This window comes from Parasteatoda tepidariorum, chromosome 7 (genome assembly GCF_982258835.1).
Source record: "Parasteatoda tepidariorum strain Cologne lab strain chromosome 7, Ptep-v5.0, whole genome shotgun sequence".
In the NCBI taxonomy this organism is placed as follows: domain Eukaryota; kingdom Metazoa; phylum Arthropoda; class Arachnida; order Araneae; family Theridiidae; genus Parasteatoda; species Parasteatoda tepidariorum.
In genome coordinates this window covers 21,715,386-21,859,564 of record NC_141761.1, presented here as the reverse complement: position 1 = coordinate 21,859,564, position 144,179 = coordinate 21,715,386, and the positions used below count along the sequence as shown (strand labels likewise).

Genomic DNA, 144,179 nt, shown 5'->3' with positions numbered 1-144,179 from the left:
TGGATAGAGACTGGATATATAAATAATTATGAAGAAATCCCAAAAAATGGAATCATTTCAAGGATCTAAATTCATAAATGTAGACTATGATATTTGTCTTTTTTTTAATTTGCGTTTGTTTATCATAGGTCAGTTTAATTTATTACTAAAACAGATTTTTTTTTCTTCTTTTTTGTTCAATTATTGATTCATTATAAAATAAAAAACTTATACAATTCAAAATTCCTATAAAAGTAATACTGAAAAAAATTTTGAAATTAATAGTAAATTTAAGTTTATATTCTTCCTTTATTCTTCTTTACACCGAAAAAGGAAAAGATTTTAAACAAAAACAACCACAGGAGGGAATTCTACAAAAATTTTGCAATTAGCCACTTAAGTTTTTCATTTTAAACTTGTTTCAAGCTATTCTCTTAATCGTTATCTTATATCTGTTTGAAATCTTGAACTATTTAAAATCAAGCCTATAATTTAAATGATAATTGCTCTTTAGGTATCCACCTTCAAATCAATCTAAAAACTGAAGAAAAAATCAGAGAACTGTAAAGAAATGTGAAAATGAATGTTTTTTGGATATCTTCTTATATTAAAGTTAAAAACTAAATTTTTTATTGAGTTATACAATGAATAATTTTTTAGAGTGATTAGAGGGTGTGTTCCTTTTTAGCAACACCAACGTTTATTTGGGCCATAATTTGCTTTAACTAAGAACTTGCGCATTTTTTAAAATTTAATTTTGAATGCCTGAAAATTCTAATAGAATTAAATTTTGAAAAATTGTGATCAGAAACAAAATGAATAATATCAAACCGTGCTAATACACATAGTTTGCATGGATTAAGAAAATTTACGGGTTATTTTTAAAATTTTCATAGATTAATATTTGTGTTGAACCAAGAAATATATCGATTTAAAGGATACGCATTACTATTTTCAAACTAATTTAAATATTCCATCATGTTATTCAGAAGTTTCTCTTTCCTCATTTCGTTATATTTTGCCTGAAATAGATTTTAATTTGAAATGTGATAAAGTTTAGCAAGGAAAATGTTTATATTATTTAATATGATTCATCTAAATGGTCTCTAAACTTTCTAATTTATTCCTTAAGAGAATTTGAAAGCTGACTTAAAAAAATGTTATTTGAGAACTTACTCATTTGAAAACTGCCAAATCAGAAAATGTACCAAAGTTCTGATTTAAGTATCGAAGAAGAAAACTAATTTCCTTTCTTATAAATTTAGTTACCAATTTACACAACCATGAAAATTCTACGGAAATGAGATTAAAAAGAAGACAATAAAGTTTGCATATTTTAAGAAACCATTTTTATTGCCTTCGAAATGCCATTGCAAAAATAATTATTAAAAATTTAAAAACTTATATCAGAAATTCCCAACATGATTTAAAACATATAATTTCAAATATTCAAACTTATTAGTATACTTATAAGCATCAACTTATAAGCATCAGTTCAAAGATATCAGTTTGGTTAAAACAAGTTGATTCAAAACAATTTGATTAAAAACATATCATAACAGTTATTTTATGTTTTTTCCGCAGAAATAGCGAGAAAAGCAGCTTTTGCTATATAAGTGGAATACAATAACACTTAATATATAATTCCATTCATAACTAACATTTTAACTACCAATTTACACAACCATGAAAATTCTACGAGATTAAATGAACACAATAAAATTTTCTTATTTTAATAAATCATTTTTATTGCTTTCGAAATGCGATTGCAGAAATAATTATTTAAAATTGAAAAACTTGTATCAAAAATTTCCCAACATTATTGATTTAAAACATATAATTTCATATATTCAAACATATTACTTTATAAGCATCAGTTCAAAAATATCAGTTTAGTTAAAACAAGTTGATTCAAAACAATTTGATTTAAAACATATCATGACAGTTATTTTATGTTTTTTCCCTCAGAAATAGTGAGAAAAGCAGCTTTTGCTATATTAGTGGAATACAATAACACTTAATATATAATTCCATTCATAACCATCGAAAAAATTTCCTAAATTTTAAATCAAGAAATTTAATTATTGAACAAAAACCTAAGACTTGTATTATTTAATAGTTTGATAAAACAAAATCATTCATACTATCAATCTATACTTAATAGTATGAATGGTTTTGTTTTATCGAACTCATGAATTACACTTTTAAAATATTAAATTCAAAGATATTCCGAAATTTTATTCTCTTATAGTTAATGTAATTAAAGTATTTACTTTATTCAAGAAGTGAATTTAAATAGTTATTTATTCAAGAAATTGCTAAAAAATAGTATAAATAAATTCATACTATAAAATAAATTCATATTATCAAATATACCAAATCTATTATCATTTTCATTTCCATGTTTATTCTTTAAAAATTTTAGTAAATTAAGCAAGGAAGTCGAAACTCACAGACAAGTTGAGTATGAAATTACATAACAACAAAAAACAAATTGAATGTGTCTGATGCAATTACATAATCATGTAAATTAAAAAAGATCTCTAACAAATTAAGGTATTAATTGTAGAAAAGAATAAATAAAACAATCACATTACATAAAAATAAACAATTACTCAAATATATGAAGTAAAAGTACGAATATCGATACTTTAATGAAGTAAATTGTAAATATTTCAGAAAACATAAAAATTTATAAATCAACTATTGTTTGAAAATTGTAAATAAGAATATAACGAACATTTTAAAATAATATGCAACATTTTTCTTTCAACATTAAAAAGCTAGATTTCATTTATATTAAATTTTCACGAGCATCAAATTATCATATTTACATCATTTTTAATTAAATAAATGAATAGATTATGAATGAATATTAGTTTTAAAAAATTAATTACTATTTGTTTAACAATAAAAATACTAAATTAGGGGTGTTGAGCAAAACCAAATAATTCACAAATTAGCTACCGTATGAAACAGTTCAAAGCAAGGTGCAACACATAGTGACACATTACAGAGCTTGCATTGGAAACGAGATTCCTTTCTCATACGTTTACCGTTTGAATCAAAATTTCGGCTACACATAACACATACACGAGTTGGATTTTTTTTCTTTTCTGTTGCATCAATATATGTTGGGAAATGTCTGCCTGTAAGGCGGTCAACATAATTTGGATTGGGAGCTGACTTCACGTCTCCATATGTTTTTATCAGGTCCTGAATGAGTTCAAGGCGAAAATTCAAATGTGTGAGAATACCGCCATTTTTTTTATATAGAACATAGGCATTCCAAACGCATTGATTCAATATTTGACGAAAAATCTTTTTGTAATACTTCTTTTGCTGGTTTCGAACTGTGGGGTAGTAAGACATGCATTGATCAGCCATATCAACACCTCCCATCGTCGAGTTGTAATCAGTGATAGCCTTCGGTTTTTTTAAAGACTTCCTTTCAACTTCCCCATTGTTTTTTTTTCTGATTTTTTCTTGGTCTACAAAATCTATAGTGTGAATAGTGCTGAGCATCAGTATAGGCTTTTTATCCAGGTACTTAAAAACACAAATTTTACCGAGTTGGAAGCCTATAATTTCGCCTTTCTTGAGTTTGTGTGATTTCACTTTCTCAGGAAATCCAACTCTATTTATTCGCAAAGTTCCATATATGTCGGTACGCCTGGTCAGGAGATATTCAGCAAGTTCAACTGACGTGTAGTAATTGTCCAATGTAACACAATATCCTTGATCAAGTAGATCCTTAATCAAAGTTAAAACAATCTTTGTTGTTGATTTGAACGTGGCATTATCCGAATAAAAAGGAGTCGTCTTCCCAGTGTATATAATGCTGTTACATATATATCCACTATTGGCTTCACATAGCTGGTAAAACTTGACTCCAAATCTAGCTCTTTTTTTGGGGAGGTAAGTTTTGTACACAAGTCTTCCTTTATAGAGAAGCAACGACTCGTCCACTGAAATGTCTCTTTCTGGCACATAGACTGTTCTAAATTTATCATTTATATGTTTGTATACCTCATAAAGTTTCCATAAGCCTGATTGTGGGTGCGAGTCAGGGTTGTAGTTAGAGTTGTTTGTAAAGTGGAGAAATTTCATCAACAGGGAAAATCTCCTTTCTGACATTATCTGTCTAATGTATGGTGTGGCCAAAAGTAGTTGTGTTGACCAATACCATCTCTGTACGGGTTTTCTAATTACCCCCATCAGAAGTATAAGAGCAAACATTACTCTAATTTCACTGGCATTAGTTTCCTTCCAGTCTCTTACTCGAGATCTTGGAGTTATATCATTTGTTTCCAGATAATCATCTGCGAAACGGTTCGTTTCAGTTGCGATATAATTGACAATATCATCATCGAAAAAAAGGTTGAAATATTCCACTGGAGATGAAGTGAACATATTTTCCTTTAATCCCGGATTTCCCGTGAATGGGAACCTGGGATGAGGTGGTCCATGGTCATCTCTTAGCTCACACCAAACCTGTCCATCATTTAAAGACATATCGTCTGAATCAGACTCAGAAGATGAATCCGAAAAAGACGATTCAGAATCCGTGTACTCATCTGAATCCATTTGAACGTCAACGATAGTTTAAAAAAAATATTAAGTTTTGAAAATTATAAAAAAATTAAATATTAAGCCTTATGAATAATTAAATAATTTAAACATAAAATTTTCAAAGTTAAAGTTAAAATATTAAGACATAAATATTATTAAATAAATTATATCTTAGGCCATAAATATCGCTAAGTAAGTAAAATATTACGTATTAAAGACTATTAAATAATCGAAACATAAGCAGTGAAAATAATTAAAAGATCAAATATTGTAAAATATTTTTTTAACGAAAAGTCAATTCTGAAAGATTAAATAATTAAAATAATTAGTATTGCAGAAAATATAAACACGAGATATTAGAAGAAATTATGTTATAAAAAACGTCTTCTAATTCATTAAATAAATAAAATAAAATATTTACAAATAATAAAAAGGAAACGGATAATATAATTTAAATTTTTTTTAAAAAAAAAAACGCTATATTACAGAAAATTAAGTTTTAAAAATTAATAAATAACTAAATAGTTTTTAGTAAAAAAAATTATATAAATTAAATATTATGTATTAAATATTGGTAAAATAATAAATTTAAAGAAGGTTTAAAATTTAAAAAACTAAATTATAAATATTATTAGTTAGCTAAAATATTAAGTGTTAGGAAAATTAAATAACTAAAAAATTAAGTCTTAAAGATTGTTAAATAGTTAAAATAATGAGTCTTGAAAAAGACTGTTTCAAAATATATATGCTGTAGAGCTCGTGAAAAAACCAGGACGTTAAAGGAACAGAAATGGTTAAAGAAGTTGGAGCGTGTTTGTATTTATATGAGATTCATGTCCATTTAAAACATTCCCACGTTATCCATTTCCAAGAACTAGGTGCTAGTTCTATCATGTCCCATTAGATGTCTGTCTGGAGTAATTTTTCGAAACTCATGATTTACCCTGATTACCTATTTACTCAGTATACCTAATTACCCAGTATTACTGAAGCTATTGCGCATCCCATTGCTATCACCTAGTCGACTTAGCTTCCTTTAGAACATGAAGGTTGAATAGGTTTCAGAAAAACCTAATTATGCCATTTTGATGGTTACAAATGTTCTTTGGGTATAAGAAAAAGAAATATATCCTATTTCTGAAAAAGTTTGTACAATTTTTCTACGTCTGATGCTAAGATAATACTTTTATTTTTGTTCTAGATCTGATCACGATTTGTTTTAGAAGCCCTCTCTAGTATTTATCTCGTAATTAAAAAAATTTTTTAATGAAAAATAGGATAAGCAAAGATTTTAATTAATTATTATAAGATTTTTTTTTTATTTGTCTCAAAATAAAAAATTTAAAATATATTTCGTTTGTAGCGCTCATTGTGGCTACAACGAAATTCGAAAATACTCAAAGAATAACAACACTAAATAAAATAACTTCCATTTCAACTTTGCAAATACTAATACGTGTTGATAGTGAAAAGTAAAATGCCGCCGTCATTAGTTACAAATATTAAGCACCATCAAAATGAAGTAAAGTATAATTATTGTTTACACTAAATCATAGTAACCATTTAAGTCTGAATAAAAATACTGAAATTATGCGAAAAGAAACCTTTGCGTAAAAAAAGATAATGCAGATTCATTTAAACTAAAACTAAACTAAGGGCATATTTCCTTTCCCGAACGAATATTTAAGAAAAGTAAAAAAAATTTATCCTAAATTTCAGATCTAAATGTAACAACTTATAATAATACATTATAGGAGCGAAAAACATGATTTAGCGTATGCGAAACAAGTAAAATTAAAACATAAACAGCTACTCAAAAAACCAAAAATACGAAGCAAAACTGAGATCAATGAATAAATTCTTTTACGAAGAAAATTTTTATTTGAATTATTTTTTCTATGCAAAAAAGCGATGACAAAATACAGTTGTTTAGAGAGAAAAAAATTGGAGAATTAAAGAAAGTGAAAGGAGAAACGTTATGAACTCATATTTCTCAAGCTCATGAATAACATTTTCTGCGCCCATGATCCCACAAGCAATTAGCCGAATATATATATATATATATATATATATAATTTTTTCTTTTAAGTAGTTACTTCTATGCGACAATAAAAAATCTTAAATAGTTGCTCGGGGGGAATTTAAATATTTTTTCTATAGAATATATTTTGGTTCTCAAAAATTCTACTACCTTAAGCGGGATATTCAAATACCAGTTATGCAATTACGTGGGGGCAACTGTATTAGGAAAACTTCAACTAAAATAAATAAATAAATAAAAATAAGTTATACTGTTTAATTGATAGCGCATGCGTTATAAAACCAAAATTGTTGGAAAAATTATCAATAAAGACCAAGCAGCAGGAAAATAGGAAAAAAAAATTAAACATATTTTCTCTCTAAGAAAAGCTATAAATGTGATTGATGCTACTTCAATTTACTAATCCTTAGTGGAAGAATAAAATTTTATAGGGCAGGAATTTAAAAAGATTTATTTAGACTTCAATAATCAAATATTTTATAAAGGCTATCAAGCCATGTCAATTCTTTAAAAGTAATGATAGTTGACTGGAACTTTTCAAAACGTAAAGAGGCAGTTAATAAGGGTAATTACTCGGTTAGTGTAAAATTTCCAGTTTCTGCATGGAAATCTATTTATAAACTATAATGAAATTTATTTGGTACATAAAGAGTTAAAAAGTTTTAATTTTATAAAAATTGAAAGAGAGAACTAAACTAACATGAATCAAAATTACAAGTGACTACATTTTGAATATTGTTGTTAAAATTATATTCTAAAAGATGTACTGGTCCAAATCAGAGAATATATAACTTAAAATTAAGATAATGATCCTGGTTTAGATCAAATAAAAGAAAAAGATTGTCACTCTGCAAAATTAAATATTATAGAAAATTAAAGGATCATAAAAGTAATTATAAACGATATGCATAGTGATGATAAACACTAAATCAATACTTCTAATAACAAAAAAGAAAGAAACTTGAACTACATAATATTGCTTTCAACTTTTATTTTTTTTTATTTCATGAATCATATTATATTTTTTTACTAATTGATTTTTTATTTTTAATTTAAACAGGAATAAAATTTGTCTAACAATCAAAGGCGAGGACCATACACTCATGTCTTTTAAATATAAATTGCAAAAAGATTCAAACATTCTGGAAACAAACGTTGAATTGCAGGAGGATTCAAAAAAGATAGTTGAAAAGTGAACTACAAAACGGGTTTCATCCATCAAACTGTCATTCCCTCGGCTGACCACATAGAGCGTAAATAATTCCCTTAACAGCAAACGGAGAAAAAGGGGGGAGGCATTCCTTTTGTCTGACCTCCGCCGTTTCAGAGAGAATTCTGTTAAATATGCTTGACCTTCTAAGAGTAAAACTATTTCAAGTAAGCGCCACCAGGAGGGCTAATTTTTAAAAAAATTTTAGTTGCATAGACGTATTAAAAAGAGTGATATTCATTATTTATCTTAGGGTAATTATTCTTTATTTTGAAATGTCGAAAAAGAATGAAAGCCGATGAGAACATTTACGTTTTTCCATCAGTTTTTATTACTTTTCCTATTTTTAGTTTATTAAATATATATATATATATATATATATATATATATATAAATATATATATATATATATATATATATATATATATATATATATATATATATATATATATATATATATATATATATATATATATATATATATATATATATATATATATATATATATATATATATATATATATATATATATATATATATATATATATATATATATATATATATATATATATATATATATATATATATATATATATATATATATATATATATATATACACTACCGGTCAAAAGTTTGCGAAAATTTTGAAATCTACAAAGAAAAGATCTAAATTCAAATGTTCACAGAACTGCGAAAAATCATTCAAATTGAGTGAAAATTTGATATGTTCTAAAGTGAACCCTCTACAGTTAGATACATATGATCAAATTGCAATACTTCGTTTTTTGCGAACTGAATCCAGCTTTTCATCATGGGTTGTTTCTATGGTGAAAAAAGTTGTTAAGTTAGAACACTTGTCAAACTTGCAAAAAAAATTTTTTGTACTTTCTGCTGATAGAAAATAGTTATTTGAATCGTTCTATGTAAGCCCTCAAAATTTCAGATCGCTTTGATTTTTTTTGACGAAGTTATAGAATTTTGAAAAACATGTGTACTATTCTCGATTTTTGAGCACTCCACATATGCGGTCTTTTGGTCCATACATCTTCTACCAAAGAACTTTTTAATTTTAACGTTTTCTATATTTTCAAATAATTAATATTGGTTATAAAACAAATATTCTTATTAATTATTGTAATTATTGTTATTAAAAAGAATTTATTATGAATATGATTAAAACAATGTCTCATAGATGTCACATTTCATCGAAAATTTGTTTGTTCTTGCAAACGATGCTCTGATATTTCGAATAGAAATCAGTTATGGGACATTTTACAACAGGAATGGAACTCTATATCACTTTAAGTGATTAATGGTTTGTTAGAACGAATGCCACGCATATGTATGGCTATAATAAAAGCAAAAGGTGGATGGTTCGAGGAATATAAGATTTAAATGTTAATTTATTTAATTACAAAATACGAATAAGAATATGTTAAATATTTGACCTGTTGTAAATAAAATAGTTTAGTAAAAATGCGAATTTTTTATACTATTGTTATTATTTTTTTAGAATTATTTATGTAATTATTGTTATAACTTTTTATTTTAATTTAATGTAAAGTAAAAATATCACAACAAGACTAATACACATGAGCAATAAATATAACAATAATAATTACAATAATGAATAAGAGTATTTGTTTTATAGTAATCATTAATTATTTGAAAATATAGAAAACATTAATATTAAAAAGTTCTTTGGTAGAAGATGTATGGACAAAAAGACCGCATATGTGGAATGCTCAGAAATCGAGAAAAGTACACATATTTTTCAAAATTCTATAACTTCGTTAAAAAGAATCAAATCGATCTGAAATTTTGAGGGCTTACATGGAACGGTTCAAATAACTATTTTCTATCAACAGAAAGTATAAAAATTTTTTTTTGCAAGTTTGGCAAGCGTTCAAACTTATCAACTTTTTTCACCATAGAAACAACCCATGATGAAAAGCTGGATTCAGTTCGCAAAAAACGAAGTATTGCAATTTGATCATATGTAACTGACTGTAGAGGGTTCAATTTAGAACATATCAAATTTTCACTCAATTTGAATGATTTTTCGCAGTTCTGTGAACATTTGAATTTAGACCTTTTCTTTGTAGATTTCAAAATTTTCGCAAACTTTTGACCGGTAGTGTATATATATATATATATATATATATATATATATATATATATATATATATATATATATATATATATATATATATATATATATATATATATATATATATATATATATATATTAAACTTTTATACCAACAAACATTAGTACGTTTTTTTCTTTGTTTGTTTGTCTTTATATTAATGCTTCACTTTTTACTCTATTACATTTGTAAATCTTTTACTTATACGGTTTTTAGTTTTTAAGAACAGTTTCTTTCCCTTTCTAATTTGTTTTTTTTTCCTTCTTTTTTTTAATTTTGAGAGCATTGTAAGAAAATTTAAACTGAGAAATCCGTTTTTTTTTTCAGATTCTTTTTCAAATCTTAAAATATTGAGGGATTCATAAGTAATTTTGGAATCGTCTAAAATAAAAATTGCGCAAAGGGACCTTACTATCAATCTTATCTATTGCATATAAATGAAGCTGTCACTCATATAATGATCGATGAGGTGATCTATTCATAAAAAAAAGTTATGCATGACTCTGGGCATTCAAATTCAGAGATAGTGTCGACGGATTATGTAAGTTTTTTTTCCTTCTTAATAAATGCAGTGAACAGCTTGCAAACCCAAACAAAACTTTTCATTTTATTATATGTGTGATCGAAACCATATAAAATGAAGAAGTTTTAAATCGACTTGGAAATGACTTCAATTCTGAGGCTTGATTCTAAGGTTAGTTTTCGCTTTAAAAGTATAACTGCTATACTATGTTGGGAAAACTTTTCGTTCTCGCGTTCCTATTACATCACGCATAAAAACTAAGCCTACAAATTATGTATATTTCAAATGACCATGAGTATTAGTTAAGGCACGATTTTTTATTCAAACTGTAGGAATTAAAAATGTTTGAATTTAGTTTCATATAATAGCCTGGAACAAAATGTTTCGTTTGATGGAATAATGTAAGGGCAACGAGTTGAATAATAATATTAATAATAGTAATGGAAAGATTGGGCTTAGACTTCCATCATGATGAATAAGCAAAAAAATTTTTTCCAACGGCTTTTCATCCATAGTTATTTTTTTTAGAAATTCGCCTCCTTGCCATAATCTATGTATATATAAAAAATGAATGTCTGACTGTCTGTGGATGTGTGCGTCCTTTATAGACTTAAAAACCATCCAAACGACGTTGATGAAACTAGGCATATGGATAATTTGAAGCACGATCAAGGTCACTGTCGACATCTACGACGAACCATTCGAGCGGAATGAGCAAGAAACGAAATGGAATTTTCTGATTGGTTGAAAATTAGCTATTGTTTTCAATTTAAATATAGACGATTAAATTTTTCAAGGATTCTGAGGATAACATCAGTGATAATTTCTAACTTATAGCTCTATTTGATCAATAAATGGTTTATGACACGTTTTTATTTATTTTATGTTCACTATGTCAGATGTGGTCTACTACGCTATGTGACGCTATGTAGACGCTATGTGGTCTACTTTACTAAATTTATGCTTATAAAGTTGTATGATACCACGCACTTTTTTTATTTATAATATTTCTCTTAAGATTTGTTCCTAAAGATTATTTATTTAAAATCAGCGGTAATTAAATAAAAATATATATATGTATTTAAAGGCTAAATGAATGAGAATGTGGAACTAATTTTCTTAGGAGAAGCGTAAAACAATCGCCATATTATTGACGCTAATGATGATTAATTGATTTAGGCGATGTATGCATATTGAAATAAAAGAAATAAGATGTGTACTAGAAAACGAAAGCAATGGAGTCAAGATATTTGTCTAGAAGAACAGTAAATCGTCATACTATCACTGACGAGAATGATTCTGTAATGTTGATAATATGCTACTTGATAATTGATATATATATATATATATATATATATATATATATATATATATATATATATATATTGAAGAGCCGTAAACAATCGGCTTGTTATGAGTGAAACTAATGCTTTACTAATATAGATTATACGCATTAATTGAAATAAAATTAAATTAGCTATGTGCTAAAAAACGCTAAAGGAGAAAAGGTTAATAAAGCAGATGATACTTACATCCATTTACAGATGATGCCTAATTGCAGTGTGCTACTGACCGTAATATGTGCTACTGGTATTACGGTAATTGGTGCAGTTTTGTAAAAAATTCTACGGTAGGTTTTTTCAGAAAATATTTTTTTAGTAGTAGAAAAGATTGTGCATTAAAATTTTAATGAATTAGAATTAAAAAGAGCTTTGTTCCACCTCTAACTTATAAATATTTTAACAGCAAATTAAAGTTCGGATGGAGAAATGGTCATGCTCCAAAATCTTTATTAAGTTTTAATAAGAGTTTTGTTTCTGCTTTTCCTTTTTTAATTGGTAATTAGTTGGATGTTACAGACAAATGTATTTTTTTCAAAAAACTCAAATATTGAAGGGTTATGTAGTAAGTACCATGCATACTAATATAGGTATAAAATATTATATTGATATATTTGGAGATTATTCAAGCAGCACCAATACTAAGCAGTTTATGTTGATACTTTGGACGGTTATGTTGATACTTTGATAATTAATTGAAAAAAAACATGCTTTAGAATTTAATATTTCATTTTTGATCGTTTTCTATTTCATGAATTTTCACTAAAGAATCCTTTTGTAATAAGATGCTTATATATGTGTGAGTGGGCGTATGACATATTGATCTCCATATCTTCTCCTATAATGGCTTTGCATAATTTCAATATTTAAATTTATTTCATGAAACAAATTAATTTTCTAAAAATTTATTTTTTCAACTATTTTGTTATACTAATTAAAATACTCTTCAATTAAAATACCCTTATTTTATAAGCAAGAATATTAATTATTTTCAGATGCAGGATTTGTCAAAAGAATACCAAAAAAAATATCAGTTATAGTTTGTTTAAGAACTGGGTAAAATAGTTTTTGTCACTTTTCTTGTTAGCGAAACTGCTTGCACAATATTATAAATTCACTGATATTCACAGTAAACGTAAACAATAGTATCTTAGTAATATTGAACACAAAATCATAAAAAATTAATTACAAATTGAATTATAAGAAATGAAATGACTGTAGCTTCGAATTGCACGCAAGCATCCCGCTTACCGAAATGGCTGTAAAATCTCTTTTTAATACCTCTGATCGAAATGGCAAAATAACGAGGTTACACGCAGGAAACCTTCAATGTTGAAACTAGCACAGACTGGTGGTCAAATTTTTTATTAGGTTATCAATGACAGTTATATTAGGCAGTTATCAATCTTAAGGGGAGACGGTAAGGTATATATCAATAATAATAAAACTGACCTTTTTCGGTGTACCTTTTCCAAGAAACTACTTATGATATCGCTTTGAAATTTTTCAGGGATAGTTGAGATTATATTAGTTTCCTGCTGTGATAATGTTTTAGCGTTAACAAGATTACTTTTTGAGTTAGGAAAGATTTTTAAAGAAACTTTTTAAAAATTTAAAAGTTTATAATTCATAATTTTTGAAAAAAACTTTCTACCAAAAACATGCATTAACAGTTATCACAGTGTGAACATGTATATGTAAATTGAAGAAAAAAACCGAAACAATATGTTGTTTAGATGCTGAGAAATGTTGCACAGAAAAATGTCGGTTTTTGCATTATTGGTGTACGCTCTACCGACTCCTCTTACAGGACAGCAGGGGAAATTTTTCCAACTTAACTTTGAAGATATAAGACATGGCGCCGAGAAGAGTTAACTCTAACTGAGGGCTAATAATGGGTTAATTCTAACTGAGCGTAAAGCACACTGACGCAAGAAATTAACTGTAAGCAGACTATCTTTTCTAACTACAGTTAATTAACTATTGACATTTACTTATTAGTAATAATTCTTTCCAATATTCAGTACAATACATATAATAACATTTCAATTACTTGCTGCAGAGCTCCGATATTAAATGCTTTTCATTCAACAACTTTCTTAAAGATCTAATCAAGCAATTGTTGTTGTTTTTTCATTTCTAATCAAAATTAATTTTTATAGATCAACCGAGTTTCTGGGAATCATTGCATACTATAGTACTATAGAAAGCGCTGACTAATTAATTAATGAATTTTTATTTATAAATTTATTATCAATGCTTTTAAACTCCTTTTCCTTTAGCTTCTACTCACTATTTGTAGTGATTTTGCTTTTTAAATCTGCTCCTCCCCTTTCTTTTATCTCTTTTTTCACACTGATTGCACTTTGCTACGCCGTGGCTCACTTCATTCCATTGGTCACTTTCTTCGTGATATACCTTGTTGTAGACTAAATAGTTCCGCTGTATTTCTTTTATTTTTTCCATTCACTTTATGTCTCAGCATTAAGGACGGTATTTGTTTAACTCTTGAAGAACATTACTTTACAAGATTAAGATGAAGCTCTTTTATATTTCCTACTGCAATAAATTATCTTCTTCTCTCAGCTTTCTTGAAATGTATCCCAGGAAAAAATAACTTACTATTATTTGTTAATACAAAGATTTTGTTCTACAAAGCTTTCTACCTTTCGAAGATTTATAAAAGTAACAATAGAACATTAGACACTAGAGTTTTAACAATGCAGTTTTTTTAAACTGACTCTAAAGCTTTTTCACTAGAATGATCAGCATTTTTACCTACCTAAAATGACAATTGAGGTCATTTTGATCGCAATAAAAAAGTGGTAATAAATATTTGATTTTTAACTTCAAATAACATTATAAAAGATTAGATAAGATCATTTTTTCATAATTTTGAACATTCTGCAGTATTTTAATGGTATTATATTTATTATAATTTTTTTTTCCTTTTTTACATAAAAAATAATAGTATAAAAAAAAATTATATATCATTCTAAATGTTAGCACATCATATGAAATAAAAGTTATTAGTGAAAATTTTTTATATTTTTCTTGTAGTTTCAAAAACTTAAATGATTGAGTGGGTAGTTAATTAGAACAATACTGCAGTTTAATTCGTTTACGAAATTTATTCGAGAAATTTATGAAGAGTTAAAAGGTTTAAAATGTATGAATTTAAATGTCTAGGACGTAGGAAAAATGGAAATTGACCATATTTTCGATATCACTCTTGTTGTATACAAGCGGATTATTTAATGCCAAACGTTTGAATTGAAAAAAACCCGTACTTTTTCAAAAAGGTTTTAGGAAAATTCTGTAACTATGAACCTTGCGCAAGAATCAGACATTTTTTGCTTATATCTGTTTATAGTAATAGTCCTTCGATCCTTTGTTAGAATAACTTTGCTTTTGTTTGAAAAAAAGTTCTCGTTTGTTGTAGCGTTGCTTAATGAGGGGATTTCCTTATAATTTAGCTGTATTGTATCAAAATTTAAAATTTCTCTTGATTTGAAAAAATGCGTAAGTTTCTGGGATATGAAAAAAATGTCTCTTGGGACATTTTCCTTCGCAAAGAAATGGATCAGTTACTTTCATAACTATAGTTCACCAAGTTATTTATTCTATTTTTATCTTTTCTAGATATATCAAACTATTTAAGAAATATTTGGTCAAATAACACAGGCAACCCTAAATTCAGTCCTAACTCAATAATCTTACTTTCAATGTACTGAATAAATTTTAAGGAGTTTTTCACTGCATTGAATTTTAAAAGCTTTTCTTGTAATAAAATACAAACTGAACTATTATCATTTTTCAGATGGAAAACCAAATTTACCATTTCTAGGCCGATCGCGAGCTCATAATTTGAAGCTAATGGGGAGAGAACTGCAATGGGATTGGTGAGCAATATAGTGAGCATGAGATGGATTTTCTTTGTGGAAAAAAAACTTGTGCAGTATAGATCTAAACAGGTGCGTGCGTGAGTAAAAAACAAATAATCTATTGATTGGAAGGTATATTCTTTGTACAAATAATGTACTGAATTGACACTTGCGGCCATTATGACAACTATGTTCGTTCTAGGATATATGTTTATTGTCATCATTTTATGTGGTCATCTCCATCATTCTCTTGGCCATCAATAAAATATTTCTTCCATACTTTTAAAGGCATCAAATACTTAGAAAGATTCACGAAAGTCAAGTTAACTGGTGTACTTGTTTTAGAAATTAGCACTCCTCAAACTCGTTTGCTGTCAAAATGACCACTCCGGTCGTTCGAATGCTAAACATACGCGAATAAATACGCTTATAAATACGAAAATGCATGATTTTTTGTCTTTTAATAAATAATAACTTATTCAAAACGGAAATAACAGAATATTTTATATTATGAATAAAGTAACGTTTCATAATTATCTTAAAGTTTAAATTCATGGAAGAAACAATGTTTTTTTCAATCATGTACAAAAAAGAATAAAAAAACAATTTAAAAGTACTAAAATGTTGTCCACAGATTGAAATTTTAAACAATTTAGAAAGAAAAAAAAGTGAAGATTAATGCATTTTCTTTGGAATTGAATTCAAATAAAGGAACATGTATAAAAACAACTTAGTTCAACAATAATAATTAAATCAGATATAAAATTTCAAACTTCTCTCGTTTTCAAAAATATTTTCAAAACAGCTTGATAAAAATTTCCTTGATAAAATTTTCCTTTTAAAATTTACATTTAAATATGTTGTCAAATCTTACGCTGGTATATATTTCCAAGTTCCAGAACATGCTTTCTTTACTATAGTTGAATGAAAAAATAATCGCAAAACAAATATTAAAATATAGTCATCGCCTTCAAATATTGAAGAAAGAAATATGTATTTGCCTCATATCATTTTTAAAAGTGAATGAAATCAAGTTCAGCTTATTTTTCTTATGTCGAAAAACTTAAATTTTTATACCTTAAGCAATTAAAATTCCTCTTACCATCTATTTTAATATTTTAAAATAATAGTCTTTTTCAAGATGACTATTTTAAATTAATGGAGACTGTGGAAATAATTAAAATTGCCTGTAGCTATATTATTTGAATATGAAATAACAATAATTTTAAGACTAAATAATTTATTATTGTTCCAAACTCCTTAGGTCTTCTTTCTTTCTTCCTTTCGTTTAGTCTTGATAGAATTTTTATTCATAAAGGAAACCAATTTTCTTTTCGGTGGCGATAAAATGATTCCATTTTATGATAAACAAAACAATTTTGGAAAAGTTCTTCATTAAGGAAAGTTAAATCAAGACTTCAAATATAGAAATATAACTATTTTATATGTAAAATACCGCTAAATAATTAAAAAATATTTTCCATACTTTAGAAAAAGTTGTTTAAATAACTGTAGTTTAAATCAAAAACTTTCTAAGGCATTTTTTTTTTAAACCAAGCAACAATAACAAGTGATATGAATTAACCTCTATGTTTAATCTATATCAACCTCTTTCTTTCTATATTAATTAGAGCTATAAAGCTATTTTTTTCACTGAATACGTGCATTATAATGTTGATTAAAATATAAATGCATTTTAAAATTTAAAAAGTTTTTCTTTGTTGTTCAAAAAACACTTGAGCCCACAGAGTGAAAGAGATATTAGCTACTGTAGTATTACTTTTTACATTAATTTTATAATTAGGCTGAATAACTAAAATTAACAAAATTAAATTTGGAATAATAAGAGATCGATAAAAGAGTCTGAAACTTAATTTACCGCTGAATTTTTCTTAATCATCTTGTCTCATCAATACTCTTTATTTTTTAAAAGATTATGCTTGCGAAAACTGTTAAACTAAAGTTTTGCACTTAATTTATCATAATTTTTTTTCATGGAAAAAAGTGCGATGCACTGTAAAAAATGGATATCACGAAACTTCATTCGTTTTTGACGAAACCGTTTACTGGTTCATAGGCTCGTAGCAAATTTTTTGTCAAGAGCGAATTTTTCTCCAAGTTAACAATCTCCCATTGTGCGCTACGTTAAGGTTTCGAGTTGAGAAAGTACTTCCCTCATATATTTGAGAGTTCGCGTTTCGTCACAAATAGTGTGATTTCGTTGCAAAATTATTTTCAAAATTAACAAAATAATATTCAAAGATTCGTCAAAAGTTAGAATTTTATTTCTGAGTGTCGGTAGGGAAGGAAAATCCCATGCAATTAAATAAATAGAAATAAATATATTTTTGCTACACCACTGCCAAACGTTACTTTTGTTGCGCTTATAAATTGCACAATACTTAAATTCACACAATTATTTTAAACTTGCAATATATATAGAACTCATGTGCCCATAAACGTATCAACTTCAGAGATTATTCTAAACAAAAACAATATATCTATATAAAGTTACAAATTAAGTTCGATAATTCACGAGCGCAAAATTCGATCTTTTTTCGTTTTTCATTGGAGAATCAAATGAATTATTATATTATTGGATATACAGAAAAGGAACTTTGATTTATAATACATTTATTAAGGGAGGGAGAACCATTACAGAAAATATATATCTTCATAGTGACTTTTACTGCTTTTTAGTAAGAAGCTATTGAAGAATTATATGAAGCTACATTTCCCTTTATTGTCTCTTTGCGATAAAATTACTTCCTTTATTGCACGCTTGACATCGATTTTTCATTTCTCTTTCGCGCAGATGAAAAGAAATGTATAAAAGAATGTCCTAAAAAAGCTGAATGTTAAGAGCTATGAAACTATAGATACATTTTTATGCGTGACCCTATATTAACTTGCTTACATATTTCTTAAATTAATTTACTCGAAACTAATCATGAATCATCTTTTGCATCTAAACTTTTAATGAAAGTTTAACATAATTAACATATTTCCTTTAAATAAGTTTATGAGAAAATTATTTAATTATAGTTGCATAGTAAAATAGTAATAAACAATAAATATAGCAATATGAACTAGATATTTTTTTTTTGTTACTGCTCTCAAAATGAAAAAAAAGTAACAATAGTATGACTGTGCTAAAAAAAAAAGTTAAAAGAATTAAAAAAAAAAAAGAATTTGAAACATTAAAAAAATAGGAAATGAATTTCGAATAAAATGTTCATTTTATTTGATATTGCAATTTAATGCGTTTTACTTTATTCAATTTTCAATCAATAAAATGAAAAGCAAAATTATTTCGGCTGCTATTGATAGAATTTATGTTTCTTGCTGACTTGTATGAAGAATTGGGTATAATATGAAAAAAACACAACTACTTCGATTTAGTAGGAACAACATATGACGCAATGCTAAACGAATGGAATTTAGTTGTTGTTTATTTAGTTATTATTAGTAGTAGTTGTTGTTATTTGTTTTAGTTGTTGTTGTTTATTTAGTTGTATTTAGTTTCAATAACTTTTCTTTATAATGCAATAAAATCTGGCGAGCAGCTATTTAAACGATCGAACACTTCGTTTGCTTATTTGTGGCTTGAAGTTAGGCTCGCAGAAAATGCCATTCATGGGTTAAATTTAGTAGGAACAACACAACCTGTGACGTAGGCTATATTATACCCAATTATATGATTATATGATAAATGAACAGAAACATGGAGTGGAATGAAAGGGCTTACGCTTAGAAATTATTTTCAAACAGTTGCACTCTAACTTAAGTAATATAGAATTAATTTTGAAAAATAACTTGAATATCACCATAAAATAATTTTGTAGCTTTCTTAAAAAAACTGTACTTTGTATTTAAGGAAACATTACAAACCAGAGAATTGAAATTAGTTAAACGTGTACTTTAATGAACCAGAAAAAAAACATTACCTAGATTGTTTCAATTATTCATTCGAGTCTTAATCATGCAATTTACATATTTTAATTTATTAAACGCATTGTTAATTATCACAAAGATCATTTTCATTACATCAATATCTTAACATATATAAATACAGACTCTGCTGTTTAGTTTCTGTGACTTTTAAGATATCAAACGCACTTTTGTTTTTTCCTTTGTTAAATACTAATTTCCGACTCCCAATGCGCAGATTTTTTGTTTTGTTTTTAATCGAGTTTTGTTTTTATTTTTGTTTTTGTACATTTTCAACAAAAATTCCATTAAAAGAAAATGATAACCGTACCTATCTTGGTGAACTCGTATGAAGACGTTGCAATAATTTTGAATAAAATAAAATGATTAGATAAACACTTTAATATAGCTGTATGATTTGTTCAGCCTCACGCAATGTCATGTATTTCGCACGACAGGGCAATGTTAAATTTAATCTCATTTTTTAATAAATATTTCTTTTATTTAATGAGTTTTTAGTTTATTATTATTTAGTATGCATAATTACTACCATATTCTGCTCACGTATACAGTATACTTCTATACAGTTTACTTACATATATGACTAGGTTTAGGAATTTAGTATAATATTTGAATTTATTATGTAGTCATTTTATAACCAAATAAAATTGTTTTTATGTATAAGGTTTGCAAAATAATAGCAATATGATTTAGGCATGTAGCAAATTTTCCGTAGTTTTTATTTTCTAAAAAGATCAATGATAGATTATTGTTTACAATTTGTATTAAACAAAAACTTAAACAAATATATAAATCACGCCTTCACAAATGATTTATTTCCTTGCTCAATATATTGAAAAAAATAAAAAAAAAGAAATACTTACTTTCAGAGAGACACTTTCTAGATGATACACGCCATTTCTTTTTGATCTTTTTTTTTTTAATCCAAGCATAGCCATTCTTACGACCCATTTCAGCCATGAGACGAGCTTTGAAGAGGAGGTGTGGCTTTTTGAGTTCCCTTTTATCAATCACCTTTATTTCTTTTTTTTCCCTAGCTTACTCCTTTTGTTTTCTGTTATAAGTTGTAGGACCATTTTGTTCACATATTTCTCTTACAGAAACATATGCTTGTATTAATCTTTTAGGTGGTCTATAAATCTGGAGAAAGTGTTTTGTTTCTTACATAGAACTTTCGTTTTTTTTTCTTTCAAAATTACTTACTTCAGTTAAGTTAACGTAAAAAGAAAAATATTTTATAGTTATAATGCATATAATCTTATTAATTTCATCGAAAGTATCGAGTAAACATGGAATATCTTTTAAGACAAAAATACTAAATTTAAATTTAAAAATGAATTGCCAAAATCTTATATTCATTATGCGTAAAAGCAAAAAATTCAGATGGTATTGCTCCATTAACAAAATAAATATTAAGAAGAAATATTTTTTAAATCATTTTAAAGAAGGTTCTATTACATAGCATAGTACAAAATGTGAGTGAAATCCGTCGAATAGTTTTCAAGACATAGCATTTTTCAAAAGAAGTAAATTTTAAGAAGTATATTATTTCTCAGGAACACTTCGACCAATTTTGCTCAAATTTAAAAAATCATGTTCTATAAAATGATGTAAAAAAGAAACTTACTGTGCCTTAAAGAAAGTAAATAATACAAAATAATAAGTATTTACATTTTGCATACAAAATTGTATGCAATTTTATTTTAATTTGCTTAAAAAGTTCTCGAGATATTGTAAAATACGCAAAAAGTAAAATTAACATTAAGGAGCCCAAACTTTTGACAGCTCTCCTTACCAAATTATGGAGATCATGGTTCTCAGATTTTGGTTATTTAATACATTTTGAGAGTCAGAAATCCGAATATGTCGAAAGAAAGGTTTGTTTAAAGTACGTTTTTTGCTGATTTTGTATCTGGAATTATCGTGGGAAATAATTAATTGACATATTTGAAGTAACTCCTTTAAACTATTGTGATCGAGTCCTAGAAGGCGAAGATCCAATGATTCGATCAAAAAGTATTCAAAGTGGTCCATTATTTTCCCCTTCTTTAACTTCTTATTTTGAGCACTGTACACTACAATAAAATTATACGATTTGATGATTTTAAGGATCATTTTTTGTTTAAGTGGGTCCTTTGATTGGATTTTTCCCGAGTCTTACTGTATTCTGCTTATTGAAGTATTTCAATTGACATATTTTTTTTAAAAGTAATGTTTATATTTATACTTTCTATAAGTGTTTAAACTAAATTTGTCTAGCTTTTTATGTACTAAAATATGAATTAACAAATTAATTTGAACTATTAATTGAATCGTCCAGTTGTGAAAATTCATGCGTTCTTAAAGTGTAAAGTGTTTTAAGCATTGAATTGTTTTGTTTAAAAAAATAGATATAATTACGTTGGAAAAAATCTTCATGTATGACAAAGATTTGTAAAAGAATAATACGAATATCTAACAATCAATGGAAAATTGAAAATGTACAGAAGATATACATTTATTTGCTAATTTATTTCATTTGTCATACTGATAATTCTTTCTTATTTAATTTTATTAGTTATTTTATTCAGTTTTATCTTGAATAAAATCTGCATGATAAAATGAGACTTTTCATTTTTATAAACTCAAAGAAAATATTAGATTGTGTAATTCTTTAAAAAAAGAAATTATACTATACAAAATTTTAATTTATTTGCGTGACGAATATTAAAAAATATTAAATTTTAAATTATCTTACAATACTTTATTTGTCACTTTTATTGCACATACAATGGAACTCAAGCATGGGAAAAAAACGGGAATGAAATCTTTTCAAAGAATATATTTTTTTTTTTGCATTTACTTATTTAGATTTATTTATGCATATAGATAGTTATGATATATTTGTAATGGATTTGGTTATGTTTTGAATTGAGGGTTTTTGAATCTTATAAATTGAGGGTTGTATTTTATGTTATATAAGGCTTTAGTTAGCAATTCTCAATTGCAGACAAATGCTTATCTCTTGGCCAAAGATTTAGTATAACTGCAGCTGAATAAAATTCAAACACGTGATGAATCTATTCTGGAATGTAATTCCTCTGTTACATTTTATGTAAGCGATTAGGGAAGCTCTAGATATCCGATAAGAGCCTTGATGAATGCGTGTCACGCAATACAAGCCATATAACACACAAATATATCCGAATATTTTTATTATAGTCATATGTAAAGCATTCTGAAACTTGAATAGATTATTACACCAGTATTCAATGAAATACATGCATGAAAACTGCATGTCATTTATGGAATTTCTTAAAGGTTTAAAATAAGATATGCACCGTAAGGATTTTTCTTCTTAAATTTAGGTAGAGAAACCGGCAGCAGACTATCCATCCTAACCGTAAAGTTATCGGTAAAAAATATTTTATCCTCACAGTTTTCAAATTGTTTACAACTAATACTGTTAAAAAATCATAAATTCAAAACTATATGTTTTTTTAACCATTTACAAACGGGCTGCATTCAAAACCAATGAAAAGAAAATTTAACTGGGAGGAGCTTTTTAGGAGCTAAGCACTTGGTTAAGTAATGGGCATTGTACGGTAAGAGATGGAAAATACTGGACTTTTTGAAGTTATAATTTTTATGCGACTTCCAACAAGGTTGCTTTAAACGTTTAACGCTACATTTTTATTGGCCCGGAAATCACGTGGTAGGATCCAGTTTTCCCTCATTCATTTCCATATTGTTTTGGTTCTCACTAGCATAAAAATAATAAAAGTCATAAAAGTATTGTTTTTCTATAAATATTTTTTTAGTTTGTTTTGATACACATATAATTTAATAGGGTAGTACTTTTTATTTTTAAATTTAGTGGAAAACAATTGTAAAAAAATGAGTGAAAACAATCCCACGAACAATGCGACGGATTTAAGGTTATGTCAAGGTACGTCTCTTGTGAATATTAATTGATTGTTAGGTTTTCTCTTTTGAAATTACATTATGACGCATTCACATACATTATTAATACAAATACATTTTCCAGGGCGAGACGATGAGGCAATCACAAGCACTTCCACTGGTTCAAGAGGTCCACGATTGAAAAATGCACAATATTACCGTGATTACAGAAGCATGGAAGCGAGCGGAGCAGGAAAAAGAGTCGTTGAATAGAACTAGTGATCCTTCTACGACTGTTGATTCTCCTACAATTAACGTCGCAGGTTGCAATGTTTAACTTCTTCCGCGCGGAGGGACTCCACGCACTATTTTTTTTTTTGTGTTAAACAGCTTTATGGTGCTGAATGAGAGTATCGTGCTCTAAAAGTTCAGGTTTACAAATTTTGTAGTTCAAGATATTGGAAACTCTTCATGTGTTGAAGGAAATGGAGGATATATTGTGGTATCAACGCTGGGACTGGAACCCCAGTTCTGTCGGTTATGAGATTGACAGATTGGCCCTGCTCGGCTATAGTATATAACCAGCTGCAAGAAACTAAGTATTCTCATTAGGTGAGCTGGATTGGAGCGATAAAATTCCGGTTGTTTAACCGTGTTAGGTGAAAACAGTTAATAAATGGTTTTCTCACTGTTAAGAGTTTGGATACCATCTTTTTTATTGATATCTGACTGTTTTGTTAGAATATTGTAAAAATTACAAGTAAGAAATTTTTTTTACTTAATCATCGTTTCCGAGAAATTTCTAACAGTTTGTCATTAACAAGAAAAAAAAAAGAAAGAAAATAAATAAAATCTGTGATAGATTTTAGAAAAAAATCTGTGGAAAAATAGCCATTCAAAACTTTTGTGACAAAGAATTCATTTTTTATTTAAAAGGAAATAAAAAATAAGATGTTGCGTGATTCTATGTTTTCTAGATCAGCGGTTCCCAATTTTTTTCAACTCTGGAACCCTAAATGATCGAATTTTCTTTGACCGAAATGAGCGACTTCCTTTTAATATTTTGGCGGAATCCCCAGACATAATGGATAAATTTCATTAACAAAGGTAAGCATTTTAATTAGCTAAACACTATTTATTTTTAAAAAATATATGTAATGATCTAAATTTTATTAAATAATTGAATGATATAATCGATTATAATCTGTATAAATTAAGAAAGAAATTTCTTAAATATATCGTTTTATTAAAATAGTCTTAAAAGTTAATTTTTCTGTCAGACAGTTTAATTTACTAGTCTGAGGTGGCATCTTTCTTTGTTCGAACATTAATTTTAGCGCATGAATAAACTGAAAAAAGAATGAGCTGAAATTTTTATTTCAGAAAATAAAAATGAAAGAAGACGGGAATAAACGATGAAAATGGTTATCCGAGAAACTTACTTTTCCATTGTTAAATTTATATATTCTTATTCGACGGAAAAAAACTGTTATAGTTTTTCATTCATTAAATTATTAATTATTATTTTTTTTTAAAATTTCCTTAGTGTACAAGCATTTTAATTAAATAATTTTACCAAAAAAGCAGAAATATTAACTAAGTAATGCTATATTTATTGGATATAAATTTAATTCCAGGTTATGAAAAGCATAATTAGTCAAAGAGAATGCGGTAAATCTCGCAACCCCTGTGATACTTCCACGGAACCCTAGGATTCCGCGGTACACCATTTGTGAACCACTGCTCTCGAATATTTTTTTTAAAAAGTTGCATATTTTACTAACTTATTTTTAAGTATGGGATGATATGTTGTTAACTTCTTATCACGCCTTATGGAACAAAGCGTGACAGTTTACATTGTTCTTAAAACTGTACTTCGTTTACATTATGTAAATAATGTAAGCTAATATGCTTTGAAATTTCAACAAAAAAATTGTGTATTGTTATGAAAATCCAATAATGACTCTTAACAGTTTTCATCATAGTGTATTAGTATAACATACTAATTTTTTTTTTTTTTTGAAGAATAAGAAAAAAGAAAAGACTACGTTATTTTGTTTTCCTTATTATCTTGAACTCAAAATGCTTCAGTGATTATATACTTCCTTTCCTGTTTGACTCTGTTTTATATAGAGGATTTTAATTAGCTATTATCTCAGAAAGCATTAGGAATTATCCTCCTCAAACAACTGAAAAAAAATATATTATACTAAGATATATTTTGCATGATAAGATTTGTCATGCAAAATAAGTTCATTTTTCAATCCTAGTATAATGATTATTTCCAATAGTTTTTTTTTTTCAAGCACACGCAATGAAATGAAATAATCTAACAGATCGACAATAAGAAAATGTTAGCGTTTTCTTCTATTTAACTCTAACTGTGCGTGCAAGTTTAAAAAACAATGGACAATTACAGCATATCATAATCTTTTTTTATTTCTGAAATTCTGATTTTTTTTCTGCAAATGTTAATTTATTTAGTTATTAAACATTTAAATTGCCCCAAAAGGCCTCCGTAATTGATGCAATCAAAAACGATCCCTGGTTGGTTATGACGTCACATGTGCTGAATGGAAACGTGCCGTCACCAGCCGTTAAGGCTATTGCAATGCTCTTTTAGTTTTGATATCACGTATATCGTATGAACATCCTTTGTAAATTATTAGTAAAAATTTTGCGAATTGAATTTACGGTTTTAAGAGAGAGTGAAAAATGAAAGAAAGATTTCAGAACTTCAAACGTTGTTATTTATCACTAAAATATATGAAGAAATGATTATGCAGCTCTTTACAGCGAATCTACCTTTCTTCTCGAATGAAATCAGTGGTGCTTAAGTTCATAGAAAATACTATTTTATTCCACTTGCTTTTAAATCAAAATAATGCTCCATTACAACCGAATTACTTAATTAAAATAAGTCGCAGATTGGAGAGAAATAGTATACTTTTAGATACAGGAAGGATGACTTTATAATTCGTTATTGCATTAAAACAAATCAGTAATTTCATGAGTCTAGTCCATTGAAAAATATCATCATCGTTACAATATATGTGCTAATGTTCAAGAATTCAAATAATGTAATTTAATGTTGCTTCTTTTATTTATTTATTTATTACTAGAGTTGAGGGATTTTTTTTTAAAGTAAATATTTATTGATGCAATTTATGTCATATTTTTTTTACTATGTATTAAATATTTGAATGCACATTAACGCTTATATTTCTTATTCCTTGCGTGAATAGGAATTTCGTTACAGTTAGAAATTATTTTTATTTTTAAATTTATAAATTTTAATTCCTTTTTCTGCAATGTAGTTTTAACAAATTATGGTTATTGTTCATTTCTCTCCTTATTTTTGCAAATTATTTGTCAGTGCTTGCAATGAAGAATTCTAAAATAGTAAAATTAATACATTATACATTTTTAATTAAAACAAATTTAATTAAAATAGATGAAGTAAATCTCAGGTTAAGCATTCGGTATAGCCGAAAAGTATCAACATTTTCTAGAATCTTGTCCGTTGAAATATATCTAACCATCATCATCACCGTAATCTAGTTATACTTAAAATTTCACTTAATTTCTCATTTATCCACCTCTAATTAACTCATTTATCCACAAAATTTCAGCTAATATCATTAAGCTGGAAGTTTATGTTTCACTAAAACAAAAGAACAATAATAGAAAATTAACTTACACGAAATGGAAAGACATTCTAATGCACTTTCGTTATTATTTAGTAAATAATAAGAAAATAAACAGTAGTTTTAATATTTTTCACAATATTTTCATTCTTTGAGGAAATAGCAACTTTGCTATGGCGAAATTTTTTTTTTATATGCATTTATAAAATTTAATTTCTATTTCTGTAATAAAGAACTAAATAAATGCTTATGCTTGCATTGAGTAAGGCAATTAAAATAAAGTTAATAAAATCTACTGGAATATATAAATTCTTTCTTTTAACTTTAAATTTTGTTGTTGAAAGAACGAATTTAAAGTTTTGCTGGGATCATAAGCTTTTTAAAAGGCTACCGATACAATTACATGCTTTGAATTCACACTAGAATAAATAAATAAAAATTATCAATAACTTAAACTTTTCTACATTTTGAAATCTAAAACTATTTATTCTACATAAAAAGTTGATCCAACATTTCTTTCACTTGAGATAAAAATAAATATCCGAAATGAATTTGAAGTATACCTTAAAATTAAGATTAATATGGTTAAAAAAATGAAAAAAGCGAAGTTATTTTGTATTTATAACACACCATTTAATAAGCAATACCACACACTTTTTTATTGAACTAAAAGATCTTAAATATTCAGAGCTAGAAAATTTTGCCAACAGTTAACAATGTTTCAGTGGGTACCATTGAAATTTAACATTATAAAAATACGTTATATTAAACCCACATTTTTATTAAGCGATATTAGGGCGCAATTTTTTTTATACAGATGGTTATTGACCATCTTAAATAGTTGGATTTAACTACAAAGATTCAAACGAAAGCAAGAACGTATTGGCTTTCACAGCACAGCGATTGTAAGTGAACGGCAGAACGTGTGACGTCAGTTCCTAAAAAATCACGTGACGCCCGTTTAAGGTGGAAACGTAAGTAAGCGGTTTTGATTAAAAATAACTAAATAAATAGTCTTCTTCGGAAAGTAATAAAATGTCTTCTGAGAATTTCAAGGGATTCTGAATACATTAAAATTTTTAAAAAAAAATTTACTGTAATTGTCTATTGTATGTATGGTATGGAGCAGACGTCACCCAAGGCAGCAAAAATACCATTCATGTAAATATATTTTATTTAGAAGGCATATTTAAATACAATCAATTTTAAATTATTAAATCAAGATGATCTGAAATATAAACATTTACCATCCCTTTCCCCTCCTCAGCGTAGTAAAATTATCAAACGTTGACCGGCACGCTGAGATAAAAAGGTGACTACTGTTATAAAATGGAAAGAAGAGTACCAACTGGGACAAATTGATACTTCTCTTTAGATTTGACCACTCGACAACGGCGTTAAAAGTTTGTTTTATATTCGACGCTTTATTAAATATCATTAGATCATTAGGGGTGGGCGAAATACTAATTCATTGATTTAATGGATGATTTATCTGTTTTTTTTTAATGTTTTTAAAAACTATATATAATTATTTAAAAAAAGCATTTATAATAAAAACAATTATAATCCTTAAAGATTTTTAACTTGGCTAAAAGTTGTGCTTAAGTTTTCGAACAAAATGCGTTACTAACTTAAAGATCAAATAATTAGTGTTTAATTTATGTAAATCCTCTTTTTAAAGAAATTCTGGTTTTTACCTAAATTAGAAAGTACTTGAAGTTAGAAACAAATTAATACGACAATAATAATGGAAAGAAAGCATTTGATAGCATGAGTAAATAATTTTACTATTTGGGAAAGATAACGAAATATTTTTAAGAGATAAATGAAGCATTTTTTTGTAGAGTGGGTAATCATGCAGTCTTTGTTTAGCTTACCTGTTTAAATTTAATTAAATTTCTTTTGATTGTTAAACAAACTCTTTTAAATTAGTTGTTTAATTAATTTTGTTAAGGACTTGAATTTCATGTAAGTCATCAAAATATTTACCATTTCAGTAGAGTTTAAAAATATGATGCATTAAAATCGAAAAGTATATATTGTAATTTGAGTAATTTAAATTTAAAAAAAAAAACTCTTTTTAAGAAGTGTTTACGAAATTTTAATGCATTATCATAATAATAGATAAATACATACTGTCATTCTAAAGTGGTATTAATAAAATATGAGTTTTCTTTGAAGATTACGTATTCAATTGTTTGTTTCAATGATGTTGTTTGATTAAAAACATCTACATTTGTTGCAACAGTGAAAATATTTGTCAAAAGCACTTATAAAGATAAATATAGTGAGATATATTAGATATGCTCTTTCATTTACGTGTTTTAACAACTTTCAACTCATAGGAAAACTTCTATCAATTTGATTCTTACGCAAACACAAGCTCTTATTTCGTACCCTTTAATATGTTTAGACACTTCAAGTGAAAAACATAATTTTACTTAATTAATGATATTTTCATGTTTTAGATGTAGACTTTATAAGTACTGTAATTGAATATATTTTTATTGTAAGTGGAATTAGGAGCTACATTTTGATCATCATGTGTGTTAATTTATTTGTGGGATGCTTAAGTTTTCTCAAACAATCGAGATATCTTGATTTAGTAGGATTGTTTTAGAAATACTCTCTTCAGTTAAGCAATTGTGGAAATTACATTGTCACATTTTATAATTTTATTTACTTTTATTTATTATATTTCTTTATTTGTAGTTGAAGCAATTTCTAGAGTTCTTTATCAATCGAAGATGCATTTCAGATTAATTTAATTTTTGTACAGTAAATATTAACAAAATAAGCTTCCTTTATAAAAATAAGGTGCATCGACCTTTTTAGTAACTTTACCTACATTTCATAATGAAACGAGCCCAATTTACTTAAAGTCGTATTAAATAAACACAAAACGACTTAATCGTATTTCAAAAATATTGTTAATACCATATAAATTTAACACAATTTTTTTATATGCTCTTTCTTGCAACTTATTTATGAAATCGTAAACATTTTATGTTATATTGTTAGGAAATATTAAGAGTTAAAATAAAAAGCATTTTTGGAAGAAAGCAAAATTTTAATAGCCGTTGTAATTTTATAAACCCTTTAGTAAATATCACAAAAAGAGTGAGAAAGAAAAACAACTTTTAAGAAGTTAACATTGCTTTTTTTAATTTTCCTACTTTACAAATACATTCTATGAGATAATATGCTTAAAGATTTGATTAGCGATTCATAAATGTTTCGGCTTGGAGAATCGGAGAATATTGCTATCCCGTGTTGTTCGACTGAAAAATTCCCGGCCTTATCCGACTACGCTATTAAGCAGAATGGCTTAGCATATTTTAAACGTTATGTACAGTGCGCAAAAAACTAAAAACAAATCCGACCATTCTGAATAACTTTTCATCTAATGGTCGGATGTTTACATTGTAGGACTTATTGGTTTCGACCTCAAATATGTTAATTACTTAAATTAATAAATCAGACTAAAAAACGTACTTCCTTTGAATATACATACCCTTTTTTTTCAACGGATCCAGATTTCTGACCTCCAAAATTTAGGATCAGGGAAATAATGTCCCAATAGATCGTTCAGGAGAGCGTAGTAAAATCTCTTAATGTTAGTTTTACTTTTTGCGTATTTTAATATATCTCGAGAATTTTTAAAGCGAATTGGAAAATTTTGCTCATAATTATAAAATTCATTTATCCAAGGATAATTTCATGCGAGAAAATAATTTTTAATAAAATTTTATTATTTTTGAGTATTTTATTAAATAATAGTAAAAAAAAAGTTTTTTAATTGTAAGGTATACAATTTTTACATTATTTCAAAGTTGGTAATTCTGAATGCTAAAATGCAAAATTTGATCGTAATCAGTTGAATAGTTTCTGAAAAATGAAATTTTTAACATATGATTTCTTTAAAATTCGATTTCTCAGGACCTATTCAACCGATTTTACTTAAGTTTTGTATTTTGCCATGTAATATTATATGATTTACAATGATGTAAAAAATTTATACCTCGCAATTTAAATTCTTTTCGACTAATTATTAATAAAATAATAAATATTTGCTAAAATTTATGTTTTGCATGAAATTATGCTTGGATAATCAAATTTTATAATTGTGTGCAAAGTTTCTTCAATTCACTTAAAAAGTTCTCGAGGTACGGCGAAATACGCAAAAAGTAAAATTAACATTAAGGGGTCCAAACTTTGGATCGCTCTCCTGTCCTAATTATGTGTCCTATATTTCCCAGAATGAGGCTTTGGGGGTCAGGAATATAAATATGACGAAAAATAAGGTATGTTTATTCAGAAAAAGTACGCACTTATACTTATGTCTTATTCCGCACCTTAAAATATCGTTTGCAATAATTAATTAGCATATTTGAAGTCGCAGCTTTAATTCCTCAAGATTAAATCCTATATCGTGTGGATCCAGCTGTTCGATCAAAAGTTATTCAGGGTCGTCTGCTTCTTCTTCTTTTTTTTTTTTGGTGAACTAGTTGTGTTTACATAATACAAATCTTAAAATTTCTCCTCACATCATATAAAAAGGAGGCATAAAAACTGAATTTATTTCCATGTGGGATAAACCTTTGATACGCCCTTGAATATGATACAGTGATCATGATTTTTTTTCTTGCATCGTTTTGTTACACAATAACATAGAATTGTTTTGCTCGAACAACGTTCTAAAAAGTTTATTTATATTTTTTCAACCAACGCTTGTTGCGAAAATGAATGGAGGCAAGAGCTTGAAGAAAAATTTATGTTGCATTAGAATGCCATAATTTGCATAAGATTATTGCATATTTGCATTACTGAGATTCATTAAAATTATTTAGCTGTAGTGCAGACTATTGATCACAATCGTATGGTTTTTAAAGCAAACCAAAGTAGTTCCAATGCAAAAATAAAATACTCATTACTTTACTTTTGAGCGATTAGGCGCATTCAGTTTGTGTATGCTTTAATAACAACTTTATAAACAAGCAGTTAGTTATTTTTTATTGCACGTTGAACTTTTTCTATTTATAGTTAGAGTTGAATTTCTGATACATTTTCTTACAATTAAAACAGAGAAATAGGTCTTTACGTTTATTTAATTTAATTTAATTTAATTAGCGAAAACAATTATTTGTAGAATTGCGAGTCTCTATAGGCAACTCATTGACTAATTGGATCGCAGATTTATTCATTATTGATAGGAACTCTTTTTTGGCCTCGTTGTTTATTTTTTACCAGTCGTATTTCTCTGAGTGGACCACCTAATTAGCTGAATATTTTTTCTATTGTCAAGTGATGAAATTAACTAAATGTTATAAATTGAAGGGAATTGGAAAAAATGTTTCACGAAACAAAGTACTTTTAATTAACTTCATTAATACAATTAGTTTGTTTGGACAAAATAAAGTGATTGCAGAGAGATCTCCCTTAAGTTTAAAACTAGTTACATTCAAGCAAATAAATGCATATATGTTTGCTAACAAAAAAAAATCCAGATTCCGAAGTTATGCATTTATACATTTTTAAAGACACATGTGCAATCAAATGGATGTTTTAAAGAAAAAGATTTTGATAAATATTTAGTAATAGATAACTAGATAATTACGTATTATTTTGTAAATGGATATTCAGGTCGGATGGTTGTAGAAAATTTAATTCATTCAGTAAATATTGCAAAATTTTAATATTGCAAAAATTATTTTTCTTCAGAGTAGCTTCAAGTATATTACTCTTAGAATTAAGGAAAAGAAAACTACAAACAATAAATATGTAATGATTATATTTCTTTATGAAAACAAATCTGGTTTCTAAGTCGCAATTTTAATGTTTGCTGTCACATTATAACTGAACTCCATGAATTAATTAACTCTACAGAAACACTTCATATACTTAAATACCAAACCAATATAACTGCATGGAATAGCTGTATGACACTTTAAAAGAAGTAATTGTACGCGCATTTTTCCTCCAATGAAAGGACGAATTTGAAATCCTTATAAAATTTACAAGATTATGTTTTATTACTAATATTAACTATGTGTTTATATGTAGCACAGCAGAAATACAGGAATTAGCCTGAAAACTATACAAATTTACGAAGCAGTCCGATTGCTTTTATTTAGCAAAACTTTAACATGTCTGGTTCAGTTTAGCCTGTTGGGCGTTGCAGATTTTAAACGAAACAACGTTGATTTTCCCGAACTTGCCTTGATTACTTTCAATAAATCGTTCAGCTTACCAACTATACGCTCTCAGAAATGTAATTTAATTCTCCCCAGAATTATGTACTGAACTACTCAAAATACTGTGTGAAAGAACACTTTATTTCAAATTAACGTTAAACCAGGCGTTCATATACACTTTAAGCAGTGCTGCTGAATCCAAATGACAAAAAAAAGATAATACTTGACACGAAGCTTACGTTCATTCACACCTGAATTATTTTCATCTCTGAAAACTGTTTGGCAAACATTTGGAATTCGTCAGAGCCCAAGTTTAGGTAGGATTTTTAACCAAGCACGATGTGGTTGAAGTTGTTTGCTGCTATCTAGAAAACATAGATAATTCTACTAAGCACTTCCATTCTACAAAGGGAATGTATATTTTTAGTTGAGTCATTAAGATAATTTTATCTTAATTTATACGTTTCTGTTTATTATTTAAAAAAGAAATATAATATTCAACTTCTATGAGCATCCTTTTCAGTTATGTTGATTAGGTCAAAATTAAAATTTAAATTAGTACTTTCTCGGTAATGTGTGCTTTACAAATAAGTTTCATTTTATGAATTTGAATGTATGGATTCAAAGAGACCCAATACTTGAATGTTTTATAGTAATTAAATTTAATCGACTTAAGATTCATGTTAACAGTTTAGCAATAAGCGTAAGTTATCGCCAACAGTCTTTGATATTTTAATGATAAAGGATTCTATTGTTAGTTTAGGTTTATTGGTACAGAAATATGATGCAGTTAGATCCCATTTAAACAAGATATTTTGAAGCAAAATAAGTCGAATTTGATCACAGGAAAATTTTAGTTTAATAAATTTAGTCTGATTTACAAGATACTTTAAAGCAAAGCAGGATGGATTTTCCCTAACTAGATTTCTTAAGAGGTTGACCTCAAATATGCTAAACTATAATTAAGTAACTTATAACAACTAACTATTAATTGAGCTTCGGAATCAGACACAAACACTGATTTTCTTTGAAATAAACATACATTTTCACGACGGTTCTAAATTTTTGATTATCAAAATAAGGGAGGTATTCGCAAACAGGAAAATATAGTCCCAAAAGTTTAGTCAGGATTCAGTCGATAGTTTGGGTACTTTGTTGCCAATTTCTCCTTTTCCGTATTTTACTATACCTAAAAAAACTTTTAAATATTTCGAAAATATTATACACAGGATAATGAAAGTCGTATATCCAAAAAAAATTCCACTTAAAGTCGTTCCTAATATTTTGTATTGTTTTATTTAAACAATATATTGAAGTTTAATGAATAAAACATATTTAAACCATTCTAAAGTATGAAATTTTAAAGGACAAAATGCAACATTTAAATGACATTAGTTTCTAAGAATAAGATAAATTCACCCTTATATTTCTAATAATGGTCCAAAAGCACTTGCTATACATTTAAAACACGCCCTATCTTCATTGCACACAAAATAATAGTTGAAACATACAATACAATTGCTAATTTACAATTGTTTTACAACTGTTAAATAGTTAAAATTAAAATAATTTATCACAAAATTTATGTATCTCCGAAAATTACAACCCTCTTCAGCAATGGACTGTGGTCGATGAAGATTGTAAAATAAAATATCTGCATTTGGTTTAAGCATTTGGTCAATTATTTGAGTTAAAATTAAACTACACCCTCTAAAGAATGTAAGAAAGCTTGATTCAATAGTAACTTGTAATAAAATAACCATTGACACAATTTTTAGAGTTTATCAACACAAGATTCGAATTATTACTAAAACCCGGTTTTCACATTGTGCAATACAATTATTTTGTATTAAATTTGCAAAGAGTAAAATATAATATCTGTATATATTTTAGCATTCTAATTTTACAAACACTTTTTGCCTCCAATTTTTCATTGCTTAAATGTCACAGCAATCCTTTTTTTCGAAAATTCCTAGAATATTAATAACTTTCCTGGGTGTTACTGATTTATCAAGGTACAAACAAATTATTTCAAGACATATATTTTTTTAAACTAATATATATTTGAATATTTTTTTTTTAAAATTAGTTTCCGCTTATATAAATAAATAACTTATGATTCCATTAAGAAAAATACGAATTTTTGATTAATAATTTATTATTAAGTTGAAAATTTTATTTTTTAATGGATCTTTAATTTTTGTTTTTTAATCCCTGGTATTGTATCCAGAAAAAAAATATATTACCTTTCGTTTTTTTTTAAAATTAATATGATTCTTCTTGATACTTCCGTTAGGGAAAATTGATCTTGAACATGCAAAATATTTTTTTTTTAAATTAGTTTATGCTTATATAAATAAATACCTTATGATTCAAATTAGAAAAATAAGAATATTTGATTAACAGTTTAGTATTAAGCTCTAAATATTATTTTTTAATAGATCTTAAATTTTTATTTTTTAATCATTGGTATTTTACCCAGAAAAAAAATATATTACCTTTCGTTTTTTTTTAAAATTAATATAATTCTTCTTGATACTTCCGTTAGGGAAAATTGATCTTGAACATGCAAAATAATTTTTTTTAAAATTAGTTTATGCTTATATAAATAAATAACTTATGATTCAAATTAGAAAAATAAGAATTTTTGATTAACAGTTTAGTATTAAGTTCTAAATATTATTTTTTAATAGATCTTAAATTTTTATTTTTTAATCATTGGTATTTTACCCAGAAAAAAAATATATTACCTTTCGTTTTTTTTTAAAAATTAATATGATTCTTCTTGATACTTCCGTTAGGGAAAATTGATCTTGAACATGCAAAATATTTTTTTTAAAATTAGTTTATGCTTATATAAATAAATAACTTATGATTCAAATTAGAAAAATAAGAATTTTTGATTGACAGTTTAGTATTAAGCTCTAAATATTATTTTTTAATAGATCTTAAATTTTTATTTTTTAATCATTGGTATTTTACCCAGAAAAAAAATATATTACCTTTCGTTTTTTTTTAAAAATTAATATGATTCTTCTTGATACTTCCGTTAGGGAAAATTGATCTTGAACATGCAAAATATTTTTTTTTAAATTAGTTTATGCTTATATAAATAAATAACTTATGATTCAAATTAGAAAAATAAGAATTTTTGATTGACAGTTTAGTATTAAGCTCTAAATATTATTTTTTAATAGATCTTAAATTTTTATTTTTTAATCATTGGTATTTTACCCAGAAAAAAAATATATTACCTTTCGTTTTTTTTTAAAAATTAATATGATTCTTCTTGATACTTCCGTTAGGGAAAATTGATCTTGAACATGCAAAATATTTTTTTTTTAAATTAGTTTATGCTTATATAAATAAATAACTTATGATTCAAATTAGAAAAATAAGAATTTTTGATTAACAGTTTAGTATTAAGCTCTAAATATTATTTTTTAATAGATCTTAAATTTTTATTTTTTAATCATTGGTATTTTACCCAGAAAAAAAATATATTACCTTTCGTTTTTTTTAAAAATTAATATGATTCTTCTTGATACTTCCGTTAGGGAAAATTGATCTTGAACATGCAAAATATTTTTTTTTAAAATTAGTTTATGCTTATATAAATAAATAACTTATGATTCAAATTAGAAAAATAAGAATTTTTGATTAACAGTTTAGTATTAAGTTCTAAATATTATTTTTTAATAGATCTTAAATTTTTATTTTTTAATCATTGGTATTTTACCCAGAAAAAAAATATATTACCTTTCGTTTTTTTTAAAATTAATATGATTCTTCTTCGTACTTCCGTTTGGGAAAATTAATCTTAAGCATACAAAATTTCCTCGTCTAACGACACATCTTTTAAAAATATTCATAAAATAATAATGATTTACAGAAATTCTATTTGACGTTGAGGCTGTCATTTCTTTCTTATTAATGGTTAAAGAAAAATAAGGATGCTGTATCGTCTCTGATGATCTTATTGATCTTGCCAGTAATGATGTCACTTAAAATGATAAATGGCTGCATGCAAATTCAATGATATTTTATTTTAAGTTATTTTCAGGTATATAAAAGCAGAGAAATTTAATTTACTTTTGATCTTTATCCCAAAATTTGACGTAATAGATTATGCAGCTTATGTCAGTGGACGGGATGCGCGAGACGAATTCACGAAAGTATTATTAATTGAGTTTAAAAAAAGGTGCAAAAACAGTTATAAAACATATTTTTTTGCAGAAATTTGCATTTCGAAATGTATTGTTATGAGAAAAATATTATTAAAATAAAATACGTTGAAATCAAACTCATATTACTTGTTTCCTGATAAACATATATATATATATATATATATATATATATATATATATATATATATATATATATATATATATATATATATATATATATAATTTTTTTGCAAAAGAATTAAGCTTTTAATAGTCTTAACTCTAATATTATAGTAATAAAACATTGAATTCTGTAAAAAATGAATTTGTTACACGCTAAAAAGGCTGAAAATAAAAATTTGAAGCCTATTAAGTTTTTTATTCAATGGTGTCTTTTAAATTAAGGAATTGCTGTATAAAAGTTTCTTAAAATTTTTGATTTATTGACTTATAATAATAAATTATTGAACTATAATAAATCAAACAAATTGAATTGGTATTTAATTTTTTTGCAGATTTATGATGTAAAAATGATGAGCTTCTTAAAAGAAACGCTGTTTTTCTAAAATGATGAATATATGTAAGTATCATTATTTGATTTTGATATTCTGAAAACAGAAATAAATATAAGCATTTAAAAATTCTAAAAACGTATATTGTTTTCAAGTTTTAATATGAAAATTGAATGCAATTGGAAATTAAATGCTAAATAATAATAATATGTTGAAGTAAAATAAGGAAATAAATCATTGTTTCATAATTAATCATATTTTCTTTTAAGGAAGTAAATCAATATCAATCTATTACAGAAATACGTATGTAAAATTTTGTCTGTTCTTTTTATGCACATATATATTAAAGAAAATAAATATTTGTTTGTGCAAGTTAAAGCAAAGAAAAAGAAAATTGGATCTATTGGATGGTTAAAATTAAACTGGCAGTTCTGCTTATAATGTCTTTTAAGCCTCATTAGTTACTTATATCTTCGATAAGCGCGGTATTTGAGTGAGCCCTCTTAAGTCCCTAAAGTTCAGATTTGTTGACCACGCTAAACAGACTTGTGGATAAGTACGTAAGATGACATAATCTTAAGATATCCACATCTCTTTATCGTAATCACTATCTCTCAATCATATTCTCTTGATAATTTTCGCATATTCGCATTCTTTACACGTCATCAGCGGCACATTTACTACAGGTGAATGATTTCATCAAACAATACTCATCAGTTCATTAAATAATAATAATAATAAACACATGAGCTACTCATTTTCATATATTTTAAGCAGCTACTCATTTTTATATGTTTTTTTCATATGTTTTTCATATGTTTTGCCCATACCATCAACCTGCTAGAAATCAACTGAATTTTTTAAGACATAGGATACATTTCTTGCTTTGTATTTTTTCAGCGGTGCCTTCAATGGCCAAAGATTAGATTTCTAACAAGGCCAATCACTCTCGGATATATTGATTTTCTATGGGAGCTTGGAGGACTTTGTGACTCTGATAGATTTAGAGTGCACCAATCGCCCTTTAATATCAGGTGAATCTTCGGCCTGAGGAGTTCGAACACAAATATATAACATTAAATATTATTGCGTATGTGCATAGAACATTTTTTTTTCGAGTTGACAGCAAAAAAATAAAAAAATAAAAGCTTAAATACCATACGAGTGAGCAGTTATAAATATGAATGCTTAAACATATAAGTTTACAAATTTTCTAGAACTAATTAAGACATATGTTGGGAAGAAATGAAGGATATAAAAAAAGAAAATTCTTGTAAACAAATGTTTCCGTAGTTTTGTTGGAACTAAATTATTAATTTATGCACATTCAATAATAATTTAGAACTGCAATTTAGTTTTAATATTGCCTGATAACAAACGTAGGATTGAAATGCGTTACATCAAATAAGATATGTCATCCATTTATTTCATTTAAAAAACTTTTTCTTTCATTTTTATATATTTTACGAGTTCATGTTAGAATAAAGTACTCTTGTGATACAATAAAATTTATAATTGTATCAACAGAGATATTTTAATTTTCAAATTGAATAAAAAAATTTTTTAATCAAATAATGATATATATAAATTGAATTAAATGTAAGAAATTCGAAGTATTCACTGGGCGTGTATAATGTATATTTTTTTCAGGACAGAAACAAGTGTTGAAGCGTACTTACAAAGTCAGACTAGAACACGGCATCTAATGAGTAAGCTACGTAAGCTCGAATTGCTAAGCAAACTTAAAAAAAAAAGGTGCAAAAGCAGTTTCGCAGGGGAGATGAGATTCCGTCAAGTGGGGGTTGAAACCGCCTAGAACATTTGAATTTTCATATTGGTCCTTTCAGTAGAGATGGAGCTACAAGCCTCCAAGTATCGCTAGTTTAATTTTAATCACCTAGCAGAATTGATTTCAAATTCATTGCTTACTAGTTTGAGTAAACTAGTTACTGTTTACTAGTTTACTCAAAAGTTGGAAAGATAAAAAAAATGATTTGAATTACATTTTCAGTGGATTAAAAAATTGACGCATTTTCATAATCTGAAAAAATAATATTTTTTAACATGGTATTTTATAGTCCGTTAGTTTAGACGTATGTAACTTCAAAAAAATACAAACGAATATGAGTTATTATGTAGAACATTAAAAGAATGTGCTAAACGCTTTATTTTTTCTAAATTTTCAACAAATAGTAATCCTTGAAAGTAGGCTGTTTGAAATGAAAAAGTCAAATTTCACTCTTATATTTTGCCGATTTCCTATTAGTAAATAACTTTAAGACACCAATGTATCTTAAAAAAAATTCGTTTTATAAGGTAAGGTTTTAGAAAACTATATTTTTATCCATTAATCAATGCTTTTTGTTATGACAAAAGACTTGTGAATGTCGATAGAATTTCGAATATACGGAAATATTTTTTTTAAAACAAACCTATTAAAACAAGTTTTGAAAACAAACACGTTTATTAAACTTTAATTTGTTTTGCATTATTAATTACTGAACTAAACGTAAATTAATGTATTAAATCCTTACAATTATCCCTGCTAATTACAGGTTTTAAAATATACAGTACAGCTAATAAAAATATTTAGTTTGTAGTTTACCTGATATCAAAATTAAAACATTTATCATTACCTTAAATTTTAAAATTTTACCGAGTCATATTTAGAAATTAGTTAAAAATATTGATATTAGATCCTTTTTAAGCAATACTTAATCCACTCATTAGATCCCCAGTTAGAAGTATTTTTTTCAGATATGAATATTAATGATGTGGCAGTTTATTATCTTTATTTTTCTGGTATGAAACTTTTAATGAGGGGTCATTAAGAGTAACAAAGCCGGTATTTGTTTAAAAATTTATCATTGTGACATTATTTAATCTGGGAAGTTAGGTTATTTTTCAATTACGCAAGCAAGTTTGTAAACTATAATGAAACACAATAGTCAACTAAATCTTTTTAAGAATCTGCTAAGAAAATGAGAATTTTTAAAAAGCACCCTCAAAGTTCAATTAGAAGGAAACTATTAAGTTCGAACTATTAAGTTATTTTACAACAACCGATAACAGATATTTATTGAATCATTGAGGATTTGTGACTGTTAAAATACTTTTCATAAAAAAAAATGGATTTTCGAATAACTGTTTTTTTGCCGTTCCAACGCTTTCATTCCTTTTTAAATTGCATCGCAAGGTTTAATACATTATTTTCTAATTAGTTGTAACATTAACGCAACACATTTAAATAAAAAAGAATTTATCGTTAATATTATGAAATTACTGCTTCAAAGGTTAACACTAAATGTGATATTTTATCTTTGTTCGTAATGTCTATCAATTAGCACTTTCACATTAACAGAACAAAACTAATTTGGAGAGTTCAATTGATCTCACAGGTAATAAATGAGAAGTAATGTATCGATATTAGAGGTTCGCTGTGTCAACCTGTGAGTGCTATTCGGTCAATACCTAACCCACATTTAGGCAATCTGTTTCCTGAAATGGCGACAGCTTGAACTCTAGAGAAATTAACACATTGATCAAATATCCCTTGTCGCACATTAGCAGCGATTAGCGCTTAATTGGTGAGCAGTTCCGATACAATTAGCATTAGAATTATTACAAGCGTTAGACTGAAAGGTTTAAACTTTACGTATCCATATTTAAAAGATAATGAAATTGACTTGAGGACACATTTTGTTCATATTGTGCTGAAGAGTGTAATTTGAATTGGCATCCGAAACTTGAATTATTAGATTTATTGCCTTTTGTGTTGCCTCATTCAATTCAACGTAACAAAAACAATATTAAACAATATCTCACTTGTTTAGATAGCAATATCAGTTGTGCAAATAGGTTAAAGTACAATTTTGTACTTTGCGTGCATAGAACGCTTATTTTTTCTGAACTATTGGCCAGATCCTCTCGAGACAAATTTAATTGAATTCAGAGTGAAAAAATACATCGGAAATAATAACTCACTTCCCTGTCTAGAAGAAATTGAACTCTCCTCTCACATATCACCCCAATTTCAATAAAAAAATTAGAGTAGGTAAGATAGCGGGTATCATTTGTAATAATATTACAAAGATTTATACGGGCAAAAAAATCTTGAGTAGTAATTTCTCCGAAGAAAAAGTCTAATTTTACTGACAAATAATCAGATTAAAACAATTTTATTTTAGCACCAGCATTGAACAATTGGCGCATATCAGATATTTACTGTTTAACAGACTATCCCTTGTCAAAACATCTAGTCTCGTAATTTTGAGCCTAACTCAGATGATCAGGGAGCTCCAGGTTCTAACGTTGCGGCATTCGTACCATCTTAGAGGACATTTTTGGTTAAACTAATTTATTGTTGCGTTATAAAGGATGGAAACTACAAAACAACCCAGATTTAAACCGAATGATGAAGGTCTGTAATAACCACCCGTTGAACATTGAGGATATTTTACGCCTGAACTGTGGTCGGTGCGAGCCAAGAGCATTGCCTCAAATCCATAAATTATGGCTGAGATTCGATCCTGATATATTTGAAATCATAGTTTGGGATTTAATGATAATTTTAAATCGGTAAATGTACTCATTAAAATTTTACAAGGAGATTCCATGTGAAAGACACAATCAAAAACTTTAATCTTATACAGTTTTTTTCGCGGTGGGGGGTGAGGTTGACTAAAATGATTTTGTTTCACTCCAATTTCATATTAAGATTTCCTGGCTATAAATACAAAATGTTTTTTTCGCAGTTATATAAACTGATAATGCATGTTCTGGATAATACAATGAACTTACCCTGTAATTGTTATTTTATGTCCCTTTTATTGCCTTATAATTGTAACCAGACCCCAATTTTTATGTTTTAGGTGTCAATAAATATTAAATGACAATTCTTTAACGCCACGTTCTGACACTGCGTGCAAAATAATATCTACAATCTTTGAATATGAGAGATGATGGTTTCAGTTTGTCTAAAATTATTGAATTAATCATAAAATATATGGTTCATTGTTAATGAAATAGTAAAAAAAAATTATACACGAGAATTTCATATATTTGTCTAAATTCTTAAAATATATTATAACTTTTATCTTATATTATTATATAAAAATTATGCAAAAAATAGTTCCCTTCATTTATACTCCTTGTATAATTTATTTAATTTATATTTCTTATATTACTTACTTATCCTCTTCGGGGTGAAGTAGCATAGAAGGCCTCGAAAAAGTTTTTTTCTAAAGTATTTTTCTCCACACGCTCTGTGTGTATACTTCTTGTATAGTTTCTTTCATTTATACTCCGTGTATAGTTTATGTCACTTATATTTCTTACATAGTTTCTTTCATTTATACTTCCTGTATAGATTTTTTTATTTATACTTCGTATAGTTTCTTTTATTTATACTTCTTGTATAGTTCCTTTTATTAATACTTCATTTCCTTCCCTATACAAATTTAAATTTTGTATATAAACAGTAGCAAAGTAGACAATTGCGATCAATTACTGTGCTTTGTATGCTTTTTGTAAAGATAGTTGCATATTTTTGTAAAATGAAATAAATATATCTAATTAAAATAAAATTATTTTTGTCAAATTTAAACAACATGTTTTGTTCATTAATTGTAGTTTACGATATAAAGCAATATATATATATTTATATTCATATTTATTAAAATATTAAGATTTCATTGAAGCTGACAATTGATATGTTAATTGCCAGCTTCTTAATACATAATATTTTTTTAAATAGTAAAGAAAAACTCAAAAGTCTTAAAGAATATATTTTTATTCGAAAAATACAAAAATAGTAATGTTTCAACAAGAAAATAATAATTTTAATCAGCACTTGAGCCAACACAAATGAATAAATTAACTTATTCACTGAAAAAATATTCAATTACATGAATTATTATCTATATTAACTGATTTTTATTGAATAAAATATACAGTATATATAGAATATAGTATAAATGTGCAACATGTTATGCAACAGAATTAAATACGTCTGTAGTATTTCCAGGTCATGCTAACAGACCAAACAGTGATTTTTATATTCACAATCATAACTTACACTTTCTTCGATCAATTGCTCCAATAATTCAAATAAGAATCTAAATTTTTTTGAAGAATTTGGTAAAAATTAACACTTCCTGAAATTTTTAACTGAAATAAACTTTTAATAATACCAGTGGTGTTAGGGTTTTGACTTATTCGTCCCCAATTGAGCGCCATACAGTGCTTCGAATTTGTTTTTATATAAAAATCACAAAAGTTTAGAATGAGCAATGCTTCATTTTAGATAATTTCTTTTGCTTTTACTCACTGGCTTAAATAAAACTGAAAAAATATTCGAGCACAAAAAGTCATGTTTGTATACTAATATTTTCAAAAGTAAAACCGTAATTCTAGTATTTAACATGGTAACTTACAGAGTTTAATCATTTATTTGATTTTTTTTTCTGTTCATAGTTGTAATGAGCAATCAGAAATTCTGAGATTTAAAGTTATAGCTCTCATTAAGCATGTATTTAGTGAAAATTCAGCTCTAAAAAATAAATTTAACATCAAAGTAGTTTTAACGCCAAACTATTCTAAACTAATAACGCCAAGCAAGAACCACTATTCTACTACTCTTCTGCTCGTATCATTAAATTTACCTATCATCTGGTAATTTTAAGATTTTGTAAAGATGTATTTTACCAAATAGAAAAGTAATATGCCTTATAATCGGAAATCAATGCTTTCTCTTTCGCTTTATTCAAAATGGAGGCACTGTGTAGATAAAAGATGGATGGCGTAATTTTTAATTACGTCACCTAACTATTTCTGATTATTTCTCTTCCTATTACGATGGAATTATTTTTTTTACTGTTATAATGAAGTGAAAAGGGTGTGAATAATTTTTTCAGTTATTTAGTCAAGTAATTGATACTTGTGGCCTCGATTTTATGAGTTGAATAATGGTATGTAGTTTCACAAAATCATACTTAATTCTATCAAATGTGATACAAAAATTTTGTTATAAAACAAAACTTTTTTTTAACAATTCTGAAGAAATTCTCTCAACATTGTGGGCAGGGAAGGTCATGGAGTACAAGGCTCCGCAATTTGATAAAAAAAAGGGCTAGACTGTGGCGATGTTGCCAGCACTGCGCAAAAGCCACCTTTACTTCCCAGACCAGCTGGTACCTATTGATCTGAAGCTGCATGGACTTCCAGCAGCCACTGGGGATAGAATGCCAGTTCTTCACAATGACAGTAGTGATAATAAAGATTAAAATATGGAGGATATCAATAAACAACAGTTCGGCCCAGGACGGGACCGAACCTATGATCAATAGGTTGTGATTCAGGCGCTTTGACCACTGCACAGACAGTAATAAAGTGGAATTGAAAGCAATGAATAAGCTTTTGAAGAAATGATTTGGAATTTGTCCATTTCCATAATTTTACATCCGCTTCAATGGTTCCTAAGTTGTTTCCTCCCCTCCCGAGATTTTTATTAGTTGTCTGATTGAAAATAATCAAACATTTTGAACAGTATTTCAAAAATTAAATTTATGATCATCATTTTCGAATTTCTTAACGTATCAATTTTTTATGCCTCTATAGTTTTAGACGTAAACTGGTCAAATAAAAATACGAAAACAACAAGTTCTTTTTTTCGTATCTGTCATCGAATAAAATAGTTATTTTTATTATATGCGAAAAAAATGTAAACGCTAGTGGTCGCAAAGACATATTTTGCTATATAAAATTGAAAAGGAAAACAACATCACTGAGGAGCACTGCTGCTACAACCGGGAAAACGGAAGAATCTTTCACTGAATACATGGAAGATAGATGAAGCTGAATATAGCAATGAATAACATACTTCCCAAATTTATAGTCCAGTACAGTAGCTTTTTCAATATGCCAAATCCAGTACTAAACAGCATATTTGTTAAAATCATATTTTATTTGTAATTTCAGTATAAGTAATTTTCAAATTATAGTATTTTTGGTGCTCTTGTAATCCTTTTTACTTATTCTTTTATTAAGGTACATTTTATCATATTCTTGTCTGTATTATAATAAAATTTTAAGTGTTTTGAGAGTATCAAAATTATAAAAAAAATAAATACATCATTTCATTTGTGTTGGTTATAATAAGTTTTTTACTACTTTCAGCTACTTTCACAAGCTCTTCACATTTAGAAATTGAGCAAATTCTCTCACATCTTGTACGTTTTTCTGAAAATAAAATATAAAAAACTTACCTTAAATTTTATATCACATTTATAAATATAAATTAATATCTCTTACATATATATATATATATATATATACACTGGTTATCATAAATTAAGGAAAATTCACAAAAATCGCGATAACTCAAGAAATTACACATGGAATTTTATGAAACTTACCCACAATATACAACACATAGTAAGGTATTAAACAACATAAAAAGAAATTATCAGACATTAATAGTAGTATAGAAATTAGCACATGTATAAAATAAACAAATTGGAAGTATCGGTTTGCAATAGAAAAAGTACCTTTAATATGGAATATGATTGCCTCTAGAAGCAATACAGCACAAACAGCGATGTGTGATGCTTTCAATTATGCGGTCTATCAGTTCAATAGGAAGTGAGAGCCATTGCTCTTGTAAAGCAGTTGCAAGCGTGGCAAGGGTCTGAGGGGGCGGATTGATGGCAGATACACGCCTCCCTAGAGCATCCCAAACGTGCTCGATAGGATTCAAGTCCGGGGATCGAGCTGGCCACTCCATGCGAGTAATTGTTTCCTGTTGAAGATAATCATCAACAATGCGAGCTCTGTGTGGTCTTGCATCATCGTCCTGTAACAGGAAGCAATCACCAATTGCCCCGGCATATGGGCGCACATAAGCATCAAGGATGTTGTCTCGATAAACCTGAGCATTCACGGTTCCCCTTGGAAAGACATGGAGGTATGTGCGCCCTCCTAAGGATATGCCTCCCCAAACACAGACACTGCCTCTTCCGTATGCATCTCTTTCACGGATGTTTGATGGATGATAACGGGTCCCAGGTTCTCTCCATATCAAATAACGTCTACTGTCACTTTCTAGACTAAACCTGGACTCATCCGTAAAGAGAACAGGCCTCCATTGATCTGACGTCCAGTGGACATGTTGTCGGGCCCACTGCAAACGGTCTCTCCTATGGCGTGATGTGAGCGGCACGCAAATGGCTGGTCGTCTCGCATACAGACCACCTTCGTGGAGCCTTCTGCGCACAGTTGACGTTGACACCAACCTTCCGGTGGCTGCAGCAAGAGAGGATCTAAGATGTGTCGGAGTAGCGGTTCTATTCCTGCGTGCACTTAATGTCAAATATCGGTCATCGGCACTGGTCGTAACAGTTGGCCGTCCTTGACTGAACCTCCTAGATGCCGAATCTGTGGTTTGAAATTGCCTCCAAAGTCTATGAACCACAGATGGACTCACATTTAGCCATCTGGCCACTTCTGATTGACTCTGCCCTGCCTCTAGTCTCCCGATGGCTCTCCATCGTAGTTCTTCAGGCAAATGATGCCTAGAGGTCATTATTACGAATTGGCTATCTCAGATTTTCAATGTCGCAATCACAGTAAAATTTGTGTGCTTTCTCTCAAACTTGGACTTTTATGCTCCAGGCAGATGACGTAAGCCGAGTGCAGCGCCACTAATTTGCATATTGCAATTTTACTCAGCTACTCTTAGTGGACAACATATGCAAATTTTGCACGGTTTGGCTTACTTTTGAAAGAGTTATCGCTATTTTTGTGATTTTTCCTTAATTTATGATAACCAGTGTATATATATATATATATATATATATATATATATATATATATATATATATATATATATATATATATATATATATATATATATATATATATATATATATATATATATATATATATATATATATATATATATATATATTGTTTAAATATTTGGTGAGCAAAGTGAGTGGACATAAGACACACCTCTTAGTTTAATGATATATAGCATAAAAAAGTTTCAAAGTATCATGTATTATTCTTTTTGTTTAATACCCGTAAAGCAGAAAAGGCATTCATTTGTAAATTTTTAAAAATTTTCTGAAATTTATTGCCGCAGAAAATATTGAACTTCAATTAGTTTATTTGAGTTAAAACTTAAAAATTAATAAAAATGTTTTGAAAAATTCAAGTGTGCACTTTTTTCTTTGTATTGATGCCCACCTTATTATTATTTATTAACGAATATAAAAATAAAAATCATATTCTACCTCTGTACTTCCAACGTAATCAACTTCTGTGTAGGGAAAAAATGTTATTTTTGTGTCTATATAAACAATTCATTTTTCGTAACCTATTAACGTCTTACGGATAATAATATTTTTAAGGCAGTATTTTAAGCTTACAAGGAAACCAAATGTTCAACGCAATAACATATTACAATTTCTTCGTAAATAATATTCTTTACATATATTATAAGGTTTCTAAAAAGTTTCTTTGACATGGCATATACTTGAATCATATTTTCTTATAAATTGAACGACAAAAAAATGTAGTAAAGTTTAAGAAAAAAAAGTTTCCCAGTGATATAGTTCTTGCAAGAAACATGCTGCAATATTTCAAACACAAAATGCTTTTATTTTTGCCATATTGTTCATATACGTATGTGATAAGCTTACAAAAATATAGTTTATTTGGATACTTTTTTTCAATTATTAGTAGCAACAATATTTTCTTCATTGAGAACTGTACAGTTATAAACTTGTTTTATTATTTTAAAAGCTGAAAATGATTCTAAAGATATTGATGAAGAAAAGTTTTTTTTCAGATTTTCATGCATATGTTAATGGAACTATTAAGATGAATTTATCAATAATCATCTATTTTGAATGAAAAAATCCTCACAAATCTAATTTAAGAAAATCAACTTCAAATTGTTGATTATTAAGTACGTATGTCAACCATCTTTAAATAAAAAATTAAAAACATTATAGCTTAAATATCTTGGTTAAATATAATAAATTTAAAATTGTACAGTTGCATCTTATTAAAATTGAAAAAAAGGTGCAATACCACATAAAAAAATTTCCTACCTGTATATCCAAGAGTTTGCCATTAGTTTTCTTCGATGCGAATTAATTAAGTTTCACCTCTTGCAGATACATTAATCAGTGTATTCTTGAAATAGAGTCATCAATTCCTAGAAAGGCAATTATCATTATTCGAAAATGGTTCATTTGTTCAAAACCTTTTTTATCAGAAAAATACTTTAAAAAATTAACAGGAAAATGATAATTATATTCTTCATTTATTTGAAATTCTGTCCATTCCAAATATTATAAATACCCAAAACGTTTAAACAGTATAATTGAACTGGTATGAACTGGTAACGCAGATAATTAAAACCAAATTAATTATTTTAGAAAGTGCTTTTTTAATTAAATATATTTTTAACAATCACTCCAATTTGACATTGCAATAACTTTGTTTCATAAATTAAAGTTTGTTTCATAAAATAATTTTTAAAGTTTGTTTCATAAAATAATTTTTAAAGTTTGTTTCATAAAATAATTTGAGTTATTTGTTGTTTTAGAATGTAATAGTTATTAATCATCCTAACAATTTATTAAATACAAAGCGTAATTAAATTTAGTAAACGCAATTAGTTGAAAGAATTGGTATTAAACTCAAAAATTTAACGTTTTTAAATACGAAATATCTTTTTAACAAAACCTCTATGAGACATTAGTGCAATTTCTTAAAATCATATCTATATTGTCGCATGAGCTATATATTCCATTATGCAAATTAAGACTAATAAAACTAGTAATTCTTATTGAGAAATCTATTATATTTTCGCTATAATTGCACTATGTTGATATATTAATATTTCATTAGATAAATAAACCAATTTCCTTATAATATGATTCAAATTACTTATTCATTTTCATAACTAGGAATCTTATTTTTATGTGTCTCATCCCTTTGAGAACCACAACTAAAAAATGGAGAAGCTGAGAAATAATTAGTTTAGGCATACGCTATTGTTTTTTTTAATTTCTTTCCCTGCCTCTAGACACCAATTATCTTTTGCATCATGTATCTAAAAGTAGGTAAAGAGCAAATATCATACTAATTCTATTATAGATTTTGTTGTATAAATCCATTTATGACATACTGGTTAATAAGCCTTGATTAAGATTCTATTAACTAGAGTAAAAGAGAATAAATGATCGAAAAATAAATCTGAAAAATTTTACTTACTTTAACATGCGCTGTATACAGAAAATATGTATAATTCTGGATATATATATTAGCATGAATATTCACGCAACAAAACAATATGGAAGTCTGTAAGATTGTACGTATTGGACGCCTCGGCAAATCATGGCATTGCGATGCATCTTGCAACCTAAATTAGTAATTTGGTGGTTAGTACGCTGTTCTTTTAGTGCTTCAATTTGAAAAATAACTTTCAATACTTTCAATTTAGAGACATATTTAATAGTTGAATTTTAAACTAACATATTATATTTTATGACTAAAATTCTTAGAGTTGGTAAAATAGAAAGTTAATACGAAGCTTGAAAATAAAAATTTGAAATAGTATTATGAATTTGTGTTGTTGAATTTGAATTAATGGAATCCTGCTGCTATCTTTATTTACTTTTGTTAAAATGTAGTTGACTATATTTAAGATTTTTAAACAAAAAATAATTATGCTCTCATTGTATATTTGCAGTTATAACTATAGTTCTTTTAGAATTGTATTTTCAACGTTTAGATGTTGGTCATACCTAAATTATTCCTAGTAGCAGGCCAGCTAAATAGTGATTATAGGTCTAAAATCTCTTACATGCAATCACTAATCACTAAGATGGGCTGTAGTGGGTGATATCGAGATTTCCTACTCCATGTAACGCAAATTGTTAATTCAAAAATTACCTCATAAATATTAAGTGACCAGCATGATTGACCAGAAACACTAGCCATATTGATAAGAATAAATCTAAACTAACATGTCTCGTAATCAATAGACCGATGTGAAAATATTATTGATATAATGTAACCAATTTAATATCGTATTTGAAGGCTTGATCATTTTTTCAACGTGATTAGCAAAATAAAATAAAACGTCCGGACATTCAGCAGTATGAATGTAAAATAGCTCTTATGCAAAAATCTTTTTTTTTTTAATAAATTGATTTAATATAAAATAGTAGCGAAAACGTAAGTCAATTGCAAACAATTTAACAATTTTGCTTATATTTACGACTTATATCTAATGGATTTTAGTGCAATAAAAGTGTTTCTTTATACCCCTAGTGTCTATCTAACTTCAATGGGAAGTCATAGAAAAAAGAAAAAAAACTCCGGGATAAGGGTAAATTGCTTTTCTTTATAACAATAAGGATTTACTGAACGAATGATAGCCAATTCTTATACCGTGCTGTTAGTTTTCTAGTTATTAATTATGATAACATTTCACAACTGCATGGACTCTTACCCGAAGTTGTTAACGAATTTCGAACTTCGGAGTTGCTTTTCAAGATTTCTTTAGTTTCCATCTGAAGTCTAGGCTAGTTCTCAAATTGGCTATGAAGTCGCAAAAACTGATGACTTATGTTAAAATGCAGACCTTAAGAATATGTTTGTGTTATAAGGGGTCTAATGAAAGTTTATTGATGACGTGTGTAACAAGAAGGCAATACGACAGATTATAATTGTAAAACAAGTATGAAGCTACATCCACGGAAATCTTGAGATTATTTGTACTGGAACTAAAACTAAGAAAGTAATTAACCCTAGTACTGCTGAATTATGGTAACTGAGCACGCCATTACACAAATTATAAATTTGAAAAACTTGGCAGTTGAACATTTCATGCCGACGAATAACCTAGATATTATATATACTCGTATATTCATCTTATGTGGCACTACACACTCGAGTATTTCAATATATACTGGTAATACTGTATTACCAGCTAAATACTCGTTCTTCGTACGGGGTGAAAAAAAGCATCATTTAATCAGTTCTAAGCAACACTAAAAAATCGGGCAAATACTTTGAGACAAATACTGATACAAATAAAAAGTTAAATGAGTCCAATGTTTTTTTTTATTTTTTATTTATTACTATATTCTGCCCTTCTTGGAAACTTTACGCTGTAAGATCAACCCGTACGGATGGACGGGTATTCAGCTAGTGCAGAATATGCCATACTCAAGTTGGGGGCTCTAGTGGTGCGTAAGGAAGTACAAAAACACTTAAGGGAGTGCGTTCTTTTTTTATCTTATCCTACAAAGATGGAAATTTTTTTGAAACTTCTGTTGCCTACTATACTAAAATATTCCCAACTCATACGTATTGCTATTTGTGTAATTCAATGGCGGCCAGTTTAACTATAATTAGTTTGGATATTTGTCTTGCATTTTTTATAATTATATACACTTTTAAACTACCTACCATGCTTAATGCACTGAGAGGACTTTCAATTCAACTTTTACGCCGGGACTTCATCTTTACAGCACTGTATCTGTGTATTTCTCACGAATATATTTCGGAGAGGGAGAATCCTTCTTATGGTAAATTGATTCTTCTGAGATTCGACTGGTGTAAAATACTGAAAAATAAAATGTTTTAAGGAAAAAAAAATCATAAAAATCCTTCTTCTGCTTAAACTCATAAGAGAAGTAATAATTATCATCTTTAAAAAACATTATGAACTGTTTTAAAATTTACTCTTTTTTGTTTTATGGAAACATATAACGTGATATGTATATGTACCCCTACGTAACACCTAGATAAGCCATTAACATGCCAAGTACGCCAAAAGTGCTTTGGCAAGGTATGCGGTAAATGCACCGGCGAATTTTATTACCGATAATATCTTTGAAGGATAGGTTCTTTGATTTTCTTAACATGCCTGTTATATTTAAAATTGAACGACAGAGGATATGAGCAATGTTGTAGCCAAGTATGGAGAATATGGTTCACTATAAATCAGATTAGAAGTTTAGGGAAACTTGGGTCTAGTAAGAGCTAAACCAACTATAACAGGATTAAATCCACGGTGGAGCAGCAAGCAAACAGAGTTCATGATTTCAAGTCGAGGGGTTAGAGCAAAAGTTATGTCTGCAAGAAACGAAAGTTTGAAATTCATAAGATTTTGGCGATTTGGTATACAGTAGAGAGCCGATTATCCGAACCCTTATTATCCGAAGGTCCAATTATCCAAACTATGTCAGAATTAGTGTTTTTTTTTTTTAAGGTTTAGAATACTTTTTAACTTATCGACATTTTTTCTTAATTTAGAAGAATAAATAATATCCACTACATTTGAAGACCATACTTAATTTACAACCTTTTTTAGCAGTTTTCTTATAGTAGCCATACATGTATAGTTATACAGTTAAACCTAGATACCCCTTTACCCCTCTTCAACTAAAAATTTTCTTCCAAGAATGTGAGCTTCATTTTGACAGTCTACAATGGTTGGAATGCGTTGGAGTTTATGAATAGATAAATGCTGAAGTTCTATAATTGGGGGAGGGGTACTTGTCACTTATAGTTAATGATTAGTGATTACAGTGCTTGGAATCTTAAATCTTGGAATAAAATTCTTAACAGAAAAACAACTGAAACTGAAGTTTCTGAACCAGTAGATCTTCCAGATGAAAAGATACCAGGTTGTACAGCAGAAGAAATAGAAGACTGGTGTCGAAACACTGAAAACGACGCAGGATTTCAAATTTTAGATGATGATGAAATTGTTGCTGAAATTTTGAATGAAAATCAGAACTCCACAAGCGAAGCGGAAGAAGTAGGTGATCAAGTTCAAGATAGTGGACCTTCTCATATAGAAGCATGCAATTCATTAGATATTGCAATGAATTGGCTAGAACGTCAAAATGATGTTGATCCAGTTCAGTTTATTTATTTAAAAAGAATAAGAGATATGGCTGCTCAAAAAAGAGCATCTTCTTTGAAACAAAAGTCTTTGCTGGATTTCTCTTGTGATGGAAAATTGAAAAAAATGTAGTAAAATCAGTAATTGACAAAAGAATTATAAAAATCTGAAAAATTATAAAAATAATTCAAAATGAATAAAAGTAAAAATAAATAAATAAACAGAAAATATTTAAAAATTGAAAAAAAATACACGCCAGAGCTATTTTAGACAGTATTGCTAGTCCTGAGCCTAGAAAAAGTGTGAAGGGAAGTTAGTGCACAAATAATAATCATTTAAACTAAATTTTAAACAACTTTCCAATTATCTGAACTTTTCATTATCCGAACCACGTTCGGTCCTGAGCAGTTCGGATAATCAGCGCTCTACTGTATATGTATTTGGCAATTTGGAAGATATGTATAAGCAGTTGTAACTGTGTAAACATGTTTATACAAATATTATGTGAAAAAAACTGAAGCAATATCCTGTTTAGATGCTGAGAAAAGGTGCATCGAAAAAGGTCAGTTTTAACATTATTGGTATATGCTCTTCCGACACCCCTTTTAATATAAAAAGTAACGATAAATAAACAAGATAAATGTTGGATTAATAATAGCGACTCAAAATTTGAAAATTACCATCTGTTTCAATTGACAGTGGAATTATATCGGGACCTTTCTCGCTATTGCTTTCTTGACTGTCCTCCAATTCTTTCTTTGTAATTTCACAACTGCAAAAAAATTCGTAATTATTTAATCCAGGGACTTTATTAAATCTAAAGATGGAAAAAATATCAAATAGAATAATTTTTATCTTTGCTTTTGTAAATGATATTGTATGAAGACTACATTAAAAAAATGATTTTGAAATTAAACGGCTTTAAATAATAAAATAAAGCAAGCATATGAACTCAATCTTTGGTATTTAAAAATAAATCTATAAATTCTTTATTAAAAAGGATTAGTCAAATATTTTTAAAACAAAATGAGTCGAAAAGGATCTTATAAAAAATTCATTTTTATGAGATATCAAAAACTGAATAAATTAATTAATTTCTTTCAAATAAAAAAAGTGTTGAAAATTCCTAACGTATAATAACATCTACTAAATAGCACTTTTTCTAAATTTGACTTTAGAAAGTAATATAAGCAATAGGTAATGACCAGTAAAGTTAGAGATTAAAAATACATTTTATAGTTTTGTAATTAAATAAAGTAGTACATACAATTATCTACAATCTGAATTCATAATTCATTTAATATAATCATTTGGTAATTTATTTAATATAATTATATAAACCATTTTGTATTTTCATTCTTTTGAATTTATGTGAATAAAAAAATCTTCGGTAATTGAAACAAAATGAAGCCATACGATTATAATGTCTAAAAATTAAGTGATAACAATTTTGAAAAATAATCTGCACTTACTCTGATGTTGATTCTGCTATCACTGGTTCTAAAAATATCAAAAAAAAACTATATTTAAATATGAAATCAATCACAAAATCAAAAATTGATCGAAAAATAAAACGTTTTCCGGATAAATTTTAAACCCTTAAGTAGAGCATTGCTTGATATGCATGGTGAAACAAAATAATTGCTAATTGGGGAAAAAAACAACCACGTATGTGTTACGTATCTTTTTTCAGAAAATTCCTTAAGGATGAAGCAATGTTTAAAGTCGAAAACATCTAATTTACTGAGTTATTTTAAGTGGTGCTATTCTTTACTTATAATTTTTCACAATTGGGGGTGACTATTTTCTTTTTGTATTTATCAATATTAAATTTTTGCGAAAGTTTTCAGTTAGATACTTGCTATTTGTTCATTTGCACAAAATTTTGTAACAGCAAAAAAAAAGAACTTTTTGAGAATTTATGAACGAGATTTATTGTTTCGGCTGTGAAAGTACAAATTTTTTGAACTATGTTTTCATGCTATTATCAAAAAATGTAAAAACTGTATTTCTTGTTGCATTATCCGAAAGAAAAAAAATTACATTTCTTAGAAAGCACAAAAAAGAAAAGATTTTTAGTATTAGTAATTCTGCACTGTAAGAATTTTTATTCTAAAATTACGGTAAAATACTCAGCTGCAGTATATTTATTTAATTAAACATTTATTGCTTTCACAATTTTCAAACAGTTAGCAAATGATATGGTTAAGAAACAGTAAGAATGAAACTTCACTAGACGTTGGAGTTATGTTAGGCTTAGCATAGGCTTTTCGTTGGGTAATGTACATTGGAGTTAAGTTATGATTGAGTTGTGTTTTTCAAAATGAAAATTGGAATGTGAGTTAATTAGTTTTTCTGGTAGTGCCATCCATCGTGAGACTATTTTGTACAATGCATCTCTGTGAAATTTCCATCTGTGTGTGAATGAGAATTTCCTTTTCCGATAGTTCAGGGGCACCAATTGGGGAGTGTAAGACACTGGAAACTCTTCATTTGTTGAAGGAATGGAAGTGGTGTCAACGTTGGGATTTGAAACCATTGGGATTCTTCAAAGAAATTTCTAGCAATTTAGAACATAAAAAAAAGATTCAAAGATCATAAAAAGTTTAAGATCAAGACATTAAATTGACTAATAACAAAATAAAAAAAAATAATGTAACTATCATAAACATTTTAGCAAATGTCTAATAATGCGATTCCGTAATTATTTCTCGGGCATAACACACAAAATTAATTAATATATTTGTCGAAAAACTTTTAAAATCTTACAGGTATGCTATTAATTTCTTAATTTCCTTATAATCTATTCACATTCATACCACATAAAATTATAATTTTTAGTCATCTCTCTTTCGAAGAACCATACAGATCATTTACTATTAAAGATTGATGCATTTCAGCTTAAAAAAAGTTTTATATGAGCGTAATGGAACGAATTTCATAATTTAAAATCAATTTTAAAAATATATTAAAATAAGCATTTATTTTAACTAGTAATTTAAATAATGGTATGTCCTTATGAAAAAATTGCGTATGATAATTTACCTTTGTTAGAAACTCCTTTCTGCACGTGAATCCTAATTAGAATGATTGCTACAAGAACTGAAACTATAACAATTGTTAGAACTCCAATCAAAATCCAAATGAATGAGCTTAGCGATGCGTTGTCGTCTTTAGCTAAAAGAAATGCAATTTATTCCTTTAAACTAAGAAGTTTCTTCATTAAGTTTCAGAAACAACTCTAACAAAGAACTATTTCTTCATCAGGATTATGCATGTACAGTTTATTTGGAATACATTGTTTTATTATTAAAGAATATAACAGTTGTGATAAAGAGCTATAGATTTCCGTTTATTGCAAATATTGTAAAAATTACAAGGTTTAACGATTTTTTTTGAGAAAAATAGTATAGTAAATCTTTTAAAATATGACATTCTGCTACCAATTTTTTTTCCTTTCTTTTCCCTACATATTATTTTTAACATAATGTTTTTAGACTTTTTTTGGAATTAAATATGAATTTTTTTGGAATTAAATATGAAATCTACTAGTAATCTTTTAATAGAATATACATAATCAGTAAAGCATTTTAGAAAGTATCCTAAAATTCTTTAGGCCTTTGAAAGTTATAATCCATAGTGATAGACACTGTAAAGTAAAAAAAAAATCAAATGAAATAAAAGTAAAGCTTTCCTGTTATAAACTTTTGTAGGCCAAGAGCCATTGAGATATAGGCTGCACTATATCATGAGCAATATCATGATTGCGGCTATGTGGTCAGCATTGCGCACAGACTGTCTTTACTTCTTATACAAGCTGGTACCTAATGATCTGAAGTTGGATAGATTTCAAGCCACCTCTAGGGATGTAAAATAAATCAGTTTTGCAATATTGAATATAAATGTGAACAAATTTCTGGCCCCCTATACTTTTGGGTCTGAATCAGTCGACAAAAATGAAACTTTTTTATTTGGGAATTATTATTTGTGTCTGATTTCTGAACTTAAAATATCGCCTGCACTAACTAATTAGCATATTTGAAGTCATCCCTTCAAACCTTTAGGATTCAGTCCTAGAAAGTGAAGATTCGATCATTACATCAAAAGTTGTTCAGGGTGGATCGTTTTTTATTTCGCACACTGCACATCGAGCTATTAATCATTCTTCAGTAAAGTCATGCTTGTTATAAAATAATTTATTTAAATAATTATAATGCAGATTTAATGGGTGGAAAAATGATCATAATTATTGTTTAAAATGATCAGAATTATTTTTTTTTTAAAAAAAGGAATTGAAACTCTTTTAAAATTAATATTTCATTTTAAATGTTATATTCGTTCTTACAGATGAAAAATAGATCTTACTTTTCCCAAAGTAAAATCACAGTGTACTGAATAAACTATTTAAGAGATACAGACAGAAAAAAAAATATGCATAACCCTTTAAAAAATTTACTTAAACATCTTTATTAAGCTGAGAGCACAAAATATTACTATTTGACTAAGTATAGTATGCGAACAGAGCGAAATATAATAGAAGAGATAATTACATCTAGGAAACAAACCATTAACCTTCTACAAAAAAAACTGCGGACCTTTATTAATGTTATCAAAATAATATTAAAATAATTATATTTTACTGCGTTATTTACGAAAGTGTTACATAATTATCCACGAAAATATAGATTTTATTGTTTACAAACAGCTTTTTCCAGTTATCACAATGTCATAAAGACTTAAATACTATCATTTAAGAAAGTTTTTTCAAAGAATGTGTTTTGTGACAAGCGTGTCTCTTTATTTTATTTTCATTAAATAACACATAAAATATTTATTTTCATCTTATTCATGAAACTATACCTAAACTTTTAACCGCACACAATTTATGTTTAAATTTAAATGAATAAAATAATTGTATTACTGATATTAATTAATAGATTTGTTATAGTTTTTCAGAGACATTTCATTTAATAATTTTTTTCGGGAAACTATTCTAAATAATGAACTGTAAATTTTCTTCTAGTTGCTTTTACGATTTGAGAAAAAAAGGGGCCAAATAACATTTCTTCCTTCCAGCTAGGAAGTAATTCTGTTTATGCATGAATTTGATAAATAATTTATATTGAATTTGATATATATCTTGATATATTTCGTTAATTTATATATTATCAAAATTTAATAAATTTAAATAAAAAACAGTTTCTAATGCTACCTATCTAAATTATCTATGAAATTTGATTTAAATATTATCTGAATTATACAATACATTAGCTCCAAGCATGTTTAAATTAATAATAAGATAAGTGCGTAAGTTAAAATAAATCCATTGTATTTATTTTTAAAAATTTTTAACCATAAATAGAGTGTTTAGATACCATAAATATAAGAAGAATAAATATAGAGAGAATTAACCATAAATATACATGACAAAACTTAGCGTAAATTTAGACACGTTGTGTCTAAATTAATGTAAATAAGCTTATACGTACGTCTAGATTTTATTCGCACTGAAAATATCTATAAGTCCTTATACCTGAAAATATTTAAATTGTAACTATTACAAATATAATGGTAGGATATTAGTTACAAGTGTGGTGTTTTTCATATTGGGTCTGAATTATATTTTACGATATAAACTCAAGAAAGGAAACCCTCATATATAATAACACATTGTAAAGTGCAATTGCTACAAGTATAATTGTAGAATTATGCTTATGATGAGTGGGATTTTTCACAACAGTTCTAAATTTACACCAATTAGCTAATAGTGTAAAATATCCCACTGAAACGTGTATAAAACTGGCCAATATAAACTGAAACGTGTATAAAACTGGCCAATATAAAATCACTATTTAAAGTGTGTTTACGCTTTTGGAACTTGTTTACCTGACAGATATTCCCTTGGAAGTAATAATTTTAATATATATATATATATATATATATATATATATATATATATATATATATATATATATATATATATATATATATATATATATATATATATATATATATATATATATATATATATATATATATATATATATATATATATATATATATATATATATATATATATGTATATATATTTAAGAATAGAAGCCGAATGATTTATTTCTTCTACCTGTTCAGTTGAATGTTACTGATTTAATGAAATTTGCTCTTGAGCTCAAATTTATTAAAATATTCTTAAGCACAATTGGTATTTGTAAATGAATTAGTTTTTATTTGAAAATAAATTAGTTTTAAAAGAAATTACTTTGAAAAAATAAACTGAAATGAAATTACTTCTTATTCTCGTAGCATTTTTTTAATTTAATTTAAATTGCACCTGTTTTCAAATCTCGCAAATTCGAATTAATTCAAATGAAAGTGAAAGAAAGTATATAGTTAATAGAAATATATTCATGGGTTGCATTTCCAATTATAGTCAGCTTTGCTTTAAATTTCAACTTAATATCGTTGCCAATTTTTATTCAAATGCTTATATATTTCATTTATCTTCAAATAATTGTCATTAAAAATAATAATAAAAAAAAATATAAACCAATCAATAAAAACTCATTACCAAGTTATTAAGTTCTCCTTCTCGAATTACCGCAGCACTTGAGCCTAGCTCAGAAAATTTTCTTAAGAAATTATAATATTTTATTTTTTGTTAAATAGAAATAGATTAGATTTATTTCAATCATAATGATTGTGCTTAAATTAATAATAAAATTCATAAATGTGAACGAAACAAAATAATTTTTTTCACATTAATTTTAAGCTAACTTGAGTAAACAAGGCATTTCATTATATTAAAAGCAGTTTTTTTTAAAAATGATTTTCAAATATGCCGAAAAAGATATAGAGACCTCAAAAGATGAATTAAACTAGAGCGTCTCTTCTGTGTCCATTTATCTTCATGTTTTTCCCAAAACAATTTTATACTTTTTTACTTATTCAAATAGACATAATTTTAATATCCTTTTTAATATCCTTCGCAAAGTATATCCTAAAGTATAAAACGATAAAACATACTTTGGGATATTTGCGTAAAGTGTAGTACAATTTTATTTTTTGATTTTTTTTTATATATGTTTATTTTAACTTTTTTAAATCATATCTAATCTGCATCCTCTTGAAATATAAAACAATAACAAAAAATTTAAAAAAATAAAATAAAATAAATTTAAAAAATAATTAATAAAAATTAGGCTAATACTAAAATGAAACTAATTAAAATAATAATGTAATAAATTACCAAGCAAATAATAAAGAATTTTTACCTGTTCTTTTTTCAGCTGGTAATGCAGTTGAAGCTACAAGAGCTACTGAATTACTTTTTCCTTTTATATTTGATGAATAAATGACTAAGACGTAGGAAGTCCCTGGAATTAATCCATCCACATGGAAACTTGGCTTTTCCAGTTTTGTAAGGTTTGCGGTAATGTGTTCGGCAATAGAGTCATAAGCTTCCAAATGAAATGATTGTTGAAGACTCCCATTATAACCAGCCTCACAATCAATGGTGAGAGATGAGCTAGTTTGATTAATTATAGTGCAATCGTGCGGTGGCTCTGGTTCCCCTTAAATAAAGAAAGGAAATACTCATTATACTTATACGAGAAAACAAGTTATTGGCTGTCTTATCCAATGAAAGTATTAGTATTATTTTAGTTGAAAAGTTCCGTGAATGCTTGTAGTCCATATTTTTGTAACTTTATTTCCAGAGAATTTAATTTGCCAATTACAGATATTTAAAAAATAAATTAAATTTCCTCAAATAGTTTAACATTAATAGAAATATTATACATTAATAAAATATTAATGTTAATATTATAAAGATATTAACATTAATAAAAATATTTTAGAGGAAATTTTTTTTTCGTTCTAAAATATAAATTAAAAAATTTGAGATTCTCCAGAAGCAGAAAAAAAGAGTACATAAATATCTATGAAACATATACAATTATTTTATGGAACGTAATAATACCTTTTTGTGTTGTAACAAACTAATTTGAATTACATAAAATATGTATTTCAGAATTTGAGGCATCATTAATATCGAAAATAAGAGTTTTGACTACCTAGTACATAGATGAAATTAAGAGAAACGTTTCTCCATCTAAATGGGGCATTTTACAAATGCAAACTCAAACGCTTTCAACATAATTTATTCGTGCAGTTCTAAATTTAAAATTTCACAAGAAATTTTTGCAATACATTTCAAGCTAAACTTTATCCCATTAAAACCGGGAAAGTAAACTAAGGCAACATCAACTTAATTCATATGAAATATAAGCGTTTTTCTTCCATTTTCGTACAGAGGCAGATTAATTTTGCTCTTATGAAATTATTTTATTAAAACGATCTGCTATAAATGTGCAACATTAACAACCAACATAACAACAAATCTTAAATTTACATGAATTCCGTTCCATTTATACACATTATGTTTATTAATGTACAGTGTGTAAAATAAAAGCAGACCACCCTTAATAACTTTTTATCGAATAATCGGATCCTCATATTCTAGTTTTCATCCTTAATGGTTTGAAGAGGAGACTTTAACTATGCTAATTTATTAGTGCAGACGATATTTAAAGTAACGAAATCAAGCACAGAAACGTATTTTATCTGAATAAACATACCGTTTCCAACTCGGATATTTGACCAAAATATGGGGAGTAGCCGAAATCTGCGAAATATGATCCCAATAGTTTGGTCAAGATACCGGTTCAAAGTTTGAACCCCTTCATGTTAATTTTACTTTTTGTGTATTTCGCTATACCTCGAAAATTTTTAAAGCTAATTCGAAAAATTTTGCAAACAATTATAACATTTATTTAGCCATAGATAATTCTATACAAAAGCATCTTTAAGTAAGTATTCGCTATTTTTTAATAGTTTATTTTATAATAGTCGAAAACATTGAATTATAAAGTATATAACTTTTTACATAATTTAGAAAAATGTATTTTTACATGACAAAACACAAAATTTGACCAAAATCGGTCGAATAGTTCCTGAGAAATTGATTTTTAAAAATACGACTTTTTCAAAATTCGATTTCTCAAAATTGATTCTTCCGATTTCGCTAATATTTTGTATTTCACCATTTATAATTATACTATTTAAAATGATGACAATAAATCGTAGACCTAATAAATCAAAATTTTTTTGACTATTATTAAACAAAATTATAAAAAATAATAAATGTGCACTTAAAATCATATTTTGTATGGAAATATCTCGGTATAAATAAATTTTATATTGGTGGGTGACAAAATTTTTTAATTTGCTAAACAATTTGTCGAGATATATGGCGAAATATTTAAAAACCAAAATTAACATTACGAGGTCCAGATTTTAAACCATTTACTGACAAAACTATTGGGAGCATTTACAGAGCGTAAAGTAAAAAGAACGTGTCACCCTTAATAACTTTTGATTTAATAGTCGGAACTTCACGTTCTAGTACAACACGCATTAATGTATATAGCAAAATAACGCTAATATTATTCAAATGATGTAATTATTCTATTGGATCAATCAATGATTCAAAAATGTTTACTCTACTTTACATTCTTTACATACTCTACAGTGAGAAAAATATGGTTGAAATTGCCATAATTATGGTACAATTTATCGTGTTTCCAAAATGCTTGATAATTTTTACCGAAACACTTTGGCAATGATTTTGATAATGATAATGAATGGTAATGGGAGAAAATGGATTTATAATGTCTGATAAATTAAGTAATTTAGTCTTGATACTTAGATCACGGCATACGAAATCATTTATTTGGAAAAATTAATTTCCACTTTTGTATATTTTACTAAATGAGTGTTAATAAGAATTATAACTTTGAAAACAGGATTTTTCATTAAACTGCAGCCATGGGAAAAGAAATATTACCAAATGAATGATTTAGTTACTGCTTATTTTGATTTTACTAGAATTTTTTTCCACAAATGTCATTACCATAAATTTTACCAGATTTTTTTCTCCGTGTCCAGATTCTGTTATCTTCCAAAATCCCTACTCTATCTAATATTTTCACCAAATTACTTTACTATATATTTTTTTATTTTTTTTTGTTGTTGCTGAAACAGAATTATTTTCTTTAATTAAAAAAAAACATTTCATTTTAGTCAAGGTTTTTTTATTAAATGAAAAAGTTTACTTTCAAAAGAAAACATTCTAATGTCTTCAAAATTAATTGAGTTTATTTTCTTCCAATTCAAAAGATTTTGTTCGGCATTAAAAATTTTCTCAATTTTGAAGCTAATACAAAGAATAAATTGAAGGCATCATATTGATGGAAAAAGCCCTTAAAATTTTCCAATGCTCTATTATATTTAATAAATAATGTTTACTGAAAAGAATTTTATTAGAAAACATGAATAATTTATCAGCAATTTAAAATACCTACATGTTCACAGCAACAAAAATAATTTGCTCATCATTATGACTTGGGTGCGGCTTAGAGGCGTCAAAATGATCATTAAATTTCCTTGTAAGTTTCCGTTTGAATAAAAATATTACCTCAAATAATAATCGAGTGCACTAATCTCACATTTCTGATTTTATATTTAAATAGATTTTTTCAGCTTAAATATAATAATAAAAATAATCATCGACCATTCTCTTAGATATCGCTTTCAAAACAACTTTAACACACTGAATATGTTTAATTTCCTTTTTTTTAAAATTAACATTTTTAATGATTATAAACTATTGTTATTAGAGGGCATACAACTTCCGAATTTAAAAGAAATTTTTGATGACATATTTCTTTCCAGAACTTAGAAACAGTTTTTACGTAGATAACTTTTCAGGTTAATAAAAAGAACTCCTCTTTTACAAATATTAGGTATGATACATAGTTATAAATAAAATACATACCAGAGGGGTACTATTTTTATAGTACAAGGTTCCTTTTGATGGCCTATTAAATGATTATAAACTATAGTTATTAGAGGGCATACAACATCCGAATTTAAAAGAAACTTTTAATGATATTGTTTCTTTCTGGAACATAGAAAGAGTTTTTACATAGATAACTTTTCTTGTTAATAAAAAGAACTCCTCTTTTACAAATATTAGATATGATACATAGTTATAAATAAAATACATACCAGCGGGAACTATTTTTATAGTGCATGGTTCTTTTTGATGACCTATTGAATTTTTTGTCCAACACAGCAATGTACCATATCCAGACATTCTTTGATGTGAGAAAATAAAATGTTTCTTAGACGCATTCATTGTCCAATTTTGAAGAATTTTTATTTCACCAGAACTATTAAAAGACCATTTATAAGACACTTCACGAGGACTTGCATCAATATCGCAAGTAACATTAGCAGTTTCCAGTGGAGTTATACCGTAAATTTTTGCTGAACGATGGTTGCAAACAGGTGTAACTGAAAAAAAAACATCCAAAATTTATTCAGTTTACTAAATTTACACTCCGATAATAGTCGAATCCAATCAAAGTTTTCATATACGATAATAGTTTTCATTGCTTGCACACAAATGAATAATAATTATAGGAAGGTGTCTAAACTTTACTACTTTTAAGATTTATATTTTTATCAGTTATAATTATATTTGAAATATTTTAACAATATTATACCACTGTTAAGCTACTTACATTATTTTTTGTAACTATTTGAGCAATAAGTACTAAAAAAAAATGTTTTTGCAAGGTCTGCCAGTGGTACCATTTAACATACCTGTTTGCATAAACGTAGCACTTTGTCCCGATATCGCATCAACCTCAAAAATTTAGAATATTTATTCTTAAGTAGCTAAGTAAACCATGTAAAGCACAACACAGTGAAATTTTTGATCTGTTAAAATCATAGTGACAGGATTATAATCCTATAAAATGTAAATTGAACATGATGCACTACAACGTACAAGCATGAGATTTATAAGTGCTGCTTGGTAATACTACTTTTTTTTGGAATCTGAAACATAATTTCTTCTTTGGTTTTAGAAATGAAGAAATTAGTCAAATAGAAGACTTCAAGACAGAAGGTACAGGGGAAGATCGGTCTGTCAAATGATGCTGCTAATCAATAATTACTTGATCAATATTTAGCTAACCAGAGGGCATATCACTTATTAGTTAGATGTTTTTTATTCAATTTTCATTAAACAGGGAGAATAAAATTTATCATAAGGATATTAAATATGTTTGAATTTACTGAAATGGTTTCCTTCCGATTGAATCATGCATAGATTGAGCTTTTCTGCTGTCAAGGACGCAGTTTAATTAAAAATTGATGTAATGGAATATTTAAGTAATATTTAATGGAATAATAAGTTTCACTAACAAGATGAGAAATTCAGTAATACGAGAAAGTTCATCCCCTTGTCAAAGCCCCTTTTTGACAGTTTATGTGTCGTACAGTAAAAAGGAATTGAAAATCAACCTGTTCAAAAGTTGAGATTGATACTTTGTTCCGAAAACATACCTATATGATTTAGGACAGCACTCGAGGTACGGTTTAGGCACTTACACAACATTTTAAAAAAGTTTTATTCCAAGCCTCAAACAACAGTCAGCTAACGAAGAAAATAGTAGATCATAACAGAATATGTTGTTAATAATTAGACATAATGTATTGAAAAATTTGTACCTTACTGTATTATTACTATGACGATTAATACAAATAAGAACTTAACACAAGTAAACAGTGTCTTTTGTCTTCGAAATGGATCTTAATGTCAAAAAAGCTTCCTAATTTAACAGCTAGAGTGTTCTGTATACAATATTTCTTCTGTAATCAGAGGCGATGCGATTTAGGCAATTTTTTTTCTCTAAATATCATCTCAAATAAAATACGTTTTCCTTAAATTGAATAATAATATTTTTTCATACTATGAAGAATAATCGAAATCGACGAGTAAATTAATTGAGACTATTTTAAATATTATTAAAATAAGTAATAAAATAAAATCACCAATAATAATTATTTTTCTCTAAGTAATCCTTTAAGTTAAATGAATTTTAAATTTTTGAGAAAAAATATTTTATAATAATTTTACAAATCGTTACAGAATTGATGAATGTATAATAGTAAGGGTGAAGTACACATGGAGATAAATTGGTTTTGAGTTGTCCAGATTTTCTACAAAAATTTCGACTAAGTAGTTTAGTACACTTTTTATCTAGTTTTTTTTCTTTATTTTGATGTAATCTTTTTTTCTTTTAGGATCACGTATTGCTGTAGGTATTTCGAAGTTTTGAGCAATACTAATTAGTTCCTCAGTAATACAGTCTTTAAAACAAAACTCATTTCATTGATTTTTCCTTCTTTTCGAAAGCACACAACGATAAAAGAAAAAAAAACAATATTGGAACAATTAGGAATCATTCATTTTTGACCTTCTTCTAACAGCTGGGGCATGTATGCTCTAAAAAAATATACCTTGACGAAAGTTCTCGAAGTACAGTACATTGATGGTTTTTTTTTTCTTTGTTTCTACGTAGTCCTGGATCATACTGAACTTCTGCGGAAAAATATGAGTTGAGTAAACTTTTTTAGAAATGTTTAGCTGGTGTCTCGGAAAATATTTTGGGCTTGGTTGGACATTCACCACCTGGTACATTTTATAGCTATGACTCCATCAAATATGACAGTTGTTCGATCAAAAAACTTCTAATATTTATACTTATAATTGATCGATTTGCTTAAATATTGGGTCAGTGTGCTCTAATTACTATGTATAACTACGATGACATTGATAGCAACATTTAGGACTTGCCAAAAACATCACATGATTCTAATCACCTTGGATTATAAATGCTAAACGAATTTAGTGTTTTTCAATTGCATTTCACACGAAGATTCCCATTAATTTTAATTAAAAAAAATAAATATTGGAAAAAAGGATATTTTTTAACAACCAGATCCTTTATATAAACTATTACTTGTAAGGTAATAATCAGTGCATTAAAATGCAGATCATTAACACATTCAATTATATTTAACAGTGGCTTAATAACCATTCCCTGAGTAATTTGAAAAAACTATAAACTGTCCGTAAATCAGTACAGAACAACAATACGAAATCGTGAACAAATCTGAAAGACTTTTACCAACTATCAACTACTAACAACCAACTAACAACTTTTTTAAACAAAACTAATCCCAAATTTTAAATTTATTCATGCCCTTGTTGATGGCTTTACAGATAAAGCAATGCACGTTTATAGTAATCCATTCCATAAAAGTAACGATTTACTCTGTTTACAATAATTTCGTTTTTGTCGAGTTCAGTTCGTTATGGTTAAAATTTATCACGATTAAGCGATTTTCTTCGGTACTTATCATTTTCAAAGGCCAATAAGACACTTCTTTTCACATTATCTACATGAAAACACCAGAGCATTAATGTTGTTTTATTAGGTACAAATTATACTAACTGTTTGTATATTGGTATATTTGGTATTGAGTTAAATTGCACCAATTACCATAATACCTAAAGTGCCGATTACCAAAATTAACTAAGCACCATTGGTGTCAATAATATTATGTCATATTTTATTTTCCTCCTGAACGAATTAATGCCATTTTTCCAGTAATTTTTCTTTTCCGCACTTTGTTTATATTAGTAGCTTATGTTTTAATGAGTAACTATTGCCAACATTATTCAAACTTCATTGGCAAAAATAATAGTATAGCGATTTTTTTTTACTTTTCTTCTAAATGAGTTATTACCATTTCCCCATTCATTTTGCATTTTAGTGCAGTTTACTATGCTACTGGCCATTAAAATTGCTACACCACGTAGGAATGCAAGTAACAGAATGATATTTATTGGACACATACATTATAGTTGGAAAAACAAGTGATTAAAATTTCAGGATATTTGGATGTATAGATGCTGAAGAATTAATATTCATAGCTGCCTCCCCTGGCAGAAATAACATCCATTGTTCTCCTGGGTATCGAGTCGAACAAAGATTTGATAGCATGGAAAGGAACAGCATTCCAGCAGCTTCAACATTATGCTCCAATTCATCGAACGTAGTAACTGACGAGTGACGGCGTGCCAGTCGTTCGACAACCTTTTACCAGACGTTTTCAATTGGTGAGACATCTGGAGAACGTGCTGGCCAGGGCAACAGGCGAACGTGTTTTGTGTCAAGGAAGTTCAGGACAGTGCGGGCAACACGAGGTCGTGCATTGTCCTGCTGAAACGTAGCGTTCTGGAGGCCTCGAAGATAAGGCAGAGCAACAGGCGCTAACACATCCGAAATGTACCGGCTGATGTTCAAAGTGTAGTCAATGTAAATAAGAGGTGATTTAGACGTGTATCCAGTGGTACCCCATACCGTTACTCCAGGTAACGTAGGTCAGTATGGCGGTGCCGAATGCAAGCTGAAAATGGTAGTTCTCCACTATGTCGCCAAATACTCATGTGGCCATCATGACAGTGTAAACAGAACCTGGATTTGTTTGAAAAGATGACGTCATGATATCCCTGCATCCAGGTTCGTCGTTGATCACACCATTGGAGGCACTCCTGTCTGTGATGCAGCGTCAAGGGTACCCGAAGCCATGGTAGGCGTGCAGACAGTCCATGCTGCTGCAAACGTCGTTAAACTGTTTGTGCTGACGCTTGTTGTCTTTCGAATGACCCCATTTGTTGACTCAGGTTTCGTGACGTAGCTGTACGATCCCTTAAGGCCATGTGGATAACATGCCTGTCTTCTCGACTGTTAGTCATGGAGGGCAGCCGAGACATCACTGTCTCTATTTTGAAAATCGTCTGCAGTTTCAATCATACTTTAGCGCTATCTCTAAGCCATTGAAAATATTCTATTTTATAAATGTCCATCCTGAACGATTTAATTGAAATTTTTGAAGGATTTCCAGAATCTGAGGCTAAAATTGCTCTTTCAACAACTGTCCAAGTCTTAGAAAGATAGAAAAAACGGTTCTGGATAAAAGATACACACACGCACAAACTCTTAGTTTTATAATTATGGACGTAGACGTCTGTCTCTATTGCTTGAGAATCCGTTTCTTTTGTCACCAAACTGTGTAAAGGATTAGGTAGCATATTAAATGGGTAAATGTTGCAAAATATATTTAAACATTGCGATTATCCTTGCATCTAAGCTTTCAGTTTCTTAAAAAGCTCACTTTTATTTTATAATTTTACAACCGTCGTTGAACAGCCGACCCAATTTTGGGTTTACGACTACTAATGTTCAACTCCGCAGCCCTGTAATTTTGAACCCAAGCCAGAAGACAAGGAAACTCATGGATCAGTACCCCAGGGGTATGATTTGTCATGGGAACATGGAGGGCATTGTGACTCGACAGACTTAACACCAGTCACCATTTACTACACGGGGAGTTTTTAGCCGACGGGGAACAAACTCACGTCCTCTTGGACATGAGCCCAGCGCCCTCCCAACCAGGCTATTCCGGACCTTTAAAAAGCTATTTGAGAGTAATAAAATTTTCGATAAAAGCAGTGTTTTCTAATATTTCCCAGAATATATTTGATATCATGCAGTGATAATGCAATCAGGCAAAACTGTTTTTACTTAATACGCTCAACCGTGCCCAATCTAAAAGTTTGAAGTTAAAAGTTTAGTGCAATAATTTTATCAACTTATTAATTGAACTGATCAAAGAAATGATAAGTTATCGTCTTACTGATTGACAATATGCTTGTTCTTTATATGCTTGTTGTATATTTTTTTTTACTCCTGAGGATGTTTGTAATCGCATGATTCCCAGATGTAAAAAAAAGAAGAAAAAAACAATCAATGGTTCTTGATTCAATACGATAGAGGAAATACGGACTGAATTTTCAGCACTTTATCTAGCAGATGCAATTCACATATACTTTTTCTATCTGAATGAATCATATTTCTGAGTTGTCGCAGTGTCATGAAAATCGTCTAAGTACAAAAAATATCCCGATGTTAAAAATTTTACTAATTCTCTAAAGAGCATCTCCAATTGGACAGTTTTATATTCTGATTTACATCCACTTTTTTCTAAGCTAAAGAAACATTTTATTGAGGTTGAAATATCTTTTTAAACCTGAAAAGATGAATTCTAAGTACTATTCTTCATTTATTGATTCCATTCACAATATAAACATAGTTTCAACGAACTTTCCTTTGACTTCCCGTATAGTTTTCCCCCTTGTATAAAACCAACTTTAACACATAACTTAAAACAATAAGTATTTAATAACCAAATATTTATAAAATTCTTTTAATTTTTAAATAAATTAATATATAAATGAAATTTATTAATGATATTCATTAAATGATATTTATTGATGATATTTATAAATTATTTTAATTAAATTGATATTTATTAATTATTTTAAATAAATTAACATATAGATGATTAATAAATTGATAAAATGACTACATCCGAGTTAATAGGAAATGATAATATTTAATCTAATTAGATATTATGTTAAAAAATTGCTTCTTTCTAGATTTCGTCTCTTATTAAAACGATATTATTTGGAATTTTAAGTCTAAAAAACAGTTTATAAAAACTTTTAGACAGCTGTGAATATTTTTTACGTGTCATGGGGAGCAGAATCACGATATTTTTCGATATCATTCGCACCATTATTTAACGTATAAATAGCAATTAGGGTATACTAACTCATTTTTTAAGACATCGATCAAATAGGAACATAGACAGTAGCAGTTCTGTATTAAAAATCTGTCATCATTGTTAATGCCATAACTGAAAATGTACCTGGTGATGAATGTCCACCCAAGTCTAGAATACTTTTAAGGACCTCTATCTATATTCTGTGAGGTTCTGGAAAAAAAATCTTCCTACATAAACTTTTCAGCAGAAGTGCAGTCACGTACTTGACTAATAGTAAAAAATAAAAATAAAATGATTTGTTGTTTTCCCCAACTTTTAAATTTTTTTTAATATAATTTAAGAAATATTTATTAAATAATCGGTTTATTTTTTTAAAAAAAACACAATTTTTTATTGGTTCCCAATTATTTACATACTTAACATATGTTTTTAAGAAATACTACCACAGTTAAAAAAGGGAGTAAAAGGTTAAAAAATAATATTTAAAACAAAACCTAAGCAGAAATAGGAAAATTTAAATAAATAAAGAAGAACCTGAAAACATGCATAATTTATTTTTTACACGAAAAATAAAAGGCATAAACAGGGAAAAAAATAGCATAAAATCAACCTGCAAAATTTATAATAATAATGTAACACTTAGCAATGTAATGTAACACTTAACAATGTATCAATAGTTTTAATAATTTTAAGTATCCATACATATTTATACTCCCAAATGAATATTCCACATCTCAATTTCAGAATATGTGATTATAATACGCTTTTTAAATAAACGCATGCGCAAACACTTTTTAAAACACATCTGCATAAATATCATAGTCAGATTTCATTATGCACTTACATCTAATAATAATAATAATTTTCCGAGGAATAATACTCCAACAGTTATATAAAGGATATACGATAAAGGCAGGATTGATATCCAAAACGAACTTACATTGAACCTTTAGATGTAGGTAATTGCTTGAACCTTGGCCTATCGTATTGGAAGCGAAGCATCTATATTTCCCTCTATGCTCTCTCTTAACATTCTGGAGCTCTAATGTTTGGTTAGTTATCACAATGCCATTAGTTTTATTAGGTACTAGTGATTTGTCTTCGAATTGCCAGGCAACTTCAAATATCCATGGATTTGCCCAAATGCTACACTCCATCGATAATCTCGCACCTTCTTTGATTCCTCCTTTGTTGATGTTAGATCCATAAGTAAGGTTTACTAGTGGTGCAACTGTAATATATGAAATATACATGATTTAAGGAAGGAATAAATATGGTAAGTCTTATTACAGTGCAATAAAGTAAATAGGGCAGTGCTATTAAGTCATGATCAGATTGAGATTTTGAATTACTAGAATCTTGTTCTTTAAATTACAGGAGTGAGAAAATTACCGATTTTCGGTTTCTATTGCCAATATGTCTTGCATACTGATGGCTTAAACTAATTAAGATATGTAGAACAATTTTTTAGACAAAATTAAATTGCAAAATGAATAAACAGTGCTGTTACATCTTGGTCAGAGTACGATTCCTACAATAAATCATGGCATTTTTTTTTTAAATATTTCTATTGAATTATTAATGGGATAAATAAGATGTGTTAACAGTTTTCAAAACGAATTACATAATAATAAATAAAAGTGAGTAATCAGATACAAGTAAGTAATCAGATACAAATCTGATATTAGATCAATTTAGATACCAAAATATTAAAAATATCATTGACAATTTCTCTAAAAAAAGGGCATAAAAATAATTGGGATTGTTATACTAGTCAAAAACAAAACATTTGATATAAATTATTTACCACTCAGTTTCGAATATTAATTTATATTCTGTACAATACCGTAAAAATGAAATAGCAAAAAATTCTTGAATTTTTCTTACGTTTTTCAAGAAATATATTTTTACAACTTAAACAATAAAGGAGAAAAAAAGGCAGTAACACCAAGCTTAATATTTGCACTTATCTACTTAAAAGATTTAAAGCAAACCTTCATTCTCTGATTCACTTGATAGATGTTCTTCACTTGATAGAAGTTCATACATTATAATCCTAAATAAAAGTATTAAAAATCATTTCGAACCATAAAATTTCACCCTTTAACAGTTAAAGGAGGAATTTCATGATTCAAAATGATTTGTAATACTTTTATTCCCATCAAAGTTTTTATCTTGGGAACACAACACCAGTAGCCGATAATAAAAGTTAATTTGATTCAATCACAACCATCCTGCTTTCAAATAAATTTTTTTTAACCATTCATGTATTACTGTCAGATTGCGCAGATTTCATACTTTCATAAAATATCATATTAGTTTGAAGTTCATTAAGTGTTATTAAGTATATATTTTTACTAAGCAAATATTGCTAAATATGCTCTTCTTTCAAGTTAAACAAAATATTGTTACTTATTGATTTTTGATTTCAACAGTCCTAAAAACGTGATAAAAAATTATTCAAAGAATACAAATAAATTCCAAATAATTTATTACATTATTTTAATTAAAGATATTAAAAAAGCAGTTATGAAGTTTAAAGAAAATCAAATCATTTTCCTCTGTATTTTCTCTTGATCTTAAAAAAGACAATTTTTTTTTATTTGATGACTGCCTCTTTTCTGTTTCTGCAAAGTCAGCAAATTTAAAGAACTTATATTGCTTTTTTAAGCTTTTTTCCTTCATAAAATGTGAAAACTAGTTTCATTTTGATGTCTATTCTTAAAAAGGGAAACATTTCAAATACAAATTTTTTATACATACCAAGATGAAAAATGTATTCGACCATTTGTGATATTTTAAAAGCTAAGTTTTCAAATAATATTTAGGTGTATGGGCAAAGTCAATTTATCTTTCCTTTTTTTTCTCTCATGCAATTACATGCAATTTAAATTGATACAGACAACATGCAATCACTTACACGCAATTTAAATTGATACAGAAATTACTAACGCTGCCGTTTCCGACAAACATAGAGTTTTCTTTACCTGCTTAACGACTCTGCTAAGCTTTAAAACAATAATAATCTATTCAGGTTAATACTTTTAAATTTCTAGTTTGGCCAGGATAGCCCAGTTTTTATTTAATTTTATAACCATCGTTGAACAGCCAATAAAATTTTGTGCTTACGACAACTATTGAACTGCCTTGGAATTTTGAACCCAATCCAGAAGACAAGGGAACTACTGGATCAAGTAATGAGAGAAATTTGCATTCAGGGAGGAGTTTTTTGATGGAATTCATCAGCATTTGCATTAAATGGAAAGGAAACCTCCGAAAACCTCCCACGGATAGCCGCCTGAAGGCAAAGGGACTGTATGCCATGATTACTGAGGATATTTTACGTCAGCTGTGTGGTCAGCGCGTGCCGGGCGCGGAATACGCATCGACCAGCCATTGCTGGTCGATGCGATTCGAAACCAGGTAGCCTCATTAGAGGGCAGACGATCTATCCTCCGAGCCACCACGTCTCCGCATAGCTTGGTCGGTAGGACATTTGACATGTGATTGTGAGAACGAGAGTTCGAATCCTGTCGGCCGAAGAATCACCATGTATTAAAAGGTAGCTGACGCACGTTAAATCTGACAAGATCACAAAGTCCTCCGCAGGGCTCGAAAAAACTCAGAAATTTTACCCGTCCCCGAGGACGGCTTGTCCAACAATGTACCCGTCTTTCTTTGAAACTAACCCGTAGCTTCTAAGTAAATAAAATATTATTTTTTCTTATTTATTACAAACATTTATGTAAATTACACAATGAATTAGTAGCTACTAGGATTACATTATACAGTAATAAAAGAAATACTATGTTACAAATAGTAAAACCTAGTATTTCTTTTATGAAATAATTTATTTCTTTCATGAAATAATTTATTTCTTTTATGAAATAATTTAAATGACAAAGGTCAAGTTATCTGGAATGTCAATTTATCCAAGGGTACTGCGTTTTTTAAATGAATCAAATATGACGTTTGCCAGTTCCACAATCAAGTCTATGATTTACAGAGGTTTCTGCACAGAAATCTGAAAGGGGTTTTCCATTTAGGTGGATGTTCATAATTGCGTTTAACGCTTACGTAATGTGTTTTTTTGTAAGTTCATTGCTGAAAAGTCCCTTTCAACTGCTGCAGTACTCCCAGACGGAAAAAACATCAATCCACCATGCGCAGTATGTTGCTGTACGGGATTTGTATATTAGAGGATCATTTTAGAAGTGAGGAGCTAGACTCTTGTATAAATAACAAAAATTGAAAATGTATCACGATCATTAACGGGAAAATAGCCGTCCGCGCGGACGTCGGATTCGAGAAATTCGTTGTCCGCGGGAAAGTTTTGACATCCGAGGACGTGCGTACGGGCGGTTTTTCGAGCCCAGGTCCTCCAAGTTCCCCCAACAAACCAAAACCACTGGGGGTACAGAATTGAAGACTGATCGTTCACTGGTTTGGGTCAAAATTACGATCTGTGGATTAATGAATGGATGCAAGAATGGGCTCGACTTCTAAAACGGATAGTAGCGTGTGTGTGTGGATAAAGTTGCTTTCTTGGCCATAGATGACGTTACTGATAAGCAGGAAAAGTACCATCTACCTTAAACTTCACTTAGTTTTCCAAGCAAGCTTTCCGGCATGGCAAGCAGGCAATAGAACAACAACAACATTTCCAGGTTCAGTCAAATAGTAGTCATAAATTGTTTAAACTACAAGCGGAACACTATAATACTAAAATACTTTTAATGTACAAAACTGATGTACAAGAATTAATCAAAATAATGAAAAAAGCTATGAAAACAATATTTTTTTTAGCAACAAATGTTTTAAAGATCTTGCATGCCCTAACTGTTGACATAATCTGAATGATCATGCTTGCAAGCTTATAAAAATGGTGTCCAGAAATTTTGAAATCATCTTTTAGGATTGCAATATTTATGTTAAATTTTTTCTTCTTTTAATTATAGTGCTATCGAAGAATTAAATCAACTTTTAACTGTCCTATTCTCCTTTTGGTCCACGCAAAACTTGCATGGTTAAAAATGTCACCATTTCTATAGTTTCAAGCATGATCTTTCAAATTGAACCAACAGCTTCGCTATATAAATCTTCCAAGGTATTTGGTGTCAAAAGAAAAATTGTTTACATAGAGTTAGTATAGAATAGTTTTCGTTACTTTTCGCTCGTATGGTTGCTATTTGCCTTTAAAAATGGGGTCCTGTAATTTATGCTTTACTTTTATTAAAAAAAAAAGATTAATTTTCCTTTTCATTAAAAAAAAGGAACTTTTCGGCTGACCAAGCAAAGAACTAACGCAAGTAATATATAAACACATAGCAGAAAATAAATTTTTTTCCGTGCTTTAAATGCAAATTTTCAAATAATAAAAATTGAACTAAGTTAAATGAGAAGTCAATGATAAATTGCTGAAAACATTTTTAGAATCAAAAACAAAGTTGCAGTTGCAAGAAGAAGAAAAAAACAGCTAAAGTAAGTTTACCAGATTAATGAAGAAATTTTTCTGAAAATTAGAAGCTACGCCGACATTCTATAATTATGCGGATAGTTGTAAATTACTCAGTTTACCGGCCTTATCTTTGTGCATCTTGATGAACTTCATTTATAAATTATTTAATATGCAAATGTATATTATATTAAAATGTTATTTAAATTTGTTTAGATCATTACAAATTCGTGGTGAGAAAAATTTAGTTTATCTGCGTAAATAATATGATTTAAAAATGTTTTTACACCGTTAATGTATTTGTAAAACCTCATTAAATCCCCATGGAAAAGGTTACCACACAATGAAAGTAAACGTAATCCATAAAACTTATTAGATTCTTAAATAGTACAAATATGCAAATCCATTTAATAAAAGAAGCTTGTAACTTGCATTAAATGCTTGTAATGCTTGGCGTTCTCTGAGCAGCTATTTAACTCCTTCCCGAGTCATCGATGTTAGTATAATACTTTTATTATTTAAAGTACATAATCATATGCATATTTATGCTTGTGTGTGTTTAGATTTAACTGTTTATCAACTTACGCAGAAGTATTTATCTTTTTCACACATGCATATGGTACGATCTTCATTTTATTGTTTAGTTGGGAATTAGATAAATATATAAAAGTATTAAGTGAGTTAAAGCATGTAATTCTGTATAAACATTGCATATGTCGATAAATTTATAAATATTATTTTCTATTCATACTATTTTATTTTAAATAAGAGAAAAAGTCACATTATTTTTGTTTTCAGACATATTCAGATTTGAAAAGAAATATCGAAAACGATGCTGCACACAGTGTTCGAAATGGGCTCATTTTTTTCCCTTCTCTTTTTATTCAAACATCTAAAAAAGAAGGAATTGTTGACAACTTTTTCCAGTGTCTGTAAATCTTTCAAGGATAAAATCAAATAAATAACGAACACGATAATGCTTTCAACCGCAACAATGTATACGTAAATATGAATTATTTTTTGTTTGTTCTCAAACTGGATAAATATTTTAGATTTCAAGTCATTCGCAGAAGAGAGCTTCCTGCGTTGTTCCATAAAAGAAAGCTGCTTTGATCTGTGTTATTGCCACTGGCGATAACAATCAATAGAAGCTGTGGAGCTTCGTGACCGAGTTTTTAAAAGAAATGGAATGAAAATAGATCTTTCTTCTATTTCGCGTGGCAAACTCGATTCGAGGTGTTATGGAAAATCGATTTAAAGGTTCGCTGCCTTCTTCTTTAAGCATTTCATACGGGTGTTTAGCTTACAAAATACTGTCTGTAAAGGTAGAGATAACAGTTCGCTATTCTAAAGGATTTCTAAATCCCACAATTTGAGAAAAAGAAAAAAATTCAATTTTTTATTCACCTTCATGTATTTTCAGAGAAATTAATCTGCCGACTTTATTGCAAGCTTGTATTTAAGTCTAAAGATGCAATATAAATATTAAAGAAGATCATATTTTATCCTTCACATTCATTCTAAAGCTTTCAAATAGATATCTCACTTATAATATGTATTATTTTATATTTTCAAATAAATTAAATAAAACATCAAAAGTCTAATATAGAGATTTCGTAAACAAATTTTATTCTGCTAATATGTGCATGTTTTAGAAATGTAAATATGCGACAAATATGCTAAAGAAACTTATTTTACATAATTATCTGCTTAAGTTAAATAAAATTAAATATGAAAGAGAAAATATAAACATTTCAGATGGAAACATATTTTATTATTTCATACTACGATCCGAATTAGCTTAGTTATGAGCAATCGAAAATAGATATTTTGAAGGCAAACATGTTTTGTGCTTTTATATGACGAATGAATTTAACTAATTATACTTGATATGAATATTTTGTAGAAAAACTAATTTTTGTATTATGTTGTGATCTTATACAGATATTTCCAGTATTTTCTCTCTCCCTTTTGATATAAAACTCAATATTTGATCCCTAATATGCATATTTGAAAGGGAAAATAAGTTTACTTTCATATTACTAGTAGAATTAAATTAAAGTATAGTATAAATATTTTATCGATGAAAATGTTGCGTGCTTTTACCCTAGTGGGAAAAATATTAAACGTTTAAAAAATATTTCAACTGGAATAAATTGCATATTTTTTTCTTTATTATGATATTGCACACATCTATATGTGTAAGTGCAAAATCGTAATTTTATATCTAAAAGATTCCACTGTAATCAAAATGCATCTCACAGATACAATACACAAATGTTAATATAAATTTCATAAAATGTAAAATTTAAGTAAGAAGTGTATTCGTATTTTACGCATTTAAATGTCTCCGAGGAAAACTGAAAGCTACGTTATTCTTCTTTCTTTAAATAGAAAATGCATGGAAAATACGTTGCAATTTCTACGAATAAAAAAAATACTAATGTTAAGCTATGCAATGAAGACATTTAAATGGCAAAAAACATTTCTACCTTTAAATGCTTAAGTGAACTAAATTTTGAAAATTTGATATTGGTAAATATATGCATTTTCTGCTTTAAGAAAAGTATTTTATGTTTCAGATGTAGAAAGAAAACGTAACAAAAACATAAAATAGTGTTATCTCATACACTCTATCAATCTGCATGCCAATAGAAATTTTTTTTTGTAAATAGCAAAACTGCACACGGAGCAAGAAATTCTGTAAAAAATATAATACCGTAGGGTAAAAAAAATTTATGGTGAAAAAAATCATAATTCTAGTTCATATTCCTACAGGACATAAAGCAACTATCTTTGCTTTATGTCCTGTAGGTATATAACTTCAGGCCATCGGGAAAAAATTATCATTCATGTTAACTATAACTATAGCAGCGAGAAAGAGATGTTGTCGATATGTACATGATCGAATGGACAGTCGATATGGACATGATTGAATCTTTGACGAGGTAAAGGATATTCTTTCTTGTAGTTTAGCCACATAAAATGCTCCCCACTCAACTTAACTGTTGCTTTCACACCAGAATGTGACAAGATTGAAAACGATTTATAACAAGCGTCGTCTCAAAGACTCTAAGACGAAATTCAGGAGGAACGTATGGACGCCATTTACCGTTCGATACGTCGCAGAAAAGTTCTGTATCCATGCCCTGGAACTTTGAAAAAATGTTATTTCAATGATTTACTGCAAATGTCAAAACCAAGAATTTCCTTATCTGTTAATTGAGCTTTAGCGAACTGTTTATAATCGATTGGACATGGCTTATCACTCCACGATACCCTTGATAAACTATCAGCTACTACGTAAAGTAAACCTGATATGTATCACACATCCGTTGAAAACTGTACAATCCGACCAAGATGCTGAATTTAACTAGGAGAACATTACTCGTGCTTTTTTGAAGTTTATGATCGGTAATCATGGGAAATTAGCACCCTTTCAATAAGTAAGAAAGATGACGAATAAACGCGCAAATAGCTAATAATTCTCTATCATGCGCACTATAACGCTGCTCAGCTCTGGAACTAACGCGAAAAAAATGCCAAATATTTGAAGTTCTCGCCACTTGCTCTCACACCAAAAACGCACTTTTCCGCATTGACAACAAGTTAGCAAGTTCTGCAAAAGCTAGCGCATCCTCATTAGAAATTTCAAAAATACTCTTAACCATTTTAGATAAAATTTGTCTGTTATCCTTTCTTACCAACCATAATTTTTTTAAAACCTCAAATGAAATTTTATCCGATGCTATATTTTGCATTTCATAAGGAAATTTTTAGGGTTTTTCTTTTTGTCGCCTAACTCAATACCTGAAAACAATTTTTTTTAACGCAACGATCCAGAATCAGAATTTTGAGAAATTTCTCTAGATTTCATCTTATCATAAGCATCACAAACAGGTTTGTTGGGTACAATATCAAATGCGCAAGTTAAATCCTGAGGCTAAAATGACCCAAAACTAAAACGACGTAATAAAATGTGGTAGAATCAACAGAAATATTAGCTAACGTGAACTGGGATTCAAGTTGAGCAAACAATAGTTCTGGTCTATAATTCCGAAAAGATGGAGTCTTATTTGCATCAGCAGAATTTTCCCTTCTTAAACCATCATTTTAATAAGCACTGAATTTTCGTCATTCAATTTTACGTTTTCCTCTTCCATTATTCTAGCCCTTAACACAAAAATTAAGAAGGAAAACTTTTATAAATACAAAATAGATTGCGAAAATACGAATTACAACAATTAAAAAAGAAAAGTTCTATTCAAAATCTAGTTAATTTTGTAAGAAAAGTTATTAAGCTTCAATAATAGTGAAAATTAAATACACTATTTAAATTAGCTTATGTTTTTGTTAAGTGTTTCTGGTTTAAAATGAATAAAATTTCTCTTGATAAAACCATTTATTAATCAAACTTAACAAAATACACGACCAGGGTGTTTATTTATCAACAGCTATCGGATAACTGAAAGAAGAAGTAAGTAGCAAATTGACGTCAGTAATTTATACGAGAAAAGTCAGTACAACTTCTGTCAGCTTCATACAAAGACATGTACAACATAGCAACATTGCCACATCCTAAAATAATTATACCAGCTTGCTTGATTTTCGTGATATTTACTAACTCTTTAAGACCTTCAAAAGCATATTTTGAGAGCATAAAATGACGATTTACCTAGAAGGACCATTGCGGTCAAAAAGACCAACATAGAGATTTGAATGTATTACTTGGATATGTCCCACTGCTTCCCTTCCATCCCTTATCTTTATTTTATTCAGGTACACGTCTGACTATATCGAAGCATAAAATTTTTTTTTGCAAAGAAAATATCCCTACTGCTCACTGTTCTTTTGTAATCCCTCATAATTGCTCACACATTCTTCGAATGTTTACAGGCAAATTATATCGAGATCTGATTTTGCAATCAGCTTTGAAATAACTAATGCCCCCCATTTTTCGTGAAAAATATATTTTTGTGAAAAATTCTAATTTTATTTTATAGCAGCTAAAACTAATTAAATTCAATAAACAGCGTTTACCGTTGAAATTTCGCCCGTACAAATTTATTCAGTATAAGATTAAGGAACAGGATTCGAAAACTATTATTAAATTTCAATGTAAACAAACTAATCTTGAATATTATAAGTAGTTGTGAAAATGTTAACATAATCTACCTTGAAAGCGTAAATGTTTTGAAAATTTCATCAAATAGCCGAGATTAGAAAAGAGATAAGCGACTTCTGAAATATTGCCAATTTTAGTTTTGCAACTTTAAATTTTGCTTATTTTCCCAATTTACCCGAATTTATTTTAAAGCGTGCAATTAGTATCTCTATTTTGACGTCTCTATTATTAAAAGTCTATTATTTTGAACTTTATCAACGATGCGAGATTGTCAGATTTTTCTACAAGGAAACTACTCGTTTGCCGCCTGACTTTTCTGAAATTGTAAGTAATAAACGTCATTAATGTTCTTTCGACCCACAACAAACAAGAAAAAAGCCCATTCGTGGAAAGTGTTAAGAAATTTTCGTTAGTAACTTAATTTCTAGTCACGTGCGAATGTTACCATTGGTATGCAACTGTTTTATGATATTATTATTCTTCTATTAATGTCGACAATTTCTTATATATTAAAAATAATACCATTAAAAATACTGCAGAATGTTTAGATTATTTTATATGACTTTTTATTAGGTTTTATCATGACATTTAAACTAAAAATCAAATATACAATGCTCAATTTCCTTATTGCGATCAAAATGACAGCAATGGTGGTATAAAAATATATCGATCGTTCCGGTATTGACTCATACTGTAAAACAATATTTTCTTTGTTAATTTTACTAATTTATTTGCTAAGAACTGCGATAAAAATTACCAAACTTCCCATAGATACAGAAAAAATTGTAAATTTTACCACCTTCTAGTAAAATTGACAATATACTTTTTTTTCGGTGCGAGAAAAGAAATATTTCGATAATAATGATTAAATAATTTAAATTACCAATTGTAAAGTGTACTAGGTAGAATAATTGCAAAATTAGACACTCATTTAAACGCTCGATTTACAGGAGTTAAATCATTCAATATTTATGAAGCATATTATTTTAAACATACATTGTGATTCGGTTTTGTTGCAAATAGATTTCGTATATTTCTTTTAATGAATAACACTTAGCTGGTTTTACATCTGAGTTGCTCGGGTACATTTAAACAGAAATAAATAAAATAAAATTTTCTTCAAATATAAAAACATTTTAGATACCGATTTCCAAAAATGCTAGTGTAAATCAAACAATTGAGCTACGCTTAATGTCTCCAACGATAATTTGCGTTATAACAAATTTAGACTTGCAAAAAATTCAATTAAAATATTCACTTGGGAAAAAGTTATTATTATTAGTTGTTATTTTTAGTTATTTTTAAAAGAAGTTATGCGATATAATAATGTATAACTGTGTTGTTTGAATTTTTGAAAGAAACGAAAAGTTGCTCTAGAGTACACCAGAATTTCTCAGAAAAAAAGGTTAAATAAAAATTTATTTAAATGTTTTTTTTTGTTTTTTACCTTATTCAAATAAAACAGTCAAATAATATTAAATAAGATGGTAATCAAACTGTTAGCCTTGCTAGAGTATTACTAGACTAAAAAAAATATATTTCAAAAGACGTACACTTTTCTTTAAAAGACGTTGACGTTTTACATATGACATAAATCAATAATTAATTGTAATAATTATTTAATTAGTAAAATTATTATCAAAAGGGCAGAAGGAAATGTTTAAATTAAATAATGTAGACTCATTATGGAATCTTTTAGTGGTTTCTAAGTTCTATTTGAAGCTACCGGAGTGTTATTGTAATACATTAAAAAGCAGTTTAAAGAGAAATTGCATGCAAGCTATAAAATAATAATTAATTAATTTTTTCATGCATTGTTTGATTAATGCACTTTAATATTAATACTGTTTTCTATAGATGAATTGTCTGATGCAAGCTGTTGTTCATTACTTTCGAGGTCGAACATTTTTCGAAACTCGCATTTTTGCTCTCATTCTAAAACTACTTGAAAACTAACTTTTGAAATATCCTGTTTTTTACGTTCTCATTCGAATTAAGTTTTTACTACTTTCAATGCTTGAAAAAAACTGAACCACGAGGGAAAAAAATTTCAATGCCCTCCTTAAAATTACATAAATTTAGTTAGTTGTCTATATTCCTTTTATCTTTTTTTTTCCTATTATTATATTTGTTATTTCTTAAGAAGTGTTTGAAAATAAATGAGAAATGAAACACGTTAAATTAAACGTTTAAGTTTTGGAAACTATCTTTCCTCTTTAAACGTTTCTTTTATCATTTCCTTACACTGCAAAAAATTTTGATGTATAGTTGCCACCATTTTCGGCGTTTAGGTAAACTAAAATTCTTAAGTGCAAATATCACATTTTTATCGCATGTAATTACATTTTTTATTTATATTTTTCCCTGATATAATTCATTTTTAAATTAATATTTTTTTTTTGTTTTCTTACTGACAACAAATGATTTAAGGCACATTAGACTTAATTTATGTCTTCATTGCAAAAATAGATTTTTTAAATAATGATCACATTTTTAGTAATGATAGTTTTCGTTTAAACAGTAATTATTTTGTCAATTTTATGTTCGATGTAATTTTTGCACGATAATTAAATTTTTGTACTTAAAAATGTATTTTATTATGCTAACAATACACCAATATTTTTTTAGTGGATCTTTTGCTACTGCTCCTTTTATTTGCTTTAAAAGTGATAATGGGTTTAATAATTTATTTAATCAACTCTATCCCTTAGAACTGTTTTTTTTTATTAAATTCAAAGAAAAAGCGACCCCAAATCAATTTTAAACCTGGACAAAAAAAAATGACTTTCAAACTTATTTCAACAATTGTAAGAAAAGTGATATAAAGAAGAAGGTGAAAACTCGTATATCATAAGAACAAAGTTACTTACATTGGACGCGGAGTATTTTTTCATCCTCTATTGTTGCTTTTGGTAAAGAAGGATTGGCGGATTTACAAATCAACCTTTTACCGTTGTCTGTAGGACTTGGGGTGAATATGAGGGTACTGAGAGTGACATTCCCATTCTCTCTTGTAACTTCGCTGGTGCCAATTCCAATTTTATGGCTTTCTAGCCACCAAGATGTAAGAGCTTTCTGTCTTGAGCCTCTCGTTTCGCATACAAATTCATGCTCTTCTCCTGCCATCAAAATAATACGGGAGCCAAGTATTTTAGATTCCAAGGGCATTACTGAAATAAAAAACGTATAAATTCAAGATGATATGTTCCAATTGAAATAAGAAAAAATGCAACAGAATCTATTCTTAACAAAAGATGAAAACCGCTGGTGAAAAATATTTGAATAATATAATTCATGAATCTCATTAAAAATATAAACAATAGCCTTTCTGACACTAATTGGCAAGTTTGAAATGTATTTAAAATAATTAGCTCAGAAATTAATTTAAAGAACACACAATTTCAATAAATTTAATTAAAACTTAACAGCGTTTAAATTGCTAAATTAGTTTTCAGAAACACGTGGGCATGTTTAGTAAAAATATTATTTAATTACGTAATAGCATTGTATGGAATATTTTAATAGTATCATATGGTTAATAGCATCATATGAAAAGTTCCAATGGAATAGTTTACACAATTTTATTAAGAATGTTAAATGAAACTGGAAATATTAATGATCTGTTACCTCTGTACACATAAGAAGGTATGCCTACATTGGGTACCTGGGCATATGGGCATTCTTGGAAATGAGATGGCTGACGAAGCAATGCGCAACTCGGATAGTCTGAGAAAAGCTAAAGAGCTAAATCGTGTCTGTCCTACAAAAAAGAGCCTCCCGTCAAAAAGCGCTTCTTAAGCTAAACAGGAACAGTTTGAGGAAGATCATTGGTCTTTTCACTGGATACTAAACCCTCAAGAGACACCTATGCATAATGGGTATTGAATCTGATTCTCTTTGTCGAGGTTGTCATCTTGAGGAGGAGACTTCACGACTTATACTTTGTGATTGCGAGGTCTTTTCTGCTCTAAGAATTGAGCATTTAGGGCAATATTACATTAAAGCTTGAGAACTGCAAGACACTCCAGTCAGATGTTTGCTAAACTTTATTTTAGCAATAAAGCTTTATTGTTATTCATGAATTTGGGTTTGGTTACATTAGATCTCTGATCAATGTGCCCTTCTCTTTGGAGCTGCCCTACCTCTAAATCAAGCCTAAGTCTGACTCAGAATTTAAGTAAAACGAAGGCATGAATCCAATTTGTTCAGTTGAAAAATAACAGTGTTTAAATTACTGTATTAGATTCAGAAACATGTGGGTATATTTTGTGAAAAAATATTTTAATTACGAAATAGCATTGTATGCAATCTTTTTATTGTATTATATGTTTAATAGCATCATATGGAAAGCTCAAATGGAATCGTTTAATTATTATTACTAAAGACTCAATGGAATAAAAATCTACATGCGGTGGAAACTAGAAGTGTAGCACATATTTTGTATCTTCCAACATTTTTACTTCGTTTAAAGATAAAGAAGAGAAAGTTTAGCTTTTTTATTGGATTTCGTTGATTTCTATAAAATTATTTAAGTAAATTAAAAGAAACAGAAAACCACTTTATTAAAAAAACGTATTTTAGCGTTTATACAACACACAAAAATTGCGTTTTATCTTTCCATATTTGTTATTCTTATGAGTTTCATCTTTAACTTTTATGAAAAAATATTCTCGAGTTGTCTAATTCCTCATTAAGTAAGTCTAAACTGTTTCCTTCAAAATTTCAGAAATTTTTTCTAGTTTCAACACTGAGAAAAAAAGTATCGTCAAAACTTCCAGAAAATGGTTATATTTACTTATATTACAGGTAAATTAACATTATATTACAGGTATATTACAGGTTAATTTACTTATATTACAGGTTTTTTGGCTGTATAGGAACACCAAAAAGCTTGGTAATTTATAAAGTGCTTTGGCAATGAGTTTGGGAAAATTAACTACAAAATATGGATTTATTATCGGTGATAAACTTTTAGTTTGGTAAAATTAACTATAAAATATGGATTCATTATCGGTGATAAACTTTTATAAATGTGGTAATTTTATCATGAATCAAAATTTCAAGGTTATACGTTACCATATAAACGGAAAAATTCCCAAACGATTGGTTTAAATACCACTTTTTTAGAAATGCCATTACCATACAGTACAGTAATGTTATTAGAAGTTTTATCTCAGTGAGGAATGAATTAATTCAAATATATTTAAGTTAACTTAGCATCCATATTTTATGGAAATAAACTTAATATGCTTAACACGACGGAAAGAAACAATTATAAGCCTAAAAACCTAGGACAATTATCAAGAAATACTTTGATATCTTGCTTAATTTTATCCTATTACTCCTTTTTATTCAAAAACAATAAAATTTTATCCTAATAAAAATAATAGCTAAGACAATATCATTGTTACATCATCCCCCATAGGCTGATATTCTAATATGAAGATATAAATAAATTCTACATAAGTATTATTCTGCAAAAATTTTATGTCAACGCACTTTGAAATTAACTGAATCACTATAAACACCTTTTATTTTTTAAGAAATACCAAGATAATATCAAGAATCATTGAAGTATCAGAAGCTAGTTTATTTGTCAAAAAAGGTAAAAATATTTTATTTATTAGATGTCTACGTAGGTGTATTATGAAATAGATCATTTATGTTACTTTCTAGTGCTTGATTTCGCTTGAATAGCTTATTTCCGTTTTAGCCAAATTTATTGCAGCAGACTATTTTATTCTTCACATCCCTCAGGACGTTCTTTATTTTCATTAATTCAGAAATAAAATATAAATTTTTTGTAGATTTCTATCTGCATTCGTAGATTTCTATCTGGATTTCTATCTGCGGAAGTAAAGAATACGTTTGGGAAGGGAGTTTAAAATATATGCACATTGCACGACCAAATTCTGTTATTGACAAAATGAAAAGAAATATGCATCTTTCTCTAAATAGAGAATGGCATTCGTAAGAGAGTTTATGGCTTGGTTAATTTTTCATGAATATAAAAAAAAACAATAACAAAATTAATTAATGAACCTTAGCATGTTTAAAAATTAAAATACATAAATGAAATTCATATGGAAAACTCAGTGTTAACTAAAAAGAAGAATAAGTACAATTTTGTAAGAAATTTATTTAAATAACACTTCCAATATTTCAGTTTTAAAAATAAAAAAATAAAAAAACAGAAAAAACTTAGACTTTGATTACTGTCAATTGATAAAAAAAAGTAATTACTTTAGAAAAATTTAAAAAGAATGAAATTATTGTTTTTTTCCGAAATAATGATTGCTTCTGGTATTAAGTCGAATGGAATTGGACGTTTTTTTTGTAATGCGGTATATTTGCTTTACGATAATAAATGGATTACTACTAATCAAATTTTTATTGATTAAAGAATTTATGAACAGCAGGTAAGAGTCAGACATAAATAATATTTATTTCCACACAATTAATCATATATAATACTTTGAACAACAGACATCGTGACGTAAAACACGAAGGAAATTAATAGATTTATCTAAAAAAAGGAATGATGACTCCAAAAAGAAAATTATCTTTTCATATACCAAAATGTTTCATTTAATACAGAACGTCTTGTTTTTATAAATTAGTACCTACACACAAGGACTGTAAGCGTTTTTGTATTACTAAAAAGCTGCAAAATTACTTATTTAAAAATTCGTAATTTTCCGACATTTTTTTTTATTTTAAAATGGGAATTTAATATACCAAATGTTTTTGCATTAAAAAAAGTGTATATAATGGAAATTTTTTTTAACAGAAATACCTTTCCCATTTTTTTAATAAATCATACCCATTTCTTTTCTTTCAATAAATGTTTTAGAAATATTTATTCCTGTAAATGAAAAAACATAAATTATCCTTTTTTTTAAATATTTAATTTGTTTAAACGATAAAAGAAACTTTTTTTTATGAATATTTCCGTCAAATTAGTCATTGTAGGTCTAAATAAAAATAAAAATACTGTAATGAAATATAACTTTATAATCGCTCATTGCAAAGAAAAGTATTTTATGAATGATAAATGAGTATTTTAAATTATAATTTCTAAAAAAAAAACTGATTACATGAAATAAATTAAGCATTTAAGCTTTTGAAGCAGTCATGCACAAAAATACAAGAGATTGCAAAAGATACATTTCTTTCAGTTCGAAACTGATATTACTTATGTAACATTAAATAAACGTAAAGCTTAAAACAATAATATTTTGAATGATATAAAAAATTTATTTTAGAAGCGAAGCAAGCAATTTTCTCATTGCTTTAAAAAAGGCTATTCAATAGACAAATGACTATTAAATAATATAATGAATCAATTATCAAACAAATAGAGCTTATAAACCGTATGTAAATTAATTAATTAATTTTTATTATTACAAATATTACATAATTATGATTAATTTTTATTAGTATAAATATTTATTTTAATAAATTAATTTCTATTAAGGATTTTTCATTTATCACTTATAGATTAAACTAACAAAGCTTTTTTATAAATAAAATATTCATTTCAAGTTTTGCAAAGGAAACATATTATTTTTTTAATTGATGTCAAAAAATTTATTGTAAATTATAATCTATAGAAATACCTTCCATAATTATTGAATTTTGATTATCCAAGAATAATTTCATTTAGAATGAAACAATAATTGGTACCTATTATTAATATAATTTCAAAGAAACAAAGAAACAATTAAACAAACACGGAACAAACACTAACAATATAAAGGATTTTCCCTGAAACTTTAAAGTCTTTGAATGCTTATCACAAAATTAATGTATATGTAAATATAATAGCTTTATTTATTTGTGTTTTTATCCAAAGAAAATAATGAAAATTACTGTTTTCTTCAAAATTGACTTGAATAATAAATATTTTTTCTGTTTGCACTAAGCCTTTTAAGCATTAAGAAAGCAATGTATTCTTGTTTTATGGATTGATGATGTGATCATCGTGCTGGAATCTTTTATAAAGAACATTGATGGTTTGAAAAGTTATAACTTTAAGGTTTTTTTAAAGAAAAAAACCATGCTCTATTCTATTCCTATTTCTTTCTTATGTCTCAAAATTTATTCAATAATAAATATTTTTGTTCTGTCTTTTGCTCAAAACAATGGTGAAACTAATTATTTTGGTAAAAATTTCTTTATATTCTTTACAAACATGATTTTATTACTTAGCTGATTATTTGAAGTGAAAATATATTTTTTTCCACTATTCAAAAACAAAAGATATATTAGATATTTATTTTTATTTTAAAACTTTGAAAAATTGTTAATTTACGTATGATTTACGAAGGAAAAACTCTAATGAAAAGAATTTTTATAAATAGCCTGTTTTAACCCAATAAATAAGCCATTCATGGATAGTTATAAAACACTAATGAGTACGTATGTATTTTCCGCGTACTCCTTACAAGAAATAAAATACATAGAACATAAGTAGTACTTTTGATTTGGTGTTAATTTGAAAAATTATATTTTTTCACGCAATTTTTTGGGGTTATTCAACACCAAATACGAAGATATATTAAACCACAGTTTTTACAATGCACTTATGTTGAATGAGGATACTGAACTCGTTAACTTTTAATCAAATTAAACTAATATTTTTGTTTGAATGGTTTATTTTATTTTTTGACCGTTTTCTATTTTTTATCACAGAAATGTGGATGCTATTATGTTTCGGAGACCAAAAATAAATCTTCTAACTATTATTGATGGCATTTTAGCCTAATTAATTATTGTACTATGTGCTATTGGTATTATTGTAATAGGAAAATAGCCAAATTTTCTAATGTTGGGTACTGTGAAACATTGTTTTCACCAGCCCACCGAACCAGAGTAGTACCGAAAACCACAGAATGTACAACAATGTGCAAAGAAAATAAATAAATTAAAAATTAAAAACGCACTACCTTGAATAACTTTTGATCTAATAATTGGATCTTCAGGTTTTAGGACCCAATCTTAAAGGTTCGAGGGGTAGATCTAAAATAGACTAATTAGAGCAGACGATAATAGGTCATGAAATCAGAAAGAAAAACATGTTTTTTCTGAATAAACTAAACTGTTTTTTTGATGTATTTGGATATCTGACCCACAAAATATAGGGGGTAATTTGGATAATATGTCGCCATAGCTTGGTCAGTAGAGCGAGCCAAAATTTGAACTCCTTAATATTAATTTTACTTTTTGCGTATTTCGCCATTCCTCGAGAACTTTTTAAGCGAATTGAAAACTTTTTACACGCAATTCTAAAATTTGTTTATCCAAATATAATTTCATGAAAAAAGTAAATTTTACTAAATGTTTATTATTTTATTAAATTATTGTCGAAAAATATTTTTAACTGTAAGGTTTTTAGGTCATGTATGTAATTTTACATGGCAAAATACAAAACTTTAGCGAAATCTGTTGAATAATTCCTGAAAAATCGAATTTTAATAAATGATTTTATTGAAATTCAATATCTCAGGAACTATTTAATTGATTTCCCACAAATTTTGTGTTTTACCATGTAAAATTACACACTCTAAAATCATGTAAAAAAATGTTGTACCTTACATTTCAAATTTTTTTTCGGTCATTATTACAAAAAATTTAAAATATTTACTAAAGCTTATTTCTTGCTTGGAATTATCTTTGGATAAATGGATTTTATAGATGTGCACCGAAAATTTTTAAATTTCTTGAAAAGTTCACGAGAAATGGCGCTTTACGCAAGTAGTAAAATTAGCACTATGAGGTCTAAACTTTGGATCACATCCAACCAATCCATGGGAAGCATATTTCCAGATTGCGAATACACCCTATATTTTTATATTTTAAGGCTCAATAATCTGAATAAGTTTAAAAAAATAGGTATGTTTTTATTAAGACAAAGTACGTTGTTGTGCCTGATTTCGTAACTTAAAATGTCGACTGCACTAATTAACTAGTATATTCGAGGTCACCACCTGAAACCATTCAGATTGAGTCCTAGAACGTGAAGATCCGATCATTACATCAAAAGTTATTCAAGATGGTTCCTTTTCTGCTTCATTTTTTGCAACATACATGCTTTATATTTTTTGAAAAGCTTTTAGAAATGTTGTAAGAAAATTTCCATTAAAAATTTTAACAAAAATATTTCAGGGAGTCAGAAAATTTCTTATTAGGTTATATACGAAAATAAATACGGAATTGGTGCTTAAAACTCTATTAAAATAATAACATATCTTTCATACAAAAATACAACGGAAAATTAGTTATAATTGGACACGCTGGCTTGAGTACTGATTCTCCCCCCTAAATTAAGATTTTAACTAATATTAATATATATACAACGCCGTATCGTTTATTGAATTTATTAAAATATAATTTTTCTTGATTTAACCCAGATTTGTAATTTGTGTAGGTATTTTTTTCCAACTGCGATAACTTTTGTTTTGTGAGTCAGGCAACTTTGCTGCATAAACCAAAATTTTCTTTTCAAATGAATATAGAATGAGTCACGTTAGATAGTTCATAGTTGATGGACAAGGCTTAGTCGAAATAGGATTGGAAAAAAACAACGTTTCAGCAGACAATTAGTATCCATACTCGTTGCTCGACGCATCGACGTTGCTGGCAAGTATCCAATTAATTATGTCAAGATAATACTGGCCTTTTTTCTTAAAAAATATTCTTTCTTTTGTCAATACTTATGCTACAACCGTTATATTGTACTATGAAATTAATTAACAAAATATTGTTTTATACACTTTTACTTGTTGTGAGTCTTTCTATATTTGGAGGAGTGAAGAAATAACAATTTGGTAAAAACATGGCCTGTTTGAATTGTTCTTTATTAAAACAAAGAGAACAAATTAAAGCGAAACGTGTACAGTTTTTCGTTTCAGAAATAGATTTAACTACTCTTTAACTATTTGTTCATGGCATAAAAAAGAATAGCAGGAAAATGTATTTATTGATATTATTTATTTTATGTTTTATAAAGTATAGCAATCTTATTTTGATTCAATAGTTTCTATTAAAATGAAGTAATTTTTTTACTTTAGAATTATTAAGATAATCGTAAATGCAGAATCTTGAATTGCTAAATGTCATTGAGGAGGTAGAAAAATCTGCTATTCAACTAGATATGGTACAAATTGAAGCTAATTTATGCCTTTCGGAAGAGCTTTATAATAGAAACAGCTCCACAAATGTTTTTAAAAGTTTTGCGCTCCAGGAGCTATTCACACGAAGTATACGGAATCTGAGTGGTTGCATTTTAATACGGAAAGCTTTTTCTTATGAAAATCTCGATAATGCAGGTTTAGGTGTTTCATCGCACTTATTCTTATTTTAGGCGGCTTAATTACAGCCCTGCAGCCTTGTAAATTTGAACCAATCCAGAATAAAGGAAACTTCTGGATCAAGTATTGAGAGAAATTTGTCTTCCTGGAGGACAGTGTGATGAAACTAACCCGCATTTGTATCACATGGAGAGGAAGTCCACGAAAACTTCCCACTGTTAGCCTGACGTCAAGGGGTCTCTAACCCATGATCTGTCTTTCGCTGGGGATATTTTTCGTCAATATTGTGATCGGTGCGAGCCGGGGGCAGAATTTGTATCTGCCAGTCAACGCTGGGATTTGGACCTTTTACCTCATTGAGTTGAACGCATTCTATCCTTTCAGCCACCACGGTTCTGCTTTTAAACATTTATTGACTTTTTTGATGATGAGTTTGATAAAGTTATCTTTCTAAGCTGCAGTTCTAGCTAGTCAGGTTAGTTCACCTTCATCAGAAGAAATCGGGGACATTTGCAGAATTAATTTTTAAAAATGAACCGAGTTGTGCCTTAATGTATACCTGACGACTGTGGCATATTTGAGAACTAGCAGGCGGGCAGTCTTGCAAAAAAGTGCCCGAAATTATGGAAATTTTATAATTAAAAGAGATTTCTTGTTATTCTACGTTTTATATAGTTATGCATCAAGCAAAAAATAGATCGGGGGCAATAAAATACAAATTCAGGACGGAATAAAATTAGAGGCGGAGGGCTGAAGATCTTTTAGCAATGATTCAAGCAGAAGCAAAGTTTTGTCTTCTGACAGGGCATTAGTGTTTGACAGAACATCTCCATCGCGTGAAAATCTTTTAGAATCCTGACTTCTCTTTCTGTAAATCGGCAGAGCCAACGAATCGACTCGATGAATCGATATGCATTACTTTACGGCGACATTGAGACATCTGACGTGCACGAGAACTTTTAAGGCAATACTTTTAATAATATCCAAATATAATCTATTTACTATTTTCTTTGTATCCCTTTTTGATATTTATTCCTGGCTTGCCATTGTAAGCAAATAAATAAAAAAAAGCGTTGTCGAATATCACTTTATTCTGGCAAGATTTTTAATGGAGTTCTTTTAGTTCTTTGGTGTTAATGGAGCGTTTTAATTAAAAATATATATATATATATATATATATATATATATATATATATATATATATATATATATATATATACCCATAATTTACTACTATTTACAATCTATACTTACAATTAATGTCTAACTGCACAGATGACGTAACCGGTTTGGCGAGATAAGTGTTGGAGGCTTGACATGCATATTCAATCAGTAGATCTGACCTTTCTATTTTATTGATTATAAGCTCGTTTCGGACGAATCTTTGCCTGATTATTTTAAAATCCTCGTCAATTTGCTCTTCTCCACGCCACCAAGTAACGTTTGGTGAAGGGTCTCCTGGAAAACACAAATATTATAAAAACAACGCCTTAGGTAGTGCCAATTTATGCAAGTGGATAATAAAAAATTTGATTAGAATTTTTTTTTTAAATTCTTAATATTCAGATAATTAGATTCAAAAGTTAAAAGCAAAAAGTAGCAAACCTAACAATATAAATAGCAATCTAACACAAATAACGCTAAATACATATGTTTATTTGATGAACAGTGTAATAAACATCAAAAAATCACTTCTAAAAGAAAATAGGAAAAATATTTAAAAGTGAAGTCAAACAAAGAAGTTTAAGGGAAAAATATGAAAAAGAGATATAATAAATTTGTAATGCCATTAAAATGAGAAAAGAGTAGTATTTAAATAAAATTGATTTACCCAAAAAGTTAAATAAAATAATATACCAGCAAGAAATTAAATACATACATTAAACTTACGTTTCACTGTAAAGTACTTTACATATATATATATATATATATATATATATATATATATATATATATATATATATATATATATATATATATATATATATATATATATATATATATATATATATATATATATATATATATATATATATATATATATAAAACACTGTGTTCAAAACCATAGTTAAGTGATTGAAATCACTACGAACTTAAATTATCATTAATAATATTCATGAATACAAAGAATATAATATTTGCATGAATAGTAAAATAAGAAATACACACTTCGTTATTTTGACAGGCATTGTTTAAAAGTTACGTATAATTTTACACCTTATATATTTTAATTCCTGGACAAAAGTGTTTAATATTATTAATTATTAACTCTAGTTTTTCTTTCTTTTACTGTAGAAGTAAGCTTTCATTCCTTTTATTTAAATTCAGATTTCAGTGCTTGGTCTAGATAAAACTTTTCCCACGTTATTTATTTATTTTAATTTTTTTAACACTTTATCTTTTTCGCATAATTTTTTAAAAATGAAATCATAAAATTGGTTTAAAAAATAGACTTATATTCGTATGACGGCGAAAAAAAGTATCCATTTTTACATAAAAAAAAGCTATTCAAGTTAAAGTAGAGTAGCAATTTTAAGGGATTTTGAGATATTTGATTTTATTTGCATGGATGAAATCTAGTCAAATATGCCTAAATGTAGTATATAATTAAAAAATGACCAAATTTTCCTTAAGTGTGGTATTTAAGTATTGTATTTATCAAGTAATTTTTCATTTAATAATTTTAAAAATTAAAATTAAAATAAGGTACATCATAATGATTGAGAATATCATAGCGACAAATAGCTGGAAATGTCATCGTGCACCTTTGTGGGCCGCTTTCACAAGCAAAAATGTCGTTCCGTGCTCATTTGAACTAATACTTTTCTTTAACAAGATTATATTAATTTCATGTCTATATTGTGTTCCATAATAATTCATATAGCGAGAATTACATTAGAATGGGCAATTCACAGTAGCTTACTGATTCCAGGACAAAACTAGAGAGTTGCGTTCGTCTTGACATCGAACATTAGTCATCAAATCAGTTAAGTGCAAAAATATTAGCTTTTTCTAAGCAATGAAATGGGGAAGAATGGAATTAAATGATTAATATAATATATTAACATAATTATTACAATATAATCATTATAATACAATAATATAATTATTATAATACAATAATATAATTATTATAATACAATAATATAATTATTATAAAAAATAGCATAAGATTAGGATTTCTTAGATTAATGCAAATATATAGAAACAGAAAGGAATGGTTCAGATGCACAAAAACAACCAGTCATATGTTGCTGCATATGTTGGTATTTCAAGTCGTAAGTTGTCACGCAACACTTAATTATTAAAATGCGTAATCCTTATAACACAAGTTTCTAACAGCTGTGCTGTATCACCCTGTATTCTGTTAGAAGTACTTGCTTTGTGTATAATTATCATCTAAATAATTATAATAAGTATAACTTAATTCATTATGGCTTTTCCCTTGTGTTTAAGTCATCATAGTATCTCATTTTTTCATCAAATTTTTGATCTAAACGAAATTAGGTTATAAAAGTTCTTTGCAACATTTTTCAATAGTGTTTCAATTTGAATAATATATCTGCCTGTGTTGAACCCGAATTAATAATAATATATCAAGTTACAAAATATATATTTACATAACTTTGTAGTCTCCTACAAAGTTATAGAAAAAATTCGTTACATAGAATCGTCTCAATGAAATCAAAATTTCCTTGACCTCTTAAAGGTTTGAGAAAGGTTTTAAACTAATTTTAACAGTTTGAAAGCAATTAATAAGCTTAAAAATGAAAATTTGAAAATTATGCAAGTATAAGGAAAAAAGTTACATATGCACTATTTTAATTAAAAACTGTTTGGAAACTAAAACGTTACGCCCCTTAACAGTTTAAATTTTAATCCTCAGAAAAGAGATATAATATTACCGTAGATAATGCTCAATAGATAGCTTATACTAAAAATTTTAAAATCCCATTTTGAGAAGAATAAAATTTTTAACAAGTTAACTAGGGATAACTATAAATTTGAACAAAGGATTAAATCAAGGATTACTTAAAATTTTCTTTTTAAAAGTTCCGTCAGAAAAGAAAAAAAGGTATGTCTTGTTGACAGGAAATACGTTTTATAAAGTTAATTAAAAGTGTAATACAATTTAGGGATGTTAAATATAATTCACAAAATTTTCTTTCTTTAAAGGTATTCAAAAAATGTCCGTACACATCAGGTTAAATAATTGAAAAAAAGTAAAATGAATCTTATATTGAATTTTTTTGAAAAAACAAATTTCGTTGAAATGATGTACCTTCTTAGCCTGTTTTGGGTTAGTAATACGTAAAACAAAGTTTTTAAGCAATTAATTCATAAAACTTCATAATTTCTGGAAGCTCAAGGAAAAGTCTTACCATCTTCAACATATTCATAAATAAATAAAACCAATTTTATGTTAAAATTTTGAAAGAAAAATCAATTCCTGTAATGTGTTGTATTTTTATCAATTTGCTTACCTCCGTCAACCTCACACACGAACTTGACAAAAGATCCTTCATCATAAGGTCCCACGATACCATGGAGATGTTGTCCATGCTCATCCATAATGATTGGCTTATTTGGAGGAACTGAAAAAAAGTATAAATTATACAGAACTGTTATAAATATAATAATCTATACCAATATTGAGACATTTTAGAGAATTTCAATTTCATGATTTGGGTAAACGAAAAGACCGTGTATATATATATATATATATATATATATATATATATATATATATATATATATATATATATATATATATATATATATATATATATATATATATATATATATATATATATATATATATATATTGGCCCATCTAATGAAGCCACTATGTTGACCAACTAGAACAGGGATTCGAGTCCAAGCTTTGACGCCATAGTATTTTTTTTATTCCTTTACTTCAAGAAGAGAGTTTCTATTTACGCACCTCTCACTCACAAATAGAAGGGAGCACGACAAAGTTGCTTAACGCAAGAAAGCTTTCCAGCTCTTATAATAAGCGAAACAACCAGATAAACCAAAACTAATTAAACCACATTCCACCATTCATTTGATGAAACACAACTCAACCATTATCTAACGAAAAGCCTATCTCCAATGTCATGTTAAATTTCTTTTTTTCGGTTTCGAAACCATGATAGTTGAACATGGTTACAAAACCATATAGCTTGGTATTCATGATTTTTTAGCCATTTTATTTGTAAATGGTTTCGAAATCGTAAAGTAAAAAATGCTAATTACTGTAAACTTTATGTTTAATTATATGGTCAGATTGCTGCTGGTTATTTTGCCATAATTTTAGAATGAAAATTCCAATAGTGTACAGAAAAAATTCTGATTCTGAGACCTATAACATATAACTATTAAGGATCAAATGTATAACGTATAGCTTTAAACAATTCAAGGTTCTTTTTAAGAAATTTGTATCTGATGATTAGCTTCGGTGTATCAAACAATGCTATTAAGAAAGACTTAAGATATGCATTTGAACTTATTTTTCATAACATTAAGCTTGAACTTATTTTTTATAACTTTAAGCCAAGAAACTTCATTTCGACCGGTTAAACAGCTATACTTAGAAAGGGTCATTAATTGTTTTTAGTTTCCTTGTTATTTAGTGAAATTAAAGTACATTTTTGTTAAAGAAATAAATAGTTTAAGCCATATAGAATAGATTAATGAACGTGACAAGAAAATATGAATTAATCTCAATAGCAACTAAATTAACTATTATTATGTTTTCAAATTTTAATTTAAAACTTAATTCATTATACCTATTGAAAGAATTCATTGAAATTGTACAAATTTTTCAAAATAAATAAATAAATAAAAAAGAAGAAGAATTTTTGTTCCTTACATAAAATCACGAAATCGAAATTTTTATAAAACGCTAAGATCCGGGTGATTTTTTTGTATAGTTTAACTCAGCGATAAATGATTATTAAAGATTAAATTAAAGATTAAATTAAAGATTAAATTAAAAATTAAATTAAATAAAAAATAACAGTTATAGCTCTTTTCAATCAATTTTAAGTTTTTGAAAGTAATATTTTTTGTCCACATTTTCAGATGAGTCGCAGACATTTCATAAAAGGAAATACGAGGATTCATTAATTGTTTTATATTTGCTGAATTCATCGATTTATTTCAAGAATAGATTTATGCAATTCCAGCTTCGTTTCATATGTGATGTTTGTTTGATTGTTTTTAAAAATAAATTTTAAACTTTCAAAGATTACATGAAATTTTGAGGTTATAATGATTAAAACTGCTTTAAGACAAATTTAATTAAAAACTGCATTAAATCTGAGAGATTTTTTTTGAATAGTTAGAAAAACACCTCATGCAAATGTTTATAACTATTATAAAGAATAGTTTATTTTAATCAATGTACAGAATTGTAATATTTTGAAAAATCAAGGCACTTTATTTAATCCACATTGTGCAACCACAATTTTAAATACGAACTTGTGATGTATGTCATAATAATTATTTTTAAAATTTATCTCAACAATTAAGTAGTGAAATATATTTAAGTACTCAGTCTAAATGCAAAATTTTTTTAAATATTTTTTTGGTCATTTCATACTATCAAAACTAAACGCGATGCAAAGTCATTAATTCATTTGGGCAATTGCATCATGCACATAAATGTTGTAAACCAAATTCGCGTAATGTAGGTGATTAAATGTTAGTGAAGAAAAATCTGGATTCAAAATTTTGGTCTTAGTAGTAATATGCTCAGTAAAATTTGATATGCATGAGAGGTTGAAATTGCATCGAAATTAGGCTATTTCAATTTAAAACGAATTTCTGTTATTAATGCTAAAGTGCATCTCTATGCTTAATAAAATATAGTATTCTGCAATGGTTTAGCATTGGTTTGTAACATTTTTTGTTTCGTTTCCTTGACAAATTGAAAAAAGTATTAAATGCATATTTTGAAAATGTCTTTACGTTATGAATTATGGTATTTTTTATAGGAATGCTTTATTTATTTAATAAAGTGCATTTTTCGTAGGTTTTGTTTATTGCACTTAAATACATTGTTTAAGTTCAACTTAACATTGTGTTGAATGATATTGAATTGTTTTCTATTTTTATAATAAATAATATTTAGTGGGAATTTAATAACTTGGGGTTGTGTACCGGATAAAGAGAGAAAGAAAAGTTACTGAAAGAAGAAAGATTACTGGTTGATAAAGGTTCGCAAAAGATCCTCCTCTTCTCAGGAGAAGCTTTCTTTTAGACAGAAATGGGTCGTAACAACTTAGACATGTGTTGTAGACTGTGGCTAAACAAAAGGAAATGAGGCCAAATGTCTGAAGATTCACCGAAGCTGAAAAGAACATTTCGTCTCTCTTGGGTTGGACACGATCATACTACTTTGAGTGATGTGAACATTTAGTCCTTTTTAGTTTCCCTCGGTGATAAATCTAAAGTATTTTTTTTTTAGTAAAAACTATTTTAATTCAAGTTATTTTCTAAATAAAATGTTTTTGATTTGTAAAACCTATTGTTTTACAACTAAAATAGTAATTTCATTTACATATATTAATCTCTCAGTTTTTTTTTCGTCAAAAAAGACTTAAAATATTTCAAGGGGTCACCAACTTCATACTATCAATTACCAGCACACGTAACAGCTTTCACTGTTCCAATTTCTAGAACTTAGGCTAACACATGGAAGGTATCAAAAAGAAATTTAGCACATTTTATTAAACAAATGGAAAGTGCGTAAAAAAAGATGATTTTAAACTGGCAGCTAGGTAGATTGCGCAAAGCAGTACTTTTTAGAAGTCAAACAGTAGCAAGAACGAGTTTTTTCCCACAAATGTGAAAAAGTAAATCCGTAATCACGAATTTTTCTTACAATGCAAAAACAAGTTTTCTCCGTAAAAATTGCGAATGGAACGTTAAAATTACGACAGACTTGCTATCAACCTTACAAGACAAATTTTTAAATGAACGTTATAAAGTAAATTTGTAGTCACAACAGATTTTTACTGTATGGGAACAATTTAACGCCGTGTAAGTTACGGAATATATCTGTACTCCTAACAGACATAAATATTTAATACCAGCAGAATTTGCATCTACCAAACATCTCTGGGAATTAAGCATGGATTACTGCATTGCTTTTTTTGAGCTACCATGGCTCTAGTGTTTTATATTTTTTTTTTTCGTTTTATAACTGGCATTGAACAACAGACTCAATTCTGAGTTTACGACTTATCAAAGTTAATCTCCATAGACTTGTAATTTTGCAAAAAAAATATGTAGAAGACAAGTAAATTTTTGGATCAAGCATTGGTGCAAACTAGCCTTCATGGAGGACATTTTGATGGCATTAACCCGTATTTACGTTACGTGATATTAAAACCACAAAGCCTACCTCATATGGTTAGCCAGACAGCAAGGATCCTATGATCCGTTTACCACTGAGGATATTTTATTTGTATTGCGGTTGGTGCGAGCAGGAAGTAGAATTCGTATCAACCAACCACCATTGGCAATCGAACCTAGCTAACATCAATTGAGAAGCGAATACGTTATCCCTTGAGCCACCACAGCTGTAGATTTTATTATGAAGAACCATCTGAAACTGTCTTTACATTAGAGTTCTTACATAATGAAATAATATTCAAGTGTAAAAACGTTTAAAACTGTCGTGGCCCACCCTAATAAAAAAGTCGGGTTACTCTTATGATCTTGATTGACACACAGAAAGTTGAAAATGATAAAATTGGGAAGAGTTTTTAAAACAAATGTTCTAAGCAGAAAAATTAAGTTAGCATTTGTACTTATCCTGCTTCGTTCAAAAGAATCGGTTTGGAAGACTATTTAGATAAGCCTATTGCAAAACGGTAACTTTTACATAGGGGGTATTTCACTTCAATATTGCATTAATTTGACAATGAAATCGAGTTGCAGTTTTATTGAATTGATGTTCAAAAGCATATTATAATTTCTGAAAAGCAAGAGGAAGTATAAAATTTTTTTTAAAAATTATCTGGGAAAAGATTAAGTTATCATACGGTAAGCAAAACTGCATGGCAAACACTAGAATTCGAGCTGAAAGTTTTTATCCGCTTCAGATTAGAATGAAAAACCGTTTTGTCGACAAAAGAGCTTAATACCGTCAAATATACGGTGCAAATTACAAAAAAAAGAATATTAATGTATGTATTTTTCACAGTTTACGTTTTTTAAAAAAAATGCTCAAAACCTCTGAGCATTTTTTGAATTAATATGCTATACTTTTCTGCATTGAAATTTTTTTAAAAAGCAAAATAAATTAAAATATCATTATTTATAAAGTCTATCGAGTGAATGCCAATTATAGAATTTTTTAGCAGCTGATTTTCTCCATTCTTACGAAGTAAAACAAGGGATTAAGAAGTAATATTGTTCCGTAATCACCCGGCAAATCCGTGGCAAACCCGGTCCAGAAAAAGAATACAAAAATACAGGAATAAATAGTGAAATATGTAATACAATGTAATTTAAAATACAAAAGCTAAAAAACAGTAGATTAAAACAAGACAAATTTAGGAGGAAAGTACGAAAGAAAACTTACTACTCAAATACAAAATAAAATAAAATACGTTTTAAATATTTTATATTTACGAATTAAATATTTTGTATTACGATATTTTGTACTACGAGATACCGTAAACGTGCTAAGTAAACAGTATCGTGAGTAAAGAGTTTTGAAAAAATCTGAAGAAGCAAAATGCATTTTCTTTATTTTTTAAATTTCGAATTTAAAAGTACCCTTATAATAGACTCTTGGATATATAGAAAGACGAGAAATACAATAACGTTTTAATGCCGAAATAAAAAAAACTGTTTGGCCATGGAAAAAAAACTTACCTATTATGCGTAATCTACTATGAATAATCAGGGTTCTTGACTTCCTAAGATCAATCCGACATCGGTAATCCGCCTGATCTTTCAGAGTTACGTCTGTCAGTATTAGGACGGGAGGGTGTACACTCACATCAAATTTTGCTCTATCTTTTATTTCTGTTGATGGAAAATGTTTGGCACTCCTTATGCCTGCATTTCTTACGTCCAAGGTATAAATTGGATTAGGCATATCCACTCTATACCATAACACTAATGTTGCCTCATCATCTTCAAGAGGAGAAGAGACGTTACAGGGGATCAAAGCTTTTCCTCCGACCACTGCTTCCACAATCGGAGGAATATCTGAAGCAGAAAAAAAAAAGAAATCAATTACTATCTCAATGTAGTATTATCATAGATAGTGGAACTTTTAATTAGACTTCTTTACATTTAAAATGTAGTGTGGATTTTATTTTCCCCAGGTTATTTTCAAGTTTATTTTCAATTCAAATTTACGTTTTTATTAATAAAAAATATATTATAAATAAAGAGCTTATTGATGATTATAAAGGAAACAATGTTTGACTATTGAAATGCTTCATGGTTTCGACTGTTTCAGGCAATATATCTGGGATATCTTTTGATCTTATTCTGTAGCCGTTGCTATCCCATCTAAACATTTATTTAATAAATTCTTATACTTTTCTTTGTAACTATAAAACTTTTATAGCGTATAAACTAAATGAATTATTGAGTAATAATGTGAAAATTTGATTTCTAATAATATTTAAAAAATTTAACTAACTATTTAATTGTATACGTTGATTGAACATATTTCTGGATAAAAATTAATTTAAAAATAAAAAATGGTAACAGAAATAAGGATGATAACAGTATATTTTTATGATAAAATGTAATGCAGTAAGGTTTTATCAAACTACTTCAATAGAATATAATAAGTGAACACTATTTTTGGTGTCAATAATTTAATTTTTAAAATAGCTAGAATCACAAGCATTGAAACAGCAGAGAATATTACGAATAAAACTAAATAACCAATTATAATATATACTATCTATGGATTGAAAAGTTTTTACCAGTCAGTCAGATTAAAAACGAATATCAAATATTCACAGATGATACAAAATTTAAAAATTTTAGTACTACACGTTTAGCTAAGCAACACGCAAATTAAAATTGTCCTTCTACATTTTTAAATTGAGGAACCTAATTATCCTAGTTTCATTATATCACACTTACCCTCATATATCTCTATTTACATCCAATGTTTCTCATAAGAAGTTCAGTTTTTAAGAAACTACTGAGACATTTATTTTCTTTATTTTGTTTTTATTAACATGGCTGGCAAAGATGCGTTCTCTTAACTTCCTTTGAGTTTTCTCATAACTTTTTCTTGTCAAAACACAACTGTCTGCGATTTTTGTTTTAACTTTGTTGTTTATTGACATAAATGCAAGCATTATTTTCCTTACTTTTTTTACTGATATGAGATTTTTTTATTCATTTCATATACTAACAAATGTTAAGTTATGTTAAACATGAGATGACATGTTATGTTTAAACATGAGTTATTTCTAAAACGAATGTAACGAAATGCAACAGATAGAAAGGAATTTCAATGAAGAGGGAATGAAAAAGAACGAAATTTAATGGACTAAGAGTGAATGAAAATAGATAAAAAAAAATAATTGTATGATTTTTCAGTTTGAAAATTTAAAAAGAAAAGTAATATAACATGTATTTTTACTTTGTCATTAACATTTCAATTCATATATATAATTTTGAATATTAGATATTTATTTCTAACTATAAAAAAAGTGTCACGTCTATCAAAAGTATTTTTTTTAAAAAAAGGTGGCGGGGTTCTTTTTTTATATTAAAAAATCGTAAGAACCATCGACACACCATCCCTGCTTTGGGTAAACCTAGCATTAAATTTTGTATTGCTGCGCAAAAACTATAAGACACAGAAATTTTAAATTACTAAGATGCATAGAAAATGTTCAGGAACCACGATAAAATTAAAAAATAATCAATATTCAATAATTTGTGCGATAATTATTAACTTTTATATGTGTTCAATAAATCATATGGAATGTTTTACAGGACGCCGAAATGCAACTACAAAATTGAAATTTGGTACGTTGAAAGGGTCAGAATACTTATGAATGAACACGGTTTTTTCCAATATTTATGTTCTTTAGAAAGTCATTGCAATTTTAAGTGCTTTTATGCGAGTTTTTTTTTCTCATTCTTTTTGCTTTACGTTACATTTTGCTTTACTGTTAAAAGCCACAAGACTAAAAAACTTGAAATTACAAATGTATGTAGAAAAAAGTAAAAAATTAGGATAATAATAAATCAGATTCGATAATTAGTTCTAGAATTATTAACTATTAAACTTGTAGTAAAAAAAAAAGACATGTTGGCTACTGTCCTCTGAAATGCAAGTAGAGTGAGTTGAAATTCGGCGTACTGATTAGGACCATTTTGTATCATATTTTTAACAAAATAAGTTTTCCTTTTCGAAATTCCTATTTGTTCGAAAGTTATAGTCGATTTCAATGCTTTTTTTAGCTTTTATTGCTTTAAATATTGATTATTTATCCATCGTTTCCAAAAATTACTTTTTTTACGAGATCATTATTATCTTTTTTCATGCGCTTACGCTCAAGTAAATGTCAAACAAAAGTGTCAAGAGAGAGAGAGAGAGAGAGAGAGAGAGAGAGATCAGATGTTGCCAGATATAAATCTTAACAGCCATAGTGAAATTTAAAAAAAAATGAAAAAAAAAACTTAATAATTAGCTGTAAAACCCTATCCCCATTTGGATTGTTATAAGTCTCTTTAATGAATAAAATTGCTTTTTACTCATATCTTCTTATTGAGTCTCACAGTCTGTATTGGAAAGGTAATATTTCTTCAAGTACAATTGTTTATTTTCAATTGCAAATAATCGTCTATTTCTTTACAACTAGCGCCTTAACGAAATATTCTTACATATAGCAATAAAAATTGTGTACCTTAACATCAAAATTTTAAGTGTTTTTGAGGGAAATGGTTACGTAACCATGTTGAATGAGACGCATTTACTGGGTCTGCAATCTTAGCGAGAAGGAACCTCATAATCTCGTTAAAAATAAGGAAGGTCGTATTTCCCCTTTTCTTTTGGTTGATTATAATTGTTATTTTAGAGTGAACACATTGTTTGATTCAAAGTTTCTGATTTTTTTGTTGATAAATTGAACTAACAAAATATAAATATCGCTTAAATAAATGATAAACGACTGTGGACTTCAGTCATTGATTAAATATATATTGTAGGACCGGGATAGCCTGGTCGGTAGGGCACTGGGCCCATATCCGAGAGTTCGTGTGTTCGAAACCCCACCGGCCGAAGACCAGTAGTAAAGTGACTGATGCGCGTTAAATCTGACGAGTCGCAAAAGTCCTCCTTGTTCCCATAACAAATCAATACCTCTGGGGGTACTGGATCGGAGATCGATCGTTCTCTGATTCAGGTCAAAATTACGATCTGTGGATGAATGAGTGGAAGTATGAATGGGTCCGCCCAATAAACGGGTGCAACGTATGGTGTGGCAGAAGTCGAATTCTTGGCCATAGATGACGGCACTGGAAAGCAAGAACAATCGCACCCCCTTCTGCTGGAACAGGCATACGTCAACAACTACAACCTATATATTGTATTAGAAAGCATTTGTGTATCCTCTTTTTCATCGCTTTTAAAAAGCTTAAGTTAAAATGAGTTTCAAAAATTCTAAAACTTTCTAAAACTGATTCCTGGAAAGTTTATACGTGTATCTTTAACACACTAAAAAAATTTAAAAATGCGAGTTATATTTTTAATGTTAGAAATTCTATCAAAAAGGATTGAAATAGATTTAATTTGTCTATTCATTTATGCAAGATTTGATTTATACATGTCTAGTAGTTAATACTTTTTTTTAATAATTTGGTTTCTGAGTCTATCAAAATAAAATAGAAGAAAATCAAAAAACTCTGTTCAAAAAAGAGACAAATAAAACTACGGAATGTTGTTCTCAGCCTGTCATTGTTCAAAATTTTGTTCTGGGATACGAGTGTAAGCCCAACACTATTTTGTCAGTAATTAAGAAGGTAATTTACTCCGAGCTCATCTTATATGAAGCCTCGCGGACATTTCCCTCTCACATAAGCAAAATTAAGGGTAATCAGGTCTCACCGTCAACTGCATTTCAAGCACTGTTTATAAGCACGCGAGTCCCCATCAAGTTCCATTAGCGTTGACAACCTGAGCTGAAATAGCTCTATAATTCCAACTGCTTGCGATCTTGAAAGAAACAAACAGAATTTAATTTCAGATACTGCTGACATTGATAAATTAATCTAAGGTTGAGATTAAAAGTTCCTTGGAAGACTTCGAAAGTGTAAACAGTAAGTACGTGCAAATTTTTTAAGATTATTTTACTCCTAAAATATAATCATTCACGTTTTTCATTAAAAAATGATATGATACCGCTTTGAATAACATATTTTTACTAAACAACTTGTGATATGTTGGATAGTGATGGCTTTCAATATTTAATTCAGAAATAGGTGTGCAATTTTTTTAAGACAAAGATATTCTTTGCGATAATTCTTAAAAAAACAAATTCCTCTTCTTAAAATAAAACTGCAGTACTGTGTATTTAAAATTATTATTCTTAGTTTGCATTTTCTACTAACTGCGTGATTTAATTTTCTACATTTATGACCCTGAAAATTTAATTAATTAAAAAAAATTAATTAAATTAAATTAATTAAAAATATGCATTTTTTCGAGCTTGTAAGATTTTATTTAACGTTTGAAAAAGCTTCATAATACTTTTCTTGATACATTCCTTATTTTAAACCGACATTAAGAGTATTCGTTATAATATGTATGTCATTTTATAATATATTATTTATTACAAAGTTTAATTTAATGGTGCATTTTTTTAAATGATAAAATGTCAAAAGAAGGCAATAAAAGTTCCTTGAAGTTTTCAAGCTTTTTATAACTAGCTGCAAACCCATCCTTCGTATACGGAGTGAAAAAGTAAATAAGCAATAGAACGGTAATGCTCAACGCTATACTGAAATAAAGCATTGTTAAAACAACTGAAGTATGGTAATATTTATCATGTTTCTTACTTCATTGGAACACCAAAAAATTCTCCAATTATCACAGACGTCCTTGGTAATGATTTTCGCAAAATAAAAAATAAAATATAACTTTAAAAGTATCAAAAAATTCGGTAAATGTGGTAAAATCTTTTAATTTTATCACGGTACCTTAGAGCTTGAAAAAAAAGCAGTTTATTCGTTTACATTTACTTTTGAATAGTTCAAATGCCGTATATTTTGCTTTATAAACCAGAATTATTATTTTTGTTTTTGCAAGAGATTTCATTACTCTACAATACGAACATTTTTCCTCAAGTGCAAAATCATGCAAAAAAAAAAAAATAATAAAAATAAATGACACAAACCGCACATTTATTAAGCTAAAACCATTCATGGAATATTATTTCAAACCAATTTGAACCAACCAATTGAAAAAAATAATAATAATCCGAAAAAAAGATATAATCTTTTCATCAGCTCAGACGATTATATCCGCGAAGAGGAGTGCTTTCTAATATTGTATCTACATAGCCGAAGCAAAATATATCAGTACCCTAGCATGAGTAGCGAACAAAAACGTCTTTTTGAAACAAAATAGAATCACGTACAATAATAAATATCACGAAAAAACAGAAAACAAACGTAAAGAAAAAATAGAATATGAACGGTAATGGAAAAAAAAACCAGAACAAAGCATAAAACGAAATCTATAAAGTGAGTAGCGAATTCAAATGAACTTAAATGAACGGAAAAATTCTCAAGAATGTTTTAAAATATTTTCGATCGAGGTAAAAGCATAAATAGTGCGATTTTGTTTTATAGTGAGTTCTTACTGCTCGGCTGAAGCGCGTTTGATCTGTTAGTTACCAAGGATAGGCCCGAAAATGGATGCGCAAAAGGTAATACTAAACTGGATAATTTAACGCAGTTTATAATTAATAAGACTGATATTTAATTATACAATTTAATGATTTTAGAAAAATAACTCTTATTTAAGAAAAAAAACCGAGAGAGAGGGAGAGAGAGAGAAAGAAACAGGAATTTCCTTTTTACACATATTTTTAGCCATGGACTTACGCATGGTAAAAATTATATAAATTAACAAAGAAGTTTTTGGCAAATTTGTTTGCAATAACATACAATTTGCTCAATGATTTATATAGGATTTAATTACTTTAGTTGGGTATCCTTTAATTGTTATCAAATTTTAAAGGAGTTTGTCCAATTGTTTTTGGATTAATAAACATTATTACATATTCTTTTAAATCTATTCATTTGATTCGAAATAGTATTTAAATAGATGTTTGTATAAACATTAAAATGAAAAGTAATTAGTTCATTTTTAATAAAATTGAAATATTTTCTTGTTTCGTTTAAATCATAGCAATTATTTTCTTCTTTTACAATACCCAAATCCAAAAAATTAAATTTAATATTATCATCATGATTACAAAGCAGGATTGATTTCTCGGGGTAAATATTATTTAATAAAATTGTATAATCTGGAAAATTAAAGATAATAAAATCATCCATAAGTCTAAAAGCACATTTAATATTAAGAGTATAACTTTTTTCATAATATTGTTTTTTTATCAAATTTAGACAGATTTTGTCTATTTGTTTCCTGGATAAATAAATATTACTGCATATTCCTTTAATTCTATTCATTTCATTAAAAATGGTATTTAAATAGATGTTCCTAGAAACATTAGAATCCCAAGTAATTCTTTTATTTTTATTGAAATTAAAATAATTTCTTTTATCGTATAAATCAACAAAGCAGATATTTTCTTCTTTTATAATACCCAAATCAAAGAAATTGAAATTAATATTATCATAATGATTACGAAGAAAGATTAATTCTTCGGGGAAAATATTATTTAATAAAATGTTGTAATTTTGAAAGTTAAAGATAATTAAATCATCAATAAATCTAAAAAAAAATTAATATTAAGAGTATATTTTTTTCATAATAATGCAAAACTAAGTTAGCGAAGAAAGATGATATATTAGATTCCTGTGGTATTCCATCAATTTTTGGAAAAAATGTTTTTTTCCACTGAAAAGATGATTATTAAAGAGACAAAAATTGATTAGAATTCCCAACAATCAAATAGCAATTAAGGATATTTTTAAAATTATAATATTAAATCAAAAGGGCATCTTACAGTTTAGAAAGGGGAATGCTATTGAAAAGAAGAGAGAGAGAGAGAGAGAGAGAGAGAGAGAGAGAGAGAGAGAGAGAGAGAGAGAGAGAGAGAGAGAGAGAGAGAGAGATAGAGAGAGAGAGAGAGAGAGGAGAGAGAGAGAGAGAGAGAGAGAGAGAGAGAGAGAGAGAGAAATAAGTAAGGAAATTGTATATTGATAAATTTAATTTTTAACCTCTTGCATAAAGCTGAAAAATTTTTAATGACAATATTACTATTTAAATTACTGAGCTTAAAATTATTATTATTTCTTAATTCCGTATTTAAATTTTCACCTTAAAATTTTTTACAGAAGATTGCATAATTGTTATTTTATCTAAGAGGGTAAGTGCAAAATTTTGTTGTAGTTGCTAAATTGATTGAGCAATTTTAGAAAAATGTGATGAATTTTTACTGATATTTAGATTTTCCTTATTATTAAAAACAAAGTTTTTAAAGTAATAATAAACGCCCCATTTCCAATCTTTTAACATACTTAAAGGTGAAGAGAATCTATTTTATATCTCAAAACAACAACTATCCTCACATCATTGGTCAAGGAACCGGGCTCTTCACTTGTCCATATAGGTGATAGAGCATCTCAAACAGCAATCTCCAGATTGGTAAGTGGACACTCGTACTTTAAAGGAAGAAAGACTTATGCAGACTGCTCCAAATGTGAAGCCCAGCAGGCCTCAGCCGAACATATCCTCTACTGCTTGGGCCTTTCCAAGGAGGACTTATAAGCTTCTCCACTTCTTGTAATCGAGTTTTTGAGGGTCAACAACCTACTGGATCCTGTCTGAACAACAGCAACAACAATTATTGTGATCATTGAAAAAGTATTTTAGAATTTCATTAATTGATGTATGGCAAATTGGTCTAATGTTGTGCCTTTTCTCATTAAATTCCAAAGCTCTAATCTTTCTATAATACTTAAATTACCAGTAACAATATGCCAATGATGTTTATCAACAAAATCAAATTATTTCTCTACTTCACAGTGACATTCATAAATGGATACATTAATCCTCCCTTAATATTTGCTATTATCAATATAATTAAATATAGTTCTACCTTTAATTATGTTAAAATCTTTTCATGGAATAATTTTTAAAATTTTCAAAAATATTATAAAATTTGATCTTAGCGGAAATAGGATTTTGAAAGTCAATAACAAAATATAAATTATCTAAATTTTTCTTTTTGTTAGGAGAAACTTTACTCATTTTAGCTTTACAGGATCGAAACAAGGAATTTTAAAGTAAATTAATGAAAGAAAAGTTAATAATAAGACTTTGAAGTTTATACACATCATTATTTTTAAGGGAGAAAACAAAATCTTTTATTGATTTAATATTATTATGTTTATTGAAATCTTTTTCCATATTAAAAATAAAATTTAGACTTAGTTCGTAACTCTTAAAGAGAGATTTTATAACTTCATGATCCCCGTTTACCTCGATTTGAGAGCTTATCTTTAATATTGAAAAAGTGAATAAGTTGAGGAATTATTATAGTTAATCTGTGTATGGTGGAATGTATCGGTTTATCCCAAAAGCTATAAAAGCAAGTAGTAATTTTCAATTTGTAGTCTTAAATCTAAATCTTCTACTATATCTAAAATATTAATTTTGACACTGTTATAATATATTCTCTAAATGATTCAATTCCAGGTTATTGATAATAATATATATATATATATATATATATATATATATATATATATATATATATATATATATATATATATATATATATATATATATATATATATATATATATATATATATATAAAGAATGTACTGCACATTTGTGCGAATCGGTTCAGAGTTACATTTTTATGTTATACTTATAAACATTCTGCTTCATTTAACATATAAATTTGGAAACATTTAACCTTTGTAAATTTGCTTTTAATACCTGAGTTTTAAAATAGCGTAAAATGTGCTTACGATTAAAATAACTTTACCACGAAGCCGTATAGCTTGTTACACCCACTTAATTCGCTGGGTAATCAGATGCTAGTTTCTATAAAAATGATATGTTACTTAACATCTGAGAAATGAATACAGTATTTTTAATGTATTATAGTTGCTACCTTAATGATAACAAAGTTAAATGTAACTTTTGACAAATTTTTATTTTCTAGATTTCTACACAATAATAAATATTGACAAGCAATTTAATGTTTAATAAAGTGAAATGATTCAAAAGTAGAAGTTACTTATAAGAAAAGATAACATATATATATATATATATATATATATATATATATATATATATATATATATATATATATATATATATATATATATATATATATATATATAGTAATATATATATATATATATATATATATATATATATATTTATATATATATATATATATATAAGTGTAGTAAAATAAACTCTAAAAATCCTTAAAAAATATTTATAGTAATCAAAATAAATTTCGAGAAGTCTATGCTCTTCATTCTTTTATTGCAAGTGCTTCAGATGGTTTCTTTCGTTTGAAAGTATTTTACGATTTTCAAATTGCGTTGTTTCATGTGTTCATTTAAGATATGTTCTTATAAAAAATTTACTCGCATCAATAAATAAAACTGAATTGGGCAAAGCGAGATTCTTGTTACATTTCATAAGCTTATACCATTTTGTCTCGTGAAGTTTGTAAGTGTATACTTGGCAAAGAATCAAGTCATCAGCCTGAAAGCAGAATACTTCATCCATAACATTAATGCCCTTTTTTTCCATTCAGCTTAAGGTACAATAGAATTACTTCAAAAATTTTGTAAAAATTTATAATATTTGTTACTACAAGTTCTTTTTTTAATTTTTCGTTTCTTAAATACGCTTAGAATTAATAAGAAAAACTAATAATAAAAACTCTTGTACTGGAAATTCGCTATTAAAAAATACATTTTCACGTTTTAACTAAACATACAAATACAAACACACTTTCTAATTACTTTGTATATTTAAAATAGCTTATGAAGTTTTTGATAATGTAGTTAATTGTATAATATCTAACAATGTAATAGAAACTATACTTATGTAAATGTTTTATATATTGAAGAAAAATAAGAAAAATCAGTTTATAAAAATAAAAGTTAAAAAAATATTTCTATACCATTTAATGCAAAATAAAAGAAACTTGTTTTTTTTAAAGTGAAAAGAAATTCCATTGAAACAGTGCTTTACAGTCACATAATTTTACACTTTTGAATAAAGACAATTTTGTTTCTGATGAACTGTAAAAATTGATCTGATAAACTTATAAATTCTGATAAATTCTGACAAACTGATTTCTTCCAAATAATTTTATGGAATGAGTAATAAATTTATAAAAAAGATAATACTGAAAACTAAAACAATACCTATATTAAAGCAGCAAAAATAAACAAGCACGCATCGACCAATTTCAACTGCCACTAAAGTTTAGGCGAAAATACCTGTATTTATATAGGGAAAATAAAATTCAGAGTTTTAATAATTGCTTTGATAAACAATTTTTTAGAATTAATAACTTTCCATTTATGAGAGAAAGTTTTGCATGTTTTCCAGATCCTTTATCTACTATGCTCCTATATTTTTTTCGTTAGCACTACTGATGAGTAACACTTTTCGTTCTCCCGCATGGTTCGTATTAAGATAACTAAAAACTTATATTTAGCTACAACTCATTATTTTAAAGACGTTGATTTAAATATAAATGCAGGCATTGACTTGCTGGAAAATCTCCTTTGGCCCACCTAATTATTTCCTTGAAAAGTAGTAAATGGATTCCAAGTATGTTTTAAGAGCAAAGCTCTATGTCGTCTGATAAATGCTTTGCTTCCGCTCTTCCTTCAGCTATGAGAATTATAAATATCTATTTCCATCTGGGACACCAAAAGGACCACTGTTTTTCATCCTCAAACAGCTTAGTAATCAGTTCATTGTAGTAGGTCTTGTATTTACGGGCCCAATCGTTCCGGCGAATTTTGAAAAAAGTATACATGAAAAAAAAATGTGTATATATATATATATATATATATATATATATATATATATATATATATATATATATATATATATATATATATATATATATATATATATATATATATATATATATATATATATATATATATATATATATATATATATATATATATATATATATATGGCGGGAGGTGCAGTTGGTTTGTCGTCGGCTTCTGAGCCCAAGTCTGCGGGCTCGATCCCCGGCCCAGATACCGGATTTTCGGCATGCAGAAAATCCTTAGCAGCCATGTCGTATGATTATGCGTCATGTAAAAGATCCCTGGAGTGCCTTATTGGCTCTTGGTATTTCCGGCAAAATTAAATTCCTAGTGCATTTTAGCATCCAAATAGAGTCTCGGTGCTGCCATCTAGTGTGGCAGAAACTAGACGCCCAAATTAACATGACCAACGGTATCTCACCCATTGTGGTGGTCCTGAAAGAGTGGATACCACCTCTGGAGAACGCACTAGGTCTGCTCATCGGGTAACATTGATTATAATTTTTTACTTTTTTACTTTCAGTGATTATATTATTTTTATTTCTTATATGGACACATTTTAAAAGAATTACTTAAAACAAAATAAACACGTGGCATCAGATAATTCTAGAAATATTAATTTAGTGACGTAATCCATGAATACTACCACGCTAATTTTGTTTATTAAGCTTATCTGACACAGTGAATAATCATTATTGGATGTGCAATAAACTTTTTTTTCTCCATCAAATAGATCTCTAAGTAAGCAACTGATGATATCTTCAAAATATTTGAAAAATTGAATTGTCTATAACATTTAATACATTTAAAAAATAGATACCCAATTAGAAAATTCAATTTCTTTTTTCGCTTATCTTGTTCAAACAGTTCGTCGTAGAGTATTTTTTAGTCGACAATGTACTTCCTCGAGATTCGAACTATTTGTATGCCAAATTTCAACGCTTGTGGTCTAATGGTTAATGGGTCTTAGAAGGATATATAAGTTCAAAATGAAGATAAAACAAAGGAAAATTACAGACATATGAGAAAAGGAATGAAAAAAGAAAAATAATAATAAATAAGAAAAAATCAAAAACAACTGGGGGGGATGGATAATTTTTTTTTAAAAAATCCGGAAAATAAAAGATATAATCTTTTCATCTGTCCACTCGATTATATCCGCAAAAAAAGAGTGCTTTCTGATATTGTATTAATATAGCCAAAGCAAAATATATTAATACAATAGTGTGAGGAGCACTCAAAAAATTTTTTACAAAAATTACAACAAATAAAATAGAACACAATAAGTAAAAATAACACGAAAAAACAGAAAATAAAATAAAATAAAATAAAATAAAAAGAAAAAACAGAATAAAGCAAAATCTATAAAGCGAGTAGCGAATTCAAATGTACTTACATGAACGGGAAATTTTTCAAGAATGATTTAAAAAATATTTTCGTAACAGGATTGCCAGATTGCAAAATATGAAAACAAAAGCGCAAATTGAGCGTAACTTGAGGTGTTTTGTTTAAAAGTGCCGTTCTTACTGCATTGCTAAATGGCGTTTGATTTGTTAGTTACCAAGGATGGATCCGAAATGGATGAGCGCAAGGTAATATTATACTGAAAAATTCAAAGAAGTTGACCATAAATAATTTTAGAATATAAACATTTATTTAAGAAAAAAATAGAAAATAGAAAAGAGAAACATGAATTGCCTGTTTTGCACATAATTTTAGCCAGAGATTTGCTCAAAATGGATTTGTACATGGAAAAATTATATAAATTAACAAAGAAAAAAATTTTTAGTAGATAATTTTAACACGAATTTGCCCAAAATGGATTTGCACATGGATTTTTGCGGATATAATCGTGTGGGCTGATGGAAAGATAATATCTTTTATTTTCAGGATTTTTTTAAAAAAAATTATCCCTTTTTTTCCAGTTGTTTGTTAATTTCTTTTATGTAATATTATTTTTCTTTTTCCATTCCTTTTTTCATATGGCTGTAATTTTCATTTGTTTTACCTTCATTTTTAACTTATCCAATGAGTTCTGTTTACTTGCAGCTTATGCGGAATAAATGAAACTTATTGTTTTTCTTAATTTTTTTTTTGTATTTATTTATTTTGTTGCATGTATATAATTAAAGACTTTTGGTTTTTTACAATTTTATAAATGTTTGGTTCATGCAATTTTTCATAGTTTCCAATAAAGTTTTAAGCTTTCAAAGGTTTTAGGGACCGATAATAAATTACAAAACAGAACAAGCATTTTTGAACACTCTATGCCAGGAAAAACAATTAATAAGCTTCTAACTTGTATCGATTACTATAATATTTTATTATTTGCAGTAACTGCATTACCCTTTGGTATTGATATTTTCAATAAATGTATAAAATTTTGTAAAACTAGCCTAAATATTTATGGAAATATGAATATTTTTACAATAAAACTAATTTTTTGTCTCATGTTTTTTTTTATGTAACTGTATTTGTTTTTTCTTCTTTCATTTTGCTACAGCTATCATTAAATGTGAAAAAAAAATTTGGAGGAATTTAAATAAATCACAAAACTATTGTTTTAATTCTCGAAAAAAAAAATGTTAAAAATTGCACGAGATATAAGTATTTAAATCAGCTCTTTCGTACTGCGCATGCGCAGAAAAAAATTAAAATTATTTCCTTCTTAATTTTATGGGGAATGGTATTTGGCAACTATTGGAAAAAAATTGATTTATATATCTTGAAAACGTAAGAACATTTAAGCAATTTTCTACGTAGCTTTCGCACTTTTTAAAGGAAAATTCAAATCGATGAGGAGTTTTTCACAAATTAATTTTGCTTTTGCTGTACAGTCATAATAGGGTAGTGCAATTTGCTATACTACATGTAAAGATTTTTGAAAAGCCTCTAATTACTTTAAACTTTCTTTTAAAAAGTACGAAAACTACTTAGAAAATAGCTTGGACCAATTTACATTTCTAAAATATCTAAATTATATTTCGTCCATTAGTTGCAAAATACCATTCACCGTAAGACTCTGAAAAAAATAATTTTTATTTTTCCGCGCATGCACAGTGCAAAAGAACTACTTTAAACACTCATGTATTGCTCATTTTTTAATTTTTTTTTTAAAATTTCAATACGATAATTTGGCAATTTATTTTAAATTGTTGAAAAAATTTTGTTCTTGACGGGGGCACAAGTCATACAAAAATAAACCAAAATCCGACTACATGCTTTAGAATGTGGAAGTTCCACTATTAGTTAAACATTAGTGTAAGCATATAATATATCTGCGAGACGTAAAAGTTACAACGAAATGTCAACAAATTGGTTTCTAGCATATCTCATAATTATCAAAACTTTTATTACGTCTTTTGCTATGTTAAAAAAGCGCGTTTCCTTTATTTTAGAGACAAATTTTTCGGAATTATATGCTATCTTATGCTCAAATGACTACTTAGTAGTTCTTCAACAAGCACAAGAATGAACTCGAAATGTTTAAGTAGGGTGACAGAGATTACTTTAAAATTACTAAGGCATTGAGGACAGTAATATCATAAAAGTTGTAAAAAAATATGTGTTTGCCATTTGCAAGTTTCACTTAGACTAGAATGGCTCCTTAGCACTTAATGTGCTAACTAGAGCAATTGAAATGAATGAAAGTGCTAGGCATCCAATCTATGATGTTGTCTACAAACACATTCACATGAATACGATTCAGAATTATGGCATTCTTTTTTTTATCCCTTGCACCTGTACATTTTAAGTGCTTTGTTTCCATTCTGCAGTGCAAAGGATTATAGTCATGATTAGGTGAAATTTTTTTAATTTTATAACATTCATTTTAAGAAATTTAGTTTAATTAGAAACATTGAAATACCTTTAGAACTTATCCAGCAAGTAATTCATAAAAAAAAGCATTTTTAAAATCAAATTTATAATTGTTCGAAAAAGTAGCTTGATTACAACCACACTTTTAGTACGTTTCAAAATATTTGTAGCTGTTTTTTTTTAAATTTTTTTTCCTTCCGAAATTGAATTTTGCAGTAAAGTGTTTTAATGCAAGAACTCTACATGTTAATACAATATTTGTATGTCATATTAGTGAATCACATTACTTATTTGTAGGCCATAACACTTAGAGGCGTATTATCTATTAGAGGCCTATTGATAAGTATATTGTAATATGTTCCGAAGCCTTTTTAGCATTTTAAATTGTTTTTTTAACTAATTAAAACTTTATTACTCTTTGCTCCTACTATAATCATGAAAACAATTTTAAAATCTTCCTTTTGATGAAAAAAAATTTTTTTTAGCAACTGATTTAGCAAAAGTGCAATGTTGTTGCGTTTTTTCCTCCTAATTTTAAAGTCTTTAAATTCTTAATTTTTTAGCTCTCAATAAGAATCCTGTATGAACATAAAAATACTTTTTTTCATTAACTACATTATTTTCAATTCAATTTCAGCAGCTTGAAAAAAGCGTCTTTGAACACTTTCATTTCACGCCTTTTTTTAATATTAATTATCTTTTAAGTATGTTGTAAGTCAAGCTCTAATAATGTTCCAATTTTTCCTGCCTCCGTTAAATTGGGTCTAAAGCAATTTTCTTTATGATTTTTTTATTAAAATTCTTTCTTACAAACGATTTATTTTAATTTCGTTTTTTATAAATAATAGTAAGTAATTTGTTTTAATCATTTATCATACTTACGTTATTAATGTTAGACTTATTTTTTAATATTTTTCAATATTTCTACTTGAGTAAAATAAAACAAAAAAATCTTCAATTTATAAAATAAAATAAGTGCTTTTACTTGATATAGACTGAATAAGTCAAATTACATAGTTACTGTTTTAAACCCTTTTATCTTCACTTCTTCTTTTATACATCATAATATTTTCAATAATCTTTTTTGCCTCTCTGACTTGCATTTTGACTCCAAGCAATTTGTCTCTAGCACCGAAACCTTTGAGAGGAAGTGAAGTTAAGAATATTTATATCGTAACATTATTGAAAATATAATTTTTGTATCTCTTTAAGGATGAATTTGAATTCTTTTTAGCTAGTTATTCATCGTAAATGTTAACAAATCATTCCTTTCAAGGTATTTTTCTTCCTTCTGATTTTTCTCTTTTAAGGATAAAAAACATTGATAAATTGGATAAATTGGAAGAAAATATATGTACGTATTTTTCTGGAAAAAGAATTTTTTTTCTCTACTATCTATAAAAGAAAAACAATTGTATTCCAATTTCCGTAGATTTAGTTACATTGCATGTCATTATCCTTATAATTTCGAGAGCACATGGTTGAGGAAATCATTTATGTCTAATAATAATTATTGATTTTTTAGTTAATCTTCCAGTCGGTCGTGCCATAAATTTGTGACAAGCAATCAATTGCTTTCTTTTATTGTTAGTAAGTCACCAACTTCAATAAGAAAAATTAAAATAATAATCACAATTGATTAAAGCCTTCATTTGTTACTTATTTGATTATTATTGCTAGTTATTTTCTGCCAGTAAGTATATTGATCAATCATATCAGCAATTTATTAATGAATATCAAGAGTGATATTTAATAAACGACGAAAAAATAAGGAAAAACGTAAGTAACTCATTCAAGTTTAAAGCAATGTTTGAATTTTTTTGCATTTTAAATTTTTTATTGTAAAAACAAGATTAATTTACGTATGTTTTCCAGATTATTAGATAGGTCTTTAGTTTGTTACTTTATTAAATCTAAACTTTTATTCATTTGAATCTGTATATGAAAAAAAATAAAGGGAAGGTGATTTTTAACCAATAAATTGGAGACAAAGTAAATGTAATAAATGCCATTTGCATATGCAAATTCAAATGTTTAAAAAAAAAACTCTCAAAAGCATAAATTTTATTGTATTTTTAAATATTTTAATGGTCCAAACAAGGTTAATTTATATATACTTCCCAAATTTATTAATTAGGTTTTAAGTTGGTATTTTATTAAATCAGAACTCTCTCCATTTGAATCTGTGTATAAAAAATCAAAGAGAATTTGATTAATTTTCACTAAATGTAATTTTTAACCCATAAATTGGAGACTATACAAATAAAATGGAATAAATAGAGTTTCAATCCACCAGCATATGCAAATTCAAATAGTTTCAACTTTATTTTGTCAACAAAAAGGCAATTTCGTTCTAGGAAAGGGAATCACTTTGCTCATTAGAATAGTAATCTCATAGCAAAAAAAAAGAAAACTTTTTTTCATTGCATATTTCCCTCAAACTTATCTTTTAGAAATAAGCGCGCAATATTCGCTTATCTAACTGCTCATTTATTTTGCGCTCCCAACAGCTTCTAGCATTAACTCCTACACTAAGCGTGAATTGTTTCACTGAGTACGAAAATTAATTTAAATACGTAATACCAGAAAACATATTCAAAATAAAGAAATTTTTTTCACTTTTTAGATAAGCTTTTCAACAGTAACGAACCAAACATAGTTTGGCGTAATTATGTGCTTAGAGTCAATTTAGTTTCTTCCTTTATTCAAAACATAGTTTTTCGAAATGTCTATTTTTCACTTCACGTAGTTGATCGTTATGAAAAAAGTATAGGGGAGAGTCGGGTAGCCCCGCTCACTTAATGTGTATTGCTTATATTTCTGTATAATACTGAGTAATAATAAAATGTTTTGTATGTTTCTTTTGTTTTATCATCTAATTAAATAATACAAAAAGAATAAACCAAAAAAAGAATAGTTAAACTTAAAAAAATAGAGATTTAAAAAAACGCGTTTTTCAGCTCTTTTCAAAATGTGCCCCGCCCAGTTACAAAAATTTTGCTTTTTGGCTATTTTTTTCAGGTGTAAATGAGAATGACCAATGTATTGACAATAGATAAACCTCATTTATCATTTTTATCACAAATTATTTTATTTATTACATATTTATATACTTTTAATGAACTCTATCATTTAATAACAACAAATGTCATACTTTTTATCATTATTAATGTATATTAATACATTATAATATTATGATATATTTATATTAAATATTTAACGAAAAAGTAACAATCATTAATAACAATAGTTGTTTTTCAATATAAACTTATTTGGTTGATCTCTTCTTATAAACTTAATATAAAATACTTCTTTAAAATTACAAATTCACTTTGTATTTTGATTGCATTCAAATGCTTCTGTAGATTGATTCGTTCACAAATAAGTGAAAATAAATAAGTAAGCAAATAGCTTATCATAATATTTATGATTTCTTGATATTAAATTTAATTTATATATATTAATTACATTTTTAAAATATTTCATTTTTCATTTTTAAATATATAAATTTATGTTTCATATAATATTAAAACATATATTTGTTGTTAAAAATGCATATAACATTCAAATTTGAAGCAATAAAATAATAATCTTTGCAACCGTACATTTATCGACGAAATAAAATTGGGCGATGATGATGATACCCGATATTCATGTGAGCGGGGCTACCCGAAATCCAATTTTTTTGTAAATTTGTAATTACTCGAACAATTTTTTACATACAAACTTCTTTCTTTGTGCAAATTAAACTTAAGACTACATACTTTAATGCTGTATGTATAGAAAAAATTATTTTTTTAGCAATAAAATGAAGTTTAATCGAAAAATTCAAAAAAAATTTCTTAATTTCATGACTGCTGTATTCAACATATTTTCAAAACTATTGTTTACCATGTTAACAGCCGCATAAATGCTTGAAACTTTGAAAATAATCTTTTTTTAGTACAACAATTAATGTCCGATGGCCCATTGACTTGAAAAAATATTCTATACATATGAAATTGACTGTGGGCGGGGGTACCCGCTGGGCGGGGCTACCCGACTCTCCCCTATTTATTTTTCGAATCATACTATACTTATTATAAATGCTATTGTTAAAATCATATGGTATATGTTTTGTTCGAGCAAAACACGTATAAAAACTTTCAATACATTAACGGGGTTAATATATTCGATTACAATATATCATATCTATTCTGTATCCTTGTTTAATTAATTACGTGTTCAGTTATTTTCATAGTACATATGTTGTAAAAAAATTCTAAATACTTCTCTGTAGGATTTTTTTCCTCTCTCTCTCTCTCTCTCTCTCTCTCTCTCTCTCTCTCTCTATATATATATATATATATATATATATATATATATATATATATATATATATATATATATATATATATATATATATATATATATATATATATATATATATATATATATATATATATATATATATATATATATATATATATATATATATATATATATATATATATATATATATATATATATATATATATATATATAGATATATATATATATATATATATATATATATATATATATATATATATATATATATATATATATATATATATAGATATATATATAGATATATATATATATCTATATATATATATATATATATATATATATATAGATATATATATATATATATATATATAGATATATATATAGATATATATATATATATAGATATATATATATATATATATATATATATATATATATATATATATATATATATATAGATATATATATATATATATATATATATATATATACATATATATATATATATATATATATATATATATAGATAGATATATATATATATATATATATTAAATGATGGTGTCGCAGGTTCAAATTGAATCGTTGACAATACGAGTTTTATGCTTTACATGGTTCAACCAGCGAATCAGAAATGAGGATGTTATAAATTATTGTTACTTTTATAAACCTTTTCAAAAATAAGCTATAAGTCTGTAAGCAAAATTTTGAAAAAAATAGTTTAACTCAGTTTTCCGTTATTGTTGATGCATTTTTATTGGTCGTAAAGTCCCATGGTATTATCCAGTTTTCCCCGTTTTCCACTACAGTTTCCCATATATAATTTTTAGTATCCCTAATTTAAAAGTATTTACCTGTAATATTTATTCTTCTTATTCTACTCCGCTATTATTGCACTTCTGATTTTGATTGTTACCTAAATTAAGAGTTTACAACTAAGAGAATTGTTTCTTTATTATAATCTAATTCAATGATGTTACCTTAATAGGCTAGATTTTTAAATAAATGCCTAAATTTAATAATCGCCAATCCTCAATGCTTAAATTTATTAATTGTTTTAAATCTATTCCTTTTGGGGACAAATTTCACTAATATATAGTATTATAAAGTGCAGTTCAATAGATTTGATCATTTTCAGGCACACTGTATGCTTGTACAGATGGTATTTAATGCATTATCTGGATTGTATTATTGGAGTATAATTATATTGCTTGATCTCCCACGAATGATTGCACGATCACTTTTTTCTCCCGCAAATAACTAAATAGCAGGATTAGCAGGTAACTATATGTTTAATGTTTTTTTTATGCCTTTATTAACTTATTCTGATTATTTTTTCTCTGGTTTCTCTACAAAATAAATTAAATTTAGATTATTTAACTATTGTGTTTCTTCTATTACTTTGCGCGAGTGAGCGTCGCACGTGCGTCTAACATACGATCCAAAATATCTCAAGCATTCTTTAAAAACATGCAAAGCCTAGCCTAATAAACATTAAACATGAACTAAATACCCACAAGTTTCATAAACTATTATTTTTGCTTATGCCATAACTAGTCTAGTGAAAACATTGCATCAAAAAGGCTCAGATATTATGAAATGTACTTCCAAATTTTCAAAATTTCTTTTGATAAATTAAACACTACATTAATTATAGTGCAACAAACTTTTAAAGGAAACCTCCACAAAAGCTTAAAAAAACCAGCAAGGCTTCTCTAAAGACAAAAGAAGACAGAACCATAACACAACGAAGACTGCAAAAGTGTTAGGTAGTTAAGGTATAGGTAGAGAAAACCTTCATATATATCATTCAGTATTAAAAATTATAAGTAATCGTTATAAAAGTTGTGATTTATAAAGGATAAAAATCTTTATAATTTAATAGGTTTTACTATAATTTAATAATTTATAAAGTATTTATAAAGGTTAAAATTTTTTATCAAAGCTGCAAACTTCTTTTTATGCAGGTATTCTATCCTTGTACTTACGCTGCGATTTTTATAAATGTTTTCTGCATTAAGAAAAGCTTATGCCAACTCACTTAAGCTTATGTGGAAGTATTTTAAATGATTCGGTTTTTTTTTACTTGGTTTCATCAAGAGAATTAGATTTTGTTGTTGAAATGTGTTCCTTTTTTTGAGAATAATCGAAGTAAGGCTAACAGAAGAACGGGTAAGAGAGCAATGTAACTTTTTGCCTGTTTGAATTTTTCTGTAGCATCAGAAGAATTATGATAACAAGCATTTTTCTAGTTATAGAAACAAGAAAGAAAATGAACAACAAGGGAAAAAAATACTGCTCAATGTAAGAACCGGTGAATTTTTATTCTCCTGCATTCCATTAATCATGTATCACCAAATACTCATAGAGAGAAAATGAACCTAAATAACTTTTACTTTAATGATTGGATTTTTGCGTGCTCAAGGACTCAAACTTAATGCTGTACTGGAGTGAACTCAAATATGCAATTTAATTAGTGCAAACTATATTTGTTACAAAAGAAAACACAAAAGTTTACTTTCTCCGAATAAACCTAACATTGCTTCTACGGATTTGGATTACTAACCCCCAAAATGTAGGGTGTAGCTTTTATCTGAGAAATATGATCCTACTACTTTGATCTGGAAAGCGGTTCAAATATTGAACCTTTAATCTTAATTTTACTTTTTGCTTATTTCACCATATCTCGAGAACTTTTTCAGGTAAGAGAAAAATTTTGTACACAATTATAAAGTTTGTTTATCCAAAGATAATTGCAGTAAAAAGTAATAATAGCTCTTAATTATGTTTATTATATAACTTAATAATAGTCGAAAGAAATTCGAATTGCGAAATGTAAAATTTTTTATATCAACTTAAACAATATATTTTTAAATTGAAAAATACAAAATTTAAACGAAGTCAGCCAAATAATTCACGAGAAATCAAACTTTAAATATACTATTTTTTCTTAAAATTTGATTTTATAGGATTTGATTGATTTTGTTCAAGATTGCAATTTAAAATTGTATTCTTTAAAATAATATAATAAGAAATTGTATACAAATTGTATGCAACTCAAACTTTGTTCGACTATTATTAAATAAAATTGTAAAATATTACTGAAAAATATGTTTTGTATGCAATAAAATCTTAACAAACATATTAAAAAACTGTGCGCAAAACTTTTAAAATTCTTTAGTTTTCAAATCACTGAAACACTCGAAAAGTAAAATGAACATTAAAGGACTGAAACGTTTCAGTTCTCCTGACTATTGAGACCATATTTCTTAGTTAATGGACACCCCTATATTTTGAGGGTAAGAACTCCTAATTCGTCATAAAAAGTATTAGGTGTGTATATTCTCAGAAGGCGGCAATTTCTATATTTCGGTGGTCAGATATCCGAAAAAAAAGATATGTTTATTCGCAGAAAGCATATTGTATGTCTTATTGCTTTACTTAAAATTTTATCTGCTCAAAATAATTAGCACATTTGAGGTTTCTCCGTGATCAATAAAATGTAAGAACGCGAAAATCTGTACGGAAAATAATATCTCCATTTGCGATGTATCACGTAGCACTTATTACACAAATCATTAATGCTCAAAATTTGCAGGAAAAACAGTAAGGTAATTGACACAAAAACTAGCAATACGAGTGGAAAATAAGACATCTACTTACAACTAAAATGCATCATTCAACACACAAATTTATTTTTCCATTCTCTCAAATAATTCAAACCACTGAGATGGAGAGGTATAATATTTCAAGAAAAGCCCAACGGGGAAAAGAAAGATGATTATTTATTTGACAGAAACACTAAGAAAAGAGTTTTTCTCTGAAGTTTTGTGGAAAAGACTCAAAGTACGTTGAAGTTATGCTTTATATATTTCTATCTTGGTGGTTTGCCAAAAGTCATGACCAAACTAAGTTATTGTTTGCGGTAAAATGTTCTCTCAGGATTCTAAAATGGAAAACTTGCTTGGCACGTAAATTCCCCAATCGGGAAAAATGATTACTTTTATATTTTGACAAGATTAAAAATTAGCTAATGCACGTTGCTTTTTTGTTGGTTTGGAAAAAAGGCTGTCTTCTGCAACTGTTCACTTAATATTCGCTTATTTATCTATCCACTTCAGGTTTTATTATTTCCACATTACTTATTTCGAAATATTTTTTTTCTCATCAAAGTATTTTATTAAATTAAATAATCATGTAAATTGAATTATCAAAAGTAAGAAAGTTAATTAGTTAAATTTATAATTGAGGAAAATATATTACCATTTTTTTACGTGAAGTAAGTTTTGAATATCTCTAAATTTACTTTAAAAAATATGCTTAATTTTTCAGAGCTCGAAGATTTACAAGTTGAGCAATTAAAATAGTTTTCTAATAAAAATCGTTATAATGCAGATTTAAAGTCAATTTTTAACGTAATTTTTTTGTTAAATATTTACATAAAAAAATAGCTATATGCCAACATTTAATTATTTTAGAACTAAAAAAAGGAATGTGGGTAAAATTATTACTTAGAAGGCACATAAAACATATGGTTTTAAGAGAAAAAGGGAATAATTTCCTTCACAGGCAGTTTGAACAATTTTATCTTCATCACAACTATCTACAAGAGCTTGAAATCTGAAAATAAGTGTATCAGCGTTTAAATTTTATTCATGAAGTACCTAAAATTGCAGCTTTAGGGAGAAGTGCGTGGAAATACTCTCCCCAGGAAGTCGAAACTTATTTGCTTTCCAACACAAGACTCCATTTGAGTACTTTTCCAAAGATTCAAAACTTTATTTTCTTAAATTATTTTTCGTAATTTGAATACACCATGATTAAACATAAATGAAGAAACGTAAAACATAAGATATAAACGTAAAATAATGAGTCAGTTAAAGATTTAAGCATGTTTGTCATGAAAACTTTCCCCGTAAAACATACGAGAAGTGCTTCGAGCAATTATGTATAAAATGAAGAAAAATAAATACTGTAATTAAAGGAAGCGAGTGGGGATTGGCCAGTAAAACATTTTGAGTAAAGTTTTGAAAAAAAATTCCTAAATTCAATTTTCTCTACTTGAAAATTTAATTGCAATTATTTAAAAGCGCAACTCCTTTCTGTTTGAAGTTTGAGGTTTAAACTCTGGGTTTTTATATAACAAAGATAGTGTTTGAACATGTTCATGGAAATAATGATATATTTACTCATTAGCACGAAAGCAATGATATTTTCAATGGAACCTGCAGAAAGATTTATTTTCTGTTATTTCATTAGCTTTGAAAATAGTTGTAGGAAACAAGAAATTCGGGTTTCAGCAAGGTGAAAACAGCAGTAAATAACCGACTGTTAAACACGATGGTTCGCTGAAGATTTATTCAATAGGCCCTAAACAATCTGATAATTGGTCTAGATATTTTGGCTTTGCATTCATGAGGAGTCAATATATGTACTGAGCAGTTATGTTTATTGGGTAATAAATTGTACAAAGCTAGTAGGAGAAACGGTAAGACACCATGCAGCTTTATATCTCGCTAGAAATTTAATATAACGCTTAAAATAGCTTGGAAGCAAGCAATAATTTCTTATCTCATATGAATTCGACAATAAAAGAAATACGGAAATAAATTGTGCTTGAAAAATAAATCGGTTAAAAGAGGATTAACTTCTATTGTAATTCTTAAATGGAAGAAAAAAAGATTAATCTCATTATGCTGACAATTCTAAGTAGGCCAGTGTTTGCCTAATTGATAGCAAGAGAATAAAAGCATCCTAGTTCTGGCTGACTTATATCAAATTTACTTTACTAGCCAAGTAAAGAATTATTTCTTTCATTTTAAGCTTTACTTTGATTTAAGAATAGTTGTCAAAATATAACTCATCGTAATTGTAGATGCACGGTATTATCTGTGATAATGTAATGACCTATCATTAGTACTAATATTCCCCTATAAAATATCCCCTTTTTATTTCAGGCAAATATAAATTTTGAATATCGTAAGTGCAAGTTTCTCTAAATTAATTTTAGTACAAACTTTGTACATTCTATGTTTAGTTGCATCGTCCTTTTAAATAATCTTTCGTTTGGAGATTTTTTGCATAAGTTTTATCCTTTCAACATTTTCTTAGAAAAATAAAATTCGGGATGCTCAGAAAAGGTGGATTAAATGTTTCTTGAGTTGACTTGGTTTAAATAAATAAATAAATAAGGGAAAAAAAGAGAACTCACGGTATTGATATTTATATAGTACCTTTTAGCATATTGTTCAAATAGAAAATAATTGTCTCTCTGTATAGAATACCTGATAAAGCATAGCGTGCATTCCCCCCTCCTTTTTTTGAAAATGTAATTGTTTTGGCTATATGAGCAAGAATGTATCGCCTCCAAAAAATGGGCTTTATGCATGTCTCTTATGCAGCATAATAAAGAAAATACTTTGTCGGTAAAAATATATATTTTGTACAAAATCTTGAAATTATTGCAAAAAACATTTGTAACCATCGACAACAATGAAGCAGCTTTTCATATCCCGGGGATATTTGAGCAAATATAATTTTTATAATATGCAAGAAATAGAAAGTTTCTGGAGGCCTCAAATGTCGATTCATGTGGTTGCCATGTGGTACACCATTCAGTTGCCACAAATGCCTAAAAAATTTATATTTCCACTTCTCCGTGTAAGATGCTGGAGTGACAACTTTTAGTTTCCCACTGTTGTGGTAGCCATCCATTAAACTTAGTTGAGGACTAACCGAATCAGTTCGTATAGTAAATTTAAAAACACTTTTTCAATTCCGAAAATATGTATTATTAGTGAGTACAGCGGACTCCGTGTGCATCTATATGATTAAGTATTTTGAGAAGTGCTTTCCTTCCTTTGTATTGTACAGCTTGCAAAATAAAAAATGAACATCCTGAATAGCTTTTCATGCAATAATCTGATTTTCACGGAAATAAAACATCCAGACGGTAAACGGTGAATAAAACATCCAGATTATATTTTAAGAACTTAAACAAAGTCACAAAATCGTAATTTTTCTAAATAAACATATTTTTTTTCAACTGTATCAGATTCTTGACCTTCAAAATAAAGATTGTAATTCCAAACTCGAAAATACGACTTGAATAGTTTACGCAGGAGAGCAATCGAAAGTTAAGATTTAATTTAATTTTTTGCGCATTTTGTCGCATCTTGAGAGTTTTTTTACACGTTTAAATAGTCATAAAAATTGCTTATACAAAGCTAATGAAAAATGTGTTTTAATAATAATTAATATTTCTAATTTTATTTTATTAATTATAATAAAGAATACTTTGAATTAAAAGATATATAAATTTTTACATAGTTTTATGAATGCAATTTTAAATGGCTAAATGCAAAATTAGAAATAAATTGATAGAATAGTTCTTGAAAAATCAAATTTTAAATATACGTCTTCATGAAAATTGAATAATTAATAAACTATTCGATTGATTTTGCTCAAATTTTGTATTTAGCTATTTAAAATTACATTTTTAAAAGCAATATAAAAATTTGAGCATCTGGTAATTAGCATTATTATTAAACAAAATTGAAAAAAATAATAAATAATTACTAAATATAGTGCTTCAAGAATCTGAAAAAAGTTTTTTTTTGAGAATGTACATTTTTGTTCCAGATTTTGTACTTAAAATATCGTCTGCTTCAATTAGTTAGCATATTTAAGGTTAGGCTTTCGAACTATTAATATTATTTCTAGTATTTTAAAATCAGATCAAGAGGTCGAAAATTATTCGGGGCATTCATTTTTGATTGTGGGTGTGTATGCGTAAACTTAAATATGCGTAAACTTAGGGGGGGGGTAGACTTAAGTAATGCTAATAAGAAAAAATTCTATATTGTTTCCAATGATTTCATTTTACTCTCAATCGAAAAGAAAGCTAACTTGAATCGGAAGGGCAAATAGCGAAGAATTTAATATGGTTTTGTATTTAAAAAAAGTACTATTTTTAATTTAGGCTTACTTAGATGTCTGTCGTTTCTATACAGAAAAAAAAAGAAATATTTCTTAAATTTATGTTTAGTTTTTATGCTAGTTTAAATGCTTCTTTTTTGTATTAATTCTAATGCTAGCATTGCAATCGATAAAAGAGTAGTATTGTTACCTGTGATATTTTCGTCACGGAATAGAAAATGTTCATAAGTGAGTTGATCGAACTGACTGTTTAAGAGTCTTAAAGGTTTTTCTTTTGCAAAAAAAAGAACCGTTTCTGTCTTGGTTTTAGTTGTAACTTATTTAAGTCGAAATAGAGTTCCACAATGGGCTATTGGCGACGGTATGGAAAGCATCCTTAAGGATAAAATGAAGACATGCCATCACAATTTTGATCCTCTGCAGAGGGGATAATTTCAGTCTTGGGCTTCTTTATGTGTCTGACTGCTTTTTCGACGATTTTGTAAGCATTTTTTACCTTACCCGGGAAGATGTGAGCGTAGTTTAGAAATTGTCTTCAAGTCTTTCATAGTTTAGAAATTGTTTTCAAATTGTCTTCAGAAATTTATCAGGAAAAGCATTATTCTGAATTTTTACTAATTTTCAAGTCTGATTATATTATCAAATACTTTGTAGACCATTGAGTTTCCACTTTTTAAATATTAAGTCAAATTAAAAGAAAGAAAATACGATTCAATATGATAAATATTTGAAAAATCATAAAGTCTTGATTCATAGAAATTATAGTTTCTGAATTATATCTTTTACATTGCGCTGTAAAAGTAGCCCCAAATACAAACATTTAAGAAAAAATAATAAATCCTAACTAGTGGCAATTTCTTTAGTATCCTCCTCTTAGTTGCATGACTAAAAGTGTGCATGTCATTCAGATGAGAAAGGAGTTAGAAGGGTAGAAATTTAAACAAACAATACTTCACGTTTCGCTTCACTTATGCCTGTTCAGAACAACTTTATTGTGGGTTTATAACTATCTCTTTTCTGATTATCTTGCGTTATTTCAGTATTAAGTCTTTTGAGTGGACTGATTCTTTTAATTATGCTTCATAAAATAAGGAAAGCAATCATGTACAACTGAGCGCATGACTGGAGTTTCGTACGTTCAGGGTTTTTGGTTAAAATATTGTCAGATAAAATCCAGATTTATAACAGCCAGAAGAGAGTCTAAATGAAGGATTATGTTTAGGATTTCTCTTAGTTTGTCCAGTTTTCATTGAACTAAGCATAATTTAATTAATCACTAAACAGTTTATTGAATATCAGATTTATGTTTGGGTATTCGCAATTTTTTTTATCTATGTTTACATTATCATAAATACGCATGGATCAAAAATTGTCATTTTCAATCATATAGCACCTTCAACTGCAATTATTTGCACTCTTATCAACTGTGCAGTTTCTTTCAATTAAGCGTATATATTGGAAATAATATCTTACTTGTCATTGGCATCTATCTAACAGTGTCAGACTTGCAACAAGTACAATTTTGAAAAAAAAGTTACTTATTGTAAGTCTTTATAACTTCCAGTATTCTCTGGTTTGGCCTCATGCGTTTCAGCTCAACAATGTATACAAAGCAACACTTTCATTTTTGGATAGCAATTTCTGATGCGAAAAAAGTTGCAAATAAAAAATTTTACATTTTATACAAAAAACTCTTATAAAATATGTGAACTATTAATCTTTTTAACTCGGTTTTGATTTCCTTCCAAAAAAATACATCGGAAGCATTTTCTCATCTGTCTAGATAACAATATTTAAATTCTCCCCATACATGTCTTTATCGTCCCCCACCAGTCGCCGGTCTCATTTAGTCTCCATTACATTTCTTATTCTATTAAGAAAAGGGAAAAGAAAAACGAGACCAACATTCACAAAATAACTCGTGCGTTCAAAAATTATGCTATTGCTTACTGCAATCTTAATGTCGGTTAAAATTATAACAGCATTTTATTAAACTTTCGGTGGAATTTAAAAACACTGTTATTCTATACTACTGAAGTAGCCACGTAGTCTCCATTATTAACATATTAAACGAGAAATTGGTCTTTTGACAAAATATTATCTTGAAAATATTATTTAGCGTTTTTAATGCGCTTCCTATTTTTGAAATGCATTGTAAAATATGAATTATTTAAAAAAGTTGGTAAGTTGTTTCTATGAAATTGTATTGCATTAAGAAATAAGGCTAAATGTGCGTAACATTACTGCAATACAGTGATATTTTTCACGGGTTAGTAGGAACCTATTAAAAAAATTTTACCCCTTAAGACAATTTGTTACTAGGTTCATTTTGGCATTTACTTTAATTCCTTTGTAATTTTTGTTCAATTTAAATTATTCATAATTTTACTCACAAATGTTAGGGTAAAATTTAGGAACAATCTATAGATTAATCACCTTTTTTATACAACACATTCATATGAAAACCATAAATTGTTTGCCCCTTCTTTCCATAATGGAATGCATGAATTAGAAAAGTAGGTCGATTCGACCCAAGCAGAAAAGTTAATCTATGTGCTCTTTCCAAACCTAAGCGTTCCTCAGATTTACGCCACGGGACTACCGCCATCTGGAGGAATTGCGCACTACTTTTGGAGATACTGGTCAATTCATTCGGTGCAGCTTCTGCATATGTGATTTGTGTTCTTTTTCTATTGACCTAGTTTGCAGCTAGAGTTTTCATTCTACATGATACAATAATTGCGTCCTAATGTTTAAAATAGTTTTCATGAAACTGTGTGTTACTATGTTTTCGAATTATTTCTAATTTTGTTCTCCTGTGAACACATATTCTAAATACTGTAATACTCACATTATTTGTTTTGTAAATTTAGAAATTATTTCCTTTTTCTATACGCAAAAAATTTTTTTGTACTGTTTAAGTTGTTAAAAAAAGAAGTTAATGTTACATTGGCTTTGAAGCTATTAATCGGCATTAATAGATTTCATTGTATGTTATAATTCAAGATATTATTCAGGATAACAAAATTTACCTAAGTTGCATTCCTATATTCTTAATATATCATACTAATTTTCAAAATTGCTTTGTTGCATCACGTGTGGCAGGATTTAATATCCCATTAATAAAAATATACTTCTTTCATTGATTCTAAATTTTTTTTTTAATATATTAAAATTTGCAAGATTAAAGTATGCTTGTCACAGCTTCATAATCTGCCAGGGTTTAATTGGGAAGAGTTTCATTTAGAATATTCCAGATAAATCATATCCAAAAATCTCGATAAATCCCATGCTAGAATATATGCATATACATGTTACCGTAAATAGACTAGTTCATTTTATAGGTGTCGTTCCTTGAAGTGTCTGGAGGGACATATGCAATTTATTTTTGTTGAAGACAGTTCGTGTTCTGAAGACTTCAGTTAGGAAAGAAATGAATTAAACTTTTATTTCAGCTATTTCCTACATTCTCAGCTACAAACTCGTTGACCCATAACAATAAGTAAGAGCAATAGACAAATGATCCTAAAAAATAAGTTCCAGAGAAAATAAATGGCTTAAAAAATCGATGAAAAGTGATTCAACGAATTCTCAAATCAATGAATGAGCAAATTTACGAATAAGCGAATCAGCAAATCAATTAATCAATGAAATAGCTTATCAGCTGTTGGGCATCTTAAAGAATAAGCTTTTCATCTAATCAATAGATTAACGAATCAACGAATCATAGAATCAATGAAAAAGAGAATAATTAAATCAGTGGTACACGAAGCAATGAATCAGTGAATCAGTAATTCAATGAAAAAATCAAATTAATGACTCTTTGATATGCTGGTTTGACAATTCATTAATTGTCTGTTTCAATGATTCGTTGATTTAATGCTTTTTTTTTACTTATTGTTCCACTGGAAATTTGATTAATTAATTTATTGTTTCTTTTTTTCCTTAATTCATTGATTCGTTCAGCATCGTAATTAATTCATTCATTTTTTCAATGATTCCATAATTTTTAATTTGATGAATAATTGATTTGACGCATTGATTTATTGATTCGCTTACCTATAATTCACCCTTTTCTTTATTAATTATTGATTTACGATTTTCTTTTTTATTCATCGATTAATTTCTTTCCGGATTTAGTGACTTGATTCATTAAGTTTCTGTTTATTTGATGATTCATTTGTTCATTATCAATTGCTACTACAAATTGATTCATTGATTTTTAGAATTTATCATTCATCGTTCCGCTGATATATTAGCTCACTTGAAATTTCTTATTTGAATTAACTTTTACCTAGAAATCAATTTGAAAGAAAATTGGGTAATTTACTCTTATACATGTTGTAAAAATAATTATTATTAAAAGTTGTAGTTCAGGATTTTTCTAACCTCTTCCGTTAAAACGTGAAACGGCAGATGCTTAATGACGTGAATGGCGTTTTTGTTTGCCGTGTCGCTATAAAACTCTTGGCAATGTATAGTACGGTAACTAACGAGCACTGTTAAAGCTAAAACAGATATAATTTTATTGTAAATATAGTAAAAGAGAAAAGCATTTGCAACAAAGTATAATTCAAACACTATCTACATGAGCACAAACGGAACTCATAAAGCAAATAATATGCATTGTCATATTTAATAATCTGTGGCAAAAATAACAAATTATAAATTTTTCGAAAGATTTCGAAATTTTTCGACAATATTTTTTTCTTTTTAAAATACGACTTAATTTAATTTTTTTTCTTCATTTACTACTACATAATATCATGTTGCATTAGCTAACTTAAGTATAAAATGCAAATTACAACATTATAGTTTATTAACATTTTTTAAATATTTATTTCTAAACTGATTTATCACGATTATGATTTGAATCAAAGCTTTGCTCTCAGTCTGTATTTGAAAACTTAACGAATTTTTTGATTGAAGATTTAATTTTTGTTTAATGCTGTTTATCAATTAACTAACTCTTAAAAAAAACTTTCTCCATTGCAAATATTAGCTATGAGCTTCACTTACCCAGTTGTAATATTATCGATTCACTGAATTTATTAGCCAGTGTTAAGAATATATATTTATAATGCTTTGGACTTCGTCAAAATATTGCCATATACTATGCGCCTTTAATAAAATGCTTATTTGAATTACAAACTAAAACGTTCTGGATCAAATTACAGTATAAAATATCAGCGCTTTGGCTTAAATCAGACGTAAATTCCATTTGACTGAAAAATCTATTTTTATCGTAAAATATATATTTATAGTAATTGCAGAAATATATATTTAGAGTTGTTCATAGATAATACTATATTTATTACTGTAAGAATTACGATCTATCAAATTTATTGCTTTCTAAACGGCTTTTACGCTAAAAAGTACCGTTACCTGAGTGCACTTTTTACCGATTTTTTTATATTATATTACATTATACACTGTGAAAATTATTGAAACGGATATTTGAATGAAAGCTAAATTTTACGCTATCCATCAAAAAAAAATTGCAAGTACCTAATATTGTTATAAATAACTTATAGCCGTACTATAAATTTTTAAAAAATCTAGTTTGCTTGTTCACCTAAATGATTATAATATACAATCTTCAGGAAATTATATTAATTAATTAATCTTCAAAAGATTTAGCTTAATTTATTTTGTCTCCAAAGTGGCTTTTACAAAAGGAAATAATTTTATTCACAAAATCAAATTTTTTTTATTTTGATTTAGAGAGTATTCTATTCACTAATAAAGTTTCATGAATTTGGCAAATCGCATAATTGAGAAGTTTAGTTCTCTGTTTTTTTTCCTGGAATTAAAACTAAGCTGACTTTTTGTTTGTTCAGCTGCTTTGTTTTATTTCCGTTATACCTTAAGATTAATAAGATTTTTTTCTCCAAATGATGTAATGATACGTACACTTTCTTATCATAAAATCCGCTGATCTGATATATTTTTTCAAAAATCAGTTTAAGCTTTATCTTTATCATTTACTTAAATTAAAAACTAAAAGTTAGTTGTTTTTTTTCTTCTTAAATTTGTAAGAAAAAAACATTTTAAATAACAAGAATTTAAAAGTTTGCTTCCTTGCGAAAAAGTTAAGGAGCTCTATTTTCTTATTTGAAATAGAATAAACTTTTCTTGTAAAAAGTTTTAATAAATTTATGCCACCACTAATAATATATAGCAAACACAGTATTAAGCGCTTACATGGTTTTGGGAAATTTCTCTTACATTTGTATCCAAGTTGATAAAGAATGAGAGTCGACTTTTCATGAGAATATTGTTGTATTATACAACAAATTAATGTATCATATTATTTTAAAATAGGCTGTACCAAAAAATAAAAAATAATGTTATATTTATCAAAGAAAGAATCCATATGACCAAACTCGAAAAATTTTCAAAAACTGAAGGACATCAATTACATTAGATTACATTGCACCTAATATAAAACTAATTTTCTACCTAATATAAAGCTAAACTGTTTCATTCGTTCCATAAAATCATTGTTGTAAAAATTTTTTTCAGATAAATTGTTTAATCTATTCATTTTCGTATTTTTAAAGGAAAACAATTTTTATGTCTAATCAATGTACAATTATTTCAGTGAGAATGAATTAAAAAATGAAAGAAAATTATTAACTTACAATTTATCTTCTTAATACAAGAGCAGGGTTTGAAGTATTTTTTTGATGTTTATGAGAATGGAAAAATGGAACCCAAATGGAAATAAGAGCTGTCGGTCTTTTAAAAATACTACAGTATTTCGCATATTAGCTCTCTCTTTCTCTTTTTTTATATATAACTATAATAATTAAAGCTGTACTAAGATGTTTTTCACGATCCGTTTCATTCATTAGAATATTTTTTCTAATAAATTAACCACACACTTAAGTTTTGTTCCTAAAATTAATATATTAAAGTATCTAAAATGATGATAAAACACTTTTTTTAAGACATTTACCAATAACTAATTAAATATATGAAACATACACTATTTCGTAAGATTTCAAATTTAAATCTAGAATTCCATTTTTTCGTTAACTTCATTCTTTAAACATAACAATACATTTTAGTTATAAAAATTCATTAATTCTAGCGAATCAACTTATTTATGATTATGCATCCATCCTACCGCGAGCATTTATAATGTAAACCAACTGAAAAGCAGTTTGTTTTAAGTATTTCAGAATTCTTAAAAGTAAAATTCTTAATTTTCAGCTGATACATTTTAAAAATAAAAGATAATTTTTATGATAATTTTCTCCAACTTCATAGATTTAGCAATTAAAATAGTTAAGTTATTTATGAATATTTAATAAAATGAGAGGTTTTCATAGTTAACGAAATGGAATTTAAATAAATAAAAGGATAAATGATCTAAACTAAAAAAAATACTTTCATTTTACTTAAAAAAGAAATATTTCCAATTTCGTTAAAAAAATAATCAGCTCAGATATTCAAAAATTGTACAAAATAAATGGAAAATGCGTAAGTAATTTCTTACCGTTAATTACTTCCGAAGAATCTATCCCGATGAAAAAAGTCATTAAAAGTAATCCAACGAAATATGTCATTCTTTTTCTTAAGATTAAATAGTTCTTCTTTAAATGGAATTATAGGGGGGGAAAAGCTTGGTTTTCTCAATATTTTCACTTTAATTCCAATAGAGCAAAGGTGTTTTTTCGATCTAAGATAAATTAAATTTTTAGTTGGATTTATTGAGAGACCACTAATAGTTCTTTGAAGAAAGAACGGCAAATAATATTTCCCCTTCTCTCCAAATATAATGGAATTTCAAGAGCAGCCGCTTCTCCCAAACTTTCCAGACTTACTGAGCAAGCGAGAAAAGGGATCAGGAGCTTGGGCCGATCGTTTGCTTCTACTCTTTGCTCGTCACGGTTATGGTAGAGAATGAAAAGCGGGAAACTAAAGTGCGATTTGTAAGCAATGGAATAGTCCATTTCTTTTACAAAAGTGAAAGTTATGTTTGGCATTCAAACCATATTTCTATTCTAAAATTGAATTTTATTTTTCAAATATTCTTAGAAGTCTATCCTTTTAGTTAATTATAATTTTTATTTAAAAACATGCAAACATATTGCTAGGAACTATATTCTGATTAATTAATATGCAGAATTGAGTTTTAAGTATGGCAATTTTTAATGAGAAATTTTTAATTTTCAATAGAATGTGTATGTTATTTAAAGCATTTATGAAAGAAATATACTTCTATGATTTCAAAGTCTAATTTGTTTTTAAATTTTTGTATTAACAAAACAATATTCATTAAATATGTTTTGTTGATACGAACTGTTAATTTAGAATATTTTTGCACAGCATTCAGTTAAAAACATAGATATGTGTCAAAAATATGATAAATGAAATAAATTTTTACTGAATAGAAGTAGATAGCAGATGGAATAAAAAGCATAAAACTTACTGTTTAAAGAAAAATTTCAGAAACTTTCAAACAAAAAGTAAGGTATTATTTTAGCTTGATTAATTAGATAAATTTTTATTACATAAACTGACATCACGTATTTTATTTTATCGTTTCTCAAATAACACAGTACTTACGTTTCGTTTATATAGTAATTCAGTTACGTTGAAATTAGCATATCTTGTGAGTTTTTTTAAAGCCTATATTTATATAGCTAGTTTTTAAAACAAAGTTTGCTTTATAAATTATAATTTTGCTGATTTAATAAAAATATATAGAGACGAATGACTTTATTTTTGTGATAATTAGAAATATTCAATTCTTCAACTCTTCCATTCTTTTCCTTTAGTAACATATATTGAAATGAAATTTTCAAGGTATCATAATTGTACTTTTAACATATCTTTAAATCATAGAAAATACTTTTATCTTAAATAAAAATTTAATTCAATTCAATTTACGAGTACGCAAGTATAAAATATACTTGTTCTTATATACTTATAAAAAATATACTTGTCAAAAATATAATATACTTGTTCTTATATACTTGTAAAAAATATACTTGTTAAAAATATAATATACTTGTTCTTATATACTTGTAAAAAATATACTTGTAAAAAATATAATATCCTTGTTCTTATATACTTGTAAAAAATATAATATACTTGTTCTTATATACTTGTAAAAAATATACTGGTAAAAAATATAAAAAATATACTTGTTCTTATTTTAATTTGTTTATTTTAGTTACTCAAGAAAACTTCTCTTGTGTTACATTTTTCATTAGTTCTTTCAAATAACGAAGTTATAATCATAATTTTTATGCAGTTTTAATATATTTAGGTTTTTATTTCTTCTAAAAGTTATATATCTTTATCCATTCAATATATTTGCAGTTTTAATTAGATACGTGAAGTGGTAATTTTAATTTTAGATATAAAAATTTATTTGCTTATTAAAAAATCTAAAGTTTAAACTTTTTCATGATTTTGAGAGTGACGAATGCATTCAAATTTAAATTAAAAGTTATTCAAATAATTTTTTAAAAAAAAGAGTTTATCTTACTTTAATCTAACGTTCCTTCCCTACTTTGAGATTTTGAACTGCTTGAGATTTTGAACATTACTCGAGAGTATTTTATTGCTAGAACTGTAATCAAGAATAAAAATGCACATATCTATATTATTAAAAGAGAGGTTTTTCACCCGCTAGTCTCTCCAATAACTCCAAATTTGTCTGAACTAACGTCATGAAATTTAAACAGCAGGTGCCATTCAAAATTATGATCTTGAAGAAAAAAAAGTCGTACAAAATCGATAGGCAATGTTAAAAATTAAAATGCAGAAGATTTATTTTTCTCAACTGCTTAACAAATATCAGTGAAATTTATTATGCTTCAGTTCTGTTAAATTACGTTCTATAAAGAGTGATTGTTTTTCATATGTTGTATTAGAATAGCTCAATGATCAACGTGCATGGCCTGTGCAAATAAATATATGTACCACTCTGAATAACTTCTAATCTAATAATCGGATCGTAATGTTCTGGGACTCAATCTTAATGATTCGAGGAGTAACCCCAAATATGCGAGTTAGTTGGTGCAGACGATATTTTCATTTGCGAAATAAAACACAAAAGCGTTTTTTTCATTTTTTAATTAACAATTTTTTTTAATGGATTCGGATTTATGAATGCCAAAATATAGGGGATAGACGCACTCAGGAAAAATGGTGTCTGGTCAGGAAAGCTTTTTAAAGTTTGAACCTCTTAATGTTAATTTTACTTTGCAAATACCAGTGTATTCACCATATCTTAAGAACTTTTCAGCTGAATTGAAATTTTTTTTGCACACACGCTTTTTTAAATATATGATTTCTTAAAAAATTTTATTTCTTAAGGCCTACTGCGGTTCAAATATGGTTCTCATTATTAATTTATGAATGGCAAGTTAATAAAGCTTGACTAACAATCTTTAAAAAGTTCATGACAGACCAGACTGCATGAAACCTCTTGAAATGCATACAAAATAATCTTCAAAATTAATATTTCTTCTCAAGATTGTTTTTTTTAAAAATTGATTATTCTCACATACTTGAATCATAAAAGTAATATTAAACAACCGTAATATCTTCCCTTGAATAATTTTAAAAATGATAATTTTTGGTAACATTCAGAACGCTTCTCTTAGACAATATGAAACAATAGGTATATACATGGAAATTTTTAAAAATTTAAAAGATTTCTTCTGGATTCATTATAAAATGATTCCCTTAAAAAAATGAATGTTTAAGTTATTTCACATAATTTGAATTGGTAAATAATGGAGAAGAAGTTGAACAGCCCGCTTTCAAGGATTTCTCGTTGTTAATTTATATATATATATATATATTATATTATATTATATTATAAAATAATATATTATATTACATTATATTATAATATTATATTATAAAATTACAAAAATACATAAAAATACAATACATTGCGAAAGTACATATAATTACATAAAATTATATGTATTTTTGCAGATTAAAAATGTCTAAGCCAACAGGCTATAGAATTCCATACAAATATAAATAAATATCATATATCAAACATTAAAAATGCCGCAAGCTTGAAATTCTTCTAATAGTTACTCTTTTGAAATGCGTGTTTCTATTAAACTAAGTAATTTAAAAGTGGATGATAATTAAAATTAAAAAAAGTTTAGTGCTAAAGAGATACATTAATGCTGAAAACTGCTAAATGAGGTCGATTCTGACTACCGTGAGTTGACCATGATTTATAGCATAATTTTCTTGAGTATGATAAATTATATATATATATATATATATATATATATATATATATATATATATATATATATATATATATATATCAGTGGTTAGAATTATTTACTAAAAATTTCTTTATTAATTTATACAATTTTCCATGTGCAAATCCATTTCGGGCAAATCCGTGGCTAAAATTATCTACTAAAAAGTTTTTTCTTTGTTAATTTTTCCATGTGTAAAAAAATTTCTTCTTTGTTAATTTTTCCATGCAAATCCATTTCGGGCAAATCCGTGTTAAAATTATCTATTAAAATTTTTTTCTTTGATAATTTAAATAATTTTTCTATATGCTAATCCATATCGTGCAAATCCGCGGCTAAAATTATTTGCAAAACAGGCAATTTATGTTTCTCTTTTCTATTTTATATTTTTTCTTAAATAAACTTCTATCTTCTAAAGCTATTTATGATCAATTTTTAAAATTATCCTGTATAATATTACCTTGCGCACATCCATTTCGGGCCCATCCTTGGTAACTAACAAATCAAAACTCAGAACAACAAATCACTTCAGCAGTGCAGTAAGAACGACACTTTAAAACCCTCTTGTTACACTCAATTTGCGCTTTTGTTTTCATATTTTGTAATCTGGCAATCTTTCTGCGAAAAATTTTTTAAATCATTCTTGGAAAATATCCGTCCATGTAAGTTGTTCTGATTTTGCTACTCGCTTTATAGTCCCCCCTTTTTAATGTTTTTTCTTTTTCTTTTATTTTATTATCTGTTTTTACATGTTATTTTTACTTAATTTTTACTTAATTTGTTTAATTTTTGTGATCTATTTTATTTGTTGTTATTTTTTTAAAAAAATTTTTGAGTGCTCTCCTCACACTATTGTATTAATATATTTTGCCTTGGCTTTATTGATACAATATCAGAAAGCACTCTGTTTTGCGGATATAATCGTGTGGGCTGAAGAAAAGATTATATCTTTTTTTTCGGCTTTTTTAATTAACATTTCATTTTTTCTTTTTTTTTAATAAACTGTTTGTTATTTTTTACTTATTATTTCCCACCCTCCTTTTTTTCATATGTCTATAATTTTTCTTTGTTTTATTCTTCAATTTGAACTTATCTAATGAGTGCTGTTTACTTGCAGCTTAAGCGCAATAAATGAAACTTATTGTTTTTCTTAACTTTCTTAGTGTTTTCTTGTATTTATATATATATATATATATATATATATATATATATATATATATATATATATATATATATATATATATATATATATATATATATATATAACTTATGGCGTGCAAAAAATTTGACAATATTTAAATTTGAAGTTACCGGGTTTAACAATTTCAGAATCTATTTTCAGATTTGGCATAAAGTGTCGAAGGAATAGCACGTAAGTACCGCATTAACTTACATTGCGCAATTAAGAATGGATTTAATTTTGCTTCTTACAGTAGATTTAAATTTTGCCTCTAATTTTTATACTTTCCGAACTTCAACGTTCTGTGACATTTTTCAGTTTTGACGAAAATGGGTATAGTGATAAATTTATTATTAGAATGTTTAAACCAGCATATGCTAAACTTTTAAATAAAAAATATGCTGTTTGTCTCAAAGCACTTTTCATGGATAATGAAACTAAAATCAATAAACTCTGCATTTATTTATCATTATTAATAATTTTTGTGTCAGAAATTAATGTAAAAGAATACACAGATCTGCAACAATAGCAATTCTACATTTTAAAGAAATTAAAGCATGTATAATATAGCATAATGGCGTTTTTGAAGAACTAAATGACAAAACTGAAGAATACTACATAATAGAACTGAAGAACATATAAGTATTCATGTTAATAAGAAAAAATCTGTCTTTACAATCGTGTGACTTAATTAATTGCTAGAATCTTGAACTTTTGATTACCAATTAACCTCCGTAACGTAGACAAAATATTATTTTCTTAATATTTTGACCCATGATATGAGAACTTTTAGAAAATATAGTGTACTCTTTTCGAAACTGGAGAATAAAAAAGCATCACGATCCAAATCCGTGATTCCATTCTCGAAGTAGAGAACAAACATACTTCCGCTTTCATATAGACAGAGGAGAACAGAGATATATGTGTATTACTAAAATTGA

General features: G+C 27.5%; 1 protein-coding gene across 1 annotated transcript; it reads right to left on the bottom strand.

The window, feature by feature from the left end:
• Positions 1-43,825: 43,825 nt before the first annotated feature.
• LOC107449487 (protein turtle) lies at positions 43,826-138,706 on the bottom strand. Its single transcript, XM_087167469.1, has 15 exons — positions 138,308-138,706; positions 103,380-103,718; positions 97,970-98,080; positions 94,740-94,943; positions 85,044-85,343; positions 72,534-72,824; positions 65,114-65,401; positions 61,258-61,557; positions 57,032-57,163; positions 55,459-55,486; positions 54,667-54,758; positions 52,543-52,699; positions 50,338-50,485; positions 49,167-49,273; positions 43,826-46,290 (listed from the first exon to the last, which is right to left on the bottom strand). Exons 1-12 carry the CDS (start codon positions 138,375-138,377, stop codon positions 52,599-52,601), a joined length of 2,256 nt encoding a protein of 751 aa, XP_087023595.1. The 5' UTR covers positions 138,378-138,706; the 3' UTR covers positions 43,826-46,290; positions 49,167-49,273; positions 50,338-50,485; positions 52,543-52,598.
• Positions 138,707-144,179: the final 5,473 nt, after the last annotated feature.

Excerpts from the sequence above, each read along its gene's own strand:
- LOC107449487 (XM_087167469.1), bottom strand. The coding sequence starts at position 138,377 with ATGACATATTTCGTTGGATTACTTTTAATGACTTTTTTCATCGGGATA. Across the intron at positions 94,944-97,969 it reads CGTGTGTGAGGTTGACGGAG|GAGACCCTTCACCAAACGTT; the intron begins GTAAGCAAATTG and ends TGTGTTTTCCAG. Across the intron at positions 52,700-54,666 it reads ACTGTCAATTGAAACAGATG|TATTTTACACCAGTCGAATC; the intron begins GTAATTTTCAAA and ends TTTATTTTTCAG.